The sequence below is a fragment of the Schistocerca cancellata genome, chromosome 5, assembly GCF_023864275.1.
Source record: "Schistocerca cancellata isolate TAMUIC-IGC-003103 chromosome 5, iqSchCanc2.1, whole genome shotgun sequence".
NCBI lineage: Eukaryota > Metazoa > Arthropoda > Insecta > Orthoptera > Acrididae > Schistocerca > Schistocerca cancellata.
Window position 1 is genome coordinate 831,942,717 of NC_064630.1, and position 144,179 is coordinate 832,086,895.

The 144,179-nt window shown below is 44.0% G+C and overlaps 1 protein-coding gene across 1 annotated transcript; it reads left to right on the forward strand.

The window, feature by feature from the left end:
- Nucleotides 1-30,853: 30,853 nt before the first annotated feature.
- LOC126188831 (uncharacterized) lies at nucleotides 30,854-89,619 on the forward strand. The gene is made up of 5 exons (XM_049930444.1): nucleotides 30,854-31,034; nucleotides 57,399-57,554; nucleotides 73,193-73,398; nucleotides 85,376-85,522; nucleotides 89,178-89,619. Exons 1-5 carry the CDS (start codon nucleotides 30,854-30,856, stop codon nucleotides 89,265-89,267), a joined length of 780 nt encoding a protein of 259 aa, XP_049786401.1. The 3' UTR covers nucleotides 89,268-89,619.
- The last annotated feature ends 54,560 nt before the right edge of the window (nucleotides 89,620-144,179 follow it).

The window sequence follows — 144,179 nt, forward strand, 5'->3', positions numbered from 1 at the left end:
CTGGGTGAGTTTGTTTTGCAGTCAGATGGCATATATAAATTTCACTGAACACGGTTTACATTCTCGGAGCCGAATTGTTTGATGTACCGGCTACTCTGAATTTCGCATCGTGTAGCGTGAGCTCCATGTATTTCCTTTCAAAATAGTTCTGTTGCCCTGCACTGTGATTTACATATTTCCAAATCAAAATAAGTTTTACCCATTACTCAGATACCAGTTTGACACTTACGAACGCGAGTTTAAAAATAGGAAAGAAACTTTGTTACGGTAGGAGCATTTTTCAGTGTGGAGGAACTGGGTGCGCACAGCTGCCTGCGTGTCGGCTCCGCCCGGCAGTGATTGGGTGGCTGCGGCCGGGCAAGGCAGCTGGTGTGCGCCGTGCAGCTGCTGCCGGGCGGGGGGGGGGGGGGGGGGGGGCGCTCTGCTCAGTGCCGCAGTGTGCCACCCGCCGGTATCGCGTGGAAAAATGCTCAAGTTGAATCGGACGGGCTCACGCAATTCTGCGTCTCGACATAACGAGTTCAATGCTGTGCGAATCCTGGCTGTCGGCTGATTTCGACTTTTATAAACAAGGACTGCACAAACACTTGCTAGCACGCATCCTCTGGAGCTTAACTGGACCCAGGGTAACGACCACTTCATTAAAGCCACTCAGTTAAACTGACCGGGACTAGATGAACTCCACAGTCACACTTTTCATGACATCAGCATGTAGGTACCTAATCTCTACACTCGTCCTACACAGTATTTGTGTTTAAATGTCTAAGATTTTCTATGCCAAATTATTATGCATTTTGATTGTAATCTAATTCAAATTTGGTGTGTGCTACATAAAATTCAAGAGCACTACGTAAAGGTGCAGGAAACTGAACTCTGTTTCTTTTATAACGCTGTAGTGCATATGAAATATTTACCTGTATTTTCTAATTTTAAAAGCTGTGCGTAACGGCACTGCATAGTGTTTTCATTAATATGTCTGGAGACGGTCTGTTTCGTGTGGCAGGATCGAGTGGATGTTGCTGTGGTGAGTCTGGGTTTCTTTCGGTAGGAGTTGAACTTAGTCTCATCGTTTCAGCACCTTGAAATTTTACGAGTGATACAATTCTGAGCAGCGTGTGGGGGCTTATGCATTTTCACGATCTTCTCGGGTTCAAAAAAATGGTTCAAATGGCTCTGACCACTACGGGACTTAACATCTGAGGTCATCAGCCCCCTAGAACTTAGAACTACTTAAACCTAACCAAACTAGGGACATCACACACATCCATGCCCGAGGCAGGATTCGAACCTGTGACCGTAGCGATCGCGCGGTTCCAGACTGAAGAGCCTAGAACGGCTCGATCACTCAGGCCGGCTTCTTGTCGGGTGTTGTATATTTTCGCAGCTGGAGGACTTTAACCTCATGAAAGTTCTGTGAGTGTGTGGGTTTTATTCTGTCAAGTTGCGCAGTGGATTGATCCAGCAACTACCCTTGGCTCCTGCAAGAAACAATTTCCCACTCACACTACTGCAGAAGTCAGACACTCCTAATGTACCAACAAGAACTGCTTGAAAAACATTCAGCAACTAATATCTTCTGGTGTCGTCCGCTGTAAGGCAAAGACACAAAAATATTCTATATTCTTACATAAGTAGTGGAATACTTGGTTATGGGAGTATTGCTAGTTACTGTAAGAAAAACATTAAACGAACGAAAAATATTATTTATTGCAAAAAATTCTGAGAAATCAAGTGAAACTTTTTCTTATGTAAAAAAATTAATAAATTTCTGGGTTCTTTTTGGAAAGTAGACTGCCTCTTATGGATAGGAATGCTATTATTTTACAAAGTATGGAAATGTTTTCTCCCTATTCTTTAAGAATGTTATTTACTCGGCAGAATGGCTGAGAGCCACACCTACACAACTTGAATAACTTTTTCAGGTACGGTCAAGGCTGTCGCGTGAGAAATGTAATGGAGTTAAGTCGCATAGTGCTCAGAAACATTTGAACCATTTTTTTTTGTAATGGAGTGTACTGTTATGGAGGACAGATGGGTCTCGCATTTGCTGTAGTGCACAATACCGTGAGCTGTGACGAGTGCTGCCTGCGTCGCTCGCTTCTGACAAATAACACAACTATCTCTTTCTAACTGGATTGACCTTCACCAATCAAACTCTCCCTATGCCTTGATGATGTCAGGGACTCCTATCCACCCCTAGACTAACTATTGGCGTGGAACACTTGTCAGATAACTAGTCCACCGTGATGCCACTTAATACTTGCTCGCAGGCATTTAACTATGTCATTGTTGACACTGCATAATAAGTGTGGCGGCCAACACAGTGAACAACGCTTAATCATGAGAGACTCAATATAGAGTGTCACTCCGATTGACTAACGACAGAGGTGCTCTCCCAGTAAAGTACTGAGGAGAGACTTTGTTCCTCGCTCTTTGCATACACGTACGAGCGCACTCGCTCTCGTTATGTGTTCCCACTCCAAGAGTGAAAATGGAATGGCCCCTTTTTCTGGAAAAGTTGCAAGGGTATATCATTTTCTGCCTTGCCTCACTCCTCTGACACTTTGCGTCAGAAATATTTCACCAATTAGCGTTGCTCTTTTAAATGGGAGAATGGCGTTTAGTTTGAGTCGACCAATGTGGAAATCTGTAGCATCTCCATTAGGTGTATACTGTTCTCCTACGAGAACTCCATAACTACACAGTCGGTCCGTGAAAAAATGCCTCTTCTGGGCGCTCCCACACAATGTAGCGGAATATGATTTTAAGTGGAACACGGGGGTCGTTATCCCTTTGCTCTGGCAAAAGCTGTCTTCTCTCTGGGGAGTCACTTTGGCCGAAGTAGGTATGTTGTTGACCCAGCCCTCTGAAGGGACAGTCTTCCCAGCGGGCTGGTTTCTACTTTAGAATGAAAATTCCTGTGGCCGTCATGTTGTGTACGCCAGCCTCGCCTTTTTCAACCTCAGTGCACACTTGTGATTTACTTATTATATTTGCATATCGCTTACATGAATTCGTACAAAATTGACTCTACCTTATCGAGTTTGGGTTCGAATGAAGTGTCTTGATGTGCAGAGTACGATTGTGAAGACGGAATATGAAAGAAATGAAGATCAGGAGACCATGTCACCTTACAAAATGTCAGTCCATTTCATGGTGAATTTTAGGTAACAGAACCCAGTATTACTGACGAACTTTGATATCTATGTTAGATTACCCTAATCGGCATAGGGACAAGTAGCGAGAATGTACTGAGTAGTAACGCAATACAGCACATCCCCGTTACACAAGGTCCTAGACCGAGCTGCCTTTGCCGTGTCCCTCGCAAATATTCCATACTGCCACAGAGACTCTCCACTCAGGCATATCGGTAACGTTAAAGCCCCCACGTGTTAATCATTAGTCAGCAGCTGGATTTTGCACCATGTCAGCTAATCTAACTGGGGAATCTTTGCTGCAACTACGTACGAACTTGACCTTTTTACCATTGCTGTGGAAAGCTACACGCATTTTGTGACTTTTCGTTAGACCATGGGGTATTTCTTTTCGTGTTGTGAATGAATAGCATACACTTTCCAACATAACTTCGCCACTGTGGTGATTGTAATCGTACTATTTTGTTTCCATTGATATTTATTCATTTTATTTAACTAATTGTATTATTAAATAATTATTGTAACATATGTTATACTCCATGTGGGTAATGGAAGCCTGGGTAACAAAACCTATTCTAGATAGCTGGTGCTGTTGTCATAGCATATGTACAGCCGTAGATGAGCATCCCTATAAAAGAAAAGCCAAACATTTGTTGTCAAGCCCCAGTTCCCATCCCCCCCCCCCCCCCCCCGTCCCACAAATACATTGGAGAATCATTGGTACTACGTGACGTGAATAATTTCACAACTGGAGGAGGGGGATCAGCGTCTAACACCTCTTCCTGGCAGCTGTTGGTTTCGCACGTGACCCAGACTTTAATTTTACTACGTTTGACGCAGGTGTATGGATGCTATCTGGAATTATGTCCACAGAATCAGAAGGAAGTGTGAGGCTTACCTCACCACTCTCTCTCTCTCCATCTCGACACGAGGTCCCACTTACCTAGAAAAGAGAGGAAAAAATAAATCAATAAAACATCTCGGTACAAGCACGTTTACATATAAATTAGTGTAATTTTTGGCACAATTGACATTTTAGCAAAAATAACAACCAGCGTTCGCAAACAGAAACTAATCGTATCCATGTGCCAGAGAGAGCTAGATAAATCAGTGATGTAGAGGCAGTCTCGCACATAGACGGGATAAAGACGTCCTCATGGTCAGATGATTGAATTACGATTACAGACAGCTGCCTCGTTGTTGAACGGGGCCCGAGAAGTGAGTAGGATAGTAGTGAGAGACCGGGACGACCATGGTCTCGAGTGTCAGGTAACACTGATAAGTACACCTGGTGCCAGGTAACTCCCTCGGGCTCCCTCGTGCTCCCATTCACTCCGCCCTGGGGAGCAACCGGGCACTGATAGAGGTCACCCTGAGGAATCCCCAGATGCCCCCTCCTCCCCGTCCCCTACGCTACTCCTCCCTGGACCAATGACAGTCAAGCTCCCTCTCCACATCTTCATCTTTCATAACTGGGACACTGCAACCGAGCAGCAGGGGGAGAGGTTGCAGGCTATTTTTAATAACAAACTACGTTTAGTCACGTCACTCAAAGCCTATTTGTTCATAACAGTTGAATATTACGTCATTGCAGGCAGAAGCAGACACCACGCTCAAGCAGATATCTTTGTCAGTACGCTCATTTTTCCGCAGTTTTAACCGTTTTACCCAACTATGAAAGTTGAGTGTTAAAGTCACGTCAGTATTGTCACGTAGTGTCGCAGCGTGACATCGAGTCACAACATCACGATGTCGTGTCGCAGCATCACGTTGAGTGATAACGATGCTACGTCGTGTCGCAGCGTCGTGTCGAGTCACGATGTCGCGTCGGGTCACGATGTCGCGTCTACATCGCATCGCATCGCCGACGTGATATCATGCCAATCACGATGCAGCTAGGGTACCGATTTATTTACCAGCCCCAGGCAATCATTCCATTACTAGTGTGTGTGTGTGTGTGTGTGTGTGTGTGCGCATGACGTCAAAATACATATGTTACAAACGAACACATTGTCACCTCAAGGTCACACCCACTCCCCCATAACTTTGTTCACCAGAGACGTACAGTGTTAACAGACAGGTGGTGAGCGCCAGCTGAGTGACCTCTCTTCCAGAGCGATGTCGTGTGTTCACGTCTCGTTTCGGTCTTCCGTGGAACGAAGCACTGACCGGAGTTCGGTACGAAGCGAAATGCACGATTCAGGGCCTGCGTGTAGCGCTTCTTCGGTCCATGCGTGTCAGGCACCAAAAAACACTCGAAAACGATCTAAAATCGTTGTATCGAACGTAACGAAGATTTTTTACTGATGTGGTAAACAGTGAAGAAGCCGGGAATAATATAAAATTTGCATAAGTTTGTAAAATGAGTACAAAGCCTTGTTGTATTTCCGAGTAGACACTATTACATGTTATCAGTGCACCAATATCGGTAGGATCCCTAGATGTGAGTACGTGTTTTGATTCTCCAGCAGAGGGGTATAAATGAAATCGGAAATTACGGAATGTGACCATTTTGACAGAAAGTGAGTAGAACTGTATTTCGAGACTACGACCGTGGAAGTATCCGATGACTAAAACTCACAGTGAGATCTCCGCGAAAAAATTAATTATTCTGACTCGGAGACCTCCGTTTCCTGTGTTTTCCGCTGACTTTGTGTTTGATCCAGAAGGTATAAAGATGGATAAAACTTTTTAATGTAATGCTGAGACGCTGAGGTAGCATCAACGAAGTCTTGTGTAAAATGCATTTACTGTGTGCTGAGAACAACAACCTTGTAGTATACTTCGACAAAACTTGGGTTTCACAAAAACACACGCAAAAAATATATTTTGGTTGTCTTCACCAGTAATATTGACCTGAAAATATCTGCAGTTCTTTTGTCTGGCGTATATTAGCGATGTGGGTGATGGGTTTAGTGACGAAGGATCAGTAAGAGATGCAAATAAATAATTTCTGGAAGTAGAAAGTATCCTCGGTTATATTAAGGCGAGCCGTCCAAATAAAATCCTGTGGCGTTATTCAAGTACTCCCTCGCTGTCGTGCATGGACATCTCATAAATAAAATGCGTTCATACGTCAGTCGGTACAGTAACGTTGTCTCAGATGTTACCAAAATTAATTTCATAGTTTTCCTAGCAACTTTCTCTCTCGAAGTTTCAACAGGATCCAACAGAACGCAAATTCATCAACTGCGACATTTTTCGTTGCATAGACGGAACAGTTTCACACTTCCTACTACTTTATTTCTTATCTCGGAGTGCTGTCATGTAATCACGATAAAATATGCATCACATGCATTTATAAACTTTGAGAATGTTCATATATTATTTTCAGTCCAGATACTCAACTGGTCATTAAAATTGCTACACCACGAAGATGACGTGTTACAGACGCGAAATTTAACCGACTGGAAGAAGATGCTGTGATATGCAAATGATTAGATTTTCAAAGCATCCACACATGGCTGGCGCCGGTGGTGACACCTACAACGTGCTGACACGAGGAAAGTTTCTAACCGATTTCTCATACACAAACAGAAGTTGACCGGCGTTGCCTGGTGAAACGTTGTTGTGATTCCTCGTGCGTACCATCGTTTCCGACTTTGATAAAGGTCGGATTGTAGCCTATGATTGCAGTTTATCGTATCGCGACATTGCTGCTTGCGTTGGTCGAGATCCAATGACTGTTAGCAGGATATGGAATCGGTAGGTTCAGGAGGGTAATACGGAACGCCGTGCTGGATCCCAACGGCCTCGTATCACTAGCAGTCGAGATGACAGGCATCTTATCCGCATGGCTGTAACGGATCGTTCAGCCACGTCTCGATCCCTGAGTCAACAGATGGGGACGTTTGAAAGACAACAACCATCTGCACGAACAGTTCGACGACGTTTGCAGCAGCATGGACTATCAGCTCGGAGACCATGGCTGCGGTTATCCTTGACGCTGCATCATAGACAGGTGCGCCTGCGATGGTGCACTCAACGACGAACCTGGGTGCACGAATTGTGAAACGACATTTTTTCGGATGAATCCAGGTTCTGTTTACAGCTTCATGATGGTGGCATCCGTGTTTGGCGACATCGCGGTGAACGCACATTGGAAACGTGTATTCGTCATCGCCATACTGGCGTATCACCCGGCGTGATGGTATGGGGTGCCACTGGTTTCAGTCACCTCTTGTTCGCATTGACGGCACTTTGAACAGTGGACGTTACATTTCAGATGTGTTACGACCCGTGGCTCTACCCTTCATTCGATCCCTGCGAAACTCTACATTTCAGCAGGATAATGCACGACCGTATATTGCAGGTCCTGTACGGGCCTTTGTGGATACAGAAAATGTTCGACTGCTGCCCTGGCCAGCATATTCTCCAGATCTCTCACCGATTGAAAACGTCTGGTAACGGTGGCCGAGCAACTGGCTCGTCACAATACGCCAGTCGCTACTCTTGATGAACTGTGGTATCGTGTTGAAGCTGCATGGGCAGCTGTACCTGTACACACCATCCAATCTCTGTTTGACTCAATGCCCAGCCATATCAAGGGTGTTATTACAGCCAGAGGTGGGGGGTACTGATTTCTCAGGATCTATGCATCCAAATTGCGTGAAAATGTAATCATATGTCAATTCTAGTATAATATATTTGTCCAATGAATACCCGTTTATTATGCGCATTTCTTCTTTGTGTAGCAATTTTAATGGCCATTAGTGTATAGGAGAGATTCTGTTTTTCTCAACTGGTTGAAGTAAAAAAATTTAAAAAAAATAAATAAAAAAAAGTTTCTTCAGAATTTCTTGTAGCATTAATTTCCACTGTTTGCATATGAAGAATCTTCTTTTCGAAATCCTAGACTAAAAGTAGACGTCTAATATCGTGTTCGAAATTTTTACTAGCGTAAAAGTCATTAGTAACTGGCATGCTGCAAGAGGGTGAGATGATGTTGATGTGCCTATTTTTGTGACGGCCGCAGTAGGAAAATTGGCGTTCAGCAGATTCTATAAGCATTACCTATTTCCAGCCAAAGATAATGTATCTATAACAAATACAACATCGCCACAGATAAGCCCCCGCCAACCAAACATCAGGTTGTAGAGTATCTGACGTGATGCTTCCAAGCAACAGAAATAATCACCTAGAGATAGCGTCGACCAGTAACGGCACACCACCTTACGAAAGACTGAGAGAAGACACAGATTTAGGTGCTATCATCTCCGGTGTGGTGGCTGACACTGCCTCTATTGCAGTTCTGGCCGAGGGATCTTCCGCCCGCGGTAATGACGGCAAACAGATCCAAACATGACGGTGTAAATGTCAAAAACTGCCAGTTTAAGTGGGAATCCCCCAGTCCCCTCCACCCCCCTCTGTATTCGCTGGTCAGTGCCGGTACGATACGGAACTCCTCGAGCGGTCGCGGCAGTCACAAGATCCTAGGTCGCAAGAGAGAGAGAGCCCCACATGTCTACTTGACAGTACGCCAGACCACCGCCCCAGGCATTGCAGAGTAAGTTGCACAATTGTGAGTGTAATCCTCCCTGGTCTGATAGGTGGCACAAAAGACAGTTGCTCAGGGAGAGAGCGTACACCTAGCCAAACCAGTCGTAACTCGCTCACCAGTGGAAATCTGCGGATGCCTTCGCGGGCAAACGTTGCTAACAGTATAAGTGCCAAGCACGTCCCCCGCTTCCACCGTTTCTCTCTGGATCAATCAGAAACACCCTTCACCTCCCGCCCTAGCCATCATGCATTTAGAACTAGCATGCATTTAAAACTAACGTGCTTAATGCCACTTTACGTCAGACTACATTCCCAAGTGGAAGGAAGACACGTAATTATAATCACGAAATATTAACGAAATAAGCCCTCCATTGATATAAGTAAAAGCGACATTAATTACATAAAAATCGCTTTTAACGTAATTTCGACTGATCCATAGAATTACAAAGACACAGGCAGGACAGGTAGCACATTGCAGTTTGTGGCGTTGCTCTAAGACTTGTAAATAGATATGAAAATAATCCGAAGTATATGAAGGAAGGAAGGAAGGAAGACTGGATTTAAAGTCCCGTCGACATCGAGGTCATTAGAGAAGTAGCAAATGCTAGGGTGGTGTCGAGGATGCGGAAGGGAATCGGCGTGCCCTTTCAAGGATACCACCCTCGCATTTGCCTGGAGTGACCCGATGCGGGTTTGAACCGCCGTCCTCCCGAATCACGCAAACGAAACTGATCGTCTGCCACAGCACAGCAAAAATAAATTCTTCGTAGATACAAAGCCATAGGTTCACAGTCCTATCGTGCTATATTATGAAATATACAACCTCAGAGATCGAGCACCGTCTGTCGAAAAGGATATTGTCCAAAGACCAGTTAACCTGCGACCAATGTCATTCAAATTGTGAACAACAAAAAAATGGTTCAAATGGCTCTGAGCACTATGGGACTAAACATCTACGGTCATCAGTCCCCTAGAACTTAGAAGTACTTAAACCTAACTAACCTAAGGACGTCACACAACACCCAGTCATCACGAGGCAGAGGGAATCCCTGACCCCGCCGGGAATCGAACCCGGGAACCCGGGCGCGGGAAGCGAGAACGCTAGCGCACGACCACGAGTTGCGGACTGTGAACAACACACAACGATTATGCGACGGAACATGCTCCGCTTCTAGCAGTAATTTATCGTAGATCGCTTGAGCAAGGAATAGTACCTAACGACTGGGAAAAAGTACAGGTTATTCCCGATTTTAATAAAGGCCGTAAAACAGATCCACACAATTATGTATCTATATAGTTGACGTCAATCTGTTGTGGAATTATGGAACATATTTTATGCTCAAGAATTATGACGTTTTTGGGAAATGAACTTCACCTCTATAAAAATCAACGTGGATCTCCCAAACAGAGATCCTGCGAAACTGAGCTAGCTTTGTTCCTCCATGACGTCCACAGCGCAGTGGACAACGGCGCTCAGCTTGATGCGGTGTTCCTTGTTTTCAGTGAGGCGTTTGACACCGTCTTACTTTGCCGTTTAATGAAAAAAATACGAGCTTACGGAATATTGGAGCAGAGTTGCGACTGGATTCAAGACTTTCTTGCAGATAGAACTCAACACGTCGCTCTTAACGGAACTAAAAGGTAATATCCGGAGTACCACAGGCAAGTGTGTTAGGACCTGTAAGTAGGCTGTTTAGGCTGTTTAGCGCCACATAGTACTCTGTATGAAAATCGCTGACTACGCTGTATGCAGTCTGTGGCTGGTTGGACTCATTGTTGAAATATTAGTTTGTGTAGTGTTGGGCAGTTCGATATGAACAGCGCGTAGCGTTGGGCAGTTGGAGGTGAGCCGGCAGCAGTGGTGGATGTGGGGAGAGAGGTGTCAGAGTTTTGAGCGGACGATCTGGACGTGTGTCCGTCAGGAAAAGGAAATTTGTTTAATTGGATGTCACAAAATTATATACATATATATTACGACATTTGAACACTATTAAGGTAAATACATTGTTTGTTCTCTATCAGAATCTTTCATTTGCTAACTATGCCTATCAGTAGTTAGTGCCTTCAGTAGTTGGAACCTTTAATTTAGTTGGCAGTACTGGCAAGCGCTGTGTTGCTGTAGTTCGAGTAACGAAGATTTTTGTGAGGTAAGTGATTCATGAAAGGAATAGGTTAGTCAGGGCCATTCTTTTGTAGGGACTATTGAAAGTCAAATTGCGTTGCGCTAAAAAATATTGTGTGTCAGTTTAGTGATGATCACAATAAGTTAAGAGAGAACTGTCTGAGTACGTTGAGTTTTGCTCAGCTGTTTTTCAAACGTTGAAGTTTACCAGCACAGCTATTCATAATTTTTCTAAAGGGACGTTTCAGACCGTTGCTGTTTACAGTATACGTATGTAAATGATCTTGTATAAAGCGTGGGATGCTCTTTAAGGCTGTTCACAGATGATGCAGTTGTCCATACCAGAGTACCATACCAAAGTAGCAACGCCAGAAGATAGTAAGGATTTGCACTACAACCAGCAAGGAATTGATGATTGATGCAGGGTCTGGCAGTTGACCCTGAACGTGAATAAATGTAACATATTGCGCATACATAGGAAAAGAAATCCACTACTGTACTACCGTAAAATACCTAGACAAAACTATCCAGAGCGACCTTAAGTGGAATGACCACATAATGCAGATAGTGGGAAATCAGACACCAGCCAGATCCATCGGAAGAATCTTAAGGAGATGTAACTCATGCATGAAAGGAGTGGCTTATAAGGCACTTGTTCGACAGATTCTTGAGTATTGTTCATCCATCTGGGATCCCTATCAGGTACGACTGATAAAGGAGATAGAGGAGATGAAACGAAGAGCGGCGCGTTTCGTCACGGGATCGTTTAGTTGATGAGAGAGCGTTACGGAGACGCTAAACAAACTCCACAGGCAGACGTTACAAGAGTGGCGTTGTGCATCATGGAGAGATTTACTGTTAAAATTTCGGGACAGCGCTTTCCAGAAGGAGTCTGACAACATATTACGAGGGCAGATCAATAAGTAATGCAACACATTTTTTTTCTCGGCCAATTTTGATTGAAAAAACCGGAAATTTCTTGTGGAATATTTTCAAACATTGCCGCTTCGTCTCGTATAGTTTCATTGACTTCCGACAGGTGGCAGCGCTGTACGGAGCTGTTAAAATGGCGTCTGTAACGGATGTGCGTTGCAAACAACAGGCAGTGATCGAGTTTCTTTTGGCGGAAAACCAGGGCATCTCAGATATTCATAGGCGCTTGCAGAATGTCTACGGTGATCTGGCAGTGGACAAAAGCACGGTGAGTCGTTGGGCAAAACGTGTGTCATCATCGCCGCAAGGTCAAGCAAGACTGTCTGATATCGCGCGTGCGGGCCGGCCGTGCACAGCTGTGACTCCTGCAATGACGGAGCGTGCGAACAGATTCGTTCGAGATGATCGATGGTCAAACGATCAACTCTGAACTGTATTGTGCTACTCTTCAGAAATTGAAGAAACGACTTCAGCGTGTTCGTAGGCACAAAAATCTGAACGAACTTCTCCTTCTTCATGACAACGCAAGACCTCACACAAGTCTTCGCACCCGAGAGGAGCTCACAAAACTTCAGTGGACTCTTCTTCCTCATGCACCCTACAGCCCCGATCTCGCACCGTCGGATTTCCATATGTTTGGCCCAATGAAGGACGCAATCCGTGGGAGGCACTACGCGGATGACGAAGAAGTTATGATGCAGTACGACGTTGGCTCCGACATCGACCAGTGGAATGGTACCGTGCAGGCATACAGGCCCTCATTTCAAGGTGGCGTAAGGCCGTAGCATTGAATGGAGATTACGTTGAAAAATAGTGTTGTGTAGCTAAAAGATTGGGTAATAACCTGGTGTATTTCAATGCTGAATAAAACAACCCCTGTTTCAGAAAAAAAATGTGTTGCATTACTTATTGAACTGCCCTCGTACTTCCCCCCAGATACATCTCGCATATTGTCACTATTTGCGAGTGGAACGAGGTTGGAGGTATCAGGTAGTGGTACCGAAATTACCCTTGCCAGACGCCATTAGGTGACTTGCAAGTGTGATGTAGAGGTAGATGACTGCTGGGAAAAAGCGCTGCACACACCTGCTAACACAAGAATCAGCACCACGTTTATGACGATACGAAGTACGCCTCTTCCGGGGCGCTGGCACGGCAGACGTCGACAGGGGGCAGCAAACAAAAGACACAGTACTAGAACCGGTACCAGCAACTTCAGCACTGATGACCGGGAGCCACAGCTGGTGATGGTTGGCTGCCGAGTTGCAGATCTGTTCAGTTGGCGCCGCGCTGGGCGACTTGCGTGTGGACGATGAGGAAATGACGATAAGGACAACTTAACACCCAGTCTCCCAGAGGAGGAAATCCCCGACCCGGCAGGGAATCGGTACCTCACCAACTGCATGGCAGTGAGACGCGCTCGCTACTGAGATAAGAGAGTGGGGACTCGACATACTAGTATTACGTGATCTTAGATCGGACAAAGCTCTTTTCGCGATAAACACTAGTACATTTTGTGTAAGGTAAGAGAAATTAGAGATCGATAGACACATTTCTTTCCAGCACTGTTTTTTATAAGTGGCAAAAAGTGCCATACTGTGTTCGTGTGAGACTTGGGCAGAGAGACTTCATCTTCATATCCTCTTATAACCAATAAGCTGCCTAAAGTTCGGATAAACATCTAAAAAACATAATCTACATCTACACCCATACTCCGCAAACCACCTGACGGTGTATTTGTTCGGAATTAATGTATGCGAACACTGGACTCACAGTAAAATAGTTTAAAAAAGAAGGCCCTGAGCACTATGGGACTTAACATCTGTGGTCATCAGTCCCCTAGAACTTAGAACTACTTAAACCTAACTAACCTTAGGACATCACACACATCCATGCCCGAGGCAGGATTCGAACCTGCGACCGTAGCGGTCACGCGGTTCCAGACTGAAGCGCCTAGAACCGCACGGCCACACCGGCTGGCAGTAAAACAGTCTTCCATGTAAATAGTTCATGCGATTATTATAGGTTACATTCATTAAAACAACCTGCTCAGTGTCTCTATCGGCCAAATCTCGTTTGTTGTCGTAACACATCACGAAAATCCTAAACATGATAAGTCTGTTATAAATAATTAATGATTCATCAGTCGTCAATACTTCATTATAACACCACACTGACATTGGCATCTCTGGAAAGACAAAGTTACTGCCAGCCATAACTGTGAGTGCATAATAATACAGCTCTTGGGTGTACAGGAAGCGACATGGAGGCAGCAACTCCGGTTCCACCAACAGACTAGCTACAAAACAGCTGCTAATATCCCTGTTTTGGATAATCTATTTCCACATTAAATCAGTAGGCATGCTGCGCATGGTTTTACAAACCATTCGTTATATACTACAGAGCTAAAGAAACTGCTACACCTGCCTAGTACCGTACAGAACACCGGCGAGCCCGCACAAGTGCCGCAACACGACGTGCCGTTGACTCGACTGACGTCCGACTGCAGCTGCTGGGAACTGACGCCATCAACTCTGCAGGCCTGTCCATTAATCCGTACAGTGCGAGGGGTGGAGATCTCTTACGAACAGCACGTTGCAAGGCATTCCATATACGCTAAATAATGTTCCTGCAGCCGCTCTGTAGCAATTCTGCACATGCGGGATGTCGCAGTGTCCTGCCGGAATTGTCCAAGTCCGTCGGAATGCACAATGGACGTGAATGGATGCAGGTGCTCAGACGTGCGTGCCACCTGTGAGAGGCGTGTCAGGAGTTCCATATCACTCCACTGCATTATGGAGCCTCCACCACCTTTACCGGTCCCCCGCTGAAGTGCAGGCGCCGGCCGCTGTGGCCGAGCGGTTCTACACGTTTCAGTCCGGAAACGCACTGCTGCTACGGTCGGAGGTTCTAATCCTTCCTCGGGCACGGATGTGTGTGATATCCTTAGATTAGTTAGGTTTAAGTAGTTCTAAGTTCTAGTGGACTGATGACCTCAGTTGTTAAGTCCGATAGTGCTTAGAGCCATTTGAACAATTTTTTTTTGAAATGCAGGCAACATGTGTCCAGTCATCAGCAGTTCAGTGCCGGTGTTGACGGTACAGGAGAGGCGTAAGGCTTTGTGTCGTGCAGTCATCAAGAAGGCTACACGAATGGGCCTCGGCTCCGAAAGCCCGTGTCGATGATGTTTCGTCGAATGGTTCACACGCTGACACTCGTTGATGGCCCAGCATCGAAATCAGCAGCAATTTTCGGAAGGGTTGCACTTCTGTCACGTTGAACGATTCTCTTCACTAGTCGTTGGTCCCGTTCTTGGAACATATTTTCCGGCCGCAGCTCTGTGTGAGATTCAGAGTTTTACCGAATTACCCAACATCCACGGTACACTCGTGTGATGGTCGTACAGGAAAATCCCCACTTGATCGCTACCTCGTAAGATGCCGTGTCCCATGGCTCGTGCGCCGACTATAACACGACGATCAAACTCACTTAAATCTTGATAACCTGCGATTGTGGCGGCAGTAACCGGTATAACAACTGCCCCAGACACTTGTTGGCTTATATAGGGGTTGCTGGCCTCTGCGCCATATTCTGCCTGTTTACATGTCTCTGTATTTTAATACGCATGCCTGTGCTAGTTTCTTTTGCGCTTCAGTGTAGGTCAAATGGTTCAAATGGCTCTGAGCACTATAGGACTTAACTTCTGAGGTCATCAGTGTGATTGCAATTCGATCTTACTTGACGTATCATTGTTAGTACAGAGTGGATGTAAGTCTGATTTGCCACTATTCAGGTACACGCGGTCGATATCTGTGCGAAAATCCTTTCTCATAAGGTGAATCCCGCTCACTTACCATAGCACAGGCTGTAACAAGTACTGTGTCAGGGATTACAATCTCACTGAAACTCCATATGTACTCTTCCATGACGAAGAAGGAAGAATGGACGACAATATAGCTATTTCTCTCATCGGGAATATAATTCGATAAGCGCTTGTAAGTAGGCTGTTTAGATTTTTATATTGGTAATGCCACGTAGCGCTCTGTATGAAAATCACTGGCTGTGCTGTGTGCAGTCTGTGCCTAGTTTGCATTGTTGTCTGGCATTGTAGAGGGGCAGCTGGATGTTAACAGCGCGTAGCGTTGCGCAGTTGGAGGTGAGCCGCCAGCAGTGCTGGATGTGGGGAGAGAGATGGCGGAGTTTTGAAATTTGTAATACTGGATATTATGAATTGCTATGTATATTATGATTTTTCAACACTATTAAGGTAAATACATTGTTTGTTCTCTATTAAAATCTTTCATTTGCTAACTATCCCTATCAGTAGTTAGTGCCTTCCGTAGTTTGAATCTTTTATTTAGCTGGCAGTAGTGGCGCTCGCTGTATTGCTGTAGCTTCAGTAACGAAGATTTTTGTGAGGTAAGTGATTTGTGAAAGGTATACGTTAATGTTAGTCAGGGCCATTCTTTTGTAGGGATTTCTGAAAGTCAGATTGCGTTGCGCTAAAAACTGTGTCAGTTTAAGCACAGTCATGTATAAATGTTCAAAGGGGACGTTTCACGATTCATGTGGTAACTTTTATTCTTCCAAGTACGTGATTAACTGTTACCCGAAAATATACCTCATTTGTGACCCTTGTGAATCTGAGGATCACTTTTGTCTGTTACATTATATTCTCCCTTCAGCGACTTTAGATTCGAAAACTTTCAAACATCGCTTGTAGGCAAAGGAACAGTTTTAAAGATACATAATCTTATCGCGTGGAATAACAGAAACATCTCCGTACTTCAAAATAATTTTGTTGCGATTTTAGCCATCCGAGTTGTGGTACTTTCCTTGTGAGCAAAAACGTTACGGCTGCTGCGTTCTTGCTGGCGACTGAACGTAAAATACTGCCAGTGAGAGATTTCCACGTGGAAACTAGAAGCTGATCATGCTCCACACCTTATAGCTGCATGAGCATTCACCAGCTCTGCTGCAATAGCGCGTTGAAAATATTTGCGGTTGATGAACTGGTAGCGGCAATCGAAATGATAGGATGGTGAGTTTTGTCCACCCTGCTCCCAAATGAACCGCCAGTGATCAAAGCGCGCCATTCGCATCTGTGTGCTGCTATGTACGCCAATGTGAAAAAGTGCCCCCCCCCCCCTCCCTCCTGCGTTAGCAATCTATCATTTCGTTGCGATTCACAGCGTGTTTGTTGCAGATGCGTGGCGGCAACAGCCCAGTAACCGAATGGGAATCAGGTACAGCACTTCTGCTGAACAGTAACTCACTGCCGACAGCAGGTTCTATTTTCGGTACTTCGCTCATTGTCCAATGCCGTTCAATTGAGACCGCGATCATAAAATTTAATTTTAAGTACAATGATAAAACATATATGTAACTGGGTTTCTAGAATGATTCCATGTATGCATGGCCTGTGATGGGAATTGTTAACGTCTCCTGTTCACGGCAGCAGCTTTCCGAATGCAGAGGCTTTCTGGAGGGTAGGAATGTATCTGAGCTAACTTTGCCGTCCTCTAGATGACCAAGTAGCGAACTAATGCTTAGTATGTGTTGGGTGTCTTTCATGATCAAGTGGAAATTTGAGAAGATTGTGTATGGAGGTACGTTTGCGCTGGATCGCTATTCCCTCCCATGTAAATTGTTCGGTTGGCTGCACGTGTACATTTCACGCCTTTATTTATTTGAGAGAAGATCGTATGTATGTGTGCATATAGCATGTGGAAGATACGTTTGCCTGCTGTCTAAGACATCAGAAAGTTCTTACTTGGCTTGTAAATTATAGGAATGATTTGGAATCTGGTACATCACAGACATCGGTATTCGAGAGTGGAAATATCAGTTTCCTCTATTTCTTCGTAGTTACTCAGTGATTTACAGCATGCTGCACCTCGCTAAAGTTTGGGGTTTGAAGAGAAATTATTTCCAGTCCATATTTTGGGATTTATGTTGCGCTAGCGATCGGTAGGATGCTGCCTAGTGCTTGATATCGACAAGTACCGCGAAAGTGGCATAATATTATGGCAGCACAATGCAAAAATATACATGTGTTCTTCTAATCCTGAGTTTGAAGATGTGCGTAGAAAAATGAGCAAGTAAGGAAGGACGTTCGGAGCAGAAACAGTAATGCGTTTGTGCCAAGGGGAAACGATACCGAATTTGTAGAACAGTTCTGAGAGAGACTTTGGCCCTCTGAGGCGCTGTGGGCACCCGTCGGGCATAGATGCCCTAGTGCTGAGTGGAATGTGGAGTATATGTATGGTACTGTCCGTCTTTGCACAAAGGAAGTAAAAGGGATTATTTTGTATAGCGGAGGATATGAATTATATGTGTACTACATTTACACAGTACACGGTGATAAATTGCTGGGATGGAGTTCGGTTTTGTGGACTAATATTCATGCTCCTGCTCTTGGTGGGAGAGCATGAGTAAGAATCTTTCCGTATTTGACGATATGTATGGCACTTTGCAAGGTTTAGTTGTCGTTGCAACATGTTGATCAGTATAAAATAGTTTATTGCCCCTGAAACTCTCGTCTGCAAAAGAAAAATAAAAGGCTTATGGTGGTTCGATACCGGTAGCATAAGTAATTCGGCGGAAAATTCGATAAGAGCGAGTCGTAATGCTCGATTCATTCACATCCTTTGTGCTGTGATATAGGAGCCTCTACATAGCGGAGGGAACGTTTGTGTGTATTGAAAGCAGGAAGGGTAACATGTGATGGACTGGGTACCACGTTAGGTCCGCGAGGAAGACTGCATTTGGGGTTATTTTCGTAAACAGGTTCTGTTAGGGCAAGAATTTCCGTGCATACAAGCTGAGACATCAAGAAAACGAGTGTTAACTATTTCTGGGACACTATACAATTCCCATGAAGTTGACTCGGCTGTTATTTTTTACAAACCCATGTGATGTAAGAATAACATTGAGAAACTTTTAGATGGTGAGTTGCCACTATTTCGCGGCGAGGCGTCAGTCACACTGAAAGGGGGAGGGGGGGGGGGTACGCACGGCTTGATGCATCTCGTATGTTCAGTTAGGGGGCGAGCAGCCTGTGCTATTCTGTCATCAACCGTGAAGACAAGTGCTGCCCAGAGGTGTCTCATGTGAGCCTGGCGTGAGTGAGTTTTGGAGATCTGTAACGTCAGTATAACAGATAATCCACCTGCATCCGATTGCGGCTCTTAGCTGTTCATGACCCTGGAGCGTCAGCACTGGTGTCAAAGGTGAACACATGTTGTGATAGTAATTTCTTAGGCGTCAAGTATGAAAGAGATGTCATCACCTCATGCCTGAGGGCACCTGTGTGTGGTTGGCCGAGTCACTTCGTGGGAGTTGCCGCTAACCTCATGTGTGTTCCAGTGGACAAGGTGTGGGGGGTGATGATTGCGTGTCTGTTGCGTTATTTTGTGACCAGGCCTGTAGGCTGTGCTATGCGCTATTTGGACAGTTGGCGAGTTGATTTTATGTCTGCACATCTGTGCATTGCATTTTTTGGAGCAGTTTTCAGGTCTGTACTGAAATTATTTCGAAAAATAGGGGTTGTTCGCATGTCTGCAGACTGTGTATTGCGACCTCAAGCACATCGGGGCTTGCGTTTTGTGTCAATGTGATAAATATACTCCATCCCTAAATAAAATGTTCCAAAATAAATACAGTGCCCTCCTTCCTTACTTTCCCCAACATCCCAGCACAGGCTGAGTTACTTTCGCACCATTTTCCCCCAACAGACCACTATTTTGGTTACATCACAGGAGTGATGACAGCACCACCTGGTGGCAGTACTGTGTAGTAAGTCAGTTGGACTCTAGATCTCGTGGTGGGTAGACTGCCTGCAAAATAAAGACTCGTGTCTAGCACAGGCAGAGGAGTTTCCCGCTATTTTCCTCTACCTCAGACTGCCATCTCTTTGATTATGTCACAGGCGGGATGACAACACCCTCTGGTGGGAGTATTGTGTACCATGACAGTTGGTGTCTAGATCTTGTGGTGGAGACACTGCCTGCAAAATAAAAACTTAAGTTCAGCACAGGCAGAATCGTTTACCTGCCATTTACCCCACCATCTTGCATTATGTCACGAAAGGAATGACAGTGCCCTCTGGTGGTGGCGCTGTGTACTAGGTCATCTGGAGTTCAGACCTCGTGCCTTTAATTGTTTACATAAAGACTGGTGCACGATTTCGACAGCTGACGATTAGCAAACATGTTTGCAGAGTCTTTTAGATGGATTATTATTTTGACAGTTTACGAGTTGTTTCTCTCTCTGGACCTAAATGTATTGCATTATTTACGAGTGGTTTGCATGTCTATAGGCTGTGCAATGCGTTATTTTTGTCAGTTTACAATCAGCAAGCGCGTATGTAGAGTATTATACATGAGTTATGTAGGAGAAGTTTACAGGTCTGTATGCTGTGGGGCATGTCAGAGCGTGTGTTGTGTATCAGTGTGGTAAATATACTCCATCCCTAAATAAATTGCTCCAAAATAAATAAAGTACACTCCTTTCTCTCTCCATCAGCCTAGTGCAGGCTGAGTCCCTTTGCCACCAACCCCTAGTTAGCGGTGGCAGCTGGGCGACTTAGTTTAGTGGAGGTGAGCTTTGTTTCCCACAATTTTCTTAGGTTGGTATCGAAACCCCAAGTGACCTTTCTTTACTGCCGAAATTCAAACTTGGCACCAGCTCCTAGGAGGAGGGGTGTTAGGCTATTGGAGGTAGCCCAATTGACCTTCTTCCCACCAAAATTCAAATTTGCCACCAAAATCCGCCATCTCGAATGACATCATAGCTGTTTATTGGATGACGTCATGTGCTTTTGCAAAGCCTACACGGCGCCATCTTGGATGACGTCTTCGCCGCCATCTTGGATACAGCTGGCAACAATGGAGAGTGGCCCAGAACAAACTTCGTTCCAATACTCATTTGCACCTGTACAGATATAAACGCTTGCTGTCTCTCTGAATGTAGTATGGAGAAGACCTTAAGAAACGTTCTAAAATCACTTTTTTTTATTGCACAGATCATGTATGTTGTCTCCCCCGTGAAACATGGACCTTGCCGTTGGTGGGGAGGCTTGCGTGCCTCAATGGTAAAGATAGCCGTACCGTAGGTGCAACCACAATGGAGGGGTATCTGTTGAGAGGCCAGCAAACGTGTGGTTCCTGAAGAGGGGCAGCAGCCTTTTCAGTAGTTGCAGGGGCAACAGTCTGGATGATTGACTGTCCTGGCCTTGTAACACTAACCAAAACAGCCTTGCTGTGCTGGTACTGCGAACGGCAGAAAGCAAGGGGAAACTACAGCCGTAATTTTTCCTGAGGGCATGCAGCTTTACTGTATGTGGCAGATCACATAACTAATGAGGAGGTATTGAATAGAATTGGGGAAAACAGGAGTTTGTGGCACAACTTGACAAGACGAAGGGACCAGTTGGTAGGACATGTTCTGAGGCATCGAGGGATCACAAATTTAGCATTGGAGGGCAGTGTGGAGGGTAAAAATAGTAGAGGGAGACCAAGAGATGAATACACTAAACAGATTCAGAAGGATGTAGGTTGCAGTAAGTACTGGGAGATGAAGAAGCTTGCACAGGATAGGGTAGCATGAAGAGCTGCATCAAACCAGTCTCAGGACTGAAGACCGCAACAACAACATGTATGTTGTTGACTTGTCTGTGAGCTGCTGTATTTACCCCTACAGTTTTGTCAACATAAAGGCATTAATTAGCAGCAAACACATACTTGTATATGTTACAATAAGGTAATCAGGGAAAGTAATGAGAAGTAGCAGAAATGAGAACAACGTCAAACTTAACATCAGGACTGATGGTTAAGAAGTAGATGAAGTTAAGAAATTCTACTACCTAGGCAGTAAAATAACCAATGACAGACGGACAAGGAGGATACCGAAAGCAAACTAGCAAAGGAAAAAAGGTCATTCCTGGTCAACAGAAGCCTACTAGTATCAACCACAGGCCTTAAGGAAGAAATTTCTGAGAATGTACGTCTGGAGTACAGCCTTGTATGGTAGTGAAACATGGACTGTTGTAAAACTGGAACAGAAGAGAATCGAAGCATTTGAGATGTAGTGTTACAGACGAATGTTGAAAATTAGGAAGACCGATAAGGTAAGGAATGAGGAGGTTCTGCACAGAATCGGAGAGGAAAGAAATATGTGGAAAATACTGATAAGGAGAAGGGACAGAATGATAGGACATCTGTTAAGACATGAGGGAATGATTTCGATGGTACTAGATAGAGCTGTAGAGGGAAAAAAATGTAGAGGAAGACGGAGATTGGAATACGTCCAGCAAATAACTGAGGACTTAGGTTGCAAGTGCTACTCTGAGATGAAGAGATTGGTACGGGAGAGGAATTCGTTGTAGGCCGCATCAAACCAGTTAGAAGAACGATACAAAAAAATAGTCAAGGGTAAAGTGTTGGCCGTTAAGATTTTAAGATTTTACAGCGAATCTACCTATTCGTTCGACAAGAAATCAGAGTTTGTTTACATAGATCGATAGAACCCCGACAACAACCCCTATATGACATGGTCACTGATGACGAAATGCAAATAAGCTAATATCGGAGTCACATGCAGAGGCTGATACTTCTGAGAGGAAGGACTATAGAGTTTACCTTGACAGCAATAATTTGTTAAGTCGATTGCACAAAAAAATAAAATAAAACAAAGTAAAACAAAAAATATCGTAATGCTAGACTTGGTACCAGCAGGCTCAGTCAACATGCTAGTATTAAGTGAACTCGGATCGAGCAATCCTCTTACCGCTACTCAGGAATTGCATTCATAGCCAGTATTCATTTGCACATGGTAGAAGAGAAATTAATGACCGATTGACATGTTCCTCTCTAGCACCGTTTTTGTGAGTGGTGGAAGGTACTATACTGCATATGTGTGTTAGGAAGAAAATGATGTTCACATCATTCTTTTATAAGCTACCTAGATTCGGACAAGCGTTTGAAAAACTCCATGAATCTGTGCGTAGTATCTGTTCAGAAATATACGTATGTAAGCTCTGGAATGCCCCTAAAATAGGCTTCTATGGAAGTAGCTCTTGCGATAATTATGTCTATTAAACCAACCTGATGAGTGTCTCAGACTGATAATTAAATCTCTCATGTTGTTGTGAAACACCACGAGAATCCTAAACATATTATGTATATGGTAATTAGATATAGATTCGCGATGTAATCATAGATATTTATTTACAACACCACGCTAAAGTTATCATTGCGTTGTGGATGCATAACAGACCTGGAAAGACTAGGTTTCTGCCTGTCAGAGCTGCGGGGACCTAATAACAAAAGAAGTTTCCCACTCTTGGTCTATAGGGACTGTCGTTGGCCGACGTTACTTAAATAATAACGTTAAAGAACTAAAACTATAGACATACAGAACATAGCATTATAGTCAATTATAGGACCCGATTATATGGAATGCTTCTGCAGTCACACAAGTCAATAGTATTTCCTTTCATGCTCTGGAAGATTCCAGTTTGCGAGACGTCTTTGCTGTGGAATAACTTTGAATTCAACGATAAGAGCAGTAACAAAGCGATGAGATTACTAATGTCTTTGTGTAATCGATTTCCATGTTAAGACTATAGGCATACATCTTGTGGCTTTATAAACGATTTTATTCCCTGATTGTATTTATTTTAGGCAGGGCATCGAGGTATTGCATCCTGACATTACTGAAAACCCATAAAAACTACAGTCTTGCACACCGTGTACACATGGAGGTAAAAAAATATAACATTTGGGTATTCTAATTTTAGGATCCATAATCAGAAAAGAAGGATCATGATCACCATCTAAGCTACTATTACTTCCCCCAGTAGACAAACAAACGATCTTAGGGTTACATACACGATAATTTAAACAAGTAACATTCCAAGTCTGCTCGATGCACATTGCCTCTTTTATGTGTCAGAAAGGTGTAATGTGTCCTATAACTCTGCCAGCAAGACAATTACATCTTCTAGTCATGTACAGTTATTCTGTGCATTTTAATATTTACAGTCTCTACAGATTTCCATTTTGTTTACATGTACGACGAGTAGGGTTGAAAACAATAGCATTAGGAACTACTTTACGTCATGTAGACAAATATTGTGTTATCCATTTTGCCCACAAAGCCCTTTTCATCCTCTATCAGCAAACTTCTCATGATTTCAACGTCAATATGCGCTCAATGTGTTTCGCTTCTTTTTGTTCTGAAATCATACCTCGTTACACCACATCCGAGTATTTGCAACTGGCTTGTATTAGATGAAGAATGCCACATCATTCAGAATAAAATAACATTACCGTTTTCTCACACACACAGAACCAGTGGGAGAATAAGTATTTCTTCTTGTCTCTCTAGAATGCACCCTTGTTCCACTATTGAAGCATGTATGGTATCACTGCATCTCCCTTTCCATATTCCACATGTAAATGTACAGTTGTATACATGCTGTAATTGCTTACGTAACAAGGTGTTGCTTGCTACTTTTGATGCCACCCAACGATGATACAGAGTCCCAACGAAGCCATGCTATCAACTTATTCCTCCAAATGTCATCACTAAGTGCCAGAGTAAATGCTGTAACACACACACAGGCATACCTGGATTGCTGTGAGGGTAGAGTGTTGTGGCTATTCTGTTGTAAACACACACATAGTACAGTTACGGTATTTTGTGTGTTGGCTTCCTAGCTGGGAACAGCACTCCTACCTTCCACTAACGATGAAGGCATCGTAAGAGGCTGCGGCAATGGTGCGTCATCGGAAGTGGCAGTGTTCGTTCTAATGTAAGAGGCCCTACCTTTCACACGGCACCTCAGCTCGTATGTGGGTGTGTTCACACCGAACATTATCCAAGAATATTTTGCTCATTACCCCGAGCTTAGAGCAGTATTCCCATATGTATCATATGCTAGATCCCACCCAATCATTGTTCCTGAATTGAGGGGTGGTGGATCCAAGTTTCGGACAGCAACTTGGACGATACGTGAGTGGATCGACACAGAACATTATAGGAGAAATTTTTTCCACAGATGGATGTTGACTTTTGCAGAGGGGGCCCACATGAACAATTTTTCCAGTTCTAGTGTTTAGTAGATACACACTTAATACTATTTCTGGAAGTACTCCGTTGTGATTCTACCATTAGCAATATCCCGCACCTAACACAGGTAGATCCCCCTTCAGGACGCAATCTTGCGACGCTTCTGCCACTGCCACTCGCAACAACTCCGTCCAAACGCCACGTCTGATGCAACTGACGGCTCTGACAGCACCTCCGGCGTCGGTGGGGGAGGAGGGAGTGGAGTCCCAATTGGGATGACAACAGATGGAGCTGGTGTTCACGGACAACGCGCCACGTGGCACTTTTAACTGTGTGCAGTGGCTGTGCCACCTGCCGAGTGCTGGTGACTCAGTCCTCATCCAATTGCAGTGTGAGTGGAGCGGGAGCGACTCGCATCACGTTTGGCACCTACCAGAGGGCAAACAGTACACTGTGTATGAGCGCAAAGTGCTAACATTCAACGTATACAGTGGACGAACCTTAGGCAGGTAATACCTACTTGCGACTTTCCAGCTTCTATGAGGCATCTCTCGATGGCTGTGGACGTAGAATGATGTGGGTTACGCCTGTTTTGAAAATGTTCCACATAAAATCTTACAGCAGCCCTCCCACTGCCATATGCAAGCACCACATTGGTCATTTCCGCAGCTCTGTACTGGTACGTGTCGCACTGCTGTCGACTACCTTAAGGCCGGTTCCCACTAGAGCACGGCGTGCGGCAACGGCAGCGGCAAGCGTTTTTCGCGTTGACGCGGCGGCTCGCGGAATTGGCGTTCCCATCTGGAAGCGGCAGACGTTAGCGGTAGCCAATGATGGACAGCCACTGAGGTACGGGGCAGGACCCACTGAAACGCGCGGTGCGTTTGACTAACTATATCTTACACCTACATGAAGGAAAGACGAAGTTGGGTGAAGACATACCAATTTATCATTTTCTGTACAATGTACTCTTTCACATATTTCATTATTCATGTTTTCTCATTTCACCATAAACAGATTTCATGACTACCGCCGGCCGAAGTGGCCGTGCGGTTAAAGGCGCTGCAGTCTGGAACCGCAAGACCGCTACGGTCGCAGGTTCGAATCCTGCCTCGGGCATGGATGTTTGTGATGTCCTTAGGTTAGTTAGGTTTAACTAGTTCTAAGTTCTGGGGGACTAATGACCTCAGCAGTTGAGTCCCATAGTGCTCAGAGCCAGCCATTGACTACCGTTCACGATTGTTCACTATCTCCTAACACATTGAAACAATGTACGACAAAAGAGATTATTCAAATAGTTAAGCGAGACAAAAATTTAAAATTTGATACGGTAGCAGGTACACGAAACAGTAAGAACACAAAGGCTAGGTGGAAGGGATGAAAGTGGAAGCCACCTGATAGAATTTCCCACAGAGCATAATGTAATCATCGCCAGCACCTTGCTTAAGAATCACGAAAGAATAATACATATTTCGAACAGTTTTCGAAACCAGATTTTAAATTGTAAGGCATTTCCTGGTGCAGACGCAAACCTGACTGAAGACTGTCAATAGCAAGAAAAGCGTTCTGAAAAAGAAAATTTGTTCACGCCGATTATAAATTCTAATGGTTGGATACTATTTTACAAAGGTATTTGTGTGGAGTGGAGCCTTGTATGTAAGTGAAACTTGGACGATGAACAGTTCTGTCAAGAGGATAATGGACACTTTCAAAACATGGTGATTCATAAGAATGCTGAACATTAGATATGAGGATCTTGTGACTAAAGAAGAGGTACAGAATTAAATAGAGGAGGAAGAGGAAATTACGGCACAACTTTGACAACAATAGGGGTTAGCTGACAGGACGTATTATGGGGCGTCAAAGAGTGAGGACAAAGGGGTTGGGTGATACTATTCTGATAATAATCATCTGTTGAAATACTATTCTACTATTTTATCTATTAATGTAAGCAGTGAATTTACTCTTCCATGCACTCCTCCACAAAACATTTAAACCAAAACTGAGATCAGCTGAAAACCAAATCTTTCAACCACTGTCTGACAACTACTGGATTCACTTTCAACTTTCTATAACTATCACTGGCTAGCCACACACACATACAGATATAAGGAGAACAAAAATAAATAAACATTAGTTTTCAGCATATAATTCTGCAGTTTGGCAACATGTACATAAACAAACCAGACAGGAAGGGACATGAGGTGAACACACTGTAGTTACGACTTCAAATCAGAGTTTTCGGTAAAACGTCTACTGCTAGTGACAGAAGAAAAAAGAGCGAACATGAAAATGTGCTTATGTTACATAATCTAAGTTTTAGTTCAACCTCCAGCATGTGACCAGGTGAGGGGAAACGTATATGTCCGCCAAAAAACTCGATTCACTGTAAGTAATCAGTCATTCACGTAAAAAAAGATGTGAACTGTTTTATAATCTGCAAGTATCACATATCAAAACAAAACTGAATCATTCTAGATTCCACCGAAGATGCCTTAAAGTAAAAGGCGAAACGCGTCTTGAATCAGTAAAGTACACTGGATAAAGAAAAAAGAAAGGAAATAATCAATAGATCTACATATTTAGTAATTTACATCTTATGACATATCAGCAAATTAGTTTCCGTTTAACTTCTCATTCGACATGCTATTAAATGCCGTTTAAAAAAATTCATCTATCCCTTCTGAAAAACTGTAGTTACTTTCATATCTCGGTAGATAAACAGATTTAGGATATTTATCATGCGACGAAATACATGACTTTTCACAAGTTATCGTTTGCAAAAAAACACGTTTCGATTTCTTGAAACGTTTACGAAATTTGCGGTTGATACAACCACATGGTTTACGACGAGCAGGACGAAGTATCGGTCGCGTCGCGAGCGACCCGCACGCGGTTCACGGCACAGCCCGTCCGCCGACATATCATTCAATATCTCGAGAACGGTGATAGCTATCGATCTGCTCTCAGCTTTAAAAACAATTTCGATATGTTGACTAAATTTCATACACAATAATGTATTACCTAAAATGAACTGTACGCAAAGTCCACGCAATGCGTTTTTACCTCTGCACACTCATTAAAATTTCGTGTAAAGGTTTACGTAAATGCGATACAGCAAGTAACCATGACGAATAACGAAAAGAAATTCGGTCCTTTATCGAGAGAAGATATCAGGCTGTAACATGCCCAAGAATCAAATTTTTCTACCGAATAGTTTCCTTGGAATCGGATGATAAGTATTTCATAGCTTCCGCCGCGTCCGCGCCAGCGGTTCGGCGAAAGTTCGCGTGGTCCGGGGTTCCGTACCTGACGTCACGCTCAGCGCGTTCTGTGATTGGCGGCGCGCACCTGGAGCGCGGCACGCGGCAGCGGAAGCGGTTCGACATGGTCAAAACGCGACGCAGAGCCCGCCGCGCCGTGCCGCTGACGCCGTTTCCATGGCAACTACGCCGCTGACGCGCGGTTTTGACGCGCGGCAGTCCTAGTGGGAACCGGCCTGCACTGGCACACCGCGTAAGATCTGTAGTAGGGCGCGTACAGGGGCTGTGTGGAGCAATGTAGCGCACGCGCAGGAGTGTTATTACGCTCAGCTCGTCCATCTGCGGTACACAGAGCTCTAAAGGTTGCATTCCCTCCACAATCAGAACCACAACCAACTGGAACAAACCGTCACAACCGTTCACACCAGTCTTCGACGCTCTCCAGCGCCCGAGCCGTACGTTTCCGGATATTGATTCCTGGTTGAAAACGGACCAGTTTGCCTTCCTTCGAAACACACTCAGCTTCTTCGGCCTTTTTGGGACACAGTGTATACATAATAATAAGAATTTCGTGTGGCTCAATGGCCTGGAGCAAGTCTCCCTAGTGGACGCCACTTCGGCGACTTGCGTTTCCATGACCCACCCCAGTTATCCAAGTGGGGAAAGCGGACCTACAGTTTAACGTGGAAATCGACCCTCGTGTTGTTTCTGACGAGTCCTGATATCTGTGACAGGTGAAGGCTTGGTTAACACGAAAACTGAAAAATTTGTCGTCCGATTCGGACTCGATCCCGCAATCCCTCGGTTTCCAAGTTCACGTATTAATGGAAGGCCATCATGTCCGACATGTACGTAGACAACTGATCCATAGGTTTTGATGAGTGAATTTTTGTGTGTGTCAAACTATCTTTTAACTGCACTAATTTAGAAGCTTAAATTTTTCACATCCTAAGGGAGCTCCAGATTTTGATATTTGACATAAACTTCTGATTGATATCTCTGCCTGTCCCAGAGAAAACCGGGACTCTACCGACAACCGTATCTTTTGATAGCACTGACTTAGAAGCTTAAATTTCGTACCTGACACAAATTTCAGCTTGATACCCCTACCCGACACTGAGATAAAGCTGGCTTGTCAGTCGGACGGACTGACAGACACACTGGTGGACAACGTGATCATATGTGGGTTCCGTTTACAGCGTCGCTGTTGTTACGAGAGGAAATAATCGTGACGTCATAGTCACGAAGTCTACCGAATTGCACCGAAACGTGTCGAGCAGATTCAGGACGGAAAACGTCACAGCTAAGATGACAAGTTGCACTGATGGACTTGGATGAAACTCGGTCTACTGTTTGTGCTTGAATCCGCGGCAGTGCACCCTTCGGTTTTTCAAAGTGAACGCTGTTGGTCCACGGGCCAGACAGCAGCGCTTTGTGAAGCGAAAGATCTGCGGAATACCTGAGTGGAATCTCCTTTCATACTCTTTGGATCTGTCATATGGTAGACACGTATCAAAATATCTACCTCTAATCGGGTCTTTGCGCCTGCGCACGGAACAAACCGTTGTATTAGTGGGGCGGGCTACAGAAATAGTCAAAAAATGGTTCAGATGGCTCTGAGCACTATGGGACTCAACATCTGAGGTCATCAGTCCCCTAGAACTTACAGCTACTTAAACCTAACTAACCTAAGGACGTCACACACATCCACGGCCGAGGCAGGATTCGAACCTGCGACCGTAGCAGTCGCGCGGATCTGGACTGAGGCGCCTAGAATCACTCGGCTACCGCGGCCGGCCACAAATGGTCTCTCGCGTGTTTGACACTGCTGCGCATCGTACGCTTTCCAACTCACCGCCTTCCCTTACGTGCCCGCTAATTTCTTGATGCCGGTCGGAGTGGCCGAGCGGTTAAAGGCGCTACAGTCTGGGACCGCACGACCGCTACGGTCGCAGGTTCGAATCCTGCCTCGGGCAAGGATGTGTGTGATGTCCTTATGTTAGTTAGGTTTAAGCAGTTCTAAGTTCTAGGGGACTTATGACCACAGCAGTTGAGTCCCATAGTGCTCAGAGCCAGCCAGTTTCTTGATTTTCAACAGTTGCTCCCTTTTTCTCCAAGGGTGTCTTTAATTTTCCTACCTACGATATATATCTTTGCCATACATATGCGTGCTTCTAATCCTATTCCCGCTGTTCCTACTTTCCCATTTTTGAAGTTGCCAAAGTTTTTAGATATTCATATTCCGTTTAGAGTGCTTCATTTACTATAGCTCTTTTATATTTTCTTCTTTTATCATACTAACTCAACAAGTCTTGTTTTATCCAAGGATTTTTACTGGGACTTCTCAATTTACTTGTTCGGTCGTCTTCTGCCAAACTATTTCGTCTCTCAAAGCTAACCGTACTTCTTTCCGTCGTTTTTCTTATCCACGTTTCAGTCGATAGTTGCCTAACGCTTCTTGGTAATACTCAGCAACTTCTGGCTGTTCTCTCTTGGAGAAAACCAAGTTTTATGAAACTGCACGTTTCCATATTAATAATTCAGAATCTAGATTTTCCTTGGCGTCGATCTCGTCCCTCCAGCGGATACGTTTCGACTGGTCACGTACGCAACTTATTTCTAGTACTGGATGCACACAATTAAACACATGAGTACTGCATGCGTCATATGCCTATTAACTGTGTGAACTGAACTCCGTGTGTGTGTGTGTGTGTGTGTGTGTGTGTGTGTGTGTGTGTGTGTGTGTGTGTATGTCCTGCGTAAACTAACAATTAATAAATTATGTGAACCATTCGTCCAGTGCGTTTATGGGTGAGGGGGAGGACACCAGGCCGAGCGTGGCCCACACGGGGCGCGACGTGAACCCAAGCGGCGGGCTGCCAGCACACCAGGCTGACGGCCCGATGGGCAGTCGGACGCAACTGCAGTTCGTACACCACGGCTCCTTCACTGCACGACAACTTGCAGATCCTTGCCGTATTACACGTGGTATGCCAGAAGCAGTCAACTTGACTACAACGTCGCAGTATGCGATTTCTTACCTTTCTAAATGGAGTGATGTTCGAGGAATTTTTGACGATTTATGAAAGAGCAGGTTAGTGCTGCTGCATCCGAGAACAGTTAACTAGAAGGCGGGAGGAGCAGCAGGCAAGGAATAATGAAGGGGGGAACGAAGACTAGAATATGTGCAGAACGGATCATATGCCACGTTGGGTGTAGTCGTAGCGTGGGACGAAAAGATCAGTATGTGACAAGAGAAGTCTGAGGACAGCAGCAACTGGCGACTTGAAAAACAAGAAATGTCGAATACTGCAACGGTTGTGACTGATGGAATTTTTTACGTTAAATATCTTTCTGTTCCTTACGCGTGCTAATCGTACAGAGGCTCGATATTTTCAGCACGCAGCATCTTCAAAATCTATTTCATATAACTTAATGTGAATCTGCAGTGCTCTTCTTTCTGCAGCTCCTTACAGACCCGAGTTAATCTCTTCTGTGTAAGCTCGGCTACCTCGTCATGCGTACGCCGCTAACCCGTCTGTTGATCTGGTAATGGAGTTGGATCAGATCCAACGCACAGCACTTAGTGTTTGGCTGTTGTGGTACGGTGCAGTGCTTTTTAATCCCTGAGGTGTTGCCACCGAAACCTGTAATTCTGAATCGAAGTGTGCGTGACGTATAGTCGTTCTATCTCAATGCTGATTACGGGTTACTGTTTCCCCAGCTGCTAAGTCTTCCCGAGTGTTTTACAACGTTGGCCATTTCAGGTATCCAATACGCCAAGACTCGCTCTTATTCACGGACTCGTCCCTTAATTGCCTGCTGTTCGTGACTTGCTGCACTGTCCGTCTACTCCCTTTAATTTCTAACTTTATCATTCAGAATGTATCCAATTCCACTTCTTTACAGGCTTCATTTCCTCCTACATAGTTTTTACGTGTCCACACCACACTAACACATTTCCTGTTACGTGTCTATAATACCTTCTGTCGTTTTTTGTGGTTCTTTATTTTGTGGCTGTATTTGCTACATACGCAAGCAGCGATTCTCTGCAATTTCTTCTCAGTACATTAGTATCCAGATTTCGTTATTTTTTAAACTCTCAACTCCCCTCATTTCTGTGGTACAGAGCGGAGTCCTTTCACTTACTGTGTGATATATTCATTTCTTACTGCCTTTCGTGTTGATTTTCTCCACCACACTAGGTTCAGTTGTTGTACACACTTCTGTCCCAAGTTCATTCGGTGTTCTACATCCTCTTCGCAAACTGGAGCCTGTCAAAGATTTTTCTAATTTCGATGCCAATAATAGACTCTACTGAAAATCCCCTAAGAAAAGTGTCCTAGATTCTGACAATACGTTCCCGATGCACCCTTTAACTGTGTCATCTTGCATAATTTTTCTTCGTAGATGACACATTTCGTTCACTCCTTCGACTGTGTCTTCTCTACTTGCACAGTTTAACGATGTTATCCCTTTTCGCCACGGGAAGGTCTATGTTTAGAATGAAACAAAGCATTGCTGTCGCGCTCTTTTATTGTTGATGTAAACTTTTAGTTCGGAATTTGCGTCCGCCGAGCAGTAATGCTGAGCTAGAAATCTTACTTTGTGGCGAATAGCCTTAATGACGGCTGCGTGACTTCCGCGAGAAACCGGAAGCGCCGGCAGCCATTGTGTTGGCTTGACGCTGAGGGCGCCGACCCCCCCCCCCCCCCCTCCAGCAGTCTGCGACCATTCAGCCACACGTTGCACGTTGCTGCCCACGGCGGGGGTTCACGCGTACGACGCTGGTTGCCCCGAGTCGAGGCAGCCACGTGAATGTCCAGTGACTACGAGAAATAACAGTCTCCACTTCTCGGGCACCCGGCATCCGTCATTGATCAAACATTCAACCCTTTTTACGACACTTTCCGCGCGCGTCAGTTCGTATTCCTCGTCCTTTGCCTCTGTGACAGAATTCCGATGTCATCGGCTGATCTTAAAGTTGTTCTTTCTACTCCTAAAGCTTCAATTCCCTTTTCAAATTTCTCCTTAATTAGCTTCATCGCTTCCTCAGTACACGCTCTCTCACTTCCTTCTCAGTTATTGTCTTCCTCCGTGTTCGTCGACTCTTTATAACAAAAAGAATGTACTCGAGTCAACATGTCAAAAGTCGTTCCTATATATCTGCAAATATTGTAGATGTGGGTTTGTTATTTCCCCATACCTTTTGCGATAAGTTACTGTAGTTCCTGCGTTTCTCCACAATCCGTAATTATCCTCCACCAGGTCTCAGTCTCCCAAATAATCCACTGTTCTGTAGATCGTGCGTATTAGTACCTACAGCCGTAGTCACTTAACATACGGTTCCATAATACTTGCATTCGTCGGCAGCTACATTCTACATTACTGGAAATATCACTTCCTTATTGAATTCTGAGGGTATTCCGCCTGGAACTGTTTCTCACGACAGTTGTTCAGAGGAACTGAACGAATTGTGAGGGAGTCTTGTCTACTCCAGGTGCCTGAGACTTTGATTATGGCGTGGGATCGTTAAAACTACACTTGTACCGCTATCGTTCCAGAACGATTGAAAAATGTTGTGACACGACAGTAGAGTCAGTCTCCTGCGTGCTGTTGATGTCTTCAGATGCAGTACAGGACAGCACGGCGGCACGTGCGAGAGCCGAGGCGCGCAGCACGGATCACGAAAGCAGCCCCCCTCCCTGCCCTCACCACCTACACGTTTCCGCCTCTCTTCACACTGCCTGTCGACATACCCACGTTACTCCTGCTTACATACTCGCTTCACTCCTCACAGTACTTACTTGAATCCTCCTGTCCCTCCCTACACTGCATTGCTTCACATTTGTGTCCGTCCTAACACTGTCTGTGTACGTACGCTGTCCCTCTGCCTACACATTCGTGTCCCTCCTCACACTGATTACCTACATAGTCATGTCCCTGTTCACAATCGTTACCTACGTACTCATGCCCCTCCTGAGAATGCTTACTTACATACTCGTGTTCTCGTAACACTTGCAACCAAAGTTTTTCTGTCCCTCCTCACACTACCTCTCTATATATATATATTCGGGTCCCGCAAACACTGCCTACCTACACAATTGTGTCCTTCCTGACACACCCTACCTACCTATGCGTGTCCCTAATGACTCTCGCTGTCCATATGCAAGAGACGATCTTTGGCGTACAAGCACGATAACATTCAGTAAACTGTGGGATTATTGCAATGTTTCCTCTAGAAACACCATTTCAAAATTACTTTCTCCTCGCAGTGTTGACGTGACCGAGAGCGAGACGTGCATGAACTTGTAATTATTTTTAAAAATAATTGCAAGTTCCCCTTTTAATACTTGTAATACATCCTGTTTAATTTTTATCAAGGTACATAAAGAACAAGTCTAATTATAACGAATTACACTAACACTCATAAAGAGTATACACTTAATTATACTTACCAAGATGAACTTCTGTATGATCCACCTAGTGTTTGCAGGTAGAACAACATTTGTTATTTAATTTCTAGTGAAGTAATTACTGATATGCTGAGAAGCTGTAATTCAAAAGTTTTAGTGCCTCTGTGTGGTCAATATGAATGTAACAATTGTTATAGCCATTCATGTTTATTGTACTTCATGCTAACCATTTTTGAGGATTATACCCACACAATCATGTGGCTTTGTTACAAAAGAATGGCAGTGTTCGTGCGTATGGAACTGTCTTCCAGTGGTCACTAGCTGCTTCTCCAGTCGTACTGACGTCCTATAAACGACCGTAAGCAAGGACGGCGTATCAAATGCAAAGGATGTGCAAGTACATACTAGGTTTGCAACCTTTTTGGTTGTAATAAATCCCCTTGACGATGATCCTTCGAAGCGCGTAGTGGGGAGAACAGTGAGTGTGACCGGTTACAGCAGTTTGTACTTTACAGTTGACGTGAAGCGGACGGACGAGCAGCCGCTCCCAGTGTGTGCGTCCGGCCGCCAGGGGGCAGCGACCAGGTACACACTGCCACTGTGTGTTATTCGATAACAAGTGTTTCTTCTTGTAAGAGCTCCATTTCTCACTTTAAGATTATGGTTGTGAGTTGCACTCCACCGGTAAGTTTGTTTACCCTGCACGTCTAAGAGACCGCATTGCAAGTGAAAAGAAATTACGAAATACGGAGACATGTGCTAATTGTGATGTTCAAAAGAGGTCGGAAACTTAGTGTCGAAATGTAGGAGCATTTGAAAGTGTTACATAGAACGAACAGGGTAAGTAACTGACAGTTAAGATCCAGGACAATCGAAGCAAGGGTATGGGAGCCACACCATAAGAATTAAGAACATTTCCGTACAGCAAACAACGCTATAGATGATGGCCGAAGAAGGCACATAATAGCCAGATGACACAGGCAGGAGTAGAAATAAAGACGTGTAACGAACAAACTCAGTAGTTACCAATCGAAGACATGACGACTGTATATGAGTCCGCGATCATTAAATTTTTAGTAGTTTTATTTTCATTAAGTCCGTCTTGATCACATAGATTTATTTACACTTTATGGCCGGTTTCGGTTGACCGCCATCTTCAGGTCTGTTGTAAATATAAGTATTGTGTAAGCGACCAGGTTCGATTAGTTAAGATTACATCTATACAAGTCTTAGTGATGCACGAAATATAACATATAAAATATTTATAGCCATGTATGGTAGTCATGCATACCGTTAAAATATTCTGATATAAATCATCGTCAAGTTAAACATGTGCGTGCTAATACACAGATTCCGCCAGTATTTATACAAAAAACTAGTGCCAGCAGAGTACATAGTAAACCAGTGTCGCGAATATAAAGATTAAAATGCGGTATGCGTTGCCTTTAGTTAAATTTTTTCCCCTTGGTTAAACGAGTGTCTGGCATTAAAAACATATATACTATATGTGAAATTTGACTGATACTTGAAATCCATAAGTAGTACAAGTAATATACAAATAGCCCTTAGCCTGGTTAGGTAACATACAACATTTATGAATGCCATTATAAAAAGTATAAAATAAAAAATAAAAATAAAAAATCCTCTCTCCTAAGAGATCACTTAATAATGAACGAAATCATAATACAATTAATAAATTAGTGACGCTTAATTAAAATTAGAAAATTGATAATCGATATACAATTAATAAATTAGTGACGCCTAGTTAAAATTAGAAAATTGATAATCGATATTATATTAGAGTGCAGTATCGACGGCGAATAAGTCGTGGCTCCTCTGCGTGACTGCCGTGTTTCCCTGCGGCTGAGCTCGCGGAGGACGGGCCAGCCTCCTCGTCGCCGGCGGCCACCAGAGGCCGATCCGCTGGGGTGCTCCACGCTACTCACACCGGTAGGTCTCTGAATACGTCAAAATAAGCATTCAGGTTAAACTCGTTCTGTTCATTCAGCAGTAATTCCAGTTGTTGTTTCTTGTGCTCATAAATCTCCATTTCTTCGAGCAGGTTCATTAACTGTCCCTTTGGCGCCCTATGCAACACTTTCATATTACTACCTATACGTCCTATCGAATGAAAAACATGCAGAAGCACTTACATACCTAAATCAAAAATTGAAAACGCATAAGGCTATAGTTACGAGAGCAGACAGAGGTAATTCGGTTGTCATAATTTATGATTGCGGTACATTCAAAAAACCGAAAAATGTCTTGCAGATAATAACATGTTTGAAGTTAAGAGAAATCCTTTGAACAAATTCCAGAAATTAACTGACAGCAAATATATTTTTGTTTCCGGATGTAAGAGAGAAACGTAGATTAAAAATGATGAACCCGTCCATTCCTGTGCATCGTTCACAAATTATGTTGCACAAGAAAGGGGAACCGATTCGAACGATTATTAATAATATGTAGTGTCCCAGTTACAAATTGAACCGTGAATGCAACAAGAGACTAAGAGCAGCATATACTTACAAAAAGTCATTCAGTGTCAGGAATAGTTATGAATTTGCGAATGAGATTGACGATGTACCGATCCCAGATGGAGTTACACTGGCGCAATAAACGATACGTTGGAAATTATAAGCAGGAACTTGCTGACACATACGAAGATTAGTGAGGGTGAAATTATAGAACTATTGGAAATTTTGGAGCTTGCGCTGTCATTTAATTAAGTTTCACAACAAACCTTTTTATCAGAGGGACGGGCTCCCAATGGGCAACAGTTTGTCTGGTACTTTAGCTGAGATATTTATAAATGAGCTAGAGAATAAGATTTTTGAACAAAATCCTGACGTCTGCGAGAAAATTGTCCATTACAGACAATACGTAAACGATATTATACACTGTACAAAGGAGACGGAAGTGAAATACGCGGGATAGCAGAAAGGATGGGTGAGGTGCACGAAAAAATTAAATACAGAGTGGAGTTGCAGGAAGAAGGAAGTGTAAGTTTTTTGGAACTTCGGTTAACTGAAAGAGATGGAAGACATAAAATTAGCATATTTAAGAAGACAACGGCCACTGACACTATTATAAATGCAAGGTCCTGTCACCCCAGTGAGCATAAATGGGCATTCTTCATAGCTATGTCGAACAGGATGCTAAAACTGCTGCTTACCCCTGGTGAAGAAATAGAGGAATTACTTGTGACTAAACAAGTAGCCAGGGCAAATGGATATAAAGATCGTGGCATAATGAAACTTTATTATCAATTAAAATAAAAAATATGTGACAGGAATAAGCCAATAGAACCAGAGGGCAAGAAGTTTGCGGTCATGTCATACAATGGTGCGTTTTCAGACAGAATAGCGCAGGCCCTCGGAAAAACACAGGAAAACAAGGGAGTCATGCAGAGAAGCCACGACTTATTCGCCATCGATACTGCACTCAAATATAATATCGATTATCAATTTTCTATTTTTAACGAAGCGTCACTAATTTATTAATTGTATTATGATTTCGTTCATTATTAACTGATATCTTAGGAGAGAGGATTTTTTATTTTTATTTTTTATTTTATACTTTTTAAAATGGCATTCATAAATGTTGTATGTTACCTAACCAGGCTAAGGGCTATATTGTATATTACTTGTACTACTTATGGATTTCAAGTATCAGTCAAATTTCACATATAGTATATATGTTTTTAATGCCAGACACTCGTTTAACCAAGGGGGAAAAATTTAACTAAAGGCAATGCATACCGCATTTTAATCTTTATATTCGCGACACTGGTTTACTATGTACTCTGGCTAAAGTGCTAGGTTTTTGTATAAATACTGGCGGAATCTGTGTATTAGCACGCACATGTTTAACTCGACGATGATTTATATCATAATATTTTAACGGTATGCATGGCTGCCACACATGGCTATAAATATTTTATATGTTATATTTCGTGCATCACTAAGACTTGTATAGATGTAATCTTAACTAATCGAACCTGGTCGCTTACACAATACTTATATTTACAACAGACCTGAAGATGGCGGTAAGCCGAAACCGGTCATAAAGTGTAAATAAATCTATGTGATCGAGAGTGCTAAAAAACTCAGCAGTGCTCGCACAGAGTGACGCCGACTTGTGAAACTGACACGTAGACCAGGTGAAGGCTGCGTCAGCACCTAGAGTCATGGACGACATTCTGCACACCGGTAGCTGAGGTAACGAGTTTGAACGATTCGCCACACTTCTTTAAACACGTCCCGGCTGTGTACTCCACTTGGGAAACAGGACGACACTCGGAACACACTTGACGAGATTGTCAGGCAGATCAATGTGACAATTCTCCACTTATCAATGTGACAGTGAACGTCAGGCGATGCTCAGGGAGCTATAAAAGAATATGAGAGAGTAACAGAAACAGATGACATCACTTAACATTTCCGGGCTGAGATGCTGTGGTCCATACATAAGACTCTCCCCTGACGCAGTCGGAGGCGAAACGTCGGGGGAGAGTCTTATCTACGGACCACGGTATCTCAACCCGGAAATGTTAAGTGATGACAACACCTGCCGTGAAACCCTTCATTCTATGAAGAAACAGATGAGTTTCAACATTCAGGCTGTAAACACAAGACTCTCTAGCCTCCCTTCTGCCGATCGCCGATTTCGCAGCGACACGTAACGGTCACCGCTGCCTGGTGTCCGCGTCCAGATCACATTAATTCCCAGGCACCCAACAAAGCGCCGGCCGCTGTGGCCGAGCGGTTCTAGGCGCTTCAGTCCGGATCCGCGCTGCTGCTACGGTCGCAGGTTCGAATCCTGCCTCGGGCATGGATGTGTGTGATGTCCTTAGGTTAGTTAGGTTTAAGTAGTTCTAAGTTCTAGGAGACTGATGACGTCAGATGATATGTCCCATAGTGCTCGGAGGCATTTGAACCATTTGAACCCGACACAGCGGGAAAATGTTAGTACGCGCTGCTAACCAGTATCAGCCAAAGAAATGATGAATTATCAAAATAACCCATGGTAAGTCGCGATCTCACATCGATTGAAATTTATGCAAATGAACTGGTATGAATGTGCGGAAGCAAAATATTGCCGTCTTACAAGATAACAAAGGAAAAGCCGACGTCCGACGTAAAGACAATGTATAACGCATACTAACAGTAGGAAGAAAAACTTCGTTGAAAAAAAAGTTAATATCTAAGTATTTCCTAAGTATTAGGAAATGTCTTTCGAAAGTACTCGCACTGTTCAGCCAGAACACCTACCTAACAGCCGGTATGTCCAGTTTGGCACGGATAACAATGACAACGCGTCGTGGCATTTAAGCAGTGAGTACTTGGTAGGTTGCTGGAGGGAGTTGGCACGTCTGCTGACACAAGTCACTTCGGGGTTAGGGGATGAGCTCTCTGACGCCACGTCTAATCACATCCCAGACGTGTTCCATAGGTTTCAGATCTGGCAAGTTGGGGGGCCAGCACGTCAACCGGAACCAGGCACTGTGTTCCTCCAGCCACCTGTCGAACTACTTCCACGTGAGTGTTGTCCAGAGGGTAACGGAGCCGCCGCCTGCATGTCTGCGCCCTGCAGTATGGGCCTCAAGGAACTGTTTCCCTTGAAGACTACAGATTCGCACCCTCCCATCGGCATCATGAAGACGGAATTAGCATTCACTAGACCACGTAACGACCTACTACTATGGTCACGCGCCCATTTCAGTCGAACTTACCGATGTCGTGATATTGACATTATCACATGCATGCATCGCCAAGTGTGGAGGCCCACCGTTAAGAATGTTCGCTGCACTGTGTGATCAGACGCTTCTGTACTCTCCCCAGTATTACAGTCTGAGGTTAGTTTAGCCACAGTTCGCCGCATGTCTGTTTGTACCACTCTGCCCAGTCTACAACTGCCGACATCTGTAATAAGGGTTGCTGCCCAAACCCACGACGTCTGGGCGGGGTTTCATGTCGGTTACGCCACGTCTTGAAGGTACTCACCCGACAAGTCGCGAAGTGTCCGCAATGCTCGTGTCGAGCCTCCGGGCCGTCACAATCTGAGACAGACCGCGTGCCTCAGCCAGACAGCACGCTCAGTGATACCACGTGCACGCCGCGTGTCTCTGACAGGCAGTTGTTCCTGGCCAGGTGACGCTGCTGCCGCCTGGACGGGTTTGTATCGAGAGCAGGTCGGTGGTCACAATGTTCTGGCACATCAGTGTACTTGAAGTGTAGCCTCATGTGGAGACTAAACGTGGACGAGACACGTACAGCTTTCGAAATGTGGTGCTAGAGAAGAACTTAATTTCATCCATCAAAAATGATGTAATTCGAATGTCTGCAACTCTGTCAATAATGATTTAAATAGTAAGATACCGAAGTACTTTAGTATTTTAATCGTTTCAGAACAATGCTGGCGAGTTGCTCGAATGAGTAGTGAAGACATGCTGATCCGAATAGGGTAAAAAAGGAATTTATTGCACTACCTGACTAAAACAAATGATCGTCTGATACGAAACGTTCTGTGGCATCAACTAACCATCAGTTTATACTTGTTTTGCAAATCAAACTACCTTTTCCTGCTGCTAGTTATTTTATTTATCCCACACGCGTTTCGCCTTCTCCTTTTCTAAGGCATCATCAGTGGGATCTCTAATGATACAGTTTTGTTAGTTATAGATTATCAAATAGCTCACTTCGCGATTTTTCGTAAAAATGTAATTACTTACGATTTGCTGATCCGCGCTTCGTCACATCTGGTCTGGAGATCGCACTACCACTTTTATCACTGGTCTATATTCACATCGCCGGCCGGAGTGGCCGTGCCGTTCTAGGCGCTACAGTCTGGAGCCGAGCGACCGCTACGGCCGCAGGTTCGAATCCTGCCTCGGGCATGGATGTGTGTGATGTCCTTAGGTTAGTTAGGTTTAATTAGTTCTAAGTTGTAGCCGACTGATGACCTGAGAAGTTAAGTCGCATAGTGCTCAGAGCCATTTGAACCTATATTCACATCACAAAAAAAAGACACAAAGATGTGAATATAGAACAGTGATAAAAGTAGTATTGCGACCTCCAGACCAGATGTGAGGAAACGCGGATCACCAAATCGTAAGTAATTACATTTTTACCAAAAATCGCGAAGTGAACTGTTTGATAATCTATAACTAACAAAATGATGCCTTAGAAAAGGAGAAGGCGAAACGCGTATGGGACTAATAAAATAACTAGCAGCAGGAAGAGGCAGTTTGATTTGCAAAACAAGTATTTATTATGCTTGCTGCGGAGGATGGGCACACAAACAAACTTGTTAATCATCAGTCTGGTAATGGGGGCGACTGCGGGATGCCACACGTTGGCTGCAGTAAGCAGATTCATCTGGGTGTGAGTGCCAACAGTTATTCAGAGCTCAAGAGGCTTGCAGAAGAAGGACTGCCGTAGAGGGCTGCTTCAAACCAGTCTTCGGCCTGAAGAACACAGCAACGGCATCACGCCCTCCAGATTCCTGCTGGGAACGAACAGTGTGAGCAACCGGGGACGACTAATGTTCGGGTGCTCGTCTAGATGGCAGGTGCCCCCCCCCCCCCTCCCCTCATTACGTCGTGTGGCGAGCTGGGAGGCGGCTGTTGCGCCACGGCAGGAAAGCGCGCCGGCGTGCCTCGCGGGCCGCCCGCCGCGGCTCGGCTCAGCCACTCTCCCCCTCCCACGCCGACCCCCCCCCCCCCCTCTGGCCTTTGTCCACTGTTACAACGTTGCGCAAGCGCCGACGCCTCGCCGAGTACGACTTCACGATATGCGGTAGGGAGCCATATCGGCCGGTTACGTCTGTCGGTACCGGAGCATGGCGATGCGAGAGCTACTGTGAAAGTGAATTTCTGTGCCGAGCAGCTCGTCTCAGTTCCGGTTTTCCGTGTGCTGGAGCCCCACAAGTAATCTCAATCCTGACACGATGTCAAACCGCTCCTGCTCCGGGGCGCCGGGCCGACAAACTGTCGTCCAACCTAGTTTGTTTGCATCACTACAACGTGGCGGCGACTTGGAATCACTAGTATGCAAAAGAATACACTTCCCGTTCCTGCGTTCACTCTACCCTATCAGATATTCCTGCAGACACACACAAAAAAAAAAAAAAAAAAAAAAAACTGTTTGAAACCTAGTGCAAAAAACTAGTCTGATCTGGACACTCACAGAGTTTTACGAAAATCAGTAAAATATAATGACTATAATCCGAAAACCATACACACTATCGTCGAAATTTTTACCTGTTGTTCGATGCAAAATAAAACGTTCGCACTGATGATAGTGAACCTTCGGAGAAACATGTGTCGGTGAAAATGAATAAAATTGTGTGCGATCCAGACAGAATATTTGTTCAAAACTTATTTATTCGAAAACAAATACGTATCGACAGAGAGCTTTAACCACAAGATAAGTATTCTACTTCATTACAGTTACCCGTGCATTCTGCTGTCGAGCATATCAATGGAGGAGAAATCAATAAATCACGTACTACATTAAGGTTCATAAAATCACGTGTCGTAAACAGTACAGACACCTTTTCCGTGAAGGTAACATCGTTTGCTCTGATATGTCACTGCCGATGATGTAAGTTACGAATTACACTGAGGTGAGGAAAGTCGCAGGGTTGCTCCTAATGCCGCGTCGGATCTCGTCTGGTCGGGGTACGGTGCGGCAACTCAACGTGGCGTCGACTCGGAATGTCGTTGGGAGTCCGCTGTAGAAATATTGAGCCACGGTGCCCTCCGTAATTGCGAAAGTGTTGCCACTGCAGAACTATTGTGGACGAAGCGATCCCTCAGTTGTGTCCCGTAAATGTTACACAGGATTCGTGTCTGGCGATCTGGGTGGCCAAATCGTTTGGTGGAATTGTCCAGAATGTTCTTCACAACCAATTGCGAAGAACTGTGGCCCGGTGAGATGGTGTATTGTCATCCACAAAAATTATATCGTTGTTTGGGAGCATTAAGTCCACGATTGGCTGCAAATGGTCTCCAAGTAGCCTAACACAATCTTCCCAGTCGACGGTCGGTTCAGCTGGACCAGACGACGCAGTCCACTCCACGTAAAGGCGGCTCACACCATTATGGAGGCACCGTCAGCTCGCACAGTGCGTTGTTGACATCGCGGGTCCGTGACTTCGTGGGGTCGGTGCCACACTCGAACCGTACCGTCAGATCTTACCAACTGAAATTTGGACTCACGTGACCAGGCCACGGTTTTCCGGTCGTCCAGAGTCCAGCCGATAGGGTCACGAGTTCAGCAGAGGCGCTGCACGCGACGTCGCGCTGCTAGCAGAGGCTCCACTTGTAACAGCACAGCTCTTATGCTGTATGGATTTATTTTACTTATGTTTTATTTAATGTTATAACATTGAGTATCTGTAAATGTGTTTGGTTCAACAGATAACACAAAATTGTATACTCTTTTCTTTGTTAAAACTTTGATGTCGTGGTTTGTTTCAATGCAAAGTAGCGTATCTGTGCTGTAAATGCTTTGTCCCATTTGGAGGGAACAAAACTTACTGTATATGATTGTAACTTTGTGTGAATAATTTTTTTGTAGAGATGTCAATATGTGTAAATGTTTTGTTTTATTTAATGTATTTGGTTGCTGTTATGTAAATTGCTGATCCTCACTTAGGGTTCTTAGTTAGTTTGTATGTAAAAGGTGTAGTGGTTCCCCTCGGGAACGGAACTGTGTAGCGCGCGCAAATTGTGGTTGGCTTAGGTGAAAAAGGTGGAACTGATAGTCAGTCGGAGACGAGCCAGTAGTCAGAGACGAGCTACGAGTCGGGGACTGCCAAGTAACCGATGCATATTGTGATGGTTCCGAGGGAGGCTTTTCCTGCCGCTTTCCAATGCCTCGGATGGATAGATAAATAGCTGGAACTATTCTGGAATTTGTATCTGTCGTCGCCACCAACAAATGACAGAGTCCAGCAATTCTACCTGCAATTCCACCTAACAACATGCAGTTGCCACCACGTTGCGCAATCACTGTAATGTAATACTATAATGATGTACAGTGAAGGATCAGCTTAATGGACGTGCTAACGTGCTGAAATATAAGGTAATTTGTATCTGAATTTGTGTAAATACCTTGATTTTTCTCCTCATCATAACACCTCTCAGGTTCCTTTCCGTTTGAGCTAAAGTGATATCCGAGTGTCCTTACTAAAAGAAATGAAAGCCTAGAGTTTTGCTAATTAATGCCTCTTGAACTTATTAAAAAGAAAGTTAAAGTTAATGTGGCAATAGAGTGAGTTAAAAGTCAATGACGCTTGCTGAAAACAATTTTCCTAGTAAAACTGCTTATTAAAGTGCTGTTGCTAACTTCAAAATTAAAAGTTCTTAAGACTGAGGCTTATAGAGTAAATGAACACATTGTTGCCTGTAGTAAATTCTAAAAGGTGAGTCAGTTTCTTGCAATTTTGTCAACACTGTGTTTCGTTGTAGTAAAAGTGAGAAAGCTGCAGTTGTGAAACGTTACATTGTCATGTTTGCTAAGTGTTTGTCTCTCTTGTGTATTAGAAGTGCATATTAATAATAATGTTATAAAGACCATTGACTTTGTGTAAACCCTGAAAGTAATAGTGTGTTTCGCTATCTGTTATAATTTTGAAAATAGTTCCTGCTGCTCTAACTGTTAGCTTCAATCTTAAAACATATGTGTGTCAGAGTTCATTGCACTCACGTGTGGCTAAGTCTAGGTTGTGTTTGTTGTGTTTGTCCATTATAGTTACTTATACCTACTTTCATAAACGAGAACGTTAATCTTTCTCTTGCCTAATTAGGCTGGCGACCGTTTCCCTTATTCTAGGAACAGTATAGCTAGGCAAAAGTTTGTTTCTTACTATTCAAATATTTACGTAATTCTGACTTTCATTTCCGATAAGCCACCTCCGTTAGGAACAACACGGTCAACATAACAAAATTCCTCTCAGAGGGTAACACTGCTCTGTTGCTTTGTGCCATAGTTGCTTTTACAAAATACTTTTATGTCACAACCTGTTTCTAGCATTGAGGTTATGGTACAGTAGTAGCAGTTAGGAGTGTTATACACTGTCGGTCGTCTTCTGCCGTAGCCCGTTAACGCCACGCTTGTCTGCGCTGTCCTAACGGATGGCTGCGTTCGTCTCAGGTCCCACATTGACTCCTTCAGTTACTTCACGCAGTCCTGCTTAACGCTGACAACTCTCCGCAAACGCAGCTGCTCTCGGTCGCTAAGTGAAGGACGTAGGCCACAACGTTGTTCTGTGGTTCAAAATGGCTCTGAGCACTATCGGACTTAACTTCTAAAGTCATCAGTCCCCTAGACCTTACAACTACGTAAACCTAACTAACCTATGGACATCACACACATCCATGCCCGAGGCAGGATTCGAACCTGCGACCGTAGCGGTCACGCGGTTCCAGACTGAAGCGCCTAGAAACGCTCGGCCACCTCGGCTGGCCGTTGTCGGTGGTGAGAAGTAATGCCTGCAATTTGGTATTCTCGACATACTCATGACACTCGGAATACTGAACTCCCTAACGATTTCCGAAGTGGATTGTCTCGTGCGTCTAGCTCCAACAACCATTCCACGTCCGAACCCCATTAATTCCGGATGTACAGTCGTAGTCACGTCGGACAGCTTTTCACGTGTATCAGCTGAGTGTAAATGACTGCTGCACAAATGCAGTGCCCGCCCCTTTATATCTTGTGTACGACTGTCGCCATCAGTATGTGTGCATAGTGCTAACCCGTGACTTCTGTTACCTCAGTGCACCTCAGCACTACTCACTAACAAGGGGAGGCCGCCAATTGTAAAATTCAGATTCGATTCATACTGCGCATAATAAAAGCTCATGGCCAGAGGTGTCATGTGGCAAAGCACCAAGATGCACTTCTCAGCCGTTGCCGAGAAAATCGACAGTTAAAAGAAACCGTTGCGGTGAAATACTCTCTACGATTAATAATTTTCTACAGCGTCGTGGTGCAGCGGTAAGCGTTGGAGTTCGTAATCCGAAGGTCGCCGGATCGAATCTCGTGCCAAGTAATTTTTTTATTATTATTTTTTGTAATAATAATAATAATAATACTAATAATAATAATAATAATAATTATTATTATTATTAATTATTATTGTATATATATATTTATTTATTTATATATATATAAAAACTATTAATAAATTGCTCATGCATGTTGGTGGTGAAGGCGGATCGCTCTCCAATTGTACCGCCTCCATTTTTCCGTTTGTTTAGCAGAGTGTACCAAAAGTCTCCCGTACGCACTGATTTTCGACGATGTTATAAGTTTCGCTAGGGACCGCATCTACCTTCTTTCGAAGTTAGCACGCAACTACGCTGTTATGCGGCGGCTCGTTTCGGCCCATTCAACATCTGTCCTTCAAGTGTAACGAGCGAGTAACGGAGTTTATATTTCATACCTGCCACAGCAAGTTTGTATTAGTGGGGTCTCTATTCTAATTCGAACGTTTGACTTACGCTATACGTATTCGTTTCGGAATATCGTTTCTACGTCTTCCGTTGACTATACGTGGTTAACATTATGAAGACAATTAATAACATTTGTGAAATACAACTTTGTTTGCGGAAAACATAATGATGTTCGAAGTCGCCAATTTTTCCACGACAAACGACTTTCAACAACTTATTATATGCATAATTGTTGCAACTGATTGCGGGGAATATATATATATATATATATATATATATATATATATATTTTAATTACAAAAAAACAAATACTAAAAAAAGACGAATGGCGCGAGATTCGAGCCGGCGACCTTCGGATTACGAACCCGAGCGCTTACCGCTGCACCACGACGCTGTATAAAATTACTAATCGTGGAGAGTATTTCACCGCAAGTGTTTCTTTTAACTGTCGATTTTCTCGACAACGGCTGAGAAGTGCATCTTGGTGCTTTGCCACGTTACACCTCTAGCCATGAACTTTTATTATGCGCAGTATGAATCGAATCTGAATTTCACAATTGGCGGCCTCCCCTTGTAAGTATGAACTGATATGAGAATCGCAACAGCGCCTGCTTCTCTGTCTAAAGCAATGTCCCTTTTCATATGTTTCGTATGTGAAGTGATGCACTGCCCGTCAACATTTATGTTGTCAATTGTAGGGATATGTACCGCAAATGGAACAGTGTGTTTCTCTCAACAGGACGTTAAACCTCAACCTTTCACGAAGATTCTCTCAAATTGTGGGTACTATATGCGATCCACTTTGACGACAGAGGTACATGTACAAGGTGGCAGTTGAATTTCTTCAGGAACAGTGCATCAAAAGCTTGTCTGTTCAGTGTAGGATATACGCAAGAAAGAAAGAAAGAAAGAAAGAACAAACTGATAAACATTTCTGGGCACTAATTCTTTACTTACAATTAGCAAGAACAAATCTAGAATAGAGATTGTAGAATTCGTAGCTCGTGTGAAGAAAGCAATTGTTCTAGTTGTATGGGCGTCTCCTAACGAAGTGCTTGTACTGATCTGACACTTACTTGGTACAGACCCCTTTACCAATGATGGGATAAGATTCATAACCAGAAGTAAAAATAAAGAAGTTGTTAATCACACACAGAGCGATGAAAAAATTTTCCCGATCCACAATATGGCCGACGAAGTAGGCGACAGGAATTGCGCAGGCGCGCTCGAGTTCCGGGGTCAGAGGCTGGCGCGCTACGGCAACCGTCGCTCCACACCAACGACTGATGCGATCCAAAATCATTGATGTTGTTTCTTCTTGTGATCCTCAGTCCTGAGACTGGTTTGATGCAGCTCTCCATGCTACTCTATCCTGTGTAAGCTTCTTCATCTCCCAGTACTTACTTCAACCTACATCCTTCTGAATCTGCTTAGTGTATTCATCTCTTGGTCTCCCTCTACGATTTTTTCCCTCCACGCTGCCCTCCAATCCTAAATTTGTGATCCCTTGATGCCTCAGAACACGTCCCACCAACCGGTCCCTTCTTCTTGTCAAGTTGTGCCACAAACTCCTCCCCAGTTCTATTCAATACCTCCTCATTATGTGATCTACCCATCTAATCTTCAGCATTATTCTGTAGCACCACATTTCGAAAGCTTCTATTCTCTTCTTGTCCAAACTATTTATCGTCCATGTTTCACTTCCATACATAGCTATACTCCATACAAATACTTCCAGAAACGACTTCCTGACACTTAAATCTATACTCGATGTTAACAAATTTTTCTTCTTCAGAAACGCTTTCCTTGCCATTGCCAGTCTAGATTTGATATCCTCTCTACTTCGACCATCATCAGTTATTTTGCTCCCCAAATAGCAAACCTCCTTTACTACTTTAAGTGTCTCATTTCCTAATCTAATTCCTGCAGCATCACCCGAGTTAATTGGACTACATTCCATTATCCTCGTTTTGATTTTGTTGATGTTCATGTTATATCCTCCTTTCAAGACACTGTCCATTCCGTTCAATTGCTCTTCCAAGTCCTTTGCTGTCTCTGACAGAATTACAATGTCATCGGCGAACCTCAAAGTTTTTATTTCTTCTCCATCGATTTTAATACCTACTCCGAATTTTTCTTTTGTTGCTTTACTGCTTGCTCAATATACAGGTTGAATAACATCGGGGAGAGGCTACAACCCTGGTTCAAATGGCTCTGAGCACTATGGGACTTAACTTCTGAGGTCATCAGTCCCCTAGGACTTAGAACTACTTAAACCTAACTAACCTAAGGACATCACACACATCCATGCTCGAGGCAGGTCGCTCGGTTCCAGACTGTGACGCCTAGAACCGCTCGGCCACTTCGGCCGGCGCTACAACCCTGTCTCACTCCCTTACCAACCACTGCTTCCCTTTCGTGACCCTCGACTCTTATAACTGCCATCTGGTTTCTGTACAAATTGTAAATAGCCTTTCGCCCCCTGTATTTCACCCCTGCTACCTTCAGAGATTTGAAAGAGAGTATTCCAGTCAACATTGTCAAAAGCTTTCTCTAAGTCTACAAATGCTAGAAACGTAGGTTTGCTTTTCCTTAATCGATCTTCTAAGATAAGTCGTAAGGTCAGTATTGCCTCACGTGTTCCAACATTTCTACGGAATCCAAACTGATCTTCCCCGAGGTTGGCTTCTACAAGTTTTTCCATTCGTCTGTAAATAATTCGCGTTAGTATTTTGCAGCTGTGACTTATGAAACTGATATTTCGGTAATTGTCACTTCTATCAAAATCTGCTGCCTTTGGGATTGGAATCATTATCGTATAATAATATAATATAATATAATCATTATCGTATCCCTAAACCCCAAATATGAGAAAGCAACCGTGCTAGAAAGAAGTAGCGTTCTGTTTTCAGTATGTGCGACTAATAAGATTATCGCAGCGTCGTTCGTTGGCTCCGTGGTAAACTGTCAGATTATGAGCCTGAAGGTCTCGCGTCCGCCGGCCGTAAATCCTAGGACTTTTACGTGTCACTGACCACAGCTTGTCAACTCTGTCAGTGTTTGTGATGTGGAAAACGCCGAGTTGCACCACGCTGAACTGCAGTGAGTCAGCCCAGAGGTCGGAGGGCTTCCGCGCCACGGCTCCTCTAACAGGACGCTGTTCAGAACTGTTTTTGGACTGATGATTGCTCGCGTAAAAACTGTGACGAGAAACTGTTCGTTGCGGCATTTGGAATGAATTAGAATATGACTAAGAGTGTAAATTTTCCTATGTTGCATGTCAGCACTCATTAATACACAAAAGAAGAAGACGCTGGAATGGCTGTCAACTTTTACCACACCGATCTACAAAATAATAAAGGAAGCATTTCTAAACGGATTGGAGAAAAACCTCGATTCATGGACGGGTGGATATCAACACTGTTTCAGAGAAACAGATACGCGTGCGCAGAGCTTGCAGCTCAGATCAGTAGTTATTTCCCGTTGTCCGTCGTAGCCAGGATTGCAACACGTACTGTCAATGAAGTATTGCACCACTTGGACGGAGTGACTGGCCGTCACCTTCAGGCACTGCCACTTGTTATTGGTGCAAATAAATGCTGTTGCCTGAAGATAACGACTATCTGATATGCTGAAATATTTTGGTGCATTAGCGACATCCTACTGAGACAGTAAGCAGCATTAAACAGGCCAAAGATATTGACAGATAAGAGTCAGTTGATAAGGAATTATTGCTTAATATTTCAAGAGAATTTGGGCTGTAAAACCAGACAACATGAATCACACAAGCATTAACCTTAGAACGCTAAAGTGGATAAATGTTACACGTTTACTAAACCATCGTAAATTTACTACTCCATGTTTTATTCAAAGGCAATCATAATTTATACTTTATGTACTAATTATTTACAATTACATGGCCTCCACTGGTGTGTCAATAAAATAAAATAAGTGAAAAACTTCCTGTTTTACAACCTATACCGCCAATACCATATTGGTGGGAACCACGAGTTGATGCCAGGTGCAGTCGTAAATTTTACGAGTGTTTAGCAATCTACGGTTAACAAATGATTTGTTAAAGGAAAATTTCAGACGTGAATGTCCAAGATGATGAGATAGACTTTGAAAATTCCCTCTTTCTTCTTTTTTTCAAAATCGTCGTACGAGAATGCTGAAACTAATAGACGGCAACCGAGTGAATGAAAGCGTTGCATAACGTCTAGCATTATTAAGTCGACCAGTCAGCCGGCCGTGGAGGCCGTGCGGTTCTGGCGCTGCAGTCCGGAACCGCGGGACTGCTACAGTCGCAGGTTCGAATCCTGCCTCGGGCATGGGTGTGTGTGATGTCCTTAGGTTAGTTAGGTTTAAGTAGTTCTAAGTTCTAGGGGACTTATGACCTAAGATGTTGAGTCCCATAGTGCTCAGAGCCATTTGAACCATTTCTTTTTTTTTGAATCGACCAGTCAGAGCTGAGGTAACGGCACTCAGCAAAATGCGAGTCATTAAACACTCATTGGATAAAGATCATTATCTATCACGTACTAGTTCAGAGGAAGAAGGGATTAATGCAGCAGCTGGTTGCCGCTGACGCAGTGTCTATCGTTCACTGGTGCACTTGGGCGATGCACAGCGTCGGTTGACGTTGATCACGTCACACGGGCTGATAGACGTGACGCTTAAGGAAATATTAACAACTGAAAAAACTATATTTCTTCCCAGAAACTGCTGCCAGTTAGTACTTTTATGCATGTCGATAACGAGGGACAAATTTTAAGCACTGCTTTTCTTCTGGTTTTGCTCAAATGCCATTTGCGGTGGTATCGCAGCCCTCCTATCGCTGTAACACTTGGCATACCACGTCTGCCATTTTCACAGTCCGTGGTTTCACCATTTGGTCATTCAAGTCGAGGGCAGACAACACAAAGTCGCACCTCTTCATGCCACATTCACTTTCCTTGGCTCTACTGTGAGGTGACATTACGTAATATTTTCAGTGTAAACTTCATATTAATCTCGAAAGAAAATGGTGACATATCGAATCTGTTACATGAAAGGAAAATAAAGGAACGTAGCGCTTCGTCGTAATACAGGGTGAAGCGAAATTCGCGTACTCGGGCTTCGTAGCGCAACCCCTCACATGCCAGCGATAAAAAAAAATGTCTCTCACAAAATTTCGTCCGGCGAATACATCCGGCAGAACATGGACGTTAAGGAGTGGCAATCTGGTAACACTGCAACCACATTTATGGTAAGTACCTCTGTCAGCACTCAGCTCTTCTACTGTACACATGGTGCAGTGGATAGAGTTTTGGGTTTGCATGCAGCAGGTCGACGGTTCGATCCTGGTTTGAGGCCTGTGTTTTTTATTTGGTATATGTAGTGCAGGTGGCATCTTAATCGTCAAAACCGATTGCAGCGAGTCCTCTAGAAAACACTTGCACTTACATAATACAATCGTAGAAAAGGAAGATTGGTCGCGCCGGCCGGTGTGGCCGGGCGGTTCTAGGCGCTTCAGTCTGGAACCGCGTGACCTCTACGGTCGCAGATTCGAATCCTGTCTCGGGCATGGATGTGTGTGATGTCCTTAGGTTAGTTAGGTTTAAGTAGTTCTAAGTTCTAAGGGACTGATGACCTAAGATGTTAAGTCCCATACTGCACACAGCCATTTGAACCATTTGAAGATGGGTCAGCTTTGAAAGAAGCCCTTTTCATGTCATAGAATTTCACAATTACCTCATCCACAAGGCGCGAAACTTGTTTTCTTTGTATCCTCCTCCAGTGGTCCCAGAGATTAGTAGCAACTATTATTCTTGCCTCGTTCAGGTCCATACATTTCGTTAGAGACGTACGTTACCAATAGGACTACCCACGTGCTTTGCGAAAAATGTCCAAACTCGGGTACTTTTTGTATGTGTTATCACCATGGTCCCATGCGTCTCAGCACTGAGTCTGGTAACAGGATGCTGTTTAGTATGTATTTCAGTGCATTATTATTATTATTATTATTATTATTATTATTATTATTTTATCGATGGGATTATGGAAACATAACGTCTGTTACCGTTAGGGACACAGTGTAATTCGAAGCAGAACATTTCACAATTAGCGATGTCGGTATGAATAATGCACAATAATATCTGTCAGAGGGGTAATGCGCATTACATGGAACAAACGCATCTTTAGCATCTCGAAACAGATATTGTTTTTGTAGTTATTCTGTCCTATGAGATGTCATTTGCTTCAGCTTTCTGTTTCTTATTTGTCAAACCACGTATTTGTTACGTTCAGTGTTACAAAATGTTGTAAATTTAAGATACATGTGACCAAAGAAACGGCGTATATTACAGTATGAAATGTCAGGATGAAATTAGCAAATTTAAAAAAAAACTCGAAAGATCGAACTCACGACCTCCTGCATGCTAACCCAAAACTCTATCCACTGCACCAACTGTGCACCACACCTAACAGATGCTGACAAAGGTAATTAGTTGATTACAGTGTTGCCAGATTGCCACTCTTTAACGTCCATTTTCTGCCGGATGCACTCGCTGCACGAAATTTTGCGACAGACAGTTTTTTATCGCTGACATATGAGGAGTTGCGCTGCGAATCTCGAGTGCGCGAATTTCGCTTCACTCTGCATAGCGTCGTGAACTGTGGGGCGTGCCACACGCTTGACAGGGAACTGCTGCTTTCTGTCGTGACTCAAAATAGTAGCTCTGAAACGTAACTATTGTAACACTTCATTAATTGTATTTTTTAGTTGTTTGACACGGTCAAAGTGCAGGTGCGCGATCTGTGGTACTAAAGCGGCGGATTTATCCCTTGATAGTCAAGATCGAAAATTTTATATTATTTGATTACTAGTTTCGGATTATGTACAAGCCATCTTCAGATAGGTTATGCAGAAAATTGCATCTAAGAGGGAAAGATGTTCAAATGGTTAATATAAAAATACCATTACACGAGACATATCACGTATGTTAATTGTCTGATTCTGTCTGTGTGCATTACGTATGACGAGCTATTACTCTGGGTAGGAGCTGCTGTCTCAGCCTGTATTATCTCGTTAAACAGTTTTGCACTGTAATATAATTTGTCTTTTTATTGTTGCGATTTAAATATTTTTAGGATAATTTACGTTGTCAGTACATTGCACAACAAACGATCCTGCTCAGACAAATTATGACGATGTGTCCTGCCGTTTGGCAGTTGCACACTAATCGATGTATTTCGTTTTGGTATGCATCGTTTGGTGGTATTAACCATTTGAACTTCTGCATATCTTAGATGCAACAATACAACAGATTTGAAGACGGCTTTTATCTAAGTCGAAACCAGTAACAAAAAATTAAATTTGCAATATTGTGTTTTTCTGAATCCGCAGCTTCTATGGTACAGTAACTCAGTAGACTGCTATGTGTTGTAGTGGCAGCGGATACTGGAAGCAAATCAATACGTTCGTTCTGTAGGAAGTGTAGGCCCAAAGCGCTACCATCACGATCTGTTTGTTTGTCTCTTTTACTGATAGAGGCAGAAAACATCTGGCCATATGACGAGGTATAGAATGCAAAGATTTCGCACCTCGGTGAAGACAAATTACTGCGGAATTACGTGGCGAACGTTCCCGTCAGCGATGGGCTCGGAGGAAACGTGGCGAGGAGGAAACCTGAAATTATTTTTCGATTTAAAATGTTCTTTTACTGGCCGGCTTCGTTTTTCTGCATAGCGAGAATGGTGACGATTCAGTATCGTGTTCAGATTTACGTTCCGTCCACATGTTTACTTTACGATCATAATGTTTGTCTTTTTTGCATATAACAGAGTATAATTTGTTGGAATGTTTCTCCGCCACTACTAACAAGTCTTCATTAAATTCCCTCATGAGCAGCCTCACCGCTCCCACCACTCAGAGATTAACTTGGATGCGTGACATGCCCACATGTTATCCGAGTTTGACCGCTCGCTGATTGTTGAGGTTTCTAGCGTCGTTGTCGCTACATTTAGTGTCCGCGCTGCTTCGTTCCAAGTTGACAGCACACTGCGTTTTACGTTCTTAACGCTTTCTCATTAAATCCAGTCTGGCGTCAACTTCGAACGAGTCATACCACAAAAAGTAAAGCTTCGAGGTTTTCCGAATGATACTGCGATTCTGACAGACTGCAAAACACTTGCAATGTCAGTTGAATGGAGCGGATAGTGTCTTGGAAGGAAATCACGAGATGAATATCAACAAGAGCAAAACAAGGGTGATGAGAAATAGTCGAATTAAATCAGGCGACGTGAGATAATTAGATAAGGAAATGAGACGCTACAAGTAGTGGATGCGTTGTGCTATTTGGGCAAAATAGCTGATGATGACACGTGTGACGTGAAGTCACGTAAGAAGTGTGCGCTCATTTTTACGTAATTTGAAGGTTGTATTACTGTTATTATGGACGCTATGTAAAATGCATGGATGTCTCAGGAACCTGTGACCTCGCTGTATTTCGTATAGCGTGCACAATTACCTTCAAATAACTGATGACGCACGAGGTAAAGTCAATATAAAATGCAGACTCGCAATAGCAAGAAAAGCGTTTCATAAGAAGGTGTAAGATTAATTTAAGTGTTAGGAAGTGTTTTCTAAAGGTATTTATCTGTAATGTACGCTTGCAGGCCGTAGTGGCCGAGCGGTTGTAGGCGCTACAGTCTGCAACCGCGCGACCGCTACGGTCGCAGGTTCGAATCCTGCCTCGGGCATGGATGTGTGTGATGTCCTTAAGTAGTTCTAAGTTCTAGGGGACTGATGACCTCGCCGGCCGGAGTGGCCGAGCGGTTCTAGGCGCTACAGTCTGGAACCGCGCGACCGCTACGGTCGCAGGTTCGAATCCTGCCTCGGGCATGGATGTGTGTGATGTCCTTAGGTTAATTAGGTTTAAGTAGTTCTAGGTTCTAGGGGACTAATGTCCTCAGAAGTTAACTCCCATAGTGCTTAGAGCCATTTGAACCATTTTGAACTGATGACTTCAGCAGTTAAGTCCCATAGTGCTCAGAGCCATTTGAACCATTTTGTAGGCTTGTAAAAACGAGTACTGTGGACGATGAGCTGTTCAAACAAGAAGACTACAGAAGCTTTCGAGATGTGGCACAACAGGGGGGCGCTGGGGAACAGATGAGAAGGAGAGAAATTTATAGCTCAACCTGACTAAAAGTAGGGATCGGTTAAGACGATATTCTGAGACATGACAAGATAGTCAGTATGGTAATGGAGAGAAGTGTATGTGTGTTTGGTGTGTGTGTGTGTGTGTGTGTGTGTGTGTGTGTGTGTGTGTGTGTGTGCGCGCGCTTGTGCTTGTGGAGACTTGGCTGGGGGTAAAATTGTGGAAGGGTACCTAGGCATAAACAGGTAGGTAGGTAGGTGGTTAGTGTTTAACGTCCCGTCGACAACGAGGTCATTAGAGACGGAGCCCAAGCTCGGGTTAGGGAAGGATTGGGAAGGAAATCGGCCGTGCCCTTTCAAAGGAACCATCCCGGCATTTGCCTGAAACGATTTAGGGAAATCAGGGAAAACCTAAATCAGGATGGTTGGAGACGGGATTGAACCGTCGTCCTCCCGAATGCGAGTCCAGTGTCTAACCACTGCGCCACCTCGCTCGGTGCATGAACAGACCAGGTAGGATCGAGTGAACGTAGCTGGCAATAGTTACGCAGCTTGCATGGCTTGCACAGGAGGGAGTACTATCAAAACAGTCTTCCAAGTGAAGAGCGCAACAACAATAGTTTTACAATGGCGTTTCTGTCAGCCCGCGCCTCTTCTTCAGTAAACTGTTACGGATTTTGGATAAATAACTTATCATCATTACCATACTTTTCTCTTTAGTACTCCTCTTATTGTATTATGTATCAATGCGAAAGCTATTAATTTTAAAATAAGTGCATACGAAAATGACATTAATTGACTAACGCGTTTAGTTGTTTCGGCGCACCATTGTGAACTACGCAAGCATTCCTTTATTTCATGGTATACTTTTTCATCTCTTCTCGTAGACGTTAATGCTGAAAATTCGTAATACATATGAAGAGGGGGGAGGAAGTCATTTACCTGGGACACAAAATGATGGAACAATATGCTAAGAAGTGTCACGTCAGGCGAAGTGACTTCTTACGGAGCCGCACCGAGACTTGCGACAGCGTGGGCAGGTGTAACGCCGAGGGCAAGCGATCGCTATCGATCGGTCGATAGCGCCTACCTGCCGGGCCAGCGCATCGGGCGCCCGCTCCTAGGAAGCGGCCTAGCCCGTCTTCTGGCTCGCGGTTGCTGCGTCGTTTCGCCACTGCGTGACGTCAGAGTGCCCCCCCCCCCTTCCCCGCCCATTCCGACCCGCCAGCTGGCCGCCGCTGTTGCTCGGCTCGCACGCAACGTCCGCCGCGACTCCCCGCCGCCCGCCTCCCCGCCGGCCTTGCACCTGACAGCCGCTCTCTCTCTATAAGAGTGCGGCGTCGCACGTGGCGGCAGCCAAACACGCAGCGGCCGCTCCGCGCTGCGGCAGGCGCCACACGCACCACAGCACAGCACAGCACAACAGAGCGCAGCACCCGGCAGGTTCGAGGTCATCGGGCAGGTCCGACCCGGCCGCGCCATGGTTGGTGAGTACTCTGCCGGCAGCCCAGAACCGTTATACTGTACGCGTGCGTATTAGAGATGGGGGATGCGCTCTTGAACTGATTCATAGAGTTGAATCTTTCAAAGGAGTGAACAATCAGTGATTCAGAAAAAAAGAACGGTAGCTCCAAACGTTTCCCACGGCAGAGAGAGAGAGAGAGAGAGAGAGAGAGAGAGAGAGAGAGACAGAGAGAGAGAGAGACGGAGCATATCAGCAGCGCCTCTGCTGGTCACAGCACAGTGCACGCCACACAACACAGCCAGCGCCGGCCTCTGCCCTGCTTCTACCTTCGCTGCCTGCATTGTGCAGTGCCCCATTGGATTTTGTGATTCACATATGCCGTGCCGTCTCTGTGCGTCGTCTGCCGCGTGCAGTGTCTGGCGGCGATCGTTTCAGTCGCACGTCCTGCCCTCTGGGCAGTTGATGCGAGCAACAGGACAGAGAACCACCTAGCGGATAACATAGGAACTACTTGCAACAACCTGCTCGCAAGGGAACGGACGATTTGTCTCGGAGCGGGTGAGTTCACCGCTCCCCCCACCCTCGGAACTCGCCCGCTCAACGCTCACCCCACCGTTCTCGACTCTAGCCAGAGTGTTGAGCAAAGCAACTCAGGTGTCACTCTGGTCTCTGCGGTCTCAGCTCACGCAGTAATACAGCTCGCGGCTCGACCTGCTCGACTCAGTGCTTCTGCATCGAGTTCGTCTCTACTGGATATTGTTCATCGTAGTAATACCGCTATGTATATTACATTATTATGTTATGTATACATCATTTGTTTTTATTTTATTTTTATTTGTTTAAACTGATCAGATTAGGTTCCTGACGACTCCTCTTACTATAGGATTTTTATTACGGACACTCGAATTTACGCTTTAATAACGAGCGAACCGATAAATGTATCGCAAAATGTGATACACCAATATTTTCCTTGTTTTATTCTGCGTAAGGCTATATGCAGCACTTTCGTTTTACAGTCAAATTTATATTTTATTTTCTTATTCTGGTACGGATTTTGCGATTTTAGGCGTCTTCGGAAGGAAACGTTCACTTTAAAAATATATGGCTCGCGATGTATTTGTATGAGGTTAATGAAATTTTAATACATTATAGCCAAATATATTGTTAATGTAAATCTCAAGTTACAACATTTTCTGATCACCCACAAAACCACGATAGTGCAAAATAAATCAATAATCAAAAACTTTGTCATATCGTGGAAATTTCAATAAACAATACAAAATTCTTACTCATTATCTGTGTTACTTCAAAATAGGATCAAATAAGATCAAAATACAGGTATAGTACTGGAATAAACCAAGTTTAAAGGGCAATGTGCCTTTCATTTATTTTCTATTGTAAATGAGTGGTGAGTCATGAAAAAGAGGTAATTCATTTCAGGGAGTGAACAGTTCTGATCCGATCTCTGAAAAGAACAGTTTTGCCCATCTCTAGTGCGTATACATGCTGTTCATGTTGGTGCGCTACTCGTTAAACCTTAATTCTTGAGACACGGCGCGCTCGAAGACTTCAATACATTCGCTCGAAGGCTCCAACGCATCACCGGGCGATTACTTGGATCTCAGTTCAGTTGCTCGGCACTGGAGCTGCGCAGCGCATTGACAGCTCTCGGGGAGAACACGCGAGGCTGCAGAAATTTCGAGTTCGCTGCTTTTTCTGCGAGTACAGCAGCTTAAATAACGGCGCAAAACTGACGATGGAGCGCCGTTGTGGCCGAGCGGTTCTAGGCCCTTCAGTCCGGAACCGCGCTGCTGCTACGGTCGCAGGTTCGAATCCTGCCTCGGGCATGGATGTGTGTAATGTCCTTAGGTTAGTTAGGTTTAGGTAGTTCTAAGTCTAGGGGACTGACGACCTCAGATGTTGTCCCATAGTGCTCAGAGCCATTTGAACCATTTGACGGCGGAGCATAGCTACTGGTGTTGAAGAACCGAAGTTTCGCGACTGGTAACGTTGCCTTTGTTTATTTACGTTCCAAGCATAGTGGCAGAAGCAGCGAATGAGTCATGTTTCCATGTACTGCTGTGTAATACGTCAGCTTGTGCCAACGTTGTCTTTTTCCGCCGGCAGCTGTTGTCTAAGTGTTCTGGAAACACATCTCGTCGTCGGTAATCGGACGGTGTGGCCTTCAGAACTCTCCGTCTGATCTGTGAGACACTTAGCGTTCAACAGTGAGGCGCGGTTTTGTTTTTCGAACTCGTAGAGGAAGTGCAGACCTCGAGGACTTTCCGTTTCAGGTCGCCGTCGACAATGTCTCAAACGAGGACCGTAAACGCCGACAACGTCCGCGTCTTACGTACCTGTCTGCAGTTCTCAGCCTTCAGTTTGGCGATAAAACAATAATTCTGCGATAAGCCGCAGCGGTGAGGCATACGGACTCGGTCTGCAAGTCTCTTCCTCCCTCTTCCAGACGTCACACTCCGCGCTTTAGGCCCCACAGTGGTCATCGCAACAAACGTATCATACGGGCCTTCCTTCTGGGTGATGTTGCTATGTAACATTTCATTTCTTGTTGCCATGGAGTGGCCCACTGTTCACAATAAAAGTAGCGTGCCTCGAACTTGGTGCGATCCATTCTGAGGACTTTTTTTCCGGCTTACTTGTTATTTTTTTTTTTTCGCTCTTCATCGACTCCCCTACCACACAACAGGTTGAATGGACACTGCGCCACACCGCCCCGCTGCAGAAAAACATGAAGGCAAGCCTAACGACCCACCTGGCCTACGACATGCTGCCACCCCTTCCAGAATTGCACCAGTGCTCCAGAGTCCTCATTGCTTCTTTGATTGTCAGCCACAGTCGATTAAAGATCTGAGATTGCTCGCTCTATTCGTTTTTACCACCAGTGACGATGTTTAATCAATCGATTGTGTCTTTGTATACAATATTTTTGTCCTGCGCTAAATTTCCTTTACAGCCTAGGCATAACGACAGTTACTCTGATTCGAATTACTTTCTAACTCTCCATTAGATTCTGTACAGTAGTAGTCTGGTCACTTTAGCCTCATTTACACTCACCAGGCACCAATATACGGTACCGTAGTAACAATAGTTTTGGTGTCACATTCGTATCTAGATACTGTGTGTGTCACACTTGCTGGACACACACTGCCTGGTCTCTGAGCTAAACACCACGCCATCGCGCGTTTTTAAATTCGTCATGAACTTCTTCGGTCTCTGTTGTTGTCTACAATGTCCTCACCATCTCATCATAGTGAAGTTGTAGTGAGTTTTGACCTTTCCATCTATCCTTTTTTTTTTTAATTTCTCCTCGCGGCATTTTCCTTGCGCCTGTGTGACAGGAATAATTTTGTCTTAGACGCTCATTACGAACACTGATGGGCATTTCCCCTTACGACAAGTATTTATGTGAACAACTCAGATCACACTGAGTGACTTACCTGTACGGAAAACTAACATTTTGTTTTAACGACCTTTCGCGGACAACTGTTAAGCCCCACGTCACCTTTATGAGGAATAACTACCTGCTTTCTCCATACTCTACGCTACGCCTGATTAAAATAAAGAAAAAGACTAACAGACAAGGTGTGGAAAAAGGGACTCAGGAAATAGAGAAATTAAAATATTTTGGAGAATGAGCTTCATGAAAGAGTATAGGAAGACCCAATAACAAGGAATTAACGAAAAGGGTAACAAAAAATAGGTACAGCACGGAGCTGAGAATAACTGAATGGAAATTTGGAATAAAAAGACAGCTTGGCGAAAAGCAGTTATCTAAGTGTTTTGATCTGAAGCTGGTGTGAAATCAATCGTTTAAAGTGCGATGTTCACTGTATCCCCCGCTAAAATGATGTCACCGCAGTCCCAGAGATCGGTTGCACATATTGCGTAATATAAAGGAAATCCGATAGTGAGGCCACAGTTGCGCAAAAGTGTCAGATGAGGCTATGGAAAGATAAGAGAGACCATAAATCAACGGCAGCAGGTTTGACACGTAGCACCCACCAATTTTAGCTTGTTACGAGACAACATCGATTTCAATTACGTTTATTTGATGACCTTTTTGAGTAGGAGACAGTTGTTAATGACTGACTGACATGTTGATAGTGCCAGGCACTAAATAATCCTGTGTTGCTTAACAGGCTAGGTAAAAAACAAAAGACGGAATAGGGTCGTTTATTTTACCCGTAATGATCACGCCATCGTATGGTGCATAGGTCACTCATAAATAAATATCAAATATTCTGCTCCCTGTTTTCTAGGCAATATACCCAGTAAGGCTGATAACTTGTTTCACCAGAATACGAAAACAGGTTTCTGAATTGACAACCAACTTCATAGTACTCTTAACAACTTCGTTCTAAATCAGGAGTACACTAATTATTCTGAAGTCATTCCACAAGATATTATTTAGAACTAATAGAAAAACGATTCTAAACGAGATTAACAATACTATTGTTGTATTTGGGTACAATAATTGGTCCCCAACGTGACTAAAGACGTTGTAACCGAAAATATCTTTCATATTATCCGTTACGTTGAAATAACATAAAACGAGATCTCAATGAAGAAACATAAATCTTTACACATAAGAGCCAGGAGTTGCAGGATATTCATAAAATGTCATACTGAATCGACAAATACATGTTTCGTGTAAAATTTAATCGGTACAATACCCTCCAATGAATGACTTTTAACGTAATATTAGGTGCCTAAAACAGTATCATTGTCGCTTGACATAAAATTAGTATATGACATTTTATACGTGAATAATTACTCTGAATGAACAGCCTTTGATGTTTAAGGGGGTGTGTCTACATAATTCTGCCAGCTGACGTTAATGTTAGATGATGACTTGTAACAACGAACATTCTTTTGACTCCAAATTGGAACGTCAGCTTATTAAATGCAGTAGTGCAAGTGTGAAACAGTGTTTCAAGACGATGTGAATCGGTATTTCGTAATATTTCCATAATTCGCAACATTTAGTTCCTCGAGCGTTAACATTATTTTAAACCTCTTCGTTTCCAAATTCGTATCTCGCAATACCCCAAGGAATCACACGGTAGTTTGGAGACTGTAACATTTCTCTATTGGCGACTGAGGAATAGCTATAAAAGCTGAAAAATGCTGTGGTGTTATTGACTATATAAGTAGATGGTAAAATAACGATCGTTACTAGTAGCCGTATGGATAACCGGTTTGTTCCTTTGATGACGAGCAACAGCAGACTCGAAAGCAAATGACTTTTGATCTCAAACGAGCTGAACCTGCATTGAGATCCTACACCATTTGGAAGGACTTTAGTAACGTCTATAAGCATGCCTAGCTAACAGGCAGCAGATGAAGGCAGGGCCTGGCCGCGAACTGCGTAACTCATCTCATTCGACACGGAAATAAGTGTTAACAAAGAACCTACGATAGTTATTTATCGGCCACCACAGGAAATGGTGGACGCCACGGAATGTTACCAGGAACCTGAACTTTGAAGCACTCGAAGTGGCGCTGGCGGTTCGGTTCGGCGCGCATTTGCCACGGAGGAAGCGAACGCCCGCGCACATGCGCAGCAGCAGCCGTGTGAGCGGGCGGCCTTGCAGCGCGTGACGTCACGGCGCGCAGTTCGCGCCGGCTTCCGCCCCGTCGCGGCTGCCCGAGGAAGCGCTGCGCTCGCCGGCGATTGCACAACTCGGCCGCCACTTCTTTCCTCCTCTCCACGGGAGCGTGCTAAAAACTAAATGCCTCCGAATTTCTTATTTTGTCCTCAATATCGGTTGCGGTATTACTCAGACTCCTGGTCGACTGTAGTGCCTCGCTGAAACAAGTTGCAACCCACTGCCGCTATGGGGCTCCGAATTGTTGACTGTGACACGGCGGCGAGCAAAACGACTAAGCTGGTGTACCGCGAGAACCCCAGAAAACTGACAGCACGAATGCGAAAAGTTGGTCTGCACACTGAGCACCGTCTCCTCCAGCATTACAACGCCACACGGGCGCTGCGACATCCGCAACAGTCCCACGCTTTGGGTTCACCGCCATTCATCATCCTCCATACAGTCTCGACTTGGCCCCATCCGATTTTCATCTGTTCCCAAAAGTTACGAACGCCTTCCAGTGTTTCACTTGGCTAGTAATGACGCGTTGCAAGTAGACTTATGGTGTGGCTCCGTCAACAAAGTGAAATATTCTACAGTTACGGTAACAACAAACCACTCTGTCGCTGACAGACACGTGTTTCTCCCAGGGTTAGTCATGAGAACAACCGAGTGAAAACAATCGATTCTGTTACTCGTTGGAAAATAATCGACTCATTCGATTGTAGTTTTATGTATCGGCATTCTTTTGAGTGAAACCACTCTGTGAGAGCAAAAGAATGAAAATAATCGAGTGAGTCAGTTGCAGTATTACATATCGGTGGTATATTTATTCATTCATTTCTTTGGCTTGAAACCAGTCTCCGGGAGCAGCCCAATGAAACCAGTTGACAGACTGTCCAGTCCTGAGTTTTTCATTCTTTCCTTTTCAAATGAAAGCAGTTCTTAGTTTTACTGTCAGTTGAAGCTTGTATTCACTCATTCATTCAATTAATAATAATAATGTCGTGTGACGAGGGCCTCCCGTCGGGTAGACCGTTCGCCTGGTGCAAGTCTTTCGATTTGACGCCACTTCGGCGACTTGCGCGTCGATAAGCATGAAATGATGATGATTAGCACAACACAACACCCAGTCCCTGAGCGGAGAAAATCTCCCACCCAGTCGGGAATCGAACCCGGGCCCTTAGGATTAAGTCTGTCGCGCTGAGCACTCAGCTACCGGTGGCGGACTTCACTTCAAAGCACTTTTTAAGGACCGAGTTATCCACTTATTCTTCTGAGTGAAATCAGTCCGTAGTACTTTCAGTAGGCGAAGCAAAACAGCGGTATTCGAGATGTGTTCAAAAAAGTCCCGAGTTTTGTCCACGAAATTTTTCTACGCTTGCATTTTACTTATTGCCCATGGCCAACTTCGAAATACTCTCCTCCACAATTGATTCACCGCTCCCAATGCCGTTTAGACTTCCGGAAGCAGCAAGGCTACGCCTCTTGCTGAATCTCGTCTAACGTTGCAAATCTTCCGCATGCGCAACGTATGGAGAGTACGGAGGAGGAGGCAGCACAGTGATTTCGTTTCTTGTACAATAGCCACTCACCAACAGGGGTAAATGTGCGAGTGCGTTATCGTGATGGAAGTGACATAAAACTGTCAGCTTGGCTGTGACATTTGGCCTCACCTGACGAGCTTCTTTTGGTCTTGGAGAACCTTTCCCGACCCATTGTCAAGACTGAAACACGGTCTCAACATCATAACACTAGACTCACCTCTCATCACAAGCTAAGATTCTCTTCGGGACGAACTGGCCGTAACACGATCAATTCCAAGATGCTGTGTCAGGATTTCATGACCAGATTCAACTGAAATGTTACACACTTCCGCAATCTTTCGAAGTCCGTCTTCGATTGGCACGCACAGTTTCTTTGATGTTCTTGACATGAGCGTCATCGGTGGATGTCGAAGGGCGTCCCGAATGAGGGTCATCTTTAACTTCCGTCCGGCCATTTTTAAACCATGTGAGTAACTTGTAACGCCGAATACGGCTTAAGCACTCATCACCGTAGGCTTTCTTCATCATTTGGTGTGGCTCTGTAAAGGGTTTCTTGAGTTTGTCGCAAATTTAATGCAGACGCGTTTCTCCTTTAACTCTGCTACCTCGAAATTCGTGTGTAGCGGTGTCCTTGCACCGGCTGCCACAGCAGGAGGCTACGGCGGCGGCGTGAAGCGACCGCCCACCTCAAAAACCCTACGGAAAAAGGTGAAGAGCGTGTGTTAGCAAAAATCACTGAGACCCAGAAACTAAGTGAAAACATTCACACAACGGCCGCAACCGACAGAGACTTGAGTTAGTCTGTTCTCTCGCACTGAATGAAACCACTCCATCCTGGTCAGTGAGTGAAAACATTCATTTATATAACGGCCACAACCGAATGAGACTTGTCTCAGTCGGTTGTCTCGCATTGAGTGAAACCACTCAACCCAGTGGATGAATGACAACAGTCATGTAGCTGACACGGATGCAGAGACTAGTTTGACTCCGTTGTTCCACTCGACTGAAAAAAACCAACTGAACGAAAAATTATCGACTTACCAGTCGGTTGTACCATCACTAGAGAAACAGATATGTGAACACGAAGAACAAAAATGAAGAATGTTAATGAAGTTGATTTGTTTAAAAAGTTTTAAGAGTTTTGATATAAAATATCTGGAGATATTATTTTTCAGAACTCCCCGTACATCTGCATCTACGAGCATCGAGATCCACACCTACTACTTTCAGACGGCTGTGAAGCAGATGGCGCTGCACGCATGGACTGAGGTGACAAAAGACATGGGACAGGGACGTACACATCCAAAGATGGCGCTAGCATAGCATACGCAAAATGTAAAAGGGCTGTCATTTGCGTTCAGGTAATACATCTGAAAAGATAACTCACGTCATTACGGATGCACGACGAGAATTAATAGATTTTGAATGTGAAATGGTAGTTGCAGCTAGCTCCTTGGGTCATTCCGTTTCCGAAATCTTTAGCGAATTCAGTATTCCGAGTGTGCCGAGAACACCAAATTTCAGGTGTCACCTCTCACCACCGGCAACTCAGTGGCTGACGGCCTTCACTTAACGACCGAGAGCAGCGGCGTCTGCGTACAGTTATCAGTGCTAACAGCAAGCAACACTGTGAAAAATAACCGCAGAAAGTAATCTGGGACGTACGACGATGTATCCACTAGGACAGTGCAGCGACATTTGGCATTAGTGGGCCGTGGCAACGGACGACGGAGGCGAGTGCCTCTGCTGACAGCACGGCATCCTCTGCAGCGGCTCTCCTGGGCTCGTGACCGTATTGGTTGTACCCTAGACTACTGCAATACCGTGGCCTGTTCAGATTTCAGTTGGTAAGGGTTCGAGAGTGGCACAGAGCCCACGAAGCCATAGAGCCAGGTTGTCAACAAGGCACGGGGCAAGCTGACGGTGGCTCCATAACGGTGTGGCCTGTGTTTACATGGAACAGACTGGGTCCTCTGGTCCATTGACTGGCAATGATTGTGTTTGGCCACTTGGAGACCATTTGTACCCATTCATGTCCCAAAACACTCATGGAATTCTTATGGAAGACACAGTTGTTAGCGATTGGCTTGAAGAACATTCTTGACAGTTCGACGCTACCCGATCGCCTGACATGAATTCCAGTGAACATTTAGGGTACATAATCGGGTGGTCAATTGGTGCACGAAATCCTACACCGCAACTACGGACAGCTGTAGGGGCAGCGTGGCTCAATATTTCTATAGTGGACTTCCAGCGACTTTAGTCCGTGCCACGTCGGGCTGCTGCACTACGCCGCGAAAAAAGCGAGTCTGTAGCGATATGAGGAGGTCGCCCATGACTCTTTACTACCTCGGTGTATTACTGGATGTTCCCGCCCTACTCGCTAATGGAGCGCGGTAAAAGTAGCTGCTGGAGGACCTGTGTGCGGTGCTCAGTGTGGTCTCGTCTGCGGGAGATTCTGATAGCAGGCGGTAGCGAATTTCTTTCATATCCTTCGATTTGCTGTTTATTTGAATTTATTCAAATTTTCTGATTCCAATTGTGACTCAGGGCGTAAGGTAACTACTTGTCTGACAAACAGACCACACGACAATCGTGCTTTTATAATTTATTATAGTTATGGTACATGGTGTTCAGTATTCAAATATCAGCCTCCGAAAACAATTTTGATTCGCTAAAGCTAGAGCAATTTTCCAACGGGCCACGCGGCTAAGTTATGCTAGCGTAACGTGTAGATACTATGGGTTCGACTTTCAACAAACGCAAATTTTAGAAGGAGCTGCATGGTAGAATGCTCTCCTAGTATGTGGGCTGTATGGATCCGATTCCAAGTTGACGCAAATTTTTAAACAAAGGTGAAAGTTATATTAGCATTTCCGTGAAGCGTAAAACACGTAAAGAAATAAAATGTTTACTTGCAATAAGTTTTTTAAATTTAAACAAGCCTTTTTTAAAATCTTTAATAAAACATCACTAATTAAGGGCGTGTATTTGCAATGAAAACTGGAATTTTGTGTGTGATATGTAATTAGAAGTAAGAAGACGTGCGTTTTTCAGTACGAAATAGGAGATATGTGTTAATTAGCACATATTTGATGATTTTACATCTCAATAACGTAGGTATTCGAAGTGAACGAAAAAACTGAAAAGAAAGACCGGAATGAGACTCGATCCAGCTATTAACGGTGTCTTGCGCTGCCGGTTTTTCTCATTTTTTACGGAAATGTTTGCAGACCGTACAACTTTGTTTAAAAAATTGGAGCGGCCAGGAATCAAACTCAGTTCACCAAAGTGGTAGATGAGCGTTCCACCACTGAGCCACGTGGCCTGAGGAAAGTTATTCCTTGTTTCAGTGATTTAAAGGTAATTAGTTATCGCAGATGTTAGGCGATTATTTTACTACATAGCCACGTCGAGCGCTGAAAAATCACTTCAGCTATAGCGAACTACAGCTGCTCGGAATTCGTTCTTTCAGTGATTTAAAGGTAATTAGTTATCACAGATGTTAGGCGATTATTTTACTACATAGCCATGTGGGCCGCTGAAAAATCACTCCAGCTATAGCGAACTACAGCTGCTCGGAAAACTTTAAACTCTGTTTTCTCGTAAATTTTTAAGAGTTTCATCGAACTACTTTGGGTTATTGATATTTGATTTCTGAACTTCGCTTATCATAAATATAAATAATTACAAGAATCCAGTGGTCGTGTTGCCTCTCGTGAGTTAGTGCACAAATTTACTTCTCTGAACATTTGAAGCAAGCTGCCACTCTGCATACCACTTTGTACTATTATCATGAAAGGTCTGCATATTTCTTCAGACAGTATTTCATTACTGTTAAATGCAACATCTGTCTGAAGTTGCTGTTAATATTCTCTGTCTGGTGTTCAATACACAACGTTAACCGAAACGGTCCCAAACCGTACACCTGGGGGATGCATGGTATGTCCTTCCTGTCAGGAAATCCTGAATGTACTCACAAATTTTGTTTTATGCACGTAGGATGGTACTTTTGTTGCCTTGGTGTGGCATTGAGTCAGGTGCTTTATACGATGTGCTTTCAGTAAGTAATGCAACACATATCTTTCGCGGCCAGTTTCGTTTGAAACAATGCGGAGTTTGTTGTCAGACATCGTGGGATATTCCCACTTGAGACCCTATAGTTTCATGAAATTACGATAGATGGTGGCACTGTATATAGTCTTCAAAATGGCGTCTGTAACGGAGCTGCGTTCCAAGCTGATGGATGTCATTGAGTTTCTTTTGGCGGAAAACCAGAGTGTCACAGACATACGTAGTTTCTTGCAGAATGTCTGCGGAGAGCTGGTAGTGAACAAAAGCATGACGAGTCGTTGGGCGAGGCTTGTGTCATTTCCGCAACAAGGTTTGCGCGACCTGTCGGACCTCGCGCGCGGCGCCTGGCCGTGCTTCTGCAGTGTTGGAACGTGCAGACCCTCTCATTCGAGGTGATCGATAGGTCACAATCAAACATCCGCTGCACAACTCGACGTCTCTATTGATAGTGCTGCTGCGGTCCACCAGCTAGAGCACTAAAATGTTTGTGCGCACTAGGTTCGTCGACGCCTAGCAGACCATAAAGAACAACGAAGGAACATCTGCGCGGAATTTATTATGTATTATGAGGCTGATCGTGGCAATTTGTTGTCGAACATCGTCACAGGCGATGAATCGTGGGTTCATCATTTCGAACCGGAAACAGAACGGCAATCCGCAGAGTCTCGCCACGCTACCTCTCCTCCGAAGTAAAAGTTGAGAGCTTCTGGGGCCCTGAAGGCGTTATTCTGTTTGATGCCCTTCCTCGTGTGGTGCACAGAGTGTTTTAGGGCGCACAACGACGAGGTTATCAGCGCCCGTCCGGCTTTCAAATACAGACATTTTATTTTAAAAGCGGCGTAAGTCCATTCATTTAAAGCAACGAGACATCACATAAAATAATTATGCACTAAATTAATCATAAATTTCGTGATAACTCATTCGTTCAGAAAACTCTTTCGTCGAAGGGTCACAGTTGTTCGTAGCGCCTGGCTGATAGATAATAAATCGTACGTTAATGTATTGTTGGTAGCATAATTAGTAGTGTGGAGCGTGGTAGGCGCCAGCGCGAAAGTGTTAAAACTTGTTCCTACATGGAGGATGCGAAGCCCTTTCAGTCTAAAAGACTATTTTATTAAAAGCTTTGACAAGATGCTTGTAATTAGCGCGCAACAAATTACGTGGTAGTTGGTTTATTTCGTACTAAGGGAAATACATTTTATTTGATGCTCTTTTTACTACCACGAGCTTCGTCATGGTATTGTTGTAAAAGAGGAAATTAATTGTTTACATAAAACAAATGACACGTTCTTGACAACCCAGTGACTTTTTACGTTGCTTGTTTCGGTAGTACCTACCCGCTGCACCACGCCGGTGTATACCGAGTGATCAAAAAGTCAGTTTAAATTTGAAAACTGAATAAATCACGGAATAATGTAGATAGAGAGGTACAAATTGACTCACATACCTGCAATGACATGGGGTTTTATTAGAACCAAAGAAATACAAAATTTCAAAAAATGTTCCACAGATGGCGCTTCATCTGATCAGAATAGCAATAATTAGCATATCAAAGTAAGACAAAGCAAAGATGATGTTATTTACAGGAAATGCTCAATATGTCCACCATCATTCCTCAACAATAGCTGTAGTCGAGGAATAATGTTGTGAACAGCACTGTTTAGCATGTCCGGAGTTACAGTGAGGCATTGGCGTCGGATGTTGTCTTTCAGCATCCCTAGAGATGTCGGTCGATCGCGATACACTTGCGACTTCAGGTAACCCCAAAGCCAATAATCACACGGACTGAGGTGTGGGGACCTGGGAGGCCAAGCATGACGAAAGTGGCGGCTGAGCACACGGTCATCACCAAATGACGCGCGCAAGAGATATTTCACGCGTCTAGCAATATGAGGTGGAGCGCCATCCTGCATAAACATCGTACGTTCCAGCAGGTGTTTATCAGCCAAGCTGGGAATGATGTGATTCTGTAACATATCGGCGTACCTCTGACCCGTCACGGTAGCAGTTACAAGACCAGAATCACGCATTTCCTCGAAGAAAAAAGGCCCGATAACGGTAACGGTAGATGTGGTAAATCCAACCCATACCGTGACTTTCTCGTCGTGCAATGGAGTTTCCACGACAGTTCTAGGATTTTCGGTAGCCCAAATTCTGCATTTGTGGGCGTTGACAGAACGTCGGAGCCTGAAATGAGCTTTGTCGGTCCACAACACGTTACTCACATTCGTCATCTTCCGCCATCTTTTGAAACGCCCACACTGCAAATGCCCTCAGCTTCACTAAATCGCCAGGTAACAGTTCATGATGCCGATGGATTTTGTACGGATAGCATCGGAGGGTACGCCTCAGTGGCAACCAAACAGTAGTGTACGGAATGCCGGTGCGACGTGCGACTGCACGAGCGCTGACTTCCCTGTGCCATAGACGAACCCGCTACAGACTCCTTTTCTTCCTGAACAGTCTCAGCAGCATTACGCCTTGTGCTCGGTCGGCCACTACGGGGTCTATCGTCTAGAGAACCCGTGGCTTCGAACTTCGAAATCATTCTCGCCAAAGCTGCATTTGCCAACGGACGTTTATCGGTTCGAATCCCCTTCCTACGGCAATAGGATCGTAACGCTGAACTGTCACATTCACCATTCTGATAATACAGCTTCACTAAAAGCGCCTTTTCAGGTAACGTCAACATGCTGCGACTGCTGGCGCAACTGATTCTCTCTTTTTTTTTTCTTTATTGAGTTTCGATTCCCCCTAAAGGGGGCGGGCTGGCAGCAGCTTATTACGCCGCTCTTCAGCCTACAGAATTTGGTTTAAAAAGATGAAGATAATAAAAAATAATAACAGTTGGCGATAAAATCGGTGGCTTAAAGGTAAAATGGCAGAAAATTCTGGAACTTAAAACATAAAACACAGGGTTGATGATGCTAATAAAATACACAGGAAGCAGAAAAATAATAGACAGACAATTAAAAAACACGGCGACAGTCTGGGTTCTGTTCGCAAGAGATATAAAATGCACACCCAGCGACAGCAAGATTTCTGTTCGCAACACTGTGGAAAGACGCACAACACTGTACACTCGCGTTAACACTGGACTAAAAAGTTGGCACAGATACGACATACCACACCCGAGAGCAGGTGGGGGGAAACTGGTCAGATGACGGGAAAAAAAGGGGGGGAAGGAGAGGAAAAGTGAAGGGGGAGGGGGGAAAGGAGCCAATGGAAAATGAGGATCCATAAGAGGGGTGAGGGGTGCTGAGCAGACGTCCCAGGGAGTGGGGAAGGCAGAGGAGGGGAGTACAAAAGGACTCAGGGGGGGGGGGAGAGAAAGGAGATAGGGAGAGGGTAGGCGGGGAGAAAACACAGGATGGAAGGGGGGAGGAAGAAGGAGCCCAGGGAAAGGATGGAGGAAAGGAGGGGGGTGAGGATCAGAGTTGATAGGAGGGATAAATGGAGGGAGAGAGGGCACCATCCAGGAGGGGGAGTTGATGGAAGCCACCTTGGGAAAGGAGATGTATGGTGTAGAGATGGAGGGTAGGGGGGATACAAAAGTGAAGACGTGGCAGGGGGCGGGGATGGGAGAGGAGAGGAGCAACCAGGGGGGGAGGTGTAGAGGATGCGGATATGTTCGAGGAAGAGGAGCAGTTGGGGGAAAGGAATGAGATCATAGAGGATCCGCACGGGGGACGGGAAGCGTATACGGAAGGCGAGGCGGAGTGCATGACGCTCAAGGATTTGGAGGGATGTATAGAATTTGGGGGGGGGGGGGGCAGATATCCAGGCAGGACTGGCATAACAGAGGTTGGGACGGATTAAGGATTTGTAGGTGTGGAGGATGGTAGAGGGGTGCAACCCTGATTCTCTCTCTCATTACAGTTCCTTTTATACACGATTGTCATAGGCAGTCACTGACGTTTTGCTGTACAGCGCCATCTGTCGGACATTTTGTGAACTTTGTTTCTTTTTTTTTTGTTCCAATAAGAGCCCATGTCATTCCAAGCATGTGTGTCAATTTTTACCTCTCTACCTACATTATTCCGTGGTTTATTAAGTTCTGAAATTTATACTGACTTTTTGATCACCCAGAACTTTCAATGTTTACATTGCTCCGGTTCGTCCCTTACCTTTCTCCGAATGCCGCGTCGATGTCGGTGATGCACAAGCAAGCTCGTGTGCCGTCAGCTGACAATGTAAACAGAAATGCGTCTACTACCAATCCTACAAATATCGTTCTTTTAGAAATTCAAAAATGAAGAAGTGATACAACGGCATTTCATTGGACTTTTATTTAAAGCACACCGAGATGTACCGTCTGTATAATCTTGACAGCTTATACCGTTTACACCCTGTATTGCTACGCTAAGGCCGAGATAAATGTGCGTCACCTGCGGCAGCACTGACGCGGGACCTGTGTGCTCGTGTCGCAGAGGGCAAGCACTACTTCTGGGTGGAGCGGACGCTGGGCTACGCCGACGAGGGCGCCGTCGCGGCCGGCGTCGACGTGGACGGCTGGGAGCTGTACGTGTGCCGCAGCCGGCACGAGGGCGACCTGGTGCCCGGCCGGCTGGCGCCGCGCGACGGCTGCGCCTACGTGCCCTGGGGCGGCGGCGAGCACGTCAAGCTCGAGTACGAGGTGAGCTGGGGGGCCACCTGCCTGCCTTCACTTCTCCACTTCTCTTAACCATCTCCCTGCATACGATCTGTACATAGCGGGAGATTAGATTCGCCTCTAATCGTCCCGTCACCGTGCGCAACCTCCCCGTCGACGTGACAGAGTTCCTGCTCGTGGTCAAACTGGCACGGACCCTGAAAGTAAGCAACCGGACTTGCATCATCAGTACCTGGGGCGGCTGGTCTGTCATAAGGCGCGCGAAGTGTCTCCTGGGATGGTTTTCTCCCTCACAGTGTTGAAGAGGTCGAACGCGTATGTTATGTCGAAACCAAAACGTTGAAACTAGACGGCCAACTTACGGACTGATCTTAGCCAGATTGGATGTGTGAAGTGTGACTCTGTGACGGACTGACCTTTTGGGAGAATACGACGCCGAGGGCGCTCCCACAGCGGCTGTAATGGCCAGTTCCCGTAACAAAGAAAAAATCCCAGCAAAATTAATTTGATAATTGTTACCACAAATGCGAGCTGCCTACAAAATTTGTAACTCTTTGTTAATTATCTGCGACTGGACAGATCTATAATTAATAAGGCATAAAATAAACAATAATTTTCACATGTCTGACACTGCTCCTACGATTTAATCTGTTTCCTTGTAAGAGGTATTCGCCATTACCTTCCGAACCTTTGGAAGGTAGGAGACGAGGTACTGGTGGAATTAAACGTGTGAGGACAGGGCGTGAGTCGTGCACGGGTAGCTCAGTCGGTAGAGCACTTGCCTGCGAAAGGCAAAGGTCCCGAGTTCGGGTCTCGGTCCAGCACACAGTTTTCATCTGCCAGGAAATTTCAATAGTTTCCACTCTGTATCTTCGAAATTATGTTGTGGGAGCAATATTGTTATGTACATTCTATTGCTATGTTCTTGATATCTAGAAGTTCAACGAAAATGGTACAATATTATGGCAACCCATGTGAAACTACATGTGTTCTTGTAATTCCAGAGTCTGGAGATAAGTGCAGAAACGCGAGCAAGCAGACAGGTCTGGAACAGAAACAGTAACGTGTTTGTACCGAGGGGGGGACGGGGGGGGGAGGTGGGAGGAACGAGCCAGTCTTTGAACAACAGTTCTGAGAGTGCCTTCAATCCACTGACGGCTTTCTGATGTAAAAGGAATGATTTTGTATGCCGGAGGATATGAATTGTATGTTTACTACATTGACACGATACGCAGTGATATATTGCAGCGTTGGAGATCGGTTTCTCACTCTTATATTCAACCTCCTGTAATCAGTGGCAGAGCCGTGTTATTGAGTAACAGTCTTTCCGTATTTCACAATATGCATGGCACTTTGCAAGGTTTAGTTGTTGATGCAATATGGCGGTCAGTGTAAAATAGTTTTTTGCCACAGAAAGTCACATCTGTCGAAAGAAAGAAAAGACTTCCCTAGGACTGAGGAGAATCGTGACATATAGTTAGTGTGCGTGTAGGCATACCGTAATTTTTTTGGATGCTGTACAGATATAAAAGATAACTGCACTGTATGTGTAAAATGTGTATATATTGCATTGTACAGTTCCTGTGGCTTATGTTGTGTAAAGTGTGTATGTATTCCATTGTAAAGCTACTGTGGTTTATATTGTGGCATCACTAGAAAAGATGACTGTGTGTCGTATCGTGAGGAACGTATAGATTCAGCAACCGTGAGGATATGAGAGAGATTTTACACGGAAAATTATGTGTGCTATATATACTGAGATTTGTTCCAGAAGCACAGCCGTCAAGAGGAGACATTTCCTGTACATCGATCTGTGTCAGACTGTAGAAGCAATCGTAATATTTAATTGTAGTTATACTGGTAAACATCTTTCTGCCTTCCAATATTCTTGTGAGTCTCGTATGTATTTGATGATCTGTAGACAAATTCGCGAGTTTAACTGCCAATGCAATTTAGCGATCTGTGCAAAATAATTTTACTGCTGGAAGTCTCATCTGCAGATGAAAGAAAAGGTGAATGGTGCTTCGATACAGGTGGCATCAGTAATTTGGTGGGTAAATTCGATAAGATCCAATCATAATGCTCGATTCATTCTCAAGACATCCTATGTGCTTGGATATAGGAGTCTCTAAGCAGGAAGGGTAGCATGTGATGGACAGGGTATCACATTAGGACCGCTGGGAAGAGTGCATTAGATGTTATTCTGCGCTATTTTCGTGAAAGGTTCCGTCAGGGCAAGAATTTCTGTGCACAAGCTGAGACATCATGAACACTCCTATGAAAGCACACCTAAAGTATTTCTGGGACACTGTCCAATTTACTAAAGTTTGATTTATTTATTATTTTAGATAGCCATGTGGCTTAAGTATAACACTGAGAACATTGCTAGAGGCACTTGCGATGGTATGTAGCTATGTTCTGTGATGTGTCAGCCACACGTCATAGATGGTCCATTAAAGTCGCTAGGGAGAAAGCAGCTTGTGCTATTCTGGAACGGATTTCTGCAGCATCACTTGGCAATTAACTCTTCACCGGACAGGTAGGGGGAGTGTAGTGGAAAACACATGCTCGTGTGGCCCACCATGGAGCTTCTGCGCTCTGTAAATAAGTCTTCGCTCCTGTCTGGTCGCGTCATCAACGGCGCCTAGGTGATCACATATTACGAGAGCAATTTCTCAAGTACCAAGTATGAAAGGGATGTTGTGCTGCCTCATGTGTGTGGGTCACGAACAGGCATCCGTGCATCACTTCGCACGGTGTATCGGTGAATCCTGACTTATGGGAGCGTGTGCAGTAGCCTCCTGTGCAGTCCAATGAACAGGGGGGCGGCGAGCAGTGCCTTCTAACATTGTTTGTGTGCAGGTTTATAGGCTGTCCCATGCATTATTTGGACAGTTTACGAGTACTGAACGTGTCCACACATTACTGTCCTGCATTATTTAGGAGGAGTTTGCAGGTCTCTACTGAAATTATTTTGGTAAGATAGGAGTGCCTCAGCGATACAGATAGCCGTACTGTAGGTGCAACCATAACGGAGGGGATCTGTTGAGAGGCCAGACAAAACGTGTGGTTCCTGAAGAGGGGCAGCAGCCTTTTCAGTAGCTGCAGGGGCAACAGTCTGGATGATTGACTGATCTGGCCTTGTAACACTAACCAAAACGGCCTTGCTGTGCTGGTACTGTGAACAGCTGAAAGCAGGGGGAAACGCTGAAAGCAGGGGGAAACTACATCCGTAATTTTTCCCGAGGGCATGCAGCTTTACTGTATGGTTAAATGATGATGGCGTCCTCTTGGGTAAAATATTCTGGAGGTAAAATAGTCCCCCATTCGGGTCTCCAGGCGGCGACTACTCAAGAGGACGTCATTATCAGGAGAAAGAAAACTGGCGTTCTACAAATCGGGGTGTGGAATGTCAGATCCCTTAATCGGGCAGGTAGGTTAGAAAATTTAAAAAGTGTGTAGGTTAAAGTTAGATATAGTGAGAATTAGTGAAGTTCGGTGGCAGGAGGAACAAGACTTCTGGCCAGGTGACTACAGGGTTATAAATACAAAGTCAAATAGGGGCAATGCAGGCGTTGGTTTCATAATGAATAGAAAAATAGGAGTGTGGGTAAGCTACTACAAACAGCATAGTGAATGCATTATTGTGGCCAAGATAGACACGAAGCCCACACCTTCTACAGTAGTACAAGTTTATATGCCAACTAGCTCTGTAGATGATGAAGGAATTGAAGAACTGTATGATGAAATAAAAGAAATTATTCAGATAGTGAAGGGAGACGAAAATTTAATAGTGATGGGCGACTGGAATTCGGTAGTGGGAAAAGGGAGAGAAGGAAACGTAGTAGGTGAATATGGGTTGGGGCTAAGAAATGAAACAGGAAGCTGCCTGATAGAATTTTTCACAGAGCACAACTTAATCATAACTAACACTTGGTTCAAGAATCATGAAAGAAGGTTGTATACATGGAAAAGATATTGACAGGTTTCAGATTATATAATGGTAAGAGAGAGATTTAGGAACCAGGTTTTAAATTATAAGACATTTCCATGGGCCGATGTGGACTCCGACCACAATCTATTGGTTGTGAACTGTAGATTAAAACTGAAGAAACTGAAAAAAGGTGGGAATTTAAGAAGATGGGACCTGGATAAACTGACAGAGAGTTTCAGGGAGAGCATAAGGGAACAATTGACAGGAATGGGGGAAAGAAATACAGTAGAACAAGAATGGGTAGCTTTGAGAGACAAAGTAGTGAAGGCAGCAGAGGATCTAGTAGGTAAAAAGACGAGGGCTTGTAGAAATCCATGGGTAACAGAAGAAATATTGAACTTAATCGATGAAAGGGGAAAATATAAAAATGCAGTAAATGAAGCAGGCTAAATGGAATACAAACGTCTCAAAAATGAGATCGACAGGAAGTGCAAAATGGCCAAGCAGGGATGGCTAGAGGACAAATGTAAGGATGTAGAGGCTTATCTCACTAGGGGTAAGATAGATACTGCCTACAGAAAAATTAAAGAGACCTTTGGAGAAAAAGAGAACCACTTGTATGAATATCAAGAGCTCAGACGGAACACAGTTCTAAGCAAAGAAGGGAAAGCAGAAAGATGGAAGCAGTATATAGAGGGTCTATACAAGGGCGATTTACTTGAAGACAATATTATGGAAATGGAAGAGGATGTAGAGCAAGATGAAATGGGAGATACGATACTGCATGAAGAGTTTGGCAGGGCACTGAAAGACCTGGTCAAAAAAAGGCCCCAGGAGCAGACAACATTCCATTAGAACTATTGACAGCTTTGGGAGAGCCAGTCCTGACAAAACTCTACCATCTGGTGAGCAAGATGTATGAGACAGGCGAAATACCATCAGACTTCAAGAAGAAAATAATACGAGGTGCATTCAAGTTCTAAGGCCTCCGATTTTTTTCTAATTAACTACTCACCCGAAATCGATGAAACTGGCGTTACTTCTCGACGTAATCGCCCTGCAAACGTACACATTTTTCACAACGCTGACGCCATGATTCCATGGCAGCGGCGAAGGCTTCTTTAGGAGTCTGTTTTGACCACTGGAAAATCGCTGAGGCAATAGTAGCACGGCTGGTGAATGTGCGGCCACGGAGAGTGTCTTTCATTGTTGGAAAAAGCCAAAAGTCACTAGGAGCCAGGTCAGGTGAGTAGAGAGCATGAGGAAACACTTCAAAGTTGTTATCACGAAGAAACTGTTGCGTAACGTTAGCTCGATGTGCGGGTGCGTTGTCTTGGTGAAACAGCACATGCACAGCCCTTCCCGGACGTTTTTGTTGCAGTGCAGGAAGGAATTTGTTCTTCAAAACATTTTCGTAGGATGCACCTGTTATCGTAGTGCCCTTTGGAATGCAATGGGTAAGGATTACGCCCTCGCTGTCCCAGAACATGGACACCATCATTTTTTCAGCACTGGCAGTTACCCGAAATTTTTTTGGTGGCGGTGAATCTGTGTGCTTCCATTGAGCTGACTGGCGCTTTGTTTCTGGATTGAAAAATGGCATCCACGTTTCATCCATTGTCACACCCGACGAAAAGAAAGTCCCAGTCAAGCTGTCATTGTGCGTCAACATTGCTTGGCAACATGCCACACGAGCAGCCATGTGGTCGTCCGTCAGCATTCGTGTCACCCAACTGGACGACACTTTTCGCACTTTCAGGTCGTCATGCAGGATTGTGTGCACAGAACCCACAGAAACGCCAACTCTGGAGGCGATCTGTTCAACAGTCATTCGGCGATCCCCCAAAACAATTCTCTCCACTTTCTCGATCATGTCGTCAGACCGGCTTGTGCGGGCCCGAGGTTGTTTCGGTTTGTTGACACACGATGTTCTGCCTTCATTAAACTGTCGCCCCCACGAACGCACTTTCGACGCATTCATAACTCCATCACCACATGTCTCCTTCAACTGTCGATGAATTTCAATTGGTTTCACACCGCGCAAATTCAGAAAACGAATGATTGCACGCTGTTCAAGTAAGGAAAACGTCTCCATTTGTAAGTATATGAAACAGTTCTCATTCTCGCCGCTGGCGGTAAAATTCCATCTGCCGTACGGTGCTGCCATCTCTGGGACGTATTGACAATGAACGCGGCCTCATTTTAAAATAATGCGCATGTTTCTATCTCTTTCCAGTCCGGAGAAAAGAAATCAGAGGCCTTAGAACTTGAATGCACCTCGTAATTGCAATCCCAAAGAAAGCAGGTGCTGACAGATGTGAAAATTACCGAACTATCAGTTTAATAAGCCATGGCTGCAAAATACTAACATGAATTCTTTACAAACGAATGGAAAAACTGGTCGAAGCCGACCTCGGGGAAGATCAGTTTGGATTCCGTAGAAATGTTGGAACACGTGAGGCAATACGGACCCTACGTCTTACGTTAGAAAATAGATTAAGGAAAAGTAAACCTACGTTTCTAGCATTTGTGGACATAGAGAAAGCTTTTGACAATGTTGACTGGAATACTCTCTTTCAAATTCTAAAGGTGTCAGGGCTAAAATACAGGGAGCAAAAGGCTATTTACAATTTGTACAGAAAGCATTTGGCAGTTATAAGAGTCGAGGGGTATGAAAGGGAAGCAGTGGTTGGGAAGGGAGTGAGACAGGGTCGTAGCCTATCCCCGATGTTATTCAATCTGTATATTGATTAAGCAGTGAAGGAAACAAAAGAAAAATTCGGAGTAGGTATTAAAATCCATGGAGAAGAAATAAAAACTTTAAGGTTCACCGATGACATTGTAATTCCGTCAGAGACAGCAAAGGACTTACAAGAGCAGTTGAACAGAATGGATAGTATCTTGAAAGGAAAAGATAAGATGAACATCAACAAAAGCAAAACGAGGATAATGGAATGCAGTCGAATTAAGTCAGGTGACGCTGATAGAATTAGATTAGGGAATGGGAGACCTAAAGTAGTAAAGGAGTTTTGCTATTTGGGAAGCAAAATAACTGATGATGGTCGAAGTAGAGAGGATATCAAATCTAGACTGGCAATGGCAAGGAAAGCGTTTCTGTAGAAGAGAAATTTGTTAACATCGAGTATAGATTTAAGTATCAGGAAGTCGTTCTTAAAGTATTTGTATGGAGCGTAGCCATGTATGGAAGTGAAACATGGACGATAAATAGTTTGGACAAGAAGAGAATAGAAGCTTTCGAAATGTGGTGCTACAGAAGAATGCTGAAGATTAGATGGGTAGATCACATATCTAATGACGAGGTATTGAATAGAATTGGGGAGGAGTTTGTGGCACAACTTGACAAGAAGAAGGGACCGGTTGGTAGGACATGTTCTGAGGCATCAAGGGATCACAAATTTAGTGTTGGAGGGCAGCGTGGCGGGTAAAAATCGTAGAGGGAGACCAAGAGGTGAATACGCTAAACAGATTCAGAAGGATGTAGGTTGCAGTAGGTACTGGGAGATGAAGAAGCTTGCACAGGATAGAGTAGCATGGAGAGCTGCATGAAACCATTCTGAGGACTGAAGACCAGAACAACAACAACAAGACAGGAGTGATTTGAGTGTCTGGAGTGTTATTTAGGAGTAGTTAACAGGTCTGTGGGTTGTGTGGCATGACCCCAAGTATGTGTTTTGTGTCAGTGTGATAAATATACTCCATCCCTAAATAAATTCGTCCAAAATAAATAAAGTATACTCCCTCCTTACTCTCTCCAGCAGCCCAGTGCAGGCTGAGTCATTCTCGCGGCATTTCCCCCCTCCAGGCCAACGTCTTGGATTACATCACAAGAGGGATGACAGCACCCTCTGGTGGCAGTACTCTGTACTAGTTCAGTTGGACCCTAGATCTTGTGGTGGAGACACTGTCTGCAAAATAAAGACTTATGTCCAGCACAGGCAGAGTCCTTGCCCCACCCCAGACCGTCATCCTGGATTACTTCACGTAATGGATGACAGCGCTCTCTGTTGGTGGTACTGCGTACTAGACCTGGACCTCATGGCAAACACACTGTTTCCCTCCATCTTGGACAACATTACTTGGGTCATCAGCTGATGTCATGTCCGTCATCTTGGATGACAGGGCTCTCTGGTGACAGTACTGTATGCTAGGTCAGTTGGGTTTTGGACACATGGTGAACACCTTGGATGGCGGTAGTGGCTCAAATTGTGTAAACAAAGACTGGTGCATGATTTCAACAGTTGATGATTTGCAAGCATGTTTGCAGAGTTTGCATGTCTGTAGGCTGTGTGACATGACCCCAAGCATGCCATTGCGTGTGTTTTGTATCAGTGTAATAAATATACTCCATCCCTAAATAAATTGTTCCAAAATAAATAAAGTACACTCATTTCTCTCTCCGTGGTCGAGTCCATTTCCCGCGAATCCCTAGGAGAAGGTGGCCTTCAGGAGACTTAGGTTAGTGGAGATGAGCTTTCTCTCCCGCCATTTTCTTAGGTTGGCAGAGAAACCCCTAATTGACCTATTCACAGCGAAAATTCAAACTCGGCGGCAGTTCATAGGACGAGGTGGCGGTTGGATGACTTAGTATAGTGGGGGCAGTCCTATTGAACTATTTTCCTGCCATTTTCTTAGGTTAGTAGAGATGAATGTGGTGTGATGCATTATCCTGTTGGAATTTGAACTTCCTGGCATTTTTATGGGGAAGGGGAGGGAAGGTGGGTTAGGTTAGTGGAGGTTGCCCAGTTGACCTATCTTCTCACCAAAATCAGCCATCCTGTATGACCTCACGGCCGTCATCTTGGATGATGTCATGCACTGTTGCTAAGTCTACACACCGCTATCTTGGATGACGTCATTGTCGCCAACTTGGATACATCTGGCAACAATTCAGAGTGGCTCAGAAAAGGCTTTGCCCCAATACATTCCATACTATTTGTGATTACTGTCTGCAAAATGTGTTGCAAATACAGTAGCGAAGAACTGGTACATTAAAAGGTCATGTCTGGTGCCATAGTTTTATTGTATGAGATAGTATAGTAAGCTATGAGCTTTTCCCCTTCATTATTTTATTAAAGGGGGCAGGGAGGGGGGGGCGGGATGGCAGTATGACAGAAGAAAAGTCTCATAAATGTTTAAAAACACGTGTAAAGTGCGTTTCACGCACTAAGTGCTCTCATTGTCAAATACTGGATGAATATAATCTGACTGTTTGCACATTGTGAGCTATGATACCTTTTAAACCCCCATCCCGTTGAGAGATAAGTGGTTCTTCCTGACCCATCGGTTTTTCTGACATTAAGTAATATAAACATCAAAAAAAGTTTTTCATTATCTCGGTTCCGAGAGTTCCAGAACCTGTACAGAAAATTGGAATAGAGATGAACATAAATGTCATTTCCCCACGTTTTATTGCTCATGAAAGCCACACATTGCATGTTGTACCACCATACAGCGAGACCTTTAGAGGTGGTGTTCCAGATTGCTGTACACACTGGTACCTCTAACAACCAGTGAAAATCCTCTTGCATTGACGCATGCTTGTATTCGTTGTGGCACATGATCCACAAGTTCATCAGGACACTGTCGATTCAGATTGTCCCACACATGAATGGCGATTTGGTGTAGATCCCTCAGAGTGGTTGGTGGGTCACATCGTCCATAAACAGCCATTTTGAATCCATCCCAGGCATGTTTGATAGGATTCACGTCTGGCCACTCTATTCGAGCGATGTTGTTATCCTGAAGGAAGTCATTCAAAAGATGTGCACGATGGGGGCGCGAATTTCCGTTCATGAATACGAATGCCTCCCCAATATGCTTGTCTCCGACGATTGTCTGGTTGAAGGCAGATACGACACTCATCGCTGAAGAGAATGTGATGCCAATCCTGAGCGTTGCATGCAGCATGATGTTGGGCTCATCTGTACCGCACTTCATGATGTTGTGGTTGCAGAGATGGATCTCACCATGGACGTCGGGAGTGAAGCTGCTCATCATGTGTATAGTTTGAGTCATAACACGACGTCCTGCGTTTGCACAAAAAGAGTTATTCAATATGGTGGCGTTGCTGTCAGGGTTCCTCCGAGCCATAATCTGTAGGTAGCGGTCATCCACTGCAGTAGTAGCCCTTGGGCAGCCTGAGCGAGGCATGTCATCTACAGCTCCTGTCTCTTTGTATCTCCTTCATGTCCGAACAACATCTCTTTGGTTCACTCCGAGACACCTGGACACTTCCCTTGTTGAGAGCCCTTCCCAGCACAAAGTGACAATGCGGGCGCGATCGAGCCGCGGTACTGACCGTCTAGGCATGGTTGAACTGCAGACAACATGAGCCGTGTACCTCCTTCCTGGTGGAATCACTGCAACTGATCAGCTGTTGGACCAGCTGTCGGACCCCCTCCATCTAATAGGCGCTAGTCATGCATGGTTTTTTACATCTTTGGGCGGTTAGTGATATCTCTGAACAGACAAAGGGACTGTGTCTGTGATACAATGTATGTATATGTATCAAGTTAGGTTGAAGTCAATCAAGTGGCTTAGGAACAGATGTGGAACATACATAGATACATTCACTTTCCTAATATGTGCAGGCATTATGCAACTTGTATAATTAGATTCTCTATGATCAAAGGTATGACCTTATTGTACAACTGTGGACTGAGAAAGACAAAATCCTAGATCTCCAGGTACAAGTGCTTACTTGATGTAAGTGGTTCACTGGTTTTCAACACCTTTCTCAAATGATAATGCATAAGTGGCTACAAACAACTTAAACAAAGAGCTATGTAAATGGCCATGAGACCTACGCCATAGATTTGATCCATTTTGCTATTTTGTTGTACTCAGTCAAACTCTTATTTGGTTAGCTTGATTGGAAAACAACGTATTTCTTATGGTCTCTGTTAATCTCCCAACTAGTTTCATTGAACGAATTCTATTCTGGTCTGTTGTTGCCACTACAACACAACGCTTGGCTGACAATGTAGGGCACTACATGCCTGCACCAAATCACTACACTTCGCACTGAAAATCAGAGCTGCCACAAGGCACCATCTTTCCCCAGTGTACTGCTGGATGCAAAGTAGTGGTCTTTTCTGCATGGGGCTCCACGACTATTACCTATAAATCCTCGAGTTGAATGTAACTGAAGAGATCTGTTCAGCGCTCAACCTTCTTACTGATTCAGCTGCCTCTCCTGCTAGCCTCATTGTCCCCCTTGTTATTGGTTCCTGATATGACCTATCATCCATATTATTTACGTTATAGTCTTCTGAAATTTTCCCGCTGACATCATGCAAAAATCCTCTTCCAGAGCCAGTCTGCATGAGTAACTGTATGAGTGGTCAAACTGTTGCCAAGATCCAAACTTGGAGGCTACTCCATCTTATTTGTTAGCAGTTGTAGCAAAAGAGATGTGTATTGGTTGTGGACAGACTAGAAGCCCATCTCATGCAAACCCAGCTGACACCTGCACAACTCGTCTCTGTACTAAGAATAATATTACACTGCTAATGTCTACAGCATCTTTCTTAAATTTACATAAAATTCCTACAGTGGTTTGTGACATTGTGAATCCTTTTTGTTGAAGTGGCAGGTTGTTTATTATCATTAATATGAATGTTATACAGCAACGCAAACTGTGGACCTGGCCAGTATGCTAGCACTGTTGTGGTTATGTATGAGAACAAGGAGGGAGAGGTGGAGGAGACTATAAGAAACACTGTACACCTCCGTATTCTTATGAGTGGACTATTGTGACACATTAGATGACTATGTGACAAATATCCTGCATTGCATACCACTGTCCAGCACTCCTGTTTGACAACACCGCACGTGTTATGTGTATGAATCTACGTTTTGTCTGCATATATGCCTAAATTTCAAGTACAATGCACTTTTTGAAACCGTGTCATTTTGTTTGCAGACTTGGCGACTGTTTATTCTGGTTCCACTTTAGATAGAATACTTGGTCTGAGTTTCTGTTCTATCTCTGTAATCGAGTTCTCTGTGAGTGGGACTCACATTATATTGTCTGTCTGTCGGCAGGTGCTGGTGGTGGTGGGGGGTGAGGGTCGGTGGGTTGCGACGCGTGGCGGCTGTGTGCCCATTGAGGCACTGGAGGCTGGTGCTGCCGGCAGCGAGCCGCTCTTTGTGGGCAGGGCCTGCTTTGATGGCTTGCTGGTGCCTGGCAAGGTGAGTCAACAAGCTTCTGAGCTCTAACATGCCTGTCTCTTGGAGGTCCTACCGCCTCATTCCTAGTATGGAAAACTTTCAGTCTCATAAAATTATGTAATGTGTACATCCAAGAAAGCCTTCTATCAGTGGTCTCGTGCAATACAGCTGAATAAAGTCGTCTCAAGCAAGTGGTTATACATCCTTGCTCTTTCATCTGGATAATTGTCAGCTGTTGTCAAGTGCTGAATGACTGCCATGCGGTTTCTGAGCTTGTGTAGCCCAAGTACTGGGTGTGACATCAACAATATTTGTGCGTCACTGTATAGGCAACGTTCAACACTCCTGCAATGGAGAGGGCAGCAACTGTCAGCACACCACAGCACCTGAGGAGCACTCAGCTCAAAGCTCGTGGTCTCGCAATCACTTGAGTGGGCTCAAAGCCAGAGTATTTTATCTACTTTCTGTCATTATTGGTAACTCCTCTTCCTGTTTAGCTCATGAACCTGTATCTTTGCACAATCAACAAATGGGTGAATGACTGAGTAGGTTGTGCCTTGCCTGAAAGCAGACAGACTTTTACAGGTCTGACAGTTGTTGTCTAGTTGATCATGCATTAGTGTGTTCATTATGTAACTCAGTCTTATTGAAGACATGGCTTCACCAATTTCCCAGAGTGTAAACCTGATTGGAAGAGGAATGGGTGAAATTATTGTCAGGTATCTTTGAGTTTCTGGATAGGTCCTTGTGAGTTTCTGTTCAGGTAACACTCACTTTCTTACTTTATTCTACTGAGTATCTGATGAGGCTATCATAGGATTTTAGTCACGCTGAGGTTCTGTGACCCATTTTATCCCATATGTCCAAGTGTTTCTTTGCAACAAACCAGATATTTAATGTTTCCATGTTGATTCTTACTTTATTTTTAAGCTTTTCTGTTCTTCAAAAATAATAATAAATATTATTATGTTAAGCTGGAAATCGCAAATAATGGTACCATGGAGAACTGTGAATGTTACATAAGATGTGTTTTATGAGCTGTTTTAGCTATGAAATGAGTCACCTAAGTAGATAGCCATAATAATCACTACAAATAAGTCAACACAGTTAAATGATACTACATGTCCTTGGCGTTTAGTAACTGGTGACAAGTTATGGGTTTAAAATTGAATATTGCCCTGAGAAAGATGAGTCCTTGCCAAATCCACCTTATTATTAATCCACAAAACTGTTACTTGTTCATCTTTCCTAATTTTGTAAAAATTTGGAGTTTCTCATAATATGAGCAGTTTAAAAAGGAATAAATCTTGTTTATCATATTACTTGAACAGTGGGTGAATTAATGCCACTCTCCATTCAACTGGGATAGTTTTATTTTACAGACTTCTTTGTAAATTAATATTAGATCTTTTATGATTTTTTTGTTGGGATAATTTCAAATATTAAGCAGTTATAATGTGTTATCAACAACTTGATTTCACTGGTAGTAATGATCTGAAGTTGGTAGTTTCACTCCACTTTCCAAGCAGCTAGTCAGCAGAAAAGTGAATGGTGAAAGACTGTCAAGGTCAGTATGACAAGCAGTGGCACTGGTTTATAGGTTTTTGGATTTTCTTGGAGCCATCCTTCTGACTGGTTTCATGCAGCCCACAAGGAATTTCTGTCTTGTGCCAACCTACTCATCTCATAGTAGCACTTGCATCCTATGTCCCCAATCATTTGTTGGATGTGTTTCAATCTGTCTCTTCCTCTTCAGTTTTTATGCACTACATCTTATTCCTTCCAAGTAGTCTTTCCACCCATCCTCTATCTCCCTAGCATTAGCAGTGGAATTTATGATCATTCTTAATGTTGCCATCCATGCATTTAATTTCACTGAAGGTTGTTTTGACTTTTCAGTATGAATGTAGTCATTCCAATGATATTGTCTTTTTTAATGGTTCAAATGGTACTGAGCACTATAGGACTTAACATCTGAGGACATCAGTCCCCTAGAACTTAGAACTACTTAAACCTAACTAACCTAAGGACATCACACATATCCATGCCCGAGGCAGGATTTGAACCTGTGATCATAGCGGATGCGCGGTTCCAGACTGAGGAGCCTAGAACCGCTCAGCCGCAATGGCCGGCTCTTTTCCATTTCACCTTGGCTTATCTACACTTCCTATTAATTTAATCCCTAAGTAATTTATAATCCAATATACCTGTATCTATGAACTTTTTTTACTTCCATCTTTCATCTAACATTCAAAGTATGTCTTTGTTTATCCAAGGTTTCTTCACAGTTACCTTTGTACACCCATGTTTGTCTTTCCAAGATCTGTGATTGCTCATTTTAGAGATGTCCACTACTCTTTAACTGAAGTGTCTACTGTGATATTCCTTATCTCAGTATCCATCTATCTCATTATTCCTTGGTACTTCAGTATCCCACTTCCTTACACACAGATTCTTCCATATGATTCTCTTAAAAATTAGTCTACTTTTCATCATTACTAAACTATGATTAGAGTATACTTAGAATCCAATATTTGATTTCAGGATCTCTGTCTGACCTTGATGTAATTCACCTGCAAGTTTCCCATGTGTCTATAACTTTTCCATGTATAGGCCCACCTCTTAACCTTGTTTTTCTTGAACAGAGTATTCATTATTACTAACTGAAATTTATTGCAGAACTCAATTAGTCTTGTTCCTCTCTCATTTTTTCAACCAATCCCATGTTCTCCCATAAGCCTTTATTGTACATCTTCCCCTAAAAGCACATTTTAATCCCTATAACCAAATAGTTATTTTGTGTACTGGACTATCCATTCAATATGTTCATATATTTTCACTATCGCTTTATCATCTGTTGGCATGTACACCTGAACTGTTGCTGTTGGTGATGGTTTCCAATTCTGATGAGAACAACCTGTCACTGCATTGTTCGCAGTAACCCATTCTCTGCCCTGCCTCCGCATTTCGCTTCTCAGTTTTTCTAGCTTCCCTCCCACATTCAAACTGCTGATATTTCTTGCTTCAACATATAGACTGTTATCCTCTCATCAAGTATTCCATCTGCAGTCTGCTCCCAATTATCCAATTGGGGTACTAATCCAGAATATTTTGCTGGTGGAGAGATCAACGTGACACATTTTCAGTTACATGCCACATGTCCTGTGGATACACATTATGGTGTTTTTAATGTAGTGGTTTCCTTCCATTGCCTTCTTCATCATCATGCTGTTAAGCATACACTTTTTAGGGTCAGTTTCCCACGCTTAGGGCAAGAGTGCCCTGAACCTCTGTTTACTGCTGCACACTTTTTGAAAAGACCATTGGCAGAACAAGGGTAGCTTCTAATGGTTTTATTGAAATTTTTAGCAGTGGCTAGGCTTGAACCCAGGATGTTTTGGTTAATATTCAAAGACGCTACTCCTAGACCACAAGTTATGTTGTTTGTTTGTGAAATATATGTGGCCTTCCCTCACAGCTTAGGATGACTACTAAACATTAAGTCAGCCAGTGCAAAATAGTGTCTACTGAGGTTTTAAAGTAACTACAACAAAAAGTCATGAAGGATGTATGGTTCTGGAAAGCAGAAAGATAAACCTAAAATCTGTAAGCCACATATTTCATCAAGAATGCATGACGGTGTTGCAGGAAGTGCATTGTTCATGTTGTTTTGCAGGTACACCCAAGCCACGGTGTCTGCTACATCTCATATGGTGGGGCAGAGATTGCTTGCCCGGAGTACGAGGTTCTCGTCATACACATATAGACAGTGCCTCCTTGTATCAGACTGCTACATCTGAGGAGCATCTCAACCTCTCCTCACTCATTACTTCCTTCCATTTTAAGGAAACAAGTGTCACTGTCGATCTCTGAAAATGTCCTGTGATATATAATTTTATGTCTTATTTAATACCAGATGGAGCTTATATCCATCTGCAATGCCAAACAATGCAAGTCATAATTTTAGTATACGTTTTTCAATTTTTATATTTTCTTACTGATTCCAAGCAGCTCAGTGAATCCTATTGATCACTGAGACAAGTGTTTTGAGTAAAATGTATATTAATGTGTTGCACATTACTGCTTGTTATAGGTAATAAAGTTCTTTTACAACTTCAGTTCATCCATTGCTTTACTCACATTCTTCCAATAATGACATAATTTCTCTTAGAAATAATGACACATGAATATTCGAATAATGTAAGATAAAAGTCTTAGTGTAGGATAAAATGTTCCACTTGGAGGTGAGTGCAGCAATATGAGTAGCAGCTATATACATTCAATGTTCACCCTTGTTAGCAAGTTTGTTGAAGCTTTTTGTAATATATATTTGTTTTGGCAACCATGGTCACTCAGTTCTATGGTAACAAGAAAAAAGAAAATTGTGAATGTAATAATGGATCCAATCACATTATAATGTCCATATGTACAAAAATATAAACCTAGTATATGGAAACCAGTACAGTGCTAACACATCAAAATTAAATGAACCCTATTTTATTATATATATTTCATTGTAAGTGTTTACAATTGTGCCTTAATTCTGTATTTAACAGTTTTCTTTTTTGGAAAACTACCGCATATATTAATATTTTTCTATAACAGATTGCTTAAATTGTACACAAATTTATTTTCACATCTGAATTTAAGTCCCTAGTTCTGTATTTAAAGAATATGGCATGTGAGTTCTGCACTAATGTGATAAATTTCCTTTTCTCTATCTTTGTTATCTAGTCATCTTCTCATTTGGCCTCAGTAATTTTCCCTGACGTTACTGTACTTGTAACTAGAAGATTATATATAATGAACTAAAAGGAAAAGAAATAACATTCCATTCTGCAAATGTCCTGCTTAATCTTGGTCCTCTATATGTAATTATATATTTGGTTTTTGTAAAATATCTCTGTACGTGTTTGTTTTGATTTTAACTCTGTTAAATGTTATATGTTCTGTCTTTCTCAAAGTGAAACTTTTGCATGGTTATTGGTGTGATGCTACAGAAAAATAATATTCCAGACATAATACATAACACATAATGCATCCTTTCATAAATTAAATATTTTGCTACTAATTGTTGCAGGATCATCATTGTATTTCTATTTTTGTTTACACAGATTAAGATGAAATTGGTGAAACAATATAAGCTGAAATAAATTTGTTATCTAGATTAAACATTGGTATGAAACACTGATGTAACAACATCTGTAAGTAATTGGTACATTGAGTTAAATTATTTTGAAACATGCTATGCTGCTTCTTGCAATTATCGACCTGCGTGATGAGGCCATGATACATGCACACATTCAGACATGTACAGGTTTTAAGTGGTGGCACACTGTTAAATCGTGGTTAGCTTATTGGCTGACCAAGGTCATGTGTATGAGACATTGGAAGCATTGCTTCAGTAGTGGGCAATGGTGGCAAGAGTGGCATGTGAGAGATCACCAGCAATGGAGGTGGATGACAACCCAGTCATAGGGGCTGTGATCACTGCCCTCTTTGTTCCAGGTCCACAGTAATTTTATCCAGGGATATGCAGTTAAACTGGTCACTGATTGAGAATTTCACTGCTACCAGTGATGCATTTCCTAGTACTGGTGATATGATTTCATTTATGTAATTTTAAGGAAACGTTTGCTACATCAATGGAAAACATAGTGACAACAATTGCAGATGTCACAGGCATGAACAGTGCCTACCATGTACAAATACCCTACTGTCCTTTTCTATGCACTTGTACAGCATCTGTAACATAAACCTGGAAATATTTGAAATGACACAGAGCCTAAATTTAATTGTCACATGGGTAGTTTGATTTGCAGATGTCTTGAATTAATAATGTTGTAATTTGTTAAGAAAATTTATGTTCTGTAGAAACTTCTGGTTTCCAATACCTTCGCTTTTAATGTGCAACTGGCTTTGTTCTATATGTGTGCCAGGCAACTGATAGAGAAGAAAAAGTGCTTTACTTTTTAATAGCATTCTGAACTTATCAATAGCACATTTAGCTTTGGTCCTATTTGCAGGATCTCTACACAGCTGCTAATTCAGTGCTGTATATCCTGATGCTTAGCTGACTATTCAAGCTGTCACGCGAATGTAATTGCAGAATAAATGTTCACAGCAGAGGAAGTTAAGCTTGGTGTAATGAAGCACCTACATGCTGTTACGTGCAGTTTTACACAGTCGGCAGTCCATATGGCAACAGTGACTTCTTGATCCGCACTACGTTACATACATAACTAAGAACAGAACAATATCAGCTTTTAGCTTATTATAGCGTAATATTTGTTGGTACCTGTACTGTTCTAGTATGTCAGTGTGTGGGAGGCAGGGTGTCACCTTCCATGTCGTGTGTGCTACCTGTGATGTGCAGAAGAAAGTGTATTCACCTCTCAGATCCACAGAGAAGTTGTGCTGGCCTCGAAATGAAGAAAAAGAAGTGGCTGCCTGCACTGAGCACATGTATTTTAATGGGATTGTTTTCCAAATAATCTATGACAGTGCTTGATTTGGTTTGTTTTGGAGTTTTGCAATAGCAAAATGATATTAATTACTAGAGAGACTGTTAATGACAGTAGGTTGCACAGAGGCTTCCCTCCTTTATACTGCTGTTACGTCGGCTCTCCATCAGGAGATTTTGGCAGCTTTTCACAGTGATGAGGTATCTGACATTGCAGTTCACTATCCTTCCCACAAATCGCCTGGTTTGGTTGGTTTTCCCAAAGAATTTTATGTTCGGTTTTGGCCTCTAACAAGAGATACTACAACACCTATGGTGAACGAAATGGTGCAAGGAGTACACATACCAGCCACCTTTAGGGTCAGAAAAATTATTTTCATTCTGTGGATCAGATCCAACCAGTAACGTTACTCAATTTTGGCTATAAAATCGTAATCCACGTGATAAATAGTTATTTGTCAGTTTTGCTTGCTGGCATCATTACACATTATCAGAGCTCCCTCCCAGGATGTTTTCTCCTGACTACCATAGCTGAATGTCGTGATCTCATCTCGATTGTTTCCACTGCCATAGCTGAATGTCTTGATCTGATCTCCATTGTTTCCACTGTTCGTGCGTCAGGAGTTTCGTGCATTGGACCAAGTTAACCTTGATTTCTGTTGTATGTTGATGGCTGTTGGTGTTAAGGATGCTGCATGGTGGATGTTCACCTGTGTAGTTACTGGTATTCGGGCATCTATTGATGTGAATGGTTGTCTTACTGCCCTCATAGACGTGTATCAAGGTGTCCTGAAGGGAAGTCCCCTATCTATGAAGTTATACATGCTATTTTGGGATTCCTTAATGTAGACCCTAGTACTACTGTAGAACTGGGTGGCTTGTCAGCACTGGGAGGAGGTCTTATCATCTGCACATTTGCCGATGATGCTATGGTACTTCTTTGTAGTTCATACTCATGCCCCTATGGGGCTCACAGTTCTTTCGTGAGTTCAGCTGTGGTGCACACAGGGCCCTGAGCATTGCAGTGCATTCTTTCTTCCTGGGCTGCTTTTCCTTCACCATGCCCGTACCTCGCCATCCTTCTTCCTTCCCCGCTGCCCCCACCTTCCCCTCTCTCAGTGTTTTTATTTGTCTACCTGGCTATCCACGTGGTCTCCTGTATTCCCTGCGGCTTTGTTCTTCTTGCCCCTCTCTTTCATTCTGTATTGTCATTGGTCCCCCCTTGGAGTTCTAACCTTCACTTCCAAATTTTCTGTCTTTAGTGTGAGCCATTTGGGCAAGAACGCCCTCCCTAGCATCTATGGCGGGGATTCCTTTCCCTTCCCTGCCATAGCCCCCCCTCCATCCCACTAGCTCACCAGCACATGTAGCCAGCCCATGTGGTGTGGCTGTTATGGACCATCTGGCTGAGCCCCCTGACAACAACAGGATCACACTACTGATAACTGAGCTGTTGCCTCCCCATGCATGCCAAGGAGTGGTTTCTTGTCCTCCTGGAGCGTTGGAACTCCTGGCAATGGCTGCCATGCCAGAGGGCCTTTGCTGTGGCTGGGTGGTTCCAATGGGAAGAGCCCCTGATTGAAGTGGGTGGTATCAAAGTGGATGCTTGGTGCATAAAGTGTATCAAGGTGCAAAAATCTGGTTGTTCTCAAACATGCATCTCATGAGTGGTAATGGATCATTGAATGCTGCTTTGTATGACCCACGAGCCTTCCGTTCCTTGGCTACACCCTGGAAGAAGGGCCATGCTCACCATCTTAGGATGAAACACTTTCTCTGACGCCTGGTCTGTACTAGGTCAGACAGAGAGACATTCACCGCCACAAAGCCATTGTTTCTTACAGATAATGTCGAGGACAAGCATGGTTGAGTATCTCAATAAGATGTAGTCAGGCTTTCCATTGATCAAAGCTTCTTCTGTCCCCCCCACCCCCTCTCACAATTCTCCAGCTCTTCGTGTTTTTCATCGTCTGGATGGTGTCCCAGTTTCTATTACCCCTCATGAGTCTCTGAATATGGTCCAGGGATTGATTTTTCATAGTGACCTCATCTTTCGGACTGATGAGGAACTCCGGGCTAGTCTGGAGTGACGCGGTTTTCATTTTGTCCAATGTGTGTAGAAGGGTTGTCGAAGAGAACTGCACTGATACAGTGCCTTTCTCACTTTTGAGGAAGATACCCTCCCAGAGACGGTCAAGGTTAAAATGTAACCGATGTAATGTGAAGGTGTAGGTACACCTCACATGAGGTGCTTTCAGCACTTGCATTTTGGGCATACGTCTTACTGCTGTACAGTGGACCCTGTGTGTGGTGGCTGTGGACACCCACTCCATGAGGGTAGCTCCTATGTTCTGCCACCTTTGTTTGTAAGTTGTCATGACCTCCACACTCTACACTCGCCAGATTGCACAGCTTACAAGAAAGAAAATAAGATACAAGAGTGTACGTACCTGATACTTAGGCTCATTAAAAATATGACTGTCTCCAGCCCGTGTCAATATCTTCCACTTTCGCCCCTGTTACATCCTTTCCCCCTCCTACCTGTTCTTTACCCCAGTCTTGTGCCCCTCTCCACTCTCCCCTAACCTGCAGTTTCCATGCCCTCCCCTCCATGTGTTGCTCCAGCGCTCTGGCCAATAGAGTGACCCCTTCTTCAGTGCCTGCTGGTGATGGGGTTCCCTCTCAGGACCCCACCCTCTGGCATCTCTCAAGTCAGAGGCCTGCTACCACAACTCGACCATGTGTTGCACAGTCTGTACACTCCAAGGTGGCCCACTCTCTTTCAGTTCCAGATCTTGCAGAAGCCTGCTCTCCCTCTGTGCCTACCCTCCTCAATGTCTGAAAGGGAGGAAGAAGAAGATGAAGAAGAAAAGTAAGTCTCAGGAGAAGCCCTCTTCCCAGTGACCCTGGCAGTGCCTCCCCCCTCGAGATCTTTATTTATGGATGTCAGCCCATCCTTGTCAGTGATGATCACTGACCCAGTGACATTACCTCCCCTTGGCTTCTTTATGTCTAACCTTGAATCTTGCTATATGATAATCTAGTCGACTTGCAGCAGATACTGCAGTCACTTACTGGAAATACAACAACTTGCTAACTCTTATTCTGGATTCTGTCTAGCTCTTCAAGAAACGCACTTCTATGATGACCACTCTGCAATGTTTCATGGTTATCAGGCGTTCTGTCAGAACTGTGGCAGCCCTGAGATAACATCTGCAGGGCTCTGTACTTTGCTTCGCACCAATGTCATTAGTGACTGGTTCCCCCTTTGTACCAAACTGGAAGCAATAACGGTACGAGTGCGACAGATGCAGCATTCACTGTTTACAATGTCTACCTCCCTCCAGGTAAGCCATTTCCTTATGTTATATACCTCAATACAATAACTCCTCCTTGGGGACTTCAATGAAGACCTCCCTCTGAGGGAGTATCGCTTCAGTAAGTATGGTCTTCTAGTTGACCAACTTACTATGGACTCCATTTTGTGTCTCTTCAGTGACGGTTCTTCTACATGCTTCAGTGTTGTTCACGGCACTTTTCTGACATCGATCTCACGATCTCCTTCCCTGCTCTTTGGGCTTCTCTACTCTGATCACCCCATGATGATCTTTCTTACAATTAGCACTTTTCGGTGATTCTATCGTTCCCCTGCCGCCGCCAGGCAGACAAGCCCCCAAGTTAGGCATTTCACGGAGATAATTGGTCTTTATATACATCTGCTGTGCACACTCTCTCTCAGAGTACATCGAGCGTCAATGTGCTAAGGCTCACTCTCTAACTAAACAGAGTAAAAAGGAATCCTGGGATCTACGCCTCTTCTTCCCAGGGCTGGTCCAATCTCCGTAGCCTTCTGGCCCATCAGTGACAATTAGGTGTCCAGGGTCTTGCCCTACCGGGCGCTCTATGTACTGATCCACTGGTCTTTGCAGAACAGCCTGTGGCGCACTTTGTGATGGCATTGGCGTCGTCTTCCTATTCTGTAACCTCTGGCAGAAACTACGAGCTGAAGAATCCCCTCTATTTCAATCCCCGCCAATCTGATGCCGATAACGGATCGTTCACTGAGAAGCACATTTGTCTCAAGGGTGTCTTCACCTTGCAATGGCGAAACAGTGTAGTTGGCCCAGGGAGAAGCCAACTTCCCTCGACAGCTACCGATTGGTTAGCCTGACCAACTTCTTTTGTAAACTGCTCAAGAGGCTGATTAGTTCTGATTTTGTTGGGTACTCGAATCTCGGGGCCTTTTGTCCCTGTATCAGTGGGTCTTCCAGGAAGGACGATCTACAACTTATCATTTACTCAGATTGGAAACACCCATGTGACAAGCTTTCAGTAAACTCTGACAGCTTGCTGTCTTCTGCGTCCTACATAAGACATATGGCTCGGCGCCGTCATATTTTAGTAATACTCCATTACTTGGGCTTTCGCGGCTTTCTCTCGATTTTATCGGCGAGTTTTTATCCCACCAGCTCTTCCGGGTTAGAGTTGGCACTACACTCACGTCTGAAACCAGTATTACCTCGGCGTATCATAAAACGCCTAAAGAACTAAGCGAAAGGACTAGACCTGAGGGCAGGGGAACATTCATCTTTCATTGTTCACAATATTTATTAAAGTCAGTCAACAGAAATAACAATTGTCATAAACTTCTAGTGAGAGAACATTTGTACATGAATCCCATCAGTTGGCTTTCAATACCAAACCAAGTATAACCACTTCTCAAATGAGAAAGATAATACCTTTTCATAAAAAAATAGAATACAATGAACGCCCAAAGGGCTACAGTAAGTTGCCATTTTTTTCCAAACGAATGTATTTTTAAAACTTTAAAAATACATTCGTTTGGAAAAAAAATGGCAACTTTACACATGAACTGTCAATATCTGTGTTTTGTATTAGCAAATAGTGAAGAAATAACATTTATAATAATAAACTCCCACTCAGAGAACATTTATACATGCATTCTATCAGTTACTAACGAATGTATAACAACTTTCCAAATGTTGGCAAATGTCTCTGAGCACTATGGGACTTACCAGCTGAGGTCATCAGTCCCCTAGAACTTAGAACTACTTAAACCTAACTAACCTAAGGACATCACACACATCCATGCTCGAGGCAGTATTCGAACCTGCGACCGTAGCGGACGTGCGGTTCCAGACTGAAGCGCCTAGAACCGCTCGGCCACACTGGCCGGGCTTTTCAAATGTGAAGGGTAATACCTTTCCATAGAAAATAGAAAACATTGCACGCCTAAAGGGCTATACTTACAGATAGTTTTAAAACCTTGCCCAAATATATTCATTTAAGAGAAAGAGTAACCTTACATATGGACTCCCAACTGGACAAGCAACAATCTACCGGGTGATCAAAAAGTCAGTATAAATTTTAAACCTTAATAAACCATGGAATAATGTAGATACAGAGGTAAAAATTGACACACATGCTTGGAATGACATGGAGTTTTATTAGAACAAAAAAAAGTATTGCTACACGCGTGAAAGATCTCTTGCGTGGGTCGTTTGGTGATGATCGTGTGCTCAGCCGCCACTTTCGTCATTCTTGGCCTCCCAGGTCCCCAGACATCAGTCTGTGCGATTATTGCCTTTGGGGTTACCTGAAGTCGCAAGTGTATCGTGATCGACCGACATCTCTAGGGATGCAGAAAGACAACATCCGACGTCAGTGCCTCACCATAACTCCGGACATGCTTTACAGTGCTGTTCACAACATTACTCCTCGACTACAGCTATTGTTGAGGAATGATGGTGGACACATTGAGCATTTCCTGTAAAGAACATCATCTTTGCTTGGCCTTACTTTGTTATGCTTATTATTGCTATTCTGATCAGATGAAGCGCCATTTGTCGGTCAATTTTTGAACGTTTGTATTTTTTTGGTTCTAATAAAACCCCATGTCCTTCCAAACATATGTGTCAACTTGTACCTCTCTATCTACATTATGCCGTGATTTATTCAGTTTTCAAATTTATACTGACTTTTTGATCACCCGGTACATCAGAAACTTCTCTTACAAATACACTCATGCTCATAAATTAAGGATAATGCTGATACATGGTGAAACAACACTCTGGTGGGCGGTTTGCGGGTTTAAATCACCTCGGGGTATGACCATGCGGTGCATCTGATCTGCGGTCGTCGCACGGTGGCGCTGGCAGCAGTCCACATATGCAGAGGTGTGTTGGTGCATGTCAAAGGACGGTGCAGAGAGTAAGTGTGCACACGTTTTCAGACATGCTAATGGTGACTATGTGTTGAAAATTGCTACGGTCGCAGGTTCGAATCCTGCCTCGGGCATGGGTGTGTGTGATGTCCTTAGGTTAGTTAGGTTTAAGTAGTTCTAAGTTCTAGGGGACTTATGACCTAAGATGTTGTGTCCCATAGTGCTCAGAGTCATTTGAACCATTTTGTTGAAAATGGCTCAAAGAACACATATTGATGACGTTATGAGAGTTAGAATACTAGAGCGACCGGAGGGTGGTCAAACCCAGAGGGTCGTAGTACAGGCCCTCCGTGTGCCACAAGCGTGATCTCAAGATTATGGCAACGATTTCAGCAGCCAGGAAACGTTTCCAGGCGCTACAGTACGGGACGTCCACAGTGTAAAACACCGAAAGAAGACCGATACCTCACCATCAGTGCCCGCAGATGGCCACGGAGTACTGCAGGTAGCCTTGCTTGGGACCTTAACACAGTCACTGGAACTGTTGTCTCCAGACACACAGTTTGCAGACGACTGAACAGACATGGTTTATTCGCCTGGAGGCCCTGCAAGGTGCATTGCACTGACCCCTGGTCACAGGAGAGCCCATAAAGCCTAGTGTCAAGAACACAGTATATGGTCATTGGAACAGTGGGTCCAGTTTATGTTCATGGACGAGTCCAGATATAGTATGAACAGTGATTCCCGCCGGGTTTTCATCTGGCGTGAACCAGGAACCAGATACCAACCACTTAAATGTCCATGAAAGGGTCCTTTATGGAGGTCATGGTTTGACGGTGTGGGGTGGGATTATGATTGGTGCACGTACATCCCTGCATGTCTTTGACAGAGGAACTGTAATAGGTCAGGTGTATCGGGATGTCATTTTGCAGCAGTATGTCCGCCTTTTCACAGGGGTGCTGAAGGTCCCACCTTCCTCCTGATGAATCATAATGCACGGCCCCACCGAGCTGCCATCGTGGAGGAATGGAGTGGCCTGCCTGTTCTCCAGACCTAAACCCCATCGAGCGCGTCTGGGACGCTCTCAGTCGACGTATCGCTGCACGTCTTCATCCCTAGGACACTTCAGGAGATCAGACAGGCACTGGTGCAAGAATAAGAGGCTATACTCCAGCAGCATCTCGACAACCTGATCGAGAGTATGGCAACGTGTACGTGTGCATGGTGATCATATCCCATATTGACATCGATGTTCATTGGTGGATGCCGCCATTCAAACCTCCGCAAAAGGGTCTCACGGAGTTAGCGTGGTTTGGTACATCATACTGTTCAAGATCGACCAGATTGTCCGGAACAAACTAAACACTCAGTTGTAAAACATTATACATAATAAACCCAACGGTCTGGATGGTAAGGCAGAATGCCGACGTTATTGGACACCAAGCAACAATAATTCCATCAAAATGGCGCAACAAATTGCGTAGCGTCCGACCACGACATGGATTACTAACAGATTTTCATAACTCAGCACTCGCTAATAGTTTGTCTCTGGTGAGGTACCGTTGCAATATGGAAGGCAGAACGTGCTGGGCCAGCGAAAGACATAAACAGAATGTTGTCACCTTATCAGGTCAGCGAAATAATCATCCAACAGCATCAGAGGAGTAAGTCGGCACTGCAGTCTCTCAATAAAGTGTAATCGATTAACGGCCACCAACTGCTTGGCTACGCAGACCATCGCAAGACACAGCCGTTAAAACTGTCGCCAGTACAACCCTTTTCAAAACACCTCTTCACCGACCGGGTTACCTCCCCTCCTCCGGCAATCGCACCTTCTCTCCACCCCCCAACAACAACTCACTCCAGCCAGCCGCTGTTGCCGAGCGATTCTAGGCGCTTCAGTCCAGAACCGCGCTGCTGCTACGGTCACAGGTTCGAATCCTGCCTCGGGCATGGATGTGTGTGATGTCCTTAGGTTAGTTAGGTTTAAGTAGTTCTAAGTCTAGGGGATTCATTACCTCAGATGTTAAGTCCCATAGTGCTCAGTGCCATTTGAACCATCAAAGAAAGAAAATACCATTGGAATGACTACATTCATACTGAAAAGTCAAAACAACCTTCAGTGAAATTAAAAGCATGGATGGCAACATTAAGAATTAATGTCATATTATGACTGGTCTGGACTGATAACAGGCGTGAACCATGTATGGCTCACGTAGCCCAACAACAACATTTTAACACAATTCTAATCTGTGGCCACATGAGCCACATGTGGCTCACACGATTTAAAACCACTTAGGTATAAAAAACCGTTTTTCAATAAATGATTCAAACACTTAGTTTATTTGATTATATTACCTACATATTACATTATTTACAGTTTTTTTAATTGGTCTGACTATTTCATGAATAAAGATCTTAGAATATTCTACTTCTTCAACACAGCATTGTCAATGTCACTAAAACACTCGCTGCACAAAACTGTCCCATTCATTGCATTTAGTGTACACCCTCTTCACTTTCTTCGGAGCATCCTTTCTTTCTTATATTCTTCACAGGCGTTTATAAAAGCCCGAACATCATCTTTGGCTGCTCTGCTTTGGTCCCTCTACTGTCCCAAGGCGATGGCTGTTATCTTCGTGGAACTGTTGTAATGTTGCTCGTGGTTGTGGATCTTTGGCATTGAATAGCAGTAGAGTCGCGCCCTTAAAGGGATTATTTGTATGCGAGACTTCGATCCTTTGTTTGCCAAGTACAGCACTGAGCATTTAAAAAGATGTTCCAAAAAAGATTTAAAAAACGATCTTTCTGTACCATTTAACCGTACGCCGAAGTTAGGAATCACCATGGCTACCAGTTATAACAATATTGAGAGCTACGAACATGAGTGTGTTCAGTGGAGCCACCGCCTTTAAACCCATAGTTGAAACGCATTATCTGGGAGCCCTATGAGGTTCACGAGGCCTCTAAATACAACTCTGCATGTGAGCCACTTATGGTTCACGCGGCCCACAGTACAATGTATACATGAACCAAATACGGCTAATGTGGCGTCACAAGCCATGTAACTGTGTGCCACCGTTGGCTCACGTCGCAGTCAATGTGTTAATTCTCTCCACCTATTGGCCCACATGCCTTGGGGGGCAGACTGTGCTACGCTTCTCCACCTTTACCCCATTCTGGTTTTGTGCACACTAGATTATGGGCGTTAGGCTTACAGCTCAGTCGCTCCTTCAACTCTGAAACTACTTGATCCTGTTCATCATTACGGGGTGCATTAGACTATCAGTGCCTTTTGCATTAGTCCCGTCGACAGTGTCCTCACAGAAGTGGGGACTGCCCCTCTGCAAATATGGTGGGACCAACTCCTGGTTTCTTACGCAATCGTCATTCAACAATTCCCTGAATATCCCATGTACCCTGAATTTGCAAACGAGGGATGCCTCCCTCCTGATACCCGCACTTGATGGGATTGCTGGTTTCAATGCATCTCACTTCCCTCTGTCTGGATCTCCAACTCCACTCACAGGAATGTGCCCACGTATTTCCTTCCACACTTCCCCCTGGATGGTGCCTAGAACACAGATTAGTACAGAGCTGTTCCAGGGACCTAAGGTCTCTGTAGCACCTACGATATTCTGAAGCCTTATATGTTCCATCCTTGAAAAGTTCCAGGGTTCTAGCATCTTCTACACAGATGGTTCTAGAACGATAGATATGGCGGAATACACTTTTACATATCCCACTGGCACGGAATACCATTTACTGGTGATATCATGTAGTGTGTTCACAGCAAAGCTGGTAGCCATTCTATTACTCAGGCCTCCCTCCATAATGTTTTAATATGCACTGACTCAATGAGCAGCCTGCAGGCTATACACAGATGCTACTCTCATCAACTATAGTCCATGCTTGCCATGACCCTCTCTCTGCCCTTGGAATGCCGCCTGCTAAGTTGTCTTTATCTGGGTTCCAAGTAATGTGGGCATCCCAGGGAACGAACCGACTGACCGTTTGGCTGGAGAGGAAGATACTTGCCTCCCATTCCCTTTCATGATTCCAGATGCAGATATGCTGATACACATCAAATCTCCCTTTGACCCAAAGTGTAATGACATCAGATGCACTACTGCTCTCAATAATAAATTCCCCACAATCAGGGAGACTACTGCAGTCTGGAGTTCTTCTTTCTGATCCTCTGAGGGGTCTGCAATGTTATGCCGTCTATGCATCTGTCCTACTAAGCACACCCATTGTATTCTCTTGTGTAACGATGCACCCCCCCGCCCCCCCAACATTGTGGCTGTGAGCAAGATTAACGGTATCCTGTATGATGGTGAAATGTCCCCTTCTTTTCACCCTCCATACTAAGTATGTTGCTGTTGCGGTCTTCAGTCCAGAGACTAGTTTGATGCAGCACTCCATGCTACTCTATCCTGTGCAAGGTTCTTCATCTCCCAGTACCTACTGCAACCTACATCCTTCTGAATCTGTTTAGCGTATTCATCTCTTGGTCTCCCTCTACGATTTTTACCCACCACGCTGCCCTCCAATACTAAATTGGTGATCCCTTGATGCCTCAGAACATGTCCTACCAATCGATCCGTTCTTCTAGTCAAGTTGTGCCACAAACTTCTCTTCTCCCTAATCCTATTCAATACCTCGTCATTAGTTATGTGATCTACCCATCTAATCTTCAGCGTTCTTCTGTAGCACCACATTTCGAAAGCTTCTAGTCTCTTCTTGTCCAAACTATTTATCGTCCATGTTTCACTTCCATACATGGCTACGCTCCATACAAATACTTTAAGAAACGACTTCCTGACACTTAAATCTATACTCGATGTTAACAAATTTCTCTTCTACAGAAATGCTTTCCTTGCCATTGCCAGTCTAGATTTGATATCCTCTCTACTTCGACCATCATCAGTTATTTTGCTTCCCAAGTAGCAAAACTCCTTTACTACTTTAAGTGTCCCAGTCCCTAATCTAATTCCATCAGCGTCACCTGACTTAATTCGACTACATTCCATTATCCTCGTTTTGCTTTTGTTGATGTTCATCTTATCTTCTCCTTTCAAGACACTATCCATTCTGTTCAACTGCTCTTGTAAGTGCTTTGCTGCCTCTGACGGGATTACAATGTCATCGGTGAACCTTAAAGTTTTTATTTCTTCTCCATGGATTTTAATACCTACTCCGAATTTTTCTTTTGTTTCCTTCACTGCTTAATCAATATACAGATTGAATAACATCGGGGATAGGCTACAACCCTGTCTCACTCCCTTCCCAACCACTGCTTCCCTTTCATACCCCTCGACTCTTATAACTGCCAAATGCTTTCTGTACAAATTGTAAATAGCCTTTCGCTCCCTGTACTTTAGCCCTGACATCTTTACAATTTGAAAGAGAGTATTCCAGTCAACATTGTCAAAAGCTTTCTCTAAGTCCACAAATGCTAAAAACGTAGGTTTACTTTTCCTTAATCTATTTTCTAACATAAGTCGTAGGGTCCGTATTGCCTCACGTGTTCCAACATTTCTACGGAATCCAAACTGATCTTCCCCGAGGTCGGCTTCGACCAGTTTTTCCATTCGTTTGTAAAGAATTCGTGTTAGTATTTTGCAGGGATGGCTTATTAAACTGATAGTTCGGTAATTTTCATATCTGTCAACACCTGCTTTCTTTGGGATTGGAGTTATTATATTCTTTTTTGAAGTCTGAGGGTATTTTGGCTGTCTCATACATTTTGCTCACTAGATGGTAGAGTTTTGTTAGGCCTGGCTCTCCCAAGGCTGTCAGTAGTTCTAATGGAATGTTGTCTACTCCCGGGGCCTTGTTTCGACCTAGGTCTTTCAGTGCTCTGTAAAACTCTTCACGCAGAATCATATCTCCTATTTCATCTTCATCTACATTTCTATAATATTGCCCTCTAGAACATCGCCTTTGTATAGACCCTCTATATACTCCTTCCACCTTTCTGCTTTCCCTTCTTTGCTTAGAACTGGGTTTCCATCTGAGCTGTTGATATTAATACAAGTGGATTTCTTTTCTCCAAAATTTTCCTGTAGCAGTATCTATCTTACCACAAGTGATATGCGCCTCTACATCCTTTCATTTGTCCTCTGGCCATCCCTGCTTAGCCATTTTGCACTTCCTGTCGATCTCATTTTTGAGACGTTTGTACTCCTTTTCTCCTGCTTCTTTTACTGCAAAGGCAAACAATCTTCTCGTTCGCCAACTTGAATATCGCCTTCGATGGTGTCGCCTCGTGGTAACTTGGCCTATCTGACGTCCGTATCGCTGGTGCACTGTTTTTCAGCGTTGGACTCCACAGACTGACTACACAAGCAAGCCAATGCTTCTGTGGCCACATGGAGCAGGATCCTCTTGCTTCTGTGCTCTGTAGTAGCGACTCTACACCGGCTGTCATTCGGCAGCCAACTAGTTGACACACCTACATCTCTTCCTCATCATAACTGTCCTCAAATGGAACGTTGTTGGCCTTCGGTCCCACAAAGAGGATCTACAGCCGCTTGTAGCATCGCAGCATCCTCTTGTATTCTGCCTTCAGGAAACGTAACTGCGCCCTCATGACCGCTTTGAGCTTTCACGTTACTTACCAGTTCGTTTTGACATTCCCCCTGAGGTTGGCATTTCATCTCACAGGGGTGTCATACTGCTCATATGGGATGACATTCATAGTCAACCCATCCCTCTGACTACCCATCTTCAAGCTGTTGCAGTTCGCGTTTTCCTTCCCCACCTGAGGTTTTCCCTCGGTGCCATTTATGTCCCTCCATCATTCGGGCAGTCTTCCTTCAGCTTACTGGGCAGCTACCTCCCCCATTTACTAATCGGTGATTTTAACGCGCATCATCACCTTTGGGGTTCTCCCAGGGCCTGTCAGGTGGTGCCCTCTTGGCTGACCTTCTTAACCAACTTAACCTCTTCCTCCTTAACACTGGAGCATGCACTTTCCTTTCCATGCACACCTATTCCCATTTGGACCTGTAACTTTGCACAGCCGAGCTTGCCCATCGTCTTGAGCGGTCCATTCTTTCTGACACCTCCTGAAACCATTTCCGAAGTGGCATCTGTTTGCTGACTCCTACACCACCCACATGCACGCCCAAATGGCAGCTTACTAAGGCTGGCTGGCAGCTTTACTCCTTCCCCAGTTGTGATGACCAGGTGGAACATCTCTCAAACGTTATCCTTACTGCTGCAGACAGCTGCATTCCTCGCTCTTCCTCTTTACCATGTTGTGTCCCAGTGGGCTGAGGCCAGCCACGACGCAATTCGCGCAGAGAGACGTACTCTCCTCGTTTCTAACCGTCATGGGCAAACTGCATTATTGTAAACAGATGCAAGCAAAGTGTTGTCACGTTCTTCAGGATAGCAAAAGAGCTAGTTGGATTTCATTCACTAGTTCTTTTAACATTTCCACCCGTTCTGTCGTGTGGGCCAGCCTCCGATGGCTCTTGGGACTAAGAGCTATTCGCCAATTTTCGGCTTGACAGTAGCATGCGATGTTATCGTGGGCCCTATTGCTGTCTCCAACTCCTTGGGCCACCATTTTGCGGAAGTTTCGAGCTCTTCCCACTATCACCCTGCATTCCTCCATCGGAAACGAGCGGAGGAGGCTCGGGTGATACCCCTCTCTTCTCTGCATTGTGATTGCTACAATGCCGCCTTTACTATGAGGGAGCTAGATCATTCAGTTCATCCCGATCCTCCACCCCAGGGCCAGACGACATCAGCATTCAGATGTTGCAGCACCTTTCTCTTGCGGGCAAGCACTTGATGCTTAACATGTACATCCGCATCTGGGCACAGGGGACATTTCCAGGACGCTGGCGTGAAGCCACTGTCATACCCATACCTAAGCCCGGTAAGGATAAAAAACTTCCCACTGGCAATCGCCCAATCTCTCTTACCTGCTGCGTTGGCAAGATGATGGAACGTATGATTCATGCCCAACTGCTATGGTTGCTCGAGTGTCACAATTTACTAACGAATGCACAGTGTAGATTTCGAGCGCGGCATTCTGCATGTGACCGTCTCATTACTTTGTCCACCCATGTCATGAATGGATTTCTGTGGAATTCCCAGACTGTGGCCGTGTTTTTCGATTTGGAGAAGGCTGGAGAACTGGTATCCTCTGTACTGAAGTTAAAATCTTTTGGGTTATTAGGCCGCGTCGTATTCCTTCTAAAATATTCGACATTTCGACCCCTCTGCTGGGATCTTCCTCAGGATCTTTTGGTGTCCACTACTGTTCTAGCAGTAGTGGACACCAAAAGATCCTGAGGAAGGTCCCAGCAGAGGGGTCGAAACGTCGTATATTTTAGAAGACATGACGAGGCCCAATAACCCAGAAGATTTTAACTTCAGTGACAACGGCCACGAAAGCCTGCAGACTTACATAAAATCCTCTATTTTCTTCACACTTGGGGCTTCCATGGACGCCTGCCATGTTTCCTTCAGGCATTTTCAAAAGATCGAGTTCTGCCTACTCAGACACCTGTCAGACCAGGAAAATGGTGTGCCTCAGGGTTAAGTCCTGAGTGTCGTCCTTAACCTTATAATGGCCTGTCTCCCACCGGGCATCTCTGGCTCCCTTTTTGTTGACGATTTTTCCACCCTATTGCAGTTCTCCACGGACCTGTCTCACTGAGCGGCAACTTTAGCAATGTCTTGACCGTATTTACTCCTGGAGCATTGACAAAGACTTTCGCTTTTCCACTGACAAAACCGTCTGTATGAATTTGTGAAGAGGCAAGTGGTTCCTCCCACCATATCTACATCTTGGGCCTGTTGCCCTTTCGTTTGTTGAAACTACGAAATTCGTGGGGCTCATACTCGATAGGTAACTCTCTTGGTCCTCCCATGTGTCTTACCTTGCAGCCTGCTGATTGCGGTCCCTCCGTGTCTTACATGTAATCAGTGGTACTTCTGGGGTGCCGATCGAACCACCTTCCTCCGTCTGTATTGGTCCCTTGTCCTTTCGAAACTCGACTATGGGTGCTTTGTTTATGCATCTGCACGACCGTCCCTCTTTCGCCGTCTCAATACTGTGCACCATTGTGGCATCTGTTTGGCTATGGGCATCTTTTTGACTAGCCTGGTTGAGAGTCTGTATGCTGAAGCTGCTGAACTACCACTGTCCTACCGCTGTGGCTTCCTCCTCAGCCGGTATGCATGCAGTTTGTCTGCCATGCGTGGCCACCCTTCCTGTGCCTCCTCCTTTTATAATTCCTTTGATCGTCAGTATGGGGCGCGTCCCTCTTCTCTGTTACCTCCTGGACTCCACTTTCGGCATTCGCTGCGGCGACTTTTCTTCACGCTACCTGTAACTTTCCCGGCGGGTGCGAACCTTTCACCACCTTGGCTTCGTCAAGCGACCCATTTTAACCTTGGCCTTCATTCGCTTGCTAGTAACATTATTCCAGCCTCTGTCTGTCGCCTTCAGTTTCACAACCTTCACATGGAACTTAGCAGTAGTACCTTTGTATACGCTGATGGGTTTCGGACTGACCGTGGGGTCGAGTGTGCCTTCGTCATTGGCACTCGTGTCTTTCGATTTCGGCTTCCGGCATACTGCTCAGTATTTACAGCCGAGATCTTCGCCTTGTATCAGGCCACAGAGTACATCCGGCGACACAGCCTTTTCAATTTCGTCCTCTGCTCAGACCCACACAGCGCCCTTCAACGTCTATGTGCGCTGTACACCGCCCATCCCTTAGCGCAGCGGGTCCAGGAAAACTGTTGCTCACTCTTGGTGGAGCCAGTATGATGTTTCTGTGGGTTCCTTGTCACGTCGGTCTGCCAGGAAACAAGGCTGCTGACGCTGCTACCAAGGCTGCATTCCTCGTACCTAAGCCCACGAGTACCTATATTCCCTGCGATGATCTCGTTGTTGCTGTCTGCCAGGAGGTGATGTCCATTTGGCACTGCCAATGGTCCTCCCTTCACGAGAAGAGCTCTGGCTTATTAAGCCTCTTCAAGCGGCTTGGACCACCTCCTGTCGATCTTCTCGCCGGGAGGAGGTCATTTTAATTAGGCTGCGTATTGGGCTCTGCCTTTTTAGCCATTGTCATTTGCTAAGTGGCGCTACCCCACCACTTTGTACACATTGCGCCTAAGTTTTAACTGTCTGGCACTTCCTGGAGGAATGCCCATTTTTTTAACCGTTTACGTTCACGCTTGGGTTTGCCGTCTGCTTTATCGACCGTTTTAGCAAATGACGTGCTGGCTGTCGACAGCGTTTTACATTTTATCCGCCAAAGCTTCTGTATGGCATCTTTTTTAGCCCTTTTTCCACGTGCCTGTTTTCAGCTGTCTTCTATTATGCTAATTGGGACTGATGTACATTCGTGTTTTAACTCTTCTCTGTCTTTGTGTTCTATAGTTTTGACTTGGGCGCGTATGACCCCAGTTGTTTTTAGCGCCCTGAAGGAAAAACAACACAAACAAAACAATCGATCGCTGTCCATGGAAGGTAGCTGCGTTAAACTGGAAGTCCGTCACGGATAGGATTTAAGGACCAATCCTTGAACACGAGTGTCGCTTAGACTCGTTGCATCATAAGGTACGAACCTTGCAGACTTAACGTGTTGAGTAAAGCCTATTTTGTTGCACAAATTTTTTCCCCTTCCTGCGATAATGTCCCAAAAGTTACAACGAATATCGGGCAAGTTTACATGGCGAAAATGTATTTTTCGGATGGCGAGAACCGAGTTAATGTTCAGGTCAAGGCTTCTGCGGACGCATATTTTCATGTGTCTTCGCATCCCGCAATCACTTACAGCTCTCCTTTTTGCCCGACTCCAACCTGCGGGCGCACTCCCTCCAGTAGACGTTCGTAGCATAAATAATGAATTAAGGCATATCCGGGAATTTTTTATTCATGTCAGTTATTTGGGGTTGCCGTTATTTCCCATTCACATCTCTCTGTAAAAGTGTTGTTGTGTCGCTGGGCGTTTCCAAATGGATTATCGGTCGCCAGAGGCAGACTGCAAGGCTATGTGGTCCGACGTCAACCTAACTGTTTTTCCGATGGAAGTGGCGCCTTCATGTACCAAGTGATGCAGAACCTTGTCCCCAGCAACGTTCGACTTTTTCGCATTGGCCTTAATGAGACAGATCGATGCAGCTGTTGCCGTGAAACGGATATTTTATGACACCGGTTGGCCTCCTGCGAACACAGACGTTGGAGTTGGCTCCGCCGACAACTGGCATTTCTTGCCGTTGGGATTCTCCTGCTTCCCAATTCGACCTTCTTTCCCAGAGCGAAGAAAAATACATGTGGTTTGTCGCGTATTATGTTCATTACTTGGTTAAGGCCCACTGGACATGGCAAAAGATGCCACGCTATCATGCGCTTTTTTCGAATATACTGTATTCTATATTTAATCGTTGAGCTGGATTATGTGTAAAATCCGTTTTCTGTTTGTTTCATTCCTGTTGCCTTTCTTTTGGTAAAAGTGACATAAAAAGAAAAAAAGAGGTGAGTTAAGCGGTCTTCATGGTACTTTCGTGATGGTCTGGTTCAAATGGTTCAAATGGCTCTGAGCACTATGGGACTTAACATCTGTGGTCATCAGTCCCCTAGAACTTAGAACTACTTAAACCTAACTAACCTAAGGACATCACGCACATCCATGCCCGAGGCAGGATTCAAACCTGCGACCGTAGCAATCGCGCGGTTCCGGACAGCGCGTCTAGAACCGCTAGAGCACCGCGGCCGGCCGTGATGGTATGTTTCGGGTGTATTGTTATACACTTTATTTCATCTAGCGTTGCTACCTCTGGAACACGGGGTCCCAGGTCCGATTCCCGGCCGGGTTTGGGATTTCTTTCTGCCCGGGGACTGGGTGTTTGTCTTGTCCTCATCAGTTCATCGTCATTCGTGACAATGGCTGGACTGGACTGTGTAAAAATTGGGATTTTGTACGGGCCCCGTTCAGTTGAGCGTCCCACAAACCAAACATCATCATACACTTTATTTTATTTTTGCTGCCTCACTTGTCTTGTTTATTTAATCATTAACAAAAAATTAATAAAAAGTTGTTGCAGGCAACGACTAGAAAAGATTTTTTTCTTTTTTAAGTGGCAGACGCGAGGTGGGATTAAGTCCGATAATTTTCTTCCCTTTTTGAGTCACAAGTTTAAAAAAGAAATAACAACAATAAAAAAGGCCAGTATCATGTGAGAGACCAGTACAGTGAGAGGCGGAGGGCATCCGGGCCAGGCCGCGGGATTCGGCTTCTGCCCGTCTTGTCTGCAGGCAGCCTGAAGCTGGCTGTGTCCGTGCATTTGTGCCGCAAAATAAAGAGTAGCGTTATAGGAAAGAAAAGTTGATCGATGGCGGGCAAGTTCGGCCGCCGAGTTGCAAGTCTTACTTCAGGTGACGTCACACTGGGCGACTTGCGTGTCGGTGATGATGAAATGATCACGAAGACGACACGACAGCCAGTCCAAGAGTGGAGAGAATTTCCAACACGGCCGAGAATCGAACCTGGACCCGCTGAACGGTAGGCAGACACGTTACTACCCAATTAAGCAGGCGGAAAGCGTTACAAAATAAAGTGAAGAATCAAATGATGCGTAGCTGGTTCACATCTCACTAGATCCCAACACCTTTTTAATAAAAAAAATAAAAAGTTCAGGAACCCACAGCATAGCAGTTTGTGGAGCCTTTGAAAGCGTAAATTGTGAATAGTTAAACACTAATTTACGGCCAAACTACGGTTCTTAGAAATAATTATGAAACATATTTTTTAAGTAGAATTTTAGCGCATAGGTAATGGTTCAAATGGCTCTGAGCACTATGGTACTTAACATCTTAGGTCATCAGTCCCCTAGAACTTAGAACTACTTAAAGTTAACTAACCTAAGGACAGCCGGCCGGTGTGGCCGAGCGGTTCTAGGCGCTACAGTCTGGAACCGCGTGACCGCTACGGTCGCAGGTTCGAATCCTGCCTCGGGAATGGATGTGTGGCATGTCCTTAGGTTAGTTAGGTTTAAGTAGTTCTAAGTTCTAGGGGACTGATGACCTTAGAAGTTGAGTCCCATAGTGCTCAGAGTCATTTGAACCATTTTTTGAACCTAAGGACATCACACACATCCATGCCCGAGGCAGGATTCGAACCTGCGACCGTAGCGGTCGCTCGGTTCCAGATTGAAGCGCCTAGAACCGCTCGGCCACTCTGGCCGGCGGGCAGCTAATGGCGCAATCGGAGTTTCAATTAAATTTAAGTAGAAAAAGTTGTAAATTTATGCTGGTGATTACACACGGGACCTGTGTGACCTCACTGGGTGCACTTTCCGGGCGTCAAATTATGGTGTAGGCAGTGAAACAATTAGTGAACAGGGAAGCATTATCGATCGATCGGTCGGCAACAGCTCGCCTCAGGATTCCGAAATGACAGGACACAATCTTGCAAATACTGTAGATTCAGGTTTTGCGTCCTCACCGTCTTCTCAAATAAATCAAGACACATTTTCTGCTTTTCAAAATGCGAATATTGCCGGTTCAAATGCACTGCCGAATAGCACTGAGGAGCATGTTTCAGACACCAGTGCACTGTTATTACAGTTAATGCAACAAATGGGACAAAGGCTACAAAAGTTAGACACAACGCTTGAACAAAATCAGAAACAAATCGGACAAAATCTTCAAAAGTTAGACACAATGGAACAAAATCTTGGGAGACGGTGAGAGTTAGAGAGAGAGAGGGGGGGGGGGAGGGGGAGTGTCTCTAGGAGAGGCCCGCGGCCAGCTGCCTCGTGGTCTGCCCCCCCATCCGCCGCGGTCCTCACGCAGCCTCGTTTTCGGTCTGTCTGGTTTGTGAGGTCCGTGGCTCGGTACGAGCGGAACTCCAGTCGCGGCTTTTGTCCGGTTTTCGATTTAGCTTCTGGCACAGTAGCAGCACTAAGAATTATTCAGGCTCACTTTGGACTCTGATAATTTTGCAGTGTACCACTGCAGTTAGTGCAAATATTATTTTAATTCCATATCTAATCGACGTAAGGGGACAATTAAAAGCTGTCGCTTTGACTGAGGATATTGTGTCGTAGTTTTTAGCTGTGAACTCAGATTGCTGTTTGTCCAGCTAGTCTATTAGTTTATTACCTTTATGGTGCGTTGTTATCCACCACTCAGAGTTTGAGTCATTGTCATTTATTGCTGCACAATAGCTTGTGTTGATTACCAGAAACAATAACCTGTGTTGATGGGACTATATGTTTGATTTGTGGAAACTCCAGCAGCTTGTAGTGGTTGCGTTAATGATTCAAAAACTGCACCAATGTTTCAACCTGGTAGTTAGTGGAATTCTGTCCAGCTCTCAGCAACCATTCTACAGTGTCACTGTAAATTAAAGTGACGCAGTTTACGTAAATAAATCTGCTCCGAGATGAACAGAAGCAGAGCCCAATTTTATCAATAAATTTTAATTTAACTCCTGTAGCATCGCGATATCTCTAATAGTATTTCTTAAATTAGCATTGCCTGTTATTTAGATGTTTTTTTTTGTATGAGATGTACAAAAATTTTAGCTGAGGCACCAACTAGAACTTTTTCGTGCTTGGAGACCTCATTCTGAAGTACGAAATAATATTGTGTCTCGTGAGTTAATTTTACGACCTCATCCTGCCCTAATTTCTGGCGTTTAAGCCATTGTTCTGATGGTAGGTTCATATACAGAGTGATCTTTCCCCACCGTTTACAAAAACTCTAGGGATTCATCAATGAGAGGATACGGAACAAAGGAGGTCTAATTATGTACGGAAATGAATGGTTTCCATGCTAGACAGCATTTATTTAGTCATACATTGTTACAGAGACTGCCGTCTGACACCCGCTGTTCCTCCCAGTCTCAGTTACAGTATGCATGGTTTCCTCCTAGAGGGTAGTAGACCCTACTGTTCCTCATACGCCACGCCCTACCTCCCTCTCCTGCTACAGTAGTTGGTAATGTTGTGTCCGATTCACTTCTCTTGTTGACTCACCTTGTAGCGGATGTGATAAGAGCGTTGCGTGCAATGAGAGCTTGCCGACATCGTGGTTACTGACGGAAAGGCAGAGAGCAACGGGCGGAGGGCAGCAAGGTTGTACAGGGTGTTTCAAAAATGACCGGTATATTTGAAACGGCAATAAAAACTAAACGAGCAGCGATAGAAATACACCGTTTGTTGCAATATGCTTGGGACAACAGTACATTTTCAGGCAGACAAACTTTCGAAATTACAGTAGTTACAATTTTCAACAACAGATGGCGCTGCGGTCTGGGAAACTCTATAGTACGATATTTTCCACGTATCCACCATGCGTAGCAATAATATGGCGTAGTCTCTGAATGAAATTACCCGAAACCTTTGACAACGTGTCTGGCGGAATGGCTTCACATGCAGATGAGATGTACTGCTTCAGCTGTTCAATTGTTTCTGGATTCTGGCGGTACACCTGGTCTTTCAAGTGTCCCCACAGAAAGAAGTCACAGGGGTTCATGTCTGGCGAATAGGGAGGCCAATCCACGCCGCCTCCTGTATGTTTCGGATAGCCCAAAGCAATCACACGATCATCGAAATATTCATTCAGGAAATTAAAGACGTCGGCCGTGCGATGTGGCCGGACACCATCTTGCATAAACCACGAGGTGTTCGCAGTGTCGTCTAAGGCAGTTTGTACCGCCACAAATTCACGAAGAATGTCCAGATAGCGTGATGCAGTAATCGTTTCGGATCTGAAAAATGGGCCAATGATTCCTTTGGAAGAAATGGCGGCCCAGACCAGTACTTTTTGAGGATGCAGGGACGATGGGACTGCAACATGGGGCTTTTCGGTTCCCCATACGCGCCAGTTCTGTTTATTGACGAAGCCGTCCAGGTAAAAATAAGCTTCGTCAGTAAACCAAATGCTGCCCACATGCATATCGCCGTCATCAATCCTGTGCACTATATCGTTAGCGAATGTCTCTCGTGCAGCAATGGTAGCGGCGCTGAGGGTTTGCCGCGTTTGAATTTTGTATGGATAGAGGTGTAAACTCTGGCGCATGAGACGATACGTGGACGTTGGCGTCATTTGGACGGATCACCTGCTGCACTAGCTGCGCGTTGCCCTCTGTGGTTGCCGTACGCGGTCGCCCTACCTTTCCAGCACGTTCATCCGTCACGTTCCCAGTCCGTTGAAATTTTTCAAACAGATCCTTTATTGTATCGCTTTTCGGTCCTTTGGTTACATTAAACCTCCCTTGAAAACTTCGTCTTGTTGCAACAACACTGTGTTCTAGGCGGTGGAATTCCAACACCAGAAAAATGCTCTGTTCTAAGGAATAAACCATGTTGTCTACAGCACACTTGCACGTTGTGAACAGCACACGCTTACAGCAGAAAGACGACGTACAGAATGGCGCACCCACAGACTGCGTTGTCTTCTATATCTTTCACATCACTTGCAGCGCCATCTGTTGTTGAAAATTGTAACTACTGTAATTTCGAAAGTTTGTCCGCCTGAAAATGTACTGTTGTCCCAAGCATATTGCAACAAACGGTGTATTTCTATCGCTGCTCGTTTAGTTTTTATTGCCGTTTCAAATATACCGGTCATTTCTGAAACACTCTGTATCAGGAAACCTATCCCCGCCGACAACAACCACAGGATTCATTGTTTGCAACAGTGTTCCGCCGCTTGTCTGAGACAGGGTCGTTCCAGGAAGCAGGAAATCACGATGTACGTACCCGAAATGTTCGGACACCAGACTTGGAGGAAAATGTGATTAACACTGTGGAAGGCGACAGCCGTGTCAGTAGGGTCAGCCAGACGACCGTGGGGCACATTCTTCATGACAACTGTTACCACCCTTATCCTCTAAAGCGTGCGCATGGCTTACTACCGGTAGACTTTCCACATTGGGAGCAGTTTTGTCATTGGTTTCTTCGCCAGGCGACCATTATTCCCGGATTTGTGTCGTCCATCCTATTCACAGATGAGGCCACCTTCAACCTTCGTAACACTCATCTGTGGGACAGTATGCAGAGCTCCGGATCATGAGCATCGGTGCAGCCGAAATGTGTGGGCGGGCATAATTGGCGGCCGTGTTTTGGGACCAGTCTTCCACGTCGCCTAACAGGCGGGAACTATCGGCGTTCTTTGGTGGTGACTTTGCCTCCCCTGCTGGAAGAAGTGCCACTGATGATTCGAAGGGTTATGTGGCTGATACATAATGGTGCTCAAGCCCACTTCGCCGTTTACGTCGGGAAGCATGTCAGTCGCGTCTTCTTTGGTCGATGGATCACACGTGGAGGTCCTGTTGCATGGCCTCCTGTTTACCGGATCTGAATCAGTGCTGTTTCTGGCTATGGGGTCTTCTCAAAAGTATCGTGTATACAGAGCCCATTCCAGATGTGGACTTCACGCTGCCTGTGACACTGTTCGGATGCAGCCACACCAGTGTGAACGTGCGGGACAGAACACGCTACGGCTCGTACACGCATCCATTGAGGCAAACGGAGACCGTTTTCAACACATACTGTAACTGTGATTCTATGGTACAGCGCGTATTACATCGCAGTCTCTGTAACAATGTATGATTGAATAAGTGGTCTGTATCATGGAAACCATGCATTTTCGTACATACGTTCATTAGATCCGTATCCTATGGTCGATCAATACCTAGAGTTTGTACACGGTGGAAAAAATCACCCTGTGTAAATATATTAAGGACATCAAGTGAAAAGAATTTTACTCCCTTGGCTATCGCCATGTTTTCAGTTAGTTTCACTAGTTCAGCGAATTTTTTTTATCGGGTATTTGTGTGAAGATGTGGTGATGATTGATTATCTTAGTTAAGTTTTGGGTAAGTAAATATCCAGGACTTACACTATAATTTACTGTCCGGCTCATTGGGATGTTGTGTATGTGTGGCCTTGCTCTCAGTTTTGGTGCACCTGTATTCATTATAATACATTTCCTTCCTCTTTGCCTCACTATGTCTTTGAAATCAAAACGTTGAAGTCCTTGATCACGTTTACAATAATTGAAATTTATTGGTTGGATGTCTGTTGAGCATAGTAATACTGTTTTCATGAAGAAAAATGTTTCTTTGCGATATTTATTTCCGTAAATTATAAATAATGCATAGCTCTTACCTGCATTAATAGCAATAGCCTTGTCAGACATTAATTAATATTAAACTATTGATTAATAACAAACTACTCTGAAATATATTTTATTTTTATGCCAATTTTTAATTGTTTAGCTCTTTTTTTTAGTTTTGGGAATTTTTCTCGTTACGTAATTCTTACCAGCAATGGGACATTTAACGATGGCTAACGCCATTTTATGTGCTGTAACGAATTTCACTGTTTTTGATTAAACTAAGGAGAAATTTTATATCTGAAGGCTTTTTGTAATAATGCAGATTTTTATCGTAAGAAATCTGTATGTGTCGTATTTTCATTTTTTCTTTTAAATATGAAGTAAAGTTTTGGTTCAGTATTCTTATCACTGCTATGTTTCGATCTTGCAGATGATTTACGCTGATGCCTTCCTCTGACGGTACCCTTCCCACTTTCGATATAATCATCATCGGCTGTCGAAATTTTTTGTGCAAGTTCATCATTGTCATCCGAATGAGCGATGTGCATTTGGTTGTTGACGGTAGCTTTCAGTCCGAATTTATGTCTAATTTCCTCTCTGATGCAGTTTCTCACTAACGGCTTTCAGATGATTGGATATTTTTTTACTTACTTTACTTTGGGGTACGTTGTGTTACGTTCACTACTAAACCTGATGCGGTGGAATGGTTGTGATAAAATAAATTCACGGAAACGTGCGAAGTCCACAAAATTAAATTCTATATATGTACATATTCTAGGTGTGTATAGATGGCCGAGGATGGTCATGTGACTGCAGTCGGTTTCGATAAATGAAGCTGACGAAACAGGAGCTTCTGCAGGAAGACTCTAACATTATTTTAAAAGATGGACGCTGTGGAGTACCGCCGACTCAGATTATTCTGGAACGTTCACATTTGTCGGGAATGATTTCTAGGCGAAAATAACTTTTACTTCTTCAAGTAAAGTTTTGTTCACATATTATTAAACTCCAACAGTATTCTACAGGCAATCTCGTGAGTCATGCAACCATAGCAGTGAGGTCGTTTGAGCTGCACGATGGCAGTTTAAATGTTGGCTGAAGCAATTAAAGGCAGCTGCGCGTAGGGCAGGGACCCGTCTGTGCGCGCCGCTGCTCCGGACTCCTCCCTCCCTCCAGCTGACTCCAGTTAAAGTACAGTTTGCTCACGGCCCACAGGGCAACCGTTCTTGCTCTGCTGGAAAACTTGGCGGCAAATGCACAGCGGCAAAAGCGTGCTGCCGCTCTCCTCGCACGTAGCTTTTCTGACAGAACCACCCGCGTTCCGCCATCTCTTTCTCTGTCGTTCCCAGCACTCGTGTATTCTATGCTCTGCTACAGCCGACACTCCTATTCCTCGGTTACTACATAAATTTTATGCCTCTCTCTCCATTACTTACAGTGCAAATCAGCAGTGCAGGCGCATTCTTCGTGTCTCTTGTTTCGTTTTTCACGTAGTTACTTTCTGCTCCTCATTTCAACCACACAACACACACAAACAAACACACACACACACACACACAAACATACCGGAATGCGTTTACATTGACAATCTTTTGAGTAGACTACGTGAATTCATGCACGAACGAGTACATTGACATTCTTGTGAGGTCACACTGTTAATCGCTTCTTTCGATCACAACATAACCGTACTGAGACGTGAAGGTGCGTAAGTGACGTCATGACGTAGGACTTGAGGTTCTTTTGCATTCCGGAGTGGGAGTAACTCAACAGTCCCAAAGAAATTAAGAAATATTTTCAGCTTGGTGCAGCAGAGTCAGCAAGTGTAAAATGTAATTATATTAAATTTCACCTCTAGTTGCATAAGCAAATAAACTTTACCTAGGTTTCGGCTATAATAATGTAGCCTTCTTCAGAAATGTCACAATATAAAATTAAAACTAAAACATGCCAGATATCGGCATTGTCAGACTTAAAATGTTAGGACTACAGTACAGAGTCATAAGACTGCGTCACTTCTACTAATGTTTTGAACGGGCCAGGCGGGTGGGCCGCGGGCGCTGAGTCGTAACTGTGTGCGTTACGACCCAGCGGCCGTCACATTATTGTAGCCGAAACCGAGGTAAAGTTTATTTGCTTATGCAGCTAGACGCTGAAATGTAACATAATGAAATTAAGAAATGTGACGTGAAGCAATGTGATGCGAGATCGCTTACCACGCTACATGCAGAAATTAAATTCCATTTTTGGCACGAGTACCATTAATAAATGGGGTTAAAGCACCACTATACGCATCCGAAAGTTTTTACCTCACACATATTTTACACATTCCACTGATTATATTCTAGTGAAAAGTCTGAGACGTAATACTTGCAGGCAATCAATGTACATGTAGAAGCTTTAATGAAGTCCATGACATGGCTGAATAGTGCATTTGCAAGAAGGATGTAAGTTTGATGATCAAAATTCCGTCAAAGACGGGGTCATTAGAGATGGATCACTAGCACGCACAGGGAAGAAAATCGGCCGCACACTTATCTCAGGAATCGTGCAACCATTTGCCTTATGCGATTTTGGGAAATTACGGAGAACTGAATTGAACCGTCATTCTCACGAGTCCAGAGTCTTATGACTTTATGACCGCCTCATCCACGCAGCTCAGCAGTGTGGTTGTTAGTGTTCTGCGTTCCACACTGTGGGATCCAATTTCGATTCCAGGTACGGCTCAAAGCTTTGCCTAAACACAAATGTTCAAGACGTCATTTGTTGCTCATTTTGTAGAAGGAATAACTGGAAACCTTTCTAAATCTCTCTCCTCACTTTCTAACAGATGAAATGCTCTCGAATCCATTCACTTTCACGCTACTTTTCTTGAATTTGCTCCGCCCACCTCACCTCTCCAGAAACAAAGTGCAAGTGGTCAGTACACTACATTTATCCACAAACGCCTCCGCCGTCCCGCCGTTGGAGCTTCCGTTGCGCCCACTCGCGATTTACTGCGACGAAGATTGACTGGAAAGAATTCATCGGCGGACCTGGATTACCGCCGCTACACTCCAGGAAGCTGTCTCCAGCCTCGCTTTGACAGGAAAGAAAGGGTTAAATTGGTCACCATCTCAAAACCGATGGTTAATGTCTTGTACTTCTCCAACAGCATTCGCATGGATTACGACATAATGGATGACATAATGTACCACTCTTCGCGTCCAGCTACCTCATAGCGATGTAATCTCTACAAAGACAAAACAGGATTAAATGTGCAAAGTGAAACAAAAGCATCACACCGTAAGCTTTCGCAGAAATAAATGTAATTCACTGGCCTCAGTTGCACCAGTCACGCCCATCTCTCTTATTTTCAATGCGATTGGGTTTGATGCTGAACTGAATTTTTTGAATGATTTTGTGGTGCCTCTTTATTTCACATACGATTGTAAAATTCCGGCCTTAGGCCATTTTTAAATATCTAAAACGAATGCGTTATACATTTGATACATTACTGACACTCGTGCTTTTGACATACAAACAAGTCATATCTGTAGATAACTAAGCGCATTATAACTTATTTTATAGATGATACTTTAGCAGCATGTTATGTCGTGTACCTTCTTGCTTCTATGATCACACCCATAAAATATATTAGCGATGTTTTTCGCCATTTTAGGAGCACTTTGCTACGTTGCTTTTGAGCAGTCGTTTCAAAGCTCTTACATATAAGATGAATGTTTTAACTTACTTTATTTTCCAGAAATGTCTTAACTAACCGACATATGTCTTTGTTCTCAATTACTTTTAATTATCGTTCATCATTAGTGTAAATATGACTGTATATAATTGTTTAAAAGTAACTTGTATGTATTTGTTCTTTTATTATGAGAACACGACAGTAAACGACATTAACGCAACCACCTTTGTTGCACACCTAAGACACCAACCACAAAACACCCAAAACAGATGAATCACTTCAAATGTTACTTAAGTTACAGAAACAAAAAATCATGTATGGAATGGAGCAAACTGAAATCTACGACGATCTAAAACAGCAGTCAGACAAAGTTTTAAATGAGAAAAAAGATCTGCGAAATGGGATGTTCGTGGACAACGTTTTACCATTTCTAGGGTGAAGCATTACAGAACCATAGAATATAAATTTATCACTACACATTACGTTCATATTTATTAATAATAAATATGAACGTAATGCGAAAGATCACGCAACCATACAGCAGTTTTTACTCTATTCTCATAGTTTACAGTACTATGATAGATTTTATATATAAGATCTTTGTAACAACTGCTCAAAAATGACGAAATCATTCAAAAAATCCGTATCTTTTGTTGAACACTACGTCTAACTAGCTAGCTGCCGTGAACAAACAGCCTTCCTGCTGAGCACATGAGCGCTCACTGTAACGTAATACTAGACCACAACGGACCGTCGCCAATTTGGCCTCATATTTTAAAGAGAAAACAATAAACTTGTAACATATGAGCCCCAGAAATTTGGGTCAAAATTTAGACAGTACGCAGTCACGACCTTCTGAAGGTACAGCTTGTAGAGAGGAGCACACACCGGTTGACATTCACTCGCAGCCAGTTATGTCCGAGCTTGAAGCACTGTACAAAGGCTGAGTGAGAGGTTTCTCAGATACTGTTCTGACACTGGTATCGCACTTTGCTCACTGTCCCAAAGTGGTCAGTTTCTAACCTAGAGCTGGTGCCAAGAATCTCTTTGCTTTGAACATTCGTATGTTCAAACGCAATTTAAAGGAATGAAACGAATGAGCGAGTCAATTAAGGAGTAGCGTAGTGATATTTACTTATTAATATCGCCGTCCTCCGTTATTTTCTTTCTATTTTAAAGTTGATACTGTTGAAGTGAAGTATATTTGAAGGAGAGGCGCTGTTCTTCAACATGGTTGGCCAGAATCACTACATTTCGTAACAATTCTTTAGTTTTTTGGGTTTATTCATTTTGGTTTTGAGGTGTGTATATATAGCTGCAGAATAGCAGTGCGAGATTTGCGTTAAAATACGCTGAAGAGCCAAAGAAACTGGTACACTTGCTGATATCGTGTGCGGCCCCTGCGAACACCCAGAAGTGACGCAACACAACGTTGCATGTACTCGACTAATGTTTGAAGTAGTGCTGGAATCCAGCAGGGATGTCCATAAATCCGTAAGAGTACGAGGGATGGAGATCGCTTCTGAACAGCACGCTGCTAGGCATCCTAGATATCCTAAAGAATGTCCATGTCTGAGGAGTGTTTAAACTCAGAAGAGTGTTCCTGGAGCGACGGTGCAGCAATTCTGGACGAGTGGGGTGTCGCATTGTTCTGCTGGATTTGCCCAAGTTCGTCGGAATAAACAATGAACATGAATGGATGCAGGTGATCAGACAGGATGCTTATGTACGTGTCACCTGTCAAGCTCGTATCTAGACGTGTCATGGGTCCCATATCAATCCAATTGCACACGCCCCACACCATTACAGAGCCCCCGCCAGCTTGAACAGTCCCCTACTGACATGCAGGGTCCGTCGATTTATCAGGTTGTCTCTATACACATACACGTCCATTTTTCATTGCTCTAGTTCATCATGTAATTCTGTTTACATATGTTTTATATCATTTTTACGTCATTTTATCGATATTTTCCGGTTATTTTAGTGATAATTTTACAGGTATTTTAAGTCATATATAACTGTGCCCTAAAGTTACAGGTATTTTTTATATTCGTAAACTGAATGAATTCTCACTAGGGGCAACTGCCCCAATGCCCCCCACCCCCACCCCCTCCCTGCGGGCGCCCCTGGCACTGTATGGTAGTGAAAGAGGGACTGTGGGAAAACCGTAACAGAAGAGAATCGGAGCATTTGAGGTGAGGTGTTACAGACTAATGTTGAAAATTAAGGAATGAGGAGGTTGGGCGGAGAATCGGAGAGGAAAGGAATATGTGGAAAACATTGACAAGGAGAAGGGACAGGACATCTGTTAAGACACCAGGGCATGACTTCTGTGGTACTAGAGGAAGCTGCAGAGGGCAAAAACTGTAGAGGATGACACCCAAATAATTGAAGAGGTAGGTTGCAAGTGCTACTCTGAGATGAAGAGTTTGGCACAGGAGAGGAAGTCGTGGAGGGGCCGCATCAAACCAGTCAGAAGACTGATGACTCAAAAAAAGAAAAAAAAAACGATAGTATGGTAAAGTAGTTCTTGTTGAGGTCATTGCATCTTGCAAGATCCAGTTACTTACTGTGGTTGCCGCGAGGTTGAGTTAGAGGTTATAATCTACGTTTACCATGATTAGGTCGTGGAGAAAGTAATAAAAAGAAAAGCATTTTGTGTAAAAGTATGTTCTACAGAGTAGTGCAGAGATAGCTCGACGTAACAGTGCCTCATAACTTCCTTGGGACTGTACGGCTGGTCCAAAAACTAATTCTTGCTAATTAGCGGCTCAGAGAACTTCACTGTACTACGAAATCGTGACGCTTTTAGATCTTTGCCCAGCATAATCTGTGTGATCCTTTCCTGCGTGTCTTGCGGCCAATACGTGCTAAGGAACGCGTCCCTGAAGTCTGCACACGAGCGACAGCCCACTGCAACATTCTCGTATGTTTCGCAAACTCTCTAAAAATCCGCAAATGAATTCCAGCTTGTATTTCAGTGGCCAGTTCCTTATCATACGGGCTATCCAAATTTTTGGATGTAATGGACTGTTATCCTCTTTGTGCACTTAGAAATTTTGAATTGATAGGAAAAGTTTCTGGTCGAATGGTTGACATTTCCTGCCAACGAATTTTCCCTCGTTTCTGCAGCACGTGTCTCCATAAAACGGTGTACAAACTACCCTTGTGCACTCTTGTGTCGTCAGCTTCACGGAAAGTGTTTCCGTTCGCCAAAGACGTACACAAGTGTGTTCTTGATCGGTTTCTGGTTTACCTTTGCGTCTCGGCCGGCGCGCGCCCTGTCGTGCGTTCGCCTTTGTGCCGGTGACGTAGCCTCGTGTTGCTCTTCTCTCCTTCCCTGATCAGTGCCACCGAACCATAACGTGATTCTGATCACGCAACCCGTTGACGCGCTTCCTGGACGTCTTTTGTTAGCTCGTTTATTGTGAGATGATCCGAGACTGCTCTTTTTAAACCGCCGATATTTCTGCCTGTTTGTTTTCGATCTGCTCGGCGCGCTTCAAGTTCTCGCTAATTTTGTCTTGCGCTTCCTGGACGATCCTTCTTCCTCGTTTTTGTAGCGTGGTAAGAACCGTTTTTCTTTTACACGTTTCGGTTTTGGCCTGTTTTACTTGTTCTTTCGCTAACCATACGTCTTTGGGTGCACCTTGGACTACTAATCTTGCTGCCCTGGCACCGCATTTTGGATGGTTAGCGACCTCCTGCGTGTCTGACGATGTTTTCTTGACGCTTTAACACCCGCAACTTCTTTCTTAACCCCCTCTACATATTTAGCAAGCTGTTCAGCTATCATCCGTATTTCCTTCGTGTCCTGTCTCTTCTTCTCCGCTTCCTGCATGAATTGCACGACTGCCTCAAATTGCCTCCAGAACTAAACGAAGGCGATTCCATCGCCCTGTGACGTATTGTTCGTGAATGTGATCTGCTGCTCCCACAACTGGTACTTCTCGCCACGCCTGCAGATTCTACCTGGTGCTTTGCTGCGGTTTCACCTTCGTGCTCGTTGTCTGACTTAAAATTTTGCGATCGACATATCCACAATGATGATGATGTTGCGGGGCGCTCAACTGTGCGGTCATCAGCGCCTGTACGAAGTCCCCATTTTTACACAGTCCATTTTCTTTTCACAATACAATCTAGTCACTCTCACAAATGATGATGACGACGAAATGGTGAGGAGAACACCCAGTCCCTGGGCAGAGAAAAGCCCCAACCAGCCCGGGAATCGAACCCTGGGCCACGTGATATCCCCAATGTCACCGCAACTTTCTCCTGATCAATGCTACTGGTCTGGCATTGACCCAATTGCTCCTCGTAGGAATGCTACACAATTATACCCTCAAATTTCCTCTGGCGAGCCTCTAATTCTAAATCCCTGAGAACGCATATCAAATGGAAACAACACGATCTTCGATAAAACGCAAGAGCCACAGATAATCGACCGTCCCACACGTCAGCACAACAACACCCTTCTCCGTCAGGAACAATCAACAGGTGGCACAGAAATCACAAAGGAAATGAATACAAATACAAAGAAATAACGCAAACGAAATTTACAAATCGTCTATGTAGACTACTGGCCATTAAAATTGCTACACCAAGAAGAAATGCACATGATAAACGGGTATCCATTGGACAAATATATTATACTAGAACTGACATATATTTTCACGCAATTTGGGTCCGTAGATCCCGAGAAATCAGTAACCAGAACAACCACCTCTGGCCGTAATAACGGCCTTGATACGCCTGGGCATTGAGTCAGACAGAGCTTGGATGGGTGTACAAGTACAGCTGCCCATGCAGCTTCAACACAGTACCACAGTTCATCAAGACTGGCGTACTGTGACGAGCCAGTTGCTCGGCCACCATTGACCAGACTTTTCAATTGGTGGAGAGTGTGCTGGCCAGGGCAGCAGTCGAACATTTTCTGTATCCAGAAAGGCCCGTACAGGACCTGCAACATGCGGTTGTGCATTATCCTGCTGAAATGTAGGGTTTCGCAGGGATCGAATGAAGGGTAGAGCCACGGGTCGTAACACATATGAAATGTAACGTCCTCTGTTGAAAGTGCCGTCAGTGCGAACAAGAGGTGACCGAGACGTGTAACCAATGGAACCCCGTACCATCACGCCGGGTGATACGCCAGTATGGCGATGACGAATACACGCTTCCAATGTGAGTTCACCGCGATGTCACCAAATACGGATGCGACCATCATGATGCTGTAAACAGAAGCTGGATTCATCCGAAAAAACGAGGTTTTGCCATTCGTGCACCCAGGTTCGTCGTTGAGTACACCATCGCAGGCGCTCCTGTCTGTGATGCAGCGTCAAGGGTAACCGCAGCCGTGGTCTCCGAGCTGATAGTCCATGCTGCTCCAAACGTCGTCGAACTGTTCGTGTAGATGAATGTTGTCTTGCAAACGTCCCCATCTGTTGGCTCAGGGATCGAGACGTGGCTGCACGATCCGTTACAGCCATGCGGATATGCGGATAAGATACCTGTCATCTCGACTGCTAGTAATACGAGGCCGTTGGGATCCAGCACGGCGTTCCGTATTACGCTCCTGAACCCAACGATTCCATATTCTGCTAACAGTCATTGGATCACGACCAACGCGAGCAACAATGTCGCGATACGATAAACCGCCATCGCGATAGGCTACAATCCGACCTTTATTAACGTCGGAAACGTGATGGTACGCATTTCTCATCCTTACACGAGTCATAGCAACAACGTTTCACCAGGCACCGTCGGTCAACTGCTGTTTGTGTATGAGAAATCGGTTGTAAACTTTACTCATGTCAGCACGTTGTAGGTGTCACCACCGGCGCCAGCCTTGTGCGAATGCTCTGAAAAGCTAATCATTTACATATCACAGCATCTTCTTCCTGTCAGTTAAATTTTGCTTCTGTAGCACGTCATCTTCGTTGTGTATGCAATTTTAATGGTCAGTAGTGTATTTAGCGGTAGCACTTCTTATGATCACGCGAAACTAATTTACCTTACTGCACCAACTGAACTCAACATGAGAAAACAGAAACCTCACAGTGGAAATTGCATCTGCCGGTCACAGGAAATGCCATCATTTCATGATCATGGTAGAGGTCGCCAAATTGCAAGAATACATTGGACGGTACGCTTCGGAAGTCGGCAGGCGACTATGAGTTTCCGTCCTGACGGCAATCACTTTATCTATTAAGCCCTCCACTTAACTACCTGGCCCATGCGTCTGCTAAACTGATGTTCCCCTTTGACTGTGTTGTTCATAGCCTGCATTAGAGGTTATCACTTGTATCAGAACCTAAATGAACTTGAATGCCGAGCAAGAGGTTGCGAACGAGGCAAAATAGTGGCCCTATAATTCTTTTAGCCAACTGTTGACGTTTGATTAAGGGGCTCCGGAAAGGCTCAAAATCATGAAAAGTTCAATTTTTACTTTTTTGCGTTTTCTGAATCTGCAGACTATTACCTTTTAATAGATATATAATTTATTCAATTCCGAAGACTACAACTATTTTTAAATTTTTTTGGAAATGTGTTCTACATGGGCGTGACCCACTGTGGCGCTGTGAAACTGCTGTCAAATGGTGTTATTATTAACGTCCGTGTTCATCAGGTACATTTTAGTGATGTGAGATAAAGTATGTGTTGTGGCTAACCTTTTTTCAGAGACTTAGCAGCACCTGAACTGTTGAAAAAGTGTATTCACGGAAAAACTCAAAACCCCAATGAAAGTGTAAATAGTGTTATATGGTCGAGAATCCCCAAGACTGTATTTGTTGGAATAGAAACACTTCACTTTGGTGTGTATGATGCTGTTGCGACTTTCAATGATGGCAACATTGTAAGGTGCAAGGTATTTAGAAATATGGGAATGAAGATAGGTTCTAACATGGTACGAGCGATGCTTGCTTTAGACAAGGAACGCCTTCGGGCTGCAGACAGGGCTGTAAAGAGTCTAGAAATACGAGCAAGAGTAAACAGGAGGAGGAACAAGAGGAAGCTGGAGGAGGAGTTTGCAGAGGATGAAGATAATCCATCCTATGGACCTGGAATGCACTATAAAGTTAATCCAATCTTTGTCGCTCGATTCCCAAAACTTTTATTTTCTCATACTAATTACATGTTTTCTAAGGATCTTCCAAACATATTTGTTTCAAACTTTCAGTAAATGTTACACAGTACCTTCTGCATAATTTAACACAGCCTTTTTCCAAAAAACTGTATATTTTTGAATATATAAATAAAAAATTGCAAAAAATGTTGTGAATTTTCATTACAATTGAAAAAAAATCATCTTTAATAACTGAACTAAAATTTTGTAAAATCCCTGTGTTAAGTTGTAGCCCATATTCCAATAAATAATCTGTAAAAAGTTCAACTTCCTACCTCAAATACTTTGTGAGGAAAGATGTAATTTATAAGCGTTATTTTAACATTGTAAGTGTAGGGCGTTCCGGAGCCCCTTAATATATCAACACGGGATCGATCTTTTTTAAAAGCTATGGCACAAGTTTGTTGATTACAAATGGGACAAAAATACATGTTAAGCGTGATGACAAATAAAAATGAAGTGGTGGCGGTACGAATGTGCAGCAATGACAGTCCTCTGGGTGGCGGCTGGTTGTCAAAGAGTAAGTTTTGCGTAACTGAACTACTTACTCTGGCTCTGGACGCGGATAACGCGAAGTATCTAATACTGAATGGACTTTGATGGATGATTCTACACAGAACAGCTGAGAAGAAGCGGCGTGACTGAGACCCTGTGTGACCCCTGTCCTGGATTTGTGGCGCTGTCTCAGGTGGCGATCGTCGTCCACGCGTCTGCTGAACAGCGGTGTGCCGCGCCTGAAGTCGCCGCTGGCGATCTATTAGACGGATCGGAATTATTATCTGACGGAGCCGTGAAATCCTGGCACATTACAGCGTGTGACACTCCCGATCGTAATTTTCACTCACTTATACGGCAGTGCGCACAGGGAGATCAAACGCCAAGGCGGCAGACCTGACCCGAATAAGGTTGCCCTGGGCACAACGAGTTGTCTGAGGCGACAGAGTCCAAACTGTCTGCACATTAGCTGTACAGACAGTCTAGGCCTCTGCCGTCTCAGACACACTCCCCAATCGAGTCCACTGCCAGTGTGAAACCATACTCAGAACAAGTGTTCCTAGTGCAACCCACTTATAACACAAGTCGAGACCAGAATCCTCTCCAGACCGGAGTCTGAATGCGAAGACCCACTCCAGGCCGGAGTGTGAATCACAAGTCCCACTCCAGACCGGAGTCGCCATCAGAAGCGCAGTTTTCCCTCTCCACAGTTTCCATCAAACCTCGGTAAACTCCACAAAAGCACTCCTGCAATCGCCCCCACAAGAGCTTCGTGCCAATCATAAGACTGCATGGGCTCCATGTCTCCCCTATAACACATCTGCTCTACTCCTTGTCCATACCTGATCAAAGTTAACAATATTCTTCTGTTTCAGGAGAAGCAGCCAATCCCTGACCCGCACATTTTCGGAGAGGCAGCTTGTTTTGAGTTTCCGTACAGCTCTAAAGTGAACAATACATTCGTCATGGAGATCATTATCTACACGTCCTGAAATTACCATATATTAGGCCAGGGCCCCAGCTAAACTGTATCATAGCCTTTCTTCCTTAATTGAGCATTGGTGGTGATGGGACTTAAAGCTTCTCGAATTTTGACATCCAGATCTACCTCAGGGCTAGGTATCTTGGGAAGAGGATCAACCCCGTCATTCTGTTCCTTCCTTCGAGATATCAACTCGTGTGGAGTGAAACCTGTGGAAGTATGTGGCAAATTATTGACTATCTCCTCAAAAGGTGTCACGAAATCAACCCAACGAGTTTGCTTGTCGGGAATGTACATCCGAACAAATCTGTTAAACTCCTTGAAGATCCGTTCAGTCAGATTCGAGTGAGGCCTAAAACGTGATATTAAGATCTGCTTGACATTGTGATGGGCCAAAAATTCACGCCATTTGCGGCAAGTAAAGTTGGCTGCATTATCTGAAAGTATAGATTCGGGGACTCCGAATCGAGGTAAACAGTCATTTTCAAAACAGCGTATAATAGGCGGAGCACAAGATGTCTTCATAACACACATTCTAACATATTTTGTGAAGTTGTCGAGAACAGCAACGAGGCATTTGACACCTTCCCTACCCATCGGTAGAGGGCCAGCCACGTCAATGCTAATGAGCTGATTAGGTCTTTCGGCGATGATCGGATTCAATGGAATTAAAGTAGGAATATTCAGAGATTTCGCTTTTTGGCGCATGGCACAGAATTTTAGCAACTTGTGTATCCGACGATGTAGGATGGGCACATAACAGTAAGTAGCAATCTTCTTTTTACACTTCTCTGGACTATAGTGGCCCCAAGAAATGTGGCAATACCACAAAAGATATTCGACAAAACTGCTACGTATACAAACAAGCCAGTTGTCTGATGACACAGAGGTGCGATGAAATAATACCTGATCATGAATCTTGAAGAATTTAGACAACTTATGGTTTGGATTTTCTTGAAGAAGCCTCATTACTTTTCCCCACTTAGGATCTGTGCTCTGTAGTGTCTCGGTTTGCTTGCACAGTTGCAAGAAATATTTCCTATGAATGGGATCCTGCATAAGAAGAACTTTGTAATTCGACATCTGTTCTACCAACTCACTTGGCTCAGGCAGACCTTCGGGTGAACGAGAAAGTGCGTCTGCAATAATGTTATCCTTGGCCGTTATATACACAATATCAAAGTCGTATTCTTGCAAAAATAAACACCACCTGGTCAGAAGCGGATGTTGTAATTTACAGGTCGGAAGATATGAAAGTGCTTGATGGTCCGTAAATACTTTTATCTTTTTACTAAAAATGTAATAATTAAACCTCTTGAAGGCCTAGATAACTGCAAGTGCCTCCAGCTCAGTAACTGAATTGGACTTTCACATTCTGTTAAGACTCTGCTCGCAAAACTAATCACTCTGATTTGCTCTGTTTCGTCTAATTATTCAATCTGAAACAAACGAAGCGTCTGAGATGATACAAAATTCTTTATCCATTTGTGGATGACAGAGAATGTTACTGTTTAAAAGACCATCCTTAATTGCCTGAAAAGCTTTCTGACACTCTGGTGTCCAATTCCAATGCGTACTTTTCTTCAGAAGATTGTACAAAGCGGGACTATTTATTACTTGACCAGACAGTAGTCGTCGAAAGAAAGACGAAAGATCGAGAAATCCTTTTAGATGTCTCTTAGTTACCGGCGTAGGGAAATTTTTAATCACAGACAACTTTTCCGGGTCGGGTTTAATTCCTTCAGGTGTAATATGACCTAAAAACTTTACCTCACCTTTTCCAAATTTTGACTTTTTCAGATTTGCTGTAACACCATGTTCTTGAAATCTCTGAAACACCTTTCGTAGAGTAGCTAAATGATCTTCCCAGTTCTTAGTGGCTATCAACACGTCATCTACATAAACAGTTACCTCATCCAGAAGTTCAGGTCCTAACACAAAATCGAGAGCAGAAATAAATATTCCCGAGCTTACATTTAAACCAAAAGGCATGACCTTAAACTGATATGAGCGGCAGGCAAATATAAAAGTAGTATATTTCCTGGATTCCTTGGCCAATTGCACCTGCCAATAGCTGCTTCTTAAATCAAGTGTACTCAAAAATTTAATGCCATGAAATTTTTGCAAGTGCTCCTCAAGCGCTTCAGGCCGAGTCCTTATCGGTACCATTATTTTGTTTATTGATCTGGCGTCCAGTACTAGTCTGACACTACCGTTCTGTTTAAGCACAGACAACAAGGGACTTGAGTACGGCGAATTAGATAACTCGATAAGATCCCAACACAGCATTTTCGTAATCTCATGCTTTACAGCTTCTCGTCGGGCGTAGGGTACTGAATAGCTTGCTTTGCAGAACGTTGAGTGGGGAATCACTTCCATTTTATGCTCGAACCCTTTTATTACGCCTGGTTCCTTTGAAAAGATTTCCTTGTAACTTAGTAATAAATGGAACAGCTCATCTTTCTGCTCCTCCCTGAGTTCAGTCGATTCCTTGGCTTTAGCATCGATCTCGTCTTCGTCAGGAAGTAAGTCTTCATACTCATTGTCATTTATGACATCCCATTCAGTCAGGTCATTTGTCTGATCAAACCGCGGTTTGTCTGTCCTCTGCCGTCTCCAAACCTGATGCAATGTCAACACCGCCTTCACTTTACTCTTTAACAAGTTAACAACAACTGGTTGTTGATTTACGATAAAGGTACACACTCCAGATTTAATATCTATCACTGCTTTTGTTTGTCGAAGAAACTCCATCCCCAAGAGACATGGAACTGACAAGTGGCAAAAAACCAAAACAGATTCTATCTGCAGTTGAAGCTGCGTCTGTAAACTAACTCTGTGTTTCAATGGACCAATCGCTCCCGATATGGAGCAACCCTGAATCGGCAATGATAAAACTTTTGAAACAGAAGACACCTGTCTGAAGAGACATGATGACATGACATTGATGTTTGCTCCTGTATCAACAATGGCTGTGACAGGAATGTTGGCAATAGAAATCTTAATCGAAGCCTGGACCTGTTCATAATAAATGTCATTAATGTCTTGAGCCTGTATGTCAGGTGCAAGGTCATCTCGTAAGTCGGTCTCATGGTCGTACCGTATCGCATTAACTTACTCAGAGTGTTCGTTAGTACCCCCACTCGAACCCGCAGCGACCTCTAGGAGGCTGGAAGGCGCTGCCTCCAATTTTCCACAGGATGTTTAGTCTGTTTGTCATTCGTGGCCTTAAGTGTTTGTTCCGTTTCATATTGGTGCTGATTATGTGGTACAAATGCCGGTGTAAAGGGTTCAAATCCGCTGGGTGCATTCACTTGTGAATAGAATACTTGAGACGGCTGCTGTCGCCCGATCTTTTGGTTGCCGGTAGAACCATTTCCTTGTGAAGGAAAGTTCGCATTTGGTGCCGTTTGAAAATTGTTCCAAGGTCCTCTGTCCTGTGAAAAGTTGTTCTGATGTTGTGCTGGGTGGCCTCCGCCTTTCCCATGCCACTTGCTATTTTCCCACCTATAAGTTTGATTGTACACTGGCCCATCTGAAAAATTACCACTCGTTTGTGGAGAATTTCCGTACTGCTCAGGCGCAGAATTAAGGGGCCGGTTCCCGTACTGCTGTTGTACCTGGTGGTTATAAATTGGGTGGTATCTCTACTGATTACTGTAATTGTTTTTCTGCTTCCGTTTAAAATTATTGCCGTTTGCGTTTTCAAAACGGCTGGCAGGTTGGCACCAGCGATCGCAGTAGCGCACTCTCTCCTTCTGCGCATTGTTGTCCGCGTGCGATGAATTCTGCTGGCTGCCAGGGAAGAATTTGCCGCTGCCAACCTTGGAGCGCACATCCTCGCTAATTAAATCTAAGGAATCCAGCACAGAAAGGAATGCATCCGTGTCTTCTTCGGACAAATTTACTAGTTTCTCTCTGATAGACACAGGGAGTTTGCTTTTGAGAATCATAATTACGTCTTTGGAAGAAATCGGAGAATCCCAGAATTTAATTTTTGCCAGATACTCCTCAAAGTATCGCCGGAGACTTCAATGCTTCTCATTGAAAATTTCCGCACCATACACCTCCTTCCTTAATCTCTGCTGTACCCCATTACTCCAAAATTTTGCCAAGAACATGTTCTCAAACTCTTTATAATTCCTACACGTGTCTACCATTACCGTTCCCCATAATGCTGCATCACCGGAAATAAAGCCAGTGACGAACTGAATACGCTGTCTGTCTGTCCAGCTCCTGGGAAATATGCCGGGAAAATTCTTTAGGAACACGATCGGGTGTATTTCTCGCTTCTGCGGATGAAAAACAGGAAAAGTGTGATGCTTAATTACACTTTCCTCTTTCATTAAACTGACAATTGTGGGCGGATCATTTATTTTTTCCACTCGGGGCTCAACAGAACTGTTGTTTTGCATGTAATCAGGCGGTGAACCATAAGGAGTTGACTGACATCCGTCAACGTCTATAGAGTTGTTCCCTAAAGTTTGCGTATGCGTGGGCGGATTTTCTACCCAGTTTCTCAGCATTTTGACTTCGTCCGCTACTTGCTGCTTCTACTCAGGAAGATCCCGTGTAAGTGTCCTCCGAATCTGTCCCAATTCAGAAACCACTGTGTCTCCCGACTTACCAGGAGCAGCTAAGATTTCATATGTTACATCCTTGACAGTCTCCCTAAGCTCCTCCCTGACCTTCTTTTCGCTAAAAATATATTTACCCTTTATCCATTCACGGTAGTGTTCCGACAATGCCTCCGCGTGTGCTTTCACGGTGTTCTTAACCTGTTCTTCGATAATGATTGAGTCTATCTGCCTCGACAGATCCTCTACTACACCTTCAATGTCAGATTGTGTATCTTCATCTTTGTGGTGATTTTGAGTGGGTTGCTTAGTGAGTACAGACATCTTGATCCTGTGGCAAATTTAACCATCGATGAAGTGACCTGTTGCTAAAAATCTGAGAGCATATTTAATATGTTCCTGTGCAGAAATGCTCTGCCTCATAACGGTGTCACTGCAGCTCACTTCGTCCTCCTCGACGTCCGGCAGCATATCATTCCCATAAGGTTTCGATAGTCGGGTAACTGCCTTGCAGTTCTTTAATCAGAGAAGTACGATTGTGACGATAACTGTACTCCTGCACCCCAGCACCATTCTTTTTTAGTTATGTTCATGTTCAGCGTTGCAACATGTACTGCTGTAGTACCGATAATAATACGCGTTCGATCCGTTTTCGCAGGGAACACGGCTGCAACTAACGTAGGCGCCGCGCAAGATTTTAGAAGTGATGAAATACCACACGCCACAGCCGCGCGCGTAACTGCGCTCGGGTTCCACCATTTAACACGCAGACGCTTGCATGCTGCACTGCTGAACGCCGCCTTGCGTGCGGGTAAGAACTAGGACTGCTGAAATTTTCAAAAATATCTGATTACTGGCATACCGAAATTTGGAGGAACGCACATGGGGCATTGTCATACAATATTCGATTGTAGTTAACCTCTCATATCGTATTTTCTTCATTGGCTACCTCTCGAAATAAACCTTTTATCACGCTTATGTAGGAAAACTGCGGCGTGAAGCTAAACGCTGCAGTTTCTGTTGGTAGAGCCGAGCGCCGATTACGTCAGCATTTCCCCTCAAACGTCTCCATAGGCCAAAAAGACCAATCTTGTGATTTAGTTTTATTATGCATCATTTTCAGCAATTGTTTTTGAAGAATGCCGATGTGAAGAAATACTACACTAGTTGTGGTGCCACCGCCAGACACCACACTTGCTAGGTGGTAGCTTTAAATCGGCCGCGGTCCATTAGTACATGTCGGACCCGCGTGTCGCCACTGTCAGTAATTGCAGACCGAGCGCCACCACACGGCAGGTCTAGAGAGACGTACTAGCACTCGTCCCAGTTGTACGACGACTTTGCTAGCGACTACACTGACGAAGCCTTTCTCTCATTTGCCGAGAGACAGTTAGAATAGCCTTCAGCTAAGTCCATGGCTACGACCTAGCAAGGCGCCATTAACCATATCTAGAGAGAGTCTCACTTGTATCATCAAGAATGCTGTATACAAATGATGGAGTAAAGTTAAGTATTCCAGCAGCTACGTACTTTTCTTTATAGCATTCATTACGTATCCTGTTCCAGACTTCACGCCAGTCGGCGTGAGTTGACGCGTGCCCTTTCGGTATCCTCGCCTTGCGTCTAGACTGTCTGGTCTAGACACAACACTAGTTGCATTAAAAGTAGTTTTTTAACGCGACTGTTGTGCTGTTTCTTCAGACCCCAAAGTGCAGTCAGACTTTTTTTGTACCACCTACGTCAAAGAGAAAGACTGAATGTGATGAAAGCTCAAAAACTAATAATATTCGTTCACACAGTGGAAGTAAAATTAATATCTACCAGAATTTCAAAAGAACAAGTTCAAATATTTACCGAAAACAGCCACAAAAATATAATATAAAATTAAAATACCGGCATTCGATACTGCCATTTTATCGACATTCCGATATATCGGAGATGTAATATCGTCGGGAAATATCGATATACGGACATCTTATAACCAGCCGTAGTACGAACGTGTTCCTGAACTGCACTGGACGCACTTGCGCGCATCACTTTCAGGCGCGCGCGTGGATGCGTCCCCCTTATTATTCGCGCGGTTAATGCCGCAGGTGTGATGTGACTGAGGGCCCCTCATCTGTGCGGCCACAAGTGAGCGCTAATTCTGGCGCCCGTCGCTTGGTCTGCGGTGACGGCCGCCGCGAGCGCTATCGTCGCAAAATGGCCGCCACGCGCGCGCGCACGCGCGACCGCAAACTGGGGTCGGGTCTTCGACCATGGATACTAGTAGACTGGCCTTGCTGTGCAGAAGCTATAGGGCTGGTGTGGCTCCAACATAAACCACGTAACTGTTGGCAAAACGTGGCGAGATTTCAAATCAGCTGGTCTGCCATCCTATGTTTGTATCGTATTTTACCCACATTTCTCAGTTGACTGCCAAACGCTTCCAACAGAAATTACTTTTTTATTTGCGAAAAATTATTTCAGAACTAAATTTGACCTGGATTTGTTCACAGTATCATTTATACAATCTAACAAATACATCGAACGCCCCTCTGGTGGCCAGCGGGACGAAATTACTATAAACTATCAATTAAAGTAAAATGTCGTTAAAATTCTTTTAAACGGTAAGAGTGGGCTCGTGTCAAAACTTCTGACATTGGATTCGCCGCGTTTTGAGCTTTAGTCACTTATAAAAGAAAATGAGATATGGGAATTACGTCAACTATAGGTGCCAAAATTGTCGACTTTAGGAGCAGGTTCATTTTAGAGTATCAATTTTAGGTGCACTGTAAAGGTTCAGTTCCTATTATTTTTACAAAAGTTTAAACTATCAGTTTAAAAAAATATATATATTTGAAAGGTGAGACTTTGAAGTTTCAGAAAATAATTTTGGAGCCTACATTTATTTAATAGTATCAGAAGGTAGAAAGAAATTCTCTTCATGTGTCGACTATAGGTGCTCTTACCTTATTATAATCTCACTTGTATATACAAAAAGGCGCGTATGTGCAGATGGCTTAAAGTTTTTCCATTTCAGGGCCTGTATCCAAAGCTGCCTTCGGTTTTCATCCTTAGGGAACCTATGAGTAGGAACGAGAAACAGTTATACTTACTTCTGTAACCGAATTATCACAGATACTTTCGAAAATGGGATATGAGTCTGACTTTACAGGTATCACTTTCAACACTTTAATTTACGTGATACTCTATTTCAAGTGTAAAAAACATAAAAGTCACTTCAGCAGATATCCATAAACGCATCTGCACCATCATAGGAACACTTACACGTGAAATGTAATGCAATTTACCCCGACAAAACGGTGAGTACAGCCGTAAGCGCAACACGAAACAACCATGTTTTGCCAACATTCACGTGACTTTAGCCCTGAGATGTTGGAGCCACGAAAATGACGTCAGGGCCAGTCTATTATATTTATGGTGGAAGGGCCGGGTCCTGTAGTCGGGCAGAGACCGCAAACTGCACGCGCGCCCACTCGCTTCTAGCCGTGCACTGCTGATGAGGTGCCGTTCCGCACGTCATCAGGGTCGCAGAAACAGTAGTCGCATTACTCGCCGCTACAACCGCTTATTGCGGCCGCACGCTATTTCTGTCTGACAAATTAATGTAGTGCTGTACTCAACTTTTAAGTTAATGCTAATGACATCGACTACTGTCCCTGAGATGTGCAATGAGTGTCTTCACTACACCACAGCAACGTGCTTATTAATCAGTCCACCGTTATCGGCCATGACAGTCGTTCGCTTTTTTCTGCCTCTGCACGGTGAGATCCTGGGGTTGATTCTCGGTTGGGTTCGAGGTTTCCTTCGCCTGGAAACTGGGTGTCTGTGGTATTCTCATCATTTAATCTCATTGACGTCCAAGTTGTCTAATTTGTACTGGACCACCGAAATTTGTGAATTTTTTGAAGATGTCTTGGTGGGGAGGCCGCATCTTGCAGAGGGAGCATCAGGCATGTTAATCGCGGATTTCGGTGAATCTTACGTATTTGTGGACGGACCCGTCCTAAGTACCTGGTTAGCGGATTTCCTTGCGACGACCCCTTATGCCCAAGAAAAGCGATCTTCAAATTGTATGTGTATCTCCCGTACACGTGCCGTTGGTCAAGTTTCCACCAATCGTTATAAAGGAAGAATAGGTTTCGTTTTTTGAAATGACCCATCTGTGGTCTCAATACGTAGCAGTTTGCTTGCTTCGTCTGGAAAATACTAATTAGAAATTGTAATGTCTTCCTTTATAATGATGGCCTCTCTGTCGGTGGATATTTGGACATTGTGCTTAGTGTGCTGTACAATCTTTGTAGATGTCCCATGACAGGTTTTGGCTCATAATGTATTCTATGTTTTACCTTTTCATTGACGATACGATTCTCGTGGTAAAAAAAAAAGTATGTAATATACGCTGATTGTATATTATAATAGTGATGTCCTGTTTTGTTTCGACCTTTGAGATCAACGCCATCTGGTGTAAAGTTGAAATAACGCCGTCCTAGAGTGCTGCGCTCAGTCTGGCATGCAACGTCTCAAAACAAGATCCTATGCAAGTAGGCCTAACGGCAAACACACAAGATTGTACGTTTTCCTTGTACTGCTCACCTGTGTGAGCTTTCCTAAGCATGTTCTAAGTACTTGTACTCAATATTGAGCCGTGTATCGACTCGTGCTACACCTTATGTTTTAATTGCATTGGTTTTCCTTTACTTCCCCTGGCATGTTTGTTTGACATGTTGTCTGTCATTACGTGGCTGCTTGGTTGTCTTTTCCCTCTGCTATCCATATCTGCGTTTTGCTTCCGTGAAACTGCTATCGAGGAAGTGAGGTCTTTGACCGGTGGTAACTTCGTGTGGTGACTAAGAAGTAGGGGTGCGCTCAGAGAGTCTGGTGGATACGCGAGGGCAGTGTGGCTCGCCAGCGCGGACCAACCGTGGTCAGTGTTACCGAGTCGCCACGTGATGTACGTCGGGACGTTAACAAGCTTCTTTACGTCCACTGTTTCAACAATGGAGTTTAAAAGGAGACACCTATCATGAGAGAGCGGTCACTACCCGTCAACGTTGTAGAGAAGACGTGAACTCCGGTGAGAGAGCGTGTTGTCGCGTGACCGTGGCCTATTGGGTACACTGGCCACGCGTGCGCGGTCGGATGTGTGGATCCTTGCCATCGGAGGTCGTGTACTGCCTGTTCGAGCGTAATTGCAAGGTAAGTTAGTGGAAGGTTTAATTATTAAGTAAGAAGTCTGTGTAACCAGTGTCTCTTCTGCCTTGTGGCCTCCGGTGACAGGGTTTCCTGTCCCTGGCACCTGTGTAATTGAAGACCGTGATCTTTCCTCCTCCGCTCGTTACTGCCCGATGGGAGGTGTAGTTTTGGCACTTTAATTGTTTCGCTATTCTGTCGTGGGTTATGAGTAAATTCGTGCTTCTTGTTGGTCGATCATGTGGTCGCTCATTCAGGACTGTGTGGTGTAATGTTTCCTTGCACGACGTTAGCTCTAATTCTGTCAGCAAGTCAAGCCATCTTATTGCAAGTTTTCGCTGGCTAAAAGTCGGTGCAGTGACCAGCTTAAGAGTGGCAATTGTGTATACGGGCGTATTTAAACTGGTCAGTATTCTGCCTAGCCTGAGCATCCCTGAGTGGGTGATTTGTGGCCGCCTTACACGTCCGTCATATCTGTTACGTTCTAATGATATTCTAGGACACTTTTGTTTAAAAAACCTTTTAAATTCCTCCATTCCTTTATTGCCATTAATCGTGTGCTTGCTGAGAACTTTGATATTTTTAAATCTAAATGAGAAAAACAAATTTACAGTGGAACATGAGCAAAATAAAAGTATCAACTTTCTGGACCTAAATATTACAAGACACAACAACACATGCACATTCAAAATTTATAGGAAAAACACAATGAGTGACACCACAATCCCTGCAACCTCATGTCACCCAAATATCCATAAACAGGCAGCACACAGGTCAGTGCTGCATAGGGCAACAAAAATACCATTGAACCAAGAAAATATGCAACAAGAAATAAACACAGTGAAGAAGATTGCAGTTGCCAATGGTTACAATGCTTCCATGGTTGACACAATCTTAGACAAAGTGAAGAGAAACCCAGGTACAAACTGTACCACCGAAGAAAAAAAGAAAAACAAATATATATCTAGGATTCCATACATAGGCAATGTATCACAGAAGATTGCAAATATTTTCAAGAATCACAGAGTAAAAATTGGGTTTTCTACATCCAATAAACTACACCAAAAACTAATACATAATATAAAATGTAATCATGATCCATATTCAGACTCTGGAATATACAAGGTAACATGCCAGGAATGCTCCAAGTTCTATGTAGGACAAACATGCCGAAATATCAACACCAGGTACACAGAGCACATTAGAGCATACACACACAACAAACACACTACATCAGCAATAGCAACACATATACATAATACAGGACACCCATGTGGAAAAATACAGCAAAATGTCAAAGTACTCCACCGACTAAATAAAGGACATAAAATGGATTTGCTTGAAGAACTGGAGATATATTCACATTACAGAAAATATGAAGATAAAATATTAAATGAAAAACTTGAAAGTGAATCAGTGAATTTCTTCAGATGTTTCGATAATATACTTAAATAAAAATAGTAAAACATAGAAATAAGCACAATTGTAAAATCAATATAAGTAATCATGAGCCAAATTGCTAAGATAAATAACCTCTGTACAAAATCATATCATAATCTGTGGAAGATCTATAATGTTATCTCTGTGAAGTACCTGTAAGAAGATCTTTCTAGCTGTTTTGTTTATACAAGATATTTTTGATGTGTAAAATGTACAAGTTGTGTGTGATGTTAAGTGTGTGTGAGAATCTACACAAATGGACCATTAGAAAACTGTAAGTACAAATTGTTCTCAAACTTTAGCCACTAACCTCACAGAAAGAATTGATACCCAACTAAAAAAATCGCGTTTCTTATGTATTACAGTAAAAGTCAACAAAATGAAGCAGACTCACACACACTGACAACATCAAAAGAAATGGATTAACACACAATAAAAAAACGCACTTGGAAATGGGAATTATTTCTCGAAACGCGTCGTGCGAATAGTAAAATAAAGAAAATTCGTGACTGGTAGCAGAAGATTTATTTATTTATAAACAAACCTATTGTATCTACAGTCGCAGGCTTTCAAAAACCATTTATAATGGATCAAATCAGATTACTAGAAATTTGGCCCCGTTTCCCAGCTTGTGGTGTGGCTTGTAGTAACCGTAATCAACTGTGTGTCTCAAATATGTACTTCCGTTCATGATGTTCTATTGCGGTATTTATATTGTTCAAATGGCTCTGAGCACTATGGGACTTAACTGCTGAGGTCATCAGTCCCCTAGAACTTAGAACTACTGAAACCTAACTAACCTAAGGACATCACACACATCCATGCCCGAGACAGGATTCGAACCTGCGACCGTAGCGATCTCGCGGTTCCAGACTGTAGCGCCTACAACCGCTCGGCCACCACGGCTGGCGGTATTTATATATAAGCTTTCCTAATCTGTCTTCTGTGTAAATTTTGCACACTGTTATCTGACGATGTTTACTCAAAACGCGTCGTACATAAAGGTTTAAGTGATAGAGATGTTTCCAGGGAATTACTAAATGCCAAATACCTGGGCGATATCAAAATGAGTTACCTCAGTTGTATGTAAAGCTAGTAGCAAACTTTGGTTCTTTGCTAGGACACTGATAATATGTAAACTATTTACAGAGCAGACAGATTACATGATTCTCGTGCGAGCAATTTTAGACTGTAGCTCAGCTGGAGCAACAGGAGTTAGTGAACATGCGAAAGTTCGTCAGCGTGTCTGACTCGCGGCAGAGCGTCACCGGAAAGCTGTGAAACGCCCCTGGCAGGCTGTCGGACCAGGCGTCGACTGCGCCGCCAGCGCTGGGGCTCGATGAAGTGATAACCAGTTTTTCCCGTCACGTAGCTGGATATTGTTGGTTGTACAGGTATTTGGTCTTCTCCGTGCTACACCCTCGCAGCAAGAGGAGATCACTGGCTCAGAGTTACGAAAACCAGTGGCAAGTGGCGAGTGCAGGGACACACGGTGGGCCCCTCCGTGGGGTAAGGGGGGGGGGGCAGCGACGGCGCGCACCTGAGCGGCAGGGGGGACACGTTCTTGGCAAGCGCTGCTACACCAGGGGTGTACTCTGCCGCGGAATTCACAGTCGTTTCCAAAATGTGCATGTACGAGAGAACGTGAAAGAAAGAAAAAAAAAACTGGCGGCCGTGGTGGCCGAGCAACTCTAGGCGCTTCAGTGCGGAACCGCGCGACTGCTACGGTCGCAGGTTCGAATCCTACCTCTGGCATGGATGTGTGTGATGTCCTTGGATTGGTTTGGTTTAAGTAGTTCTAAGTTCTAGGGGACTGATGACCTCAGATGTTAAGTCCCATAGTGCTCAGACACATTTGAACCATTTTTGAAAAAAAAAAAAAACTGGAGACTGCAGTGTATGGTCTGGTAAATCACCACCCGCCACGACGGACTGAAAGAAACTAAAACTCATAAGCTAGATACAGCGTGACACGAGTAACTTTTCGGTCTTAAATTACTTTTGGCCTCATAAACTCATTTGCAATCTATTTTCACCTATACGAATAGCAACCAGGTCTCTTGAAACGAATAGCAATTCCTTCTCGTAGCTTCATTGATAATCGAATTGTGGGTGTGAACTTCTTTTTTGAATTTATTGGCTTTCGGAACGTGCCCACACAGACGCTTCAACACTGGCGGTGGTGGATTACAGTTTGTTGTGGCAATTCAGAGTAGACATCAGAACCTTCAACATCGCAGCGCGTCAGCAATCGGTGGTTAATATATTAAAAAACTAGAAACCCGCCTCGATTGCGAAAAAAGCACCTAGTGTTAACCTAAGTTTTGTCGTAGATAACTACACCTTCTTCAGAACAATAAAACCCACAAGTGCCTAAAGATCTTCTTAGGCACTTGTGGGATTTATTGTTCTGAAGAAGGTGTAGTTATCTACGACAAAACCTAGGTTAACACTAGGTGCTTTTTTCGCAATCGAGGCGGGTTTCTAGTTTTTTAATAGGCATCAGTTTGTGTCGTACCCTGGTACCAAGTTACATAGGCTCAAAAAAAGCACTGATTCCGACATAAAACAAGCCTTACAACGACTGTGTATTGAAACGAGTAAACAAGATGAAAATGGGACACAGGCTACACAGAGGTAATCGTTCTTTTTCTTCTGTAGTAGTCAATCCAAGGATTGGTTTGCAACAGCTACAATGGCAGCTTGTCTCCACTCTGTGCGTCTTTCAGCTTTTCATTTCTTTATAGGTGTTACATCCCACATCTTTCACGATTTGATCCATGTACCTCAGCCGTGGTCTTCCTCTTGGTCTTTTTCCCTCGACATATCCCTCTATGATTGTGTTCAGGAGTCCTTTATGTCTTAATAGATGGTCTGTAAATTGCACTCTTCTTTAAACAATGAAACTCCAGAAGCTTCTCTTCTCACCTGCTCTTTCCAGAACCACTTTGCCGATACGTTTTATTTTGAGCATGCGTCTATAGCACCACATTTCAAAGGAATTTGGCTTCTGGTCTTCCTCTGTCCCGAGAGTCCATGTTTCACACCCATAGCATAGCATGAAATAGTGAAGGCAGCGGAGGATCAAATAGGTAAAAAGACGAGGGCTGGTAGAAACCCTTAGGTAACAGAAGAAATATTGAATTTAATTGATGAAAGGAGAAAATATAAAAATGCAGAAAATGAAGCAGGCAAAAAGGAATACAAACGTCTCAAAAATGATATCGACAGGAAGTGCAAAATGGCTAAACAGGCATGGCTAGAGGACAAATGTAAGGATGTAGAGCTTATCTCACTAGGGGTAAGATAGATACTGCCTACAGGAAAATTAAAGAGACCTTTGGAGAAAGGAGAACCACTTGCATGAATATCAAGAGCTTTGATGGAAACCCAGTTCTAAGCAAAGAAGGGTAAGCAGAAAGGTGGAAGGAGTATATAGAGGGTCTATACAAGGGCGATGTACTTGAGGACAATATTATGGAAATGGAAGAGGATGTAGATGAAGATGAAATGGGAGATATGATACTGCGTGAAGAGTTTGACAGAGCACTGAAAGACCTGAGTCGAAACAAGGCCCCCGGAGTAGAGAACATTCCATTAGAACTACTGATAGCCTTGGGAGAGCCAGTCCTGACAAAACTCTACCATCTGGTGAGCAAGATGTACGAGACATGCGAAATACCCTCAGACTTCAAGAAGAATATAATAATTCCAATCCCAAAGAAAGCAGGTGTTGACAGGTGTGAAAATTACCGAACTATCAGTTTAATAAGTCACAGCTGCAAAATACTAACGCGAATTCTTTACAGACGAATGGAAAAACTGATACAAGCCAACCTCGGAGAAGATCAATTTGGATTCCGTAGAAATACTGGAACACGTGAGGGAATACTGACCTTACGACTTATCTTAGAAGAAAGATTAAGGAAAGACAAACCTACATTTCTAGCATTTGTAGACTTAGAGAAAGCTTTTGACAACGTTGATTGGAATACTCTCTTTCAAATTCTGAAGGTGGCAGGTGTAAAATACAGGGAGCGAAAGGCTATTTCCAATTTATACAGAAACCAGATGGCAGTTATAAGAGTCGAGGGGTATGAAAGGCAAGCAGTCGTTGGGAAGGGAGTGAGACAGGGTTGTAGCCTATCCCCGATGTTATTCAATCTGTATATTGAGCAAGCAATAAAGGAAACAAAAGAAAAATTCGGAGTAGGTATTAAAATCCATGGAGAAGAAATAAAATCTTTGAGGTTCGCCGATGACATTGTAATTCTGTCAGAAACAGCCAAGGACTTGGAAGAGCAGTTGAACGGAATGGACAGTGTCTTGAAAAGAGGGTATAAGGTGATCATCAACAATAGCAAAACGAGGATAATGGAATGTAGTCGAATTAAGTCGGGTGATGCTGAGGGAGTTAGATTAGGAAATGAGAC

Coding starts and splice junctions, on each gene's coding strand:
- LOC126188831 (XM_049930444.1), top strand. CDS start 30,854: ATGGGTGAGGGGGAGGACACCAGGCCGAGCGTGGCCCACACGGGGCGC. Junction 31,035..57,398: donor TCCTTGCCGTATTACACGTG/GTATGCCAGAAG, acceptor TCTCTCTATAAG/AGTGCGGCGTCGCACGTGGC. Junction 73,399..85,375: donor ACGTCAAGCTCGAGTACGAG/GTGAGCTGGGGG, acceptor GTCTGTCGGCAG/GTGCTGGTGGTGGTGGGGGG.